Source organism: Miniopterus natalensis, chromosome 13 (genome assembly GCF_054644295.1).
Source record: "Miniopterus natalensis isolate mMinNat1 chromosome 13, mMinNat1.hap1, whole genome shotgun sequence".
NCBI lineage: Eukaryota > Metazoa > Chordata > Mammalia > Chiroptera > Miniopteridae > Miniopterus > Miniopterus natalensis.
In genome coordinates, this window is record NC_142093.1 from 16,790,517 (window position 1) to 16,899,731 (window position 109,215).

Below are 109,215 nucleotides of genomic sequence, written 5' to 3' on the forward strand. Positions count from 1 at the left end.
AGAAATACACGCATCTCAAAACTGAAACCTGGCCATAAGATCCCCTGTAATTCCAAGAGGACTGAGGGGCAGAAGTGAGGGAAGGAAGGGGCGCGGATGGAAGGGACAGCAGCAGAAGAACATAATGAACTAGCGTGACTCCACGGGAACTCGGCGAGGGCAGGAACGCCAAGCCTGTTGGGTGGCTTGTTCTCCAGTTAAGTGGCATCTTTTCCAAAGTGGAAAACACGCCCCCCACAGGTAGGAGAAGGTAATGCGCCCACTGAGTTGCTCTCGGGCTTAAAGGGCCAGCGTGCGGAAGAAATCCACCCACGTCAGAGCAAAGCCACAAGGTCACGGACGGTGGGAGGAACGTCTTAGGCAACCTGAGCTGCAAAGAGGAGACAAAACGTTGTAGAGAAGCAACTGACAGATGAGCTTGATAGCCATTCCGGGAAAAGTCTAGTTTGCTTTATTAAATTGGCCTTAATCTTTGAAAAGCGCTAGCATGTCAGCGTTTAAACCTCTGAAAAAAAGAACTCTGGCTCTCTTTCCACCCATTAAATTAGCTCTAACTGGCATATGCATGTGATATTCTTTAAGGAACAGCTCCACTGTGCTCTGGTGAGAATGTCGCAGAGCAGTGATGGAAAGGCCACAAGCCATTCCCGTCCCCAGGAATATTAACGCAGCAACCAGCGTTTCTTCGATGGCTGTTGCTTTCCAGGCACTGTGCCAGGGACGCGATGACTGATGCACAGCCTGTCTTCCAGGAGGGACGCGATGACTGATGCACAGCCTGTCTTCCAGGAGGCCCATTCCAGGGGAGAGAGCTGGGAGGGCCACTGCAGCCATGACGGCACCCAGAGGCCATCATATCCAAAACAGCGTAAAAAAGGCGCATAACCTTCCAAGGCCAGAAGGGCAAGACCTTGAGGACTCTGCCATTGAAGAGGTTGCCCTGGCAGGCGAAGCGCTCTCTTTCCCTGGGTGCAGCTGAGCAGAAGCCAAATGGCCTTGTTTCTGGGATACCTTCGATCCCCCCGGTGCTCGTTTAGACTGAGTGTCCTCTGCAGTTGCCTGTGTGCTCGAGACGCCGTGCTTCTCTAAGACCAGTAAGGGCTGGGAGGGTTAGCAAGGCTCATGGGGGAGGTGAGACTGCCAGATGCTTCACTGCCTCTCAGGACAGCGGGTTCGTTTGTCCTTCCCGCCTACCGGAATGTGCTCACCGTGGGGGCAGGCGACTTTACCAAGACGGACAGAACAAGATGCCACCAGAGTATGTGTCCCCTCTCTGAAGAAACACATGGAAATGAAAACATGTTTTACATAACACCTTCATCTCCCCCCTTTCTTTTCAAAATTACTCTCTTATGCAAGAGCTATTTCATCCAAAAGGAAACAAAGATACCAGTAAGAAAAATACATACCTAAGTGCATTTATTATTATTATTTTTTTATATATCTTTATTGATTTCAGAAAGAGGAAGGGAGAGGGAGAGAGAGAGAGATAGAAATGTCAATGATGAGAGAGTCATTGATCGGCTGCCTCCTGCACGCCCCCGACTGGGGATGGAGCCCGCAACCTGGGCATGTGCCCTGACTGGGAATCGAGCCCCGATCACCTGGATCCTAGGTCCACGCTCAACCGCTGAGCCACGCCCAGCCGAGCTAAGTACATTTATTAATAATAATAATAAAAGAGATAAAGAAACAATTATAAAAGAATATAGAACCAATAAATTACCATTCCATCCACATACACGGTGCTAAACAACCAGTCTGCTATCTGCACCACATTATCTAAAATAGCAGGTTACTTGTGTATCACACCATCTCACCCTAAATTGATACGCTGCATTATATTTGAAAAGACTCAACGTTGATGGGACTTTAGGGCCTTTGGAATACTTAAAAATAATCTAATAACTGAAGTGATTCTTCCCATGTTCACAAATGCAAAGCCTAAAAGAGAATTTTTAATATAGCACACCACTTGCATATTTTAAAATTTCTCTATGTTTGTTCACATCCCCAAAGAATTCAGGCCCAATTGATACCATTTGGCAGGAGAGCGCAACACTTTTGAAGTGAGGTTATGTTATTATATAGCCAGCAATTTGGTGAGGACGTATCTTCACTTAAGAAAAATACGTACTACATAATTCATTTATGAGAAACCAAAGCATCGCCTTAGGTGATCATTTGTATCAAGGCTCCCCTTCCCTCCGTTGAAAGGGCAAGTTAGGAAACTCAATAGCGCCCCCTTGTGGAACCGTGGGACAATCGACAGCAATTCAGGGGTTTGTTATTTTTCCTTCTGCTTTGTTTTGTTTGATTACAAGGGTTTCTCTCTATAAGAGAAACTTTCTCTGGTTTAGCTATAACTAAATTCTTTAGAAGATGACAAAGCAAAGAACAGATCATTTCCATGAGTGCATTAAGATATACATATTATATATGAATTTATATTTCTTAAAAACAAAATACCCTTCATATAGCCTGACTTAGATACTGTGACTATTCCAAAGACTAAAGAGAAAATAAAAGATACTTGTCCAAAGTGCTGTCTTATTTTTCCACTTGATGTCCTCAAGGTAAGGATATTTAAATCATAAAAAGAACATTAGCAGCACCACAGAATTCTCTTACCCTAAAGGTAAGAGACAAAAATGGGCATAAAATATAATAGCATCCTATTTTCCATAATTAAATCAATTAAATTTTATGAGAGCTATGTATATAATTCACACACTTATTGTTTTCTCTCAGTTACGAAATGTATATTGTTCACATCTAAAGGAGAGCAAAGCCTGGGGTCTGGGCTTGAAAACTGCGCCTGTTCCTTCAAACCCCATTGACAGAAGCACCTCATGGGCAATGCTGTCCCATCTGCCTGTTGCATGGTTCTAATTAACATTTTCTCTGCATATTAAAGCTAGAACATCTTCCCTGTTGATTTGCCCTTTCCCCCTTTATCCCAATATTTGGGGACAGCCCTTATGCTTTCCCGATGTTCTGCTTTTTAGGTGAATTTCCCTCATGATCTTAAATACTCTCACAAGACATCACGTCCCTGCTTCTCACTCCCTTCGTGGCAATCTAGAGGATTCCTCTTGTGGAGGACACCACCTCCATGCTTAAACTAAGACATAAAAGTAAAATTACCTGGAAGAACAAAAGCAAGAATATCCAGTCAGATGCATTTCTAAAGCAATGAACACATCTTCAAAAAAACCTGAGTTTCCATTAAAGTACAAGTCAGCACAAACCTAGAGCAAAGAAAATTCCAAAAGCGGTCGTGTCTCATCACTACAGTAACATACATTTTTGTCCAAGTCCTGAATGCCGTGGCCCCGACTCTTTTAAAAGAATAAATAATGATGTTTGGAGCAGGAGGTGCTGATCCCTGAAGAATGTGCGACATTTGTAAACACTAAAGAGAAACTGAACACATAGGTTGAGGGGAAGCTGCAAAGCAAAGAATGACAGATCACTGACGGGCATTCACCAAACCCAGCTGCCATGGCATTACTCAGACAGATGACAACTGTCCAAGGGAGCCGATGCACAGCAGGAGGACCTGTGACCACAAAGAACGAGGTAATCACAACGCACCAGCAATGAAGGAAATATAAGCGGGACATTCAAAACAAAAAACAATATTCTGATCTGAAGGATAATTTCAGCATGTTATTATTCAGAAAATAAAAAAGAGCCTATTCAGTTCTACCCGAAACCATCCTCACAGACATATACTTGTCACAGTTTTACACTTTAACCCAGGCGACATTTCAAGACTGCCAGGAACAAACAAGAAGAAACACTTAAAGATGAAGGTGGTAAGAATGAATGTGGGTCTTCTATCCAAGCTTTTAAAAAAATAAAGACTCTTGTAGGAAAACACCTACCAAGTGGAAGAAACAGACCTTGAATTGTGGATTACGGGCTTGTCTTCCTTGAACTTGACCTATCGAGGGCCTGTGCAATCAGCACTGCAAGCTCGGTCCCAGAGCAGACCACTCTTCTTCTGATTGGTGCCCCGGGGCCTCTGGCTAGGATAAAATATCTTAAAATTTCCCCTTGACACCCAGGCAGTATAATTTGGGCCCCCAAGCCTACATGAGTTCAGGTTCATGATTACAAATTCTCAAAAAAATTTCTTTTTTCTACCCAGAGACAAACCAAGACAGACATTTCCATGTCACTTCTGCTGCTCAGTGGGAGTTTCCCTCACCCACCCCCTTCCTAAGGTTGTGTTTCTTCAACGAGCTGGCCATACACTGGGCCGTCGAGTACCTTTAGTAGACCTTAGCTCCTGGCTCCTGTCCCCAAGCAAATGTCAAAACCCAAATCCCTGGATAACTGAAACTCACAGCCCCTCCCGAGACCTTCTCCCCAGACCAGCTGCAGCATCAGCTCACCCGTTTACTAGGTTTTCATTTTTCTTTTTTCTGGCCCCTGGAGATTTCCCATAGTTTCTGCATGTTGCGTAATAAACATATTTGTGAGTCATTTCAAAGAAACGTGTAGTTATTTTATGAATGTTTCATAATATGTTTACCTCCCTATGGAACTAGTTCATTTTTCACAATTAGAAATAACACAGGGGAAGACATCCCTGCACCTAAACTTTTATGGAAATATGCAATAATTTCCCTGGGATAGATTTCTAGTAGTGGATCACTGAGTCAAAGCCTAATTATATTTTAAAGGTTTCCCTTCAGCCATGCATAGCATACTTTTATACTTTCCTTGTGGTATTTACTTAATTCTTCCTTGTTGTGTACTTACTGATGAACTTGTATTCTCTACTAGATTTTAAGCCTGATGGTCAGTAAATCCATCATATTCCACCAGTTTGAGCATAAATACCTCCAAAGAACATAATAAAAGTCTATTGGTTTGAATTAAAGCAAAATTAATAACTTTAATGGTTCAGAATCAGTAGTAATGAACTTGTCTTTGAGAATCTTTGAGAGATAACTCAGCGTAGAGAATGGTCTCTCAATGCAGCACCCCACCCCACTGTCCAGGTCTGTGCTAGGTCTCCAGAGGGAGGAGAGGGGGGAAGATCGGGGAATTTGGCCTGGCTGGGAAACCTAGTCCAGCATTCATGGCACCAAAGAAGGTGTTCATGGCACCCAACATCAGTGTTTGGGTAGCATTAGAAATGGCCTGTGGGAAAGATGTGGGTGATCCATAAGCTTGGCAATTTTGCTGCATAATTGGGTAGTCAATCAGTGCCATCAAATTGGCTAATTATTATTATTATTTTTTAATATATCTTTATTGATTTCAGAGAGAGGAAGGGAGAGAGAGAGAGACAGAAACATCAATGATGAGAGAGTCACTGACCGGCCGCCTCCTGCACGCCCCCGCTGGGGATCGAGCCCGCAGCCCGGGCCTGTGCCCCGACCGGGAATCGAACCCCGATCGCCTGGATCCTAGGTCGAGGCTCGACCGCTGAGCCACACCGGCCAGGCAACCCGGCTAATGCTTATCCTGTGAGCCTTAGCTCCCCGGGCACCGGCTTTCGGAGTTTCCGTGGAAAGGCCCTACCTGCGCGGTGGTGGTGTCGGATGGGGCGCTGCTGCCGCCTGCTGGGCAGGGCTGTCCCCGCGGTCGCGGGCGGCGCGCGTTAGTTACAGGGAGAGCTGGCGAGGGGCCGATTGCCAGGCTTCCTGCCCCTGGGGCGTAACGTTCCCGGCGCCCCCCAGTTCCGTGTGGGCCTTGGAGGCGAGGCCCCGAGAGGCGACGAGGCCGCGCGGGGGGCCCAGCGAGGGGGCCGGTGCCGGCCACGGGCTCTGGACAGCTTCCTCTGCCCGCTCCGCCGTGCGAGGGCGGCGGGGGCAGCTGCCCGCGGCCCCGGGGACCCAGCGCCGGCGGGCTCGGAGCGCCAGCCGTGGCAGCCTGGGGACCGTCGCCCCCCACCCGGCGACTCGCCGGGAGCCAGCCCCCGGCAGCCGCGGCACCGCCAGAGGCCCTCGCGGTGACCCAGCCCCAGGCAGCCCCGGCCGAGCGGGCGGCGGGCTCGGGCGCTGGGACCTGGCCGGCCGGCCGGGCGCGGGGGGTCAGCCTCGGGGCGCGGGGGGTCAGCCTCGGGGCGCGGGGGGTCAGCCTCGGGCGCAGCGGGGGGGCCGCCCGCAGCCACCCCGGCCCGGCGCGGGGGTCAGCCTCGGGGCGCGGGGGGTCAGCCTCGGGGCGCGGGGGGGTCAGCCTCGGGCGCAGCGGGGGGCCGCCCGCAGCCACCCCGGCCCGGCGCGGGGGTCAGCCTCGGGGCGCGGGGGGTCAGCCTCGGGGCGCGGGGGGTCAGCCTCGGGGCGCGGGGGGTCAGCCTCGGGCGCAGCGGGGGGCCGCCCGCAGCCACCCCGGCCCGGCGCGGGGGTCAGCCTCGGGGCGCGGGGGGTCAGCCTCGGGGCGCGGGGGGTCAGCCTCGGGGCGCGGGGGGTCAGCCTCGGGCGCAGCGGGGGCCCGCCCGCAGCCACCCCGGCCCGCCCGCAGCCACCCCGGCCCGCCCGCAGCCACCCCGGCCCGGCGCGGGGGGTCAGCCTCGGGGCGCGGGGGGTCAGCCTCGGGGCGCAGCGCGGGCCCGCCCGCAGCCACCCCGGCCCGGCGCGGGGGGTCAGCCTCGGCCGCGAGCGGGGGCCACGCTGCGCCTCCACAGGCCCCCGGGCCGGTCGCGGGCAGCGTCGGACACTGGCCGGCACCGGCGTCCCCCCGGAGACCCTGGAACAGCGCACCCAGCAGCCAGCTTCAGACGACGTCGGAGCAGGGCCCAGCTAGCGCCGCGAAGGGCAAATCCAGGGGGACGGAGCGTATTCAGGGAGAAGGGCGCACGGAAACAGCCGGGGGCGCCGGCGGGAGGCAGGGGCCAGCTCCTTGCATCCGTCTCCAGCCCACAGCAGCTGGAGTTCATGGGCCACCCTTTTTCCAAAAGCGCAATACATGTTTCGGTCCATGTTTCGGAGATTCTTGGACCCTTTATGCCGTACCTGGTCCTCCATTAGAGCCAGGGTGCCCCCTGTCACCAGAGTCCCCCTTCTCACCTGAAAAAGAAAAGCAAGATCTAAGCCGCGGCGCAGAGATGGGCCCTGTGCCGTGAGCTGGGAAGTGCCCGGGGCGGTGCGCTATGTTTTCTACGTGGCTGATGCCCGGGGCTTCTCGGGCGGGCTTGGGGGTTGAGCTAATGGTCCAAAGACGGGAGGCTGGAGCGCAGACAGCGCCGGGCCCTGGGAGCTGGAAGCCTGGAGAAAGCCGTTGGATTCTACCAGCCTGTTCTCAGAGATGCTAAAAATTCAGCTGGCATGAGAACAAAATAGATCAGTTTACTTTTTTCCCCCCAGTAAGCTCTCGCATGGCCCTCTCTCCTATTTTTGTGATTTTATGCATGTGCTTTGATATTTTTCTGTTTCTTCCCTCCGTTTTCTCTCAAGAGCCTCCTCCTAACCGCGAAGCGTCAGGATAGGAAACATACGTTTGTTCACGATCGCGTAAGAAGCGGTTTACATTTTTGTTTCACTTTTGCCCAAAGGGGAGTTTTTCTTCCTTTTAAGGTGTTTCCAACTACAAAATTAGGGAGAGACGGAGGGCGGGCCACCCACGGAGAATCTGAACTCTGGTTGGCTTGAGTTCACTTTTAAATTTAGAGCCAGAAAGCTTGAAACTAAAACAAACTGCAATGCATTTGGCTACATGAGGCAGGAAATGAGCTTTCCAATGCCGAAATCATAAAATAATTTATCATAAGAAATCCTCTTTAATGATAAGTAATAGCCTTTTCAACTCATAAATTTTACCTTTTTTTTTTTTTTTTTGTCTCAAGACAGATCTAAGCTGCTAACCAGGCAGGAGGGCCATTGTCATGGTAGAGGGGCAGGGACCACAGTCCAGGTGTACCACCTGCCCTGACACTGGCATCAGAAGCCCAGTGCTTGGGCTTAGGGGCCCTCGGTGCAGAATATAGAGAAGGGAAAACGCCGGGAACCTGGGGGGAGAGTAAAACAGAGAAAAGAGCCTAGGACGGAGCCTTGGGGACACCAACAAACAGAGGAAAAGCAAAGGAGGAAATGCCAGCAGAGGCCACGGAGGAGTCAGCGAGGTGGGAAAAATCAGCGGCTGCGGCCTGCCCGTGAGTATCACACACCTGCGAAGCCGTTTGCCAAGTCAGTTCGCTTTACAATCCCATCTTCGGCTGAGAATTCCAAAAGGACATTCTCATACCGCTGCTGTTAATTCAGGAGAGCAAGACCTCGACAAAACTGAAATCGTTTTTAAATCCCCCAAAATATCGAACACAAACCGTGGAATTACCTTCGGCATCAGAACAACGTGTAGACTGCTGATCCGTTCAGCGAGAGGCAGCCACTCACTTCCTAAAAAGAAAGAATCCTGTCTTGGCTGCTTAGATTTAGGAAGTGGCCACAGAGCCCTTGGCTACCTGCATTTAATGACCACGCCTTCAGTTGCTGCAAGGGTTTCACGATCGCAATGGGTGGAGTCTGAGAGAAAGGACTGCACTTCGAAATTTAAATCAGATTCTTTCTACAAACCAGTTATTTCCTGAGATCATTGAGCAATTAGTGTCAGAGTGAGACAGAGTGGTCGGCAACTGTCTGGTGAATATTTGATAAATTAAATCATTCTCAGAAAATAAAATGTCTATTCTTTTCAACGGTAGCTTTGCTTTTAAATTTTTCCAAAACAGTTTGATTATTTAGTAACCCCAGTTGTTACACCCGCTCAGACAAAAGTATGCACCTTATTTATGATTTTGTAAGCTACTGAGAGGAATATTGAAAATATTACATTTCTGTCTCTAAGGATGCATTTACTTAGCAAACATCTATCAATTTCTCCTGTATTCCAGGCCCTGTACCGGGCCCTGAGGACAAAGGAGCAAAACTTAGCTCCTGGATTCAAGTTCACAGATATTCACGAGTAATTAACCTTGAATTGCCTTCAAGGTCCTATGGAAACTCAAAATGGGGAAGATGTGTACCTAGAAAGGAATGAGCAGGAGGGCGCTGGGTGGGGTCTGGGAGAAAGGACATTCCTGGCAGAAGAGCTGCCCCTCAAAGACAGGAAGGAGTCCCCCACACAGAACAAGGGGAGCAGCCAGGCCCCTCCGGCTGTGCCCAGGGTAGGAGGGGGGCTGGGAAAGAGGCTGGGCTGGGTCTGTCAGTGGGAGCAGCTGGCCCAGGGGGTTAGGCCCCTCCTGCAAGGAAGCAGGAGGCCATCAGGAGTATGCTGACAGATCCCTCCGGAAACAGCGCAGAGCATGGACTGCAGGTGACAGGACCGTGCGAAGAAACAGATTCAGAATGTGCACCATTGTCCGGCCACAAAGCGCTGGGCACAGTGGGATATTATTTAAACTAAAAAGAATCTGAGTACTGGTATGTGCTACAACATGGATGCACCGCAAAGGCACTAGGCTAAGTGACAGGAGCCAGTCACACAAGGCCACATACGGTGTGTTCCAGTCACAGGGAGTGTCCAGGATGGGCGAGCCTACAGGAAGCCCACTAGTGGCTGCCAGGGGCTGGGAGGGGAGGAGATGGGGTAACAGCTAAGGGGAGATCTTTGTGGCGTCACGAAAATGTTCTAGATCGTGGTGAAAGGTGTGCAACTCTGAATGTACTAAAAGCAGTTGAGTTGTACACTTTAAAAAGGTGAATTTTATATGTGAATCGCATCTCAACAAGGTATTTTTTTAAAGGAAAACAATGAGGCTGGAACGAGCGTGGGGACCATTCTCTGATCCTGACCTAGAGAACTGGGTGAACGACGTCAGCATAGGCTTTGTGCTTAAACCTGTGGAAGTGAGTTCAACAAACCGAAAGGGCACCTGGGTGAGAAGGGGCCAGGGCTAGGCCGCTAAGGATGGTCATTTTAAGGAACAGGCCGGAGAAGAGGTGCCCTCAGAGGAAGGTAAAAAGAAGCTGTCAGGAAGCCAAGAGGTAAATAAATACCCTACCCCACCCGCTGAGACCAGTCAGGTCACTAACTCCATGTCTCAAAATACTGGGGAGCATCTCTAAACACGGTTTTGCTAAATTAGGGAATTTGGTGGTCAGGTGCACTCCCTCTGGACTCTAAGATGGCCACTGCCCGTGGCTCAGCCCATTAGCTGGCCACTGGCCACCAGACTTCTGCTCTTCCACCAAACAGGGTGTACCTACCTTTGCTCACCTGTCCCCTGCTTGGGGACGTCACACTCTCTCCCCTGCACTGTTCTCACTTTCCTGATCTGCTAATGAAGTGGTTCTGTTCAGCTGTCATCATAATTAGCATTCATTTAATTCAAGTGCTTTGTCATTTATCTTTTATGGTAATTCATCTTTTTATGCATCAATACATCACAAAACAAGTGAAAGCAAACCATTTTTCTTATTAGAAAATTAAATTAAGCCTCTTCAACCTAAAAGCAAGGTGGAAGGAAGTCTAGGTAGACAAATCAATGAACACCTCCCCCGTGCTGAAAAACTGGTTCTCCAGTCTACGTTAAATTTTGCGTTCAGAAAACTGGAAAAATAAGCTCACCCAACCCATATCTTTTCCCATTTTTTCTCGGTTAGCAAGACATCCCTTCTCAACTAGCTAGTGGTTTAGAAAATAAAGATTTTGCAACACTCATTTTTATACCTAGTCAGGATTTCTTCTTTCGAATTTCAAATGTAGAATTACCAGCAAATGCTGCCAAGACAGGTGCTCCTGATCATGTCCTTTATTATTACCTTTTAAGCAATAAATAGGCCTTAGGTGTAAATCCTGATTTAATACTTTAAACAATCTTTCACATGTTTTTTTCTGTCCTGATCTTCACAGCAACTTGGGGTGGAGACAGCAGGGTCAGGAGAGGGACCACTTTGGTCTAGTCCCTGATTCCATTTCCCTAGCTGGGGGCCCTGAGGGACGTCACTCTATCTCTTGTTTTCTCATTTCTAGAATGACTGATGATCATTGGGTTGCTTGATGATTCAATGGATTCATATACGCAAAATGCTTAGAGCTGTGCCTGGTATAGTGTAAATGCTCAATAAACATTATTAAGGCAGTAGTCCTCCCTTTGCCATGGGGGATACGTTCCAAGACCCCCGTTGGATGACTGACACAAATTTGGTTGCACCAATTTCTACTGCTTGCTATAAATAGTACATAAAATGCTGGAGTTCACCCTTATTAATGTTAAATATTTTCTTTAAGAGATTTGTGAAGTCAACGGGCTGAAAAATGGAGTTTCAGTGTCATTTTAATTTGTATTTCTTGCATGTCCAGATAGGCTAAATGGTTTTCCCCAAGTTTATTGCCCATTTGGGGGGGCTGTGCGCGCATTTGTTTATATCATTGGCCTGCTTTTTCCATTTGGTGGTTTCTTTTAAGGTTCTCTTAATGATTTTAAGTATTTATATTTTACAAATGTTAACCATTTGTCATATTTATTACAAATATGTTTGCCAATTGGTCATTTGTCCTTTAATTCCTTCATAGTGTATATGTAGATTTTTTTAAAAACCATATTATAATTTTATTGGCGGTGCTGTTAAACTTATCAATCTTTTCTTTCGTAATTTCTCCCATGGCTTTTCTGCCATTTCAGTTTTGTCTCTTTCAAACAGAAGTTCTATTCTTCGTACTTCTGATGGGAACTCATAGGACCACCTTCTGCAGCAAACCCCCCTCCCCTCCAGCCACCTCCATCCAGAGGCGGGTCACGTAGACATGCTTTTCCACATCGTAATCTGCTGTCTTTTCCTACGTGAAGGCCCAAATATCACAGCAAACACATTGGTTGGCGGCCCGGGCTGTGTGCAGGCGCTCTTGGGGTCCTTCCTGTAAAGAGGCCCAGGCCCCTTTTTTGTATTTTAAAAGGCGCTCTGAGCACCTCCCTAGGCGTGTGGTGGGAAGTGGGTTATCCCCAGGAGCAGCGCCGTGGGTGCTCCCCAGCAAGGCCTAGCTGCCGCTTCTCAGGTACAAACACGGCCCAAGCCGGCACAGTGGGGGGCCGCAGGGAGGCTGTCAAATCTGCTGTACACGTCTCCTCCGGAGCAGCTATAAATATTAAGAAAAGGATCTGATTCCTGAATACTCTGATCTTAGCCAGAACAAGGCCTATAATAATATCGTTAATAATAACAACTTGTACAGCAATTTACGGATTACAGGGTGGTTCATTTGATCAACTTTATCTCATTGGATAGTCAAAATGATCAGGCAAATTATTTTCCTCATTTTACAAACGAAAAATCTGAGTGTTGAAGTGACTGTTCCAGCCTGAAGAGCCCGGGATGTGAAGAGAGGCCACCTGCCACGAATATCATGTTAGTACTAAAACTTATCTATTTCTAATCCAATTTTCTAGTCATTACATCATCCCTTTTCCTTTTTGAAAAATTTAGTTTTTATATTGAAGCGACTTCAGATTTACAAAAATGCTGTAAAGATAGTATGAAAAATTTCTGTATACTTTTCACCCCACTCCCCTAAACACTAACATTTTCCACGACTACCATTCGATGACCAAGATCAGAAAGCAAACATTGGTACAACACCATTCTCTAATCTTTAGACTTCATTTCAATTTCACCAACGTTCCCATTCACATCTTTTTTCCTGGTCCAAGATTCAACCGAAGAGCACATATTGCATTAAGTGTCACATCCCCTTCGTCTTCCTTAACCTGTAACAGTCCCTCAGTCTCTGCCTTTCGTGACCTGGGCACTTTGGGGAAGTATTAGCCCACTGCATTTGCAGACTCTTTCTCTGTCTGTGTCGGTCTGCTGTGCTCTCATAATTAAAGTCACTGATGCATTTTTCAGAGTACCTGAGAAGTGATGGTGTGTTTTTCTCAGTACATCATGTTAGGAGGCACATGAAGGCAATTCATCTAATTAGTAATTTCCCTAATTACTAAGTGGTGATCACTAGGCTAAGTGGTGTCTTCCAGGTTTCTCCACTGTAAAGATATTATTTCCCCGTATTTAGGTAATAAATATCTTCGGGGTAGATACTTTGAGGCTGCATAACTATCCTGTTTCTCACCACCTTTCACCCACTACTGTGTTATTTGCTGAACAGCAATTTTCTATTCATCATTCTTTTTTCACTTATTAGTTGTAATTCTTTTGTAAAGAAAAGCTGTTCCTCTCCCCCATTTATTTATTCAATTATTTATTTATACCAGTACATACCCCCAAATTATTATTTTATCATATGTTTTAATTCATTGATATCATTACTTGGTCTCTTGTTCAAATTGTCCCAGACCTGGCCATTGAGAGCTCCTCTAAGGGAGCTCCTGCACCCTTTTCTCATGTGACCATCATTTTTCTCTTATTGGCTCCCAGATGTTCCAGGCACGTATTATACTTTCCCATCCCCAGGCCTAGAATCAGGTATTTTCTAAGGCTATGCAATTTCGTTTACTGAAGAATGATATTTAGAAAACAAGTTTTTGTTCTGCGTGTGCTCATTGGAAGCGACAGTGTGCCGGCTCTGAGACGAAGCCTTAGGAGACTTTCCATGCTCCCTGTTGCCCTCTTGTGACTTTGCCGTCGCCCGGAGAAGCTCTTGCCCTGCACAGCTGTTACTCTGCAGCCTGGGCCCCCACAGGCCTGCAGCGAGCGGCAGAGCCGCACAGCACAGCAAGGCTGAGACCGAGCGCCCAGCTGACCAGGGCTCAGTGAACCGACCCTTTATTTTAGACTCCATTTGCTTACTTGGCATAAAACAGAGATATAAGGCCTATAATCTCCTGCCAACTATTTGGAGCCCTTGTTTGGAAGAAAGTGCTTTTGTATTTTTCTAATCTGCCAGACCAGCAGCCTTTTTTAATGCAAAGATCTATATGTTATACCCTCCAGTTCCCAATAGCATCCTCTTGGTCTCTGAAGCTCTTTTATGGTACTGCAATCACAGTGATTTATCTGTATTTATTTTTCTGTCAATTTGGCCTAGAATACTGTGGATGTTGTCCAATATACAGTGGTTCCAGCTCATTTCTTTCAGGGAAGCATTTGGGAATAGTAATCTTCCTCACATTTTAAAAATTTTTATTTATTGGTTTTAAAGAGAGAGAGGAAGGGGGAGAGAGAGGGAGGGAGAAAGGGAGGGAGGGAGACTGATTTGTTGTTCCACTTATTTATGCATTCATTGCTTGCCCCTTGTATGTGCCCTGACCGGAGGGCGAACCTGCAACTTTGGCATATTGGGACGACACTGTAACCCACTGAGCGACCTGGCCAGGGCCCCAACATTGCTTTGAATAGCCTGGGGAAGAAGATGAATTCTATTCGTCTACTGTCTTCCTTTGTACCACTACGCTAACCTTTTGCATCATAATAACTCCTATTAACCTCTAATTCATTTTTCCCCTCTGATATATACTCAAGAACTCTTCCTTCTAGCTTTGGAGGCTCTTTGGCACTCCTTGACGAGACCTCCTCTGGCCACCTGTAGTCTACCTGTTTGTAAGTTTTTGGTGCTCCCAATTTGGCTCCATCCATCTTTTTGAAAGATACATTTTTCTTCTAATAAGCTCTTTGCTTCTGAGAGATAGGGATAACATCAATGTAACAAAAGTCAATTATGTTGGCAAACTTGCCACCTCACAAAGCATGTGTCTTCAGCAGTGATGTTCAGCAGTGTCCAGGAACCTGCAGTGACACCCGTGTGGGGCACAGGCTCCCGCCAGAGCGCGTGGGGGGCAGGCCCCAGCCCCGCTGCAAAGGAGCTCCAGGCAGAGCACGTGTCTATGCAAAGCTGTTGCAGCGCTGGACACGGCGCAGCCTGCAACGCTTCCCCGAGCCCGTGGTATGGAAGGTGCGAAGCCTGTGTTGTATACCTGCACACGGTGGAAGTGTCAGCGGCGTCTGAGAAGGCCGCCTCGGTGCTCAGACTCAGTTGCCGTCCTGCGTGTTTACAAGTCCCACAAGAGGGTGGCTCTGTGTGGTGTGGAGAGGGCACTGATTTCCCGAGTTCTAGCTCTGAAGTCAGAAAAGGAAAGGATGGGGCAGCCCTTTAAGGAGCCATCGAGTTCCATGTTTATGACGATCATAAAACCTTTTAATAGAGAATGTTGTTCTAAGAGAGATTTGAGTTTTTGTGCTAAATACAGTACAAGACTGGGGCACCGAGCTCGCAGAGTGACACGCAGCTATTTCGGAAAGAAGCGATGCTTTCGCGCAGCCCTGGGTGGTTTATAAGCAAAACTGAGTCTCAAGCCATGATGCAAGGAAACCGAGCATGGCCATTTCTGTTCTCAACTAGAAATAATCTAGAAGTCCAGTTCAGGCCATGTAGCAGGCTCAAGGCCACTTAGCGGGAAGCCATGGTCTTGTTTTAGTTAAAGAAGTTAGCAGACTTCCCTGAGGCCACCCCCTGGACTGTTTTATAGGTAAAATGCTGCTGCTGCCGGCCCTGGGTGTGGGGAAGGGAATCAGTCCTCAGCATGACGGTCACTGGTCCACACAAGACTCCAGGACTTTTGCTTTAATGTTTTTTATTCTATTTTATCCCAATTCTCTTTCCCTAATAGGCAAGCACTCTAATGTGCTTGTAATCATTCATTTGGTTCATATTTATTGTATATACACCTATTACATCGCTGTTTCAAGGAATAGGGTCAGTGACCAAAACATATGACAAAAAGCCTTGCCTTCCGGGAGTCTGCGTTCTAGTAGGGAATGCATAATAAAAATTAAGTAGTAAATATTGTTAAAGAAAGTACTGTGGGGAAAACTAAAACAGAGAAGAGGGAGAAGGAAATGCTTCGGGGGGGTTGTACATAAAGAACCCAGTCCAGCCTACACTTTTATTTCAGCCTTGCGAGACCCTGACCTACAGAGCTGAGAGATAACAAATGGGGGTGTTTCAAGACAGAAAGTTTGTGGTAATTTGTTACTGCAAATGAATCAGTAGTGTTGATGTACATTCTATTTATTTAAGAAAACACTTGTCTAGTGCTTGCTTCATTAGCATTAATTACATTCATAATGTGCAAACCACAACATTATCTATTTCTAAAATTTTCCATCACTGCAAACATCATTGCTTTCTAATTTGCATTTTTCTTTGAGCATCTCTTCTTATGTTTTTCAACACCTGTACATTTGATTCCATATATATTCATCATAAAAAATTAATTAAACTAATAAAAGAAGCTCTAAGGCCTAACACAGCACCTTGCTATAAAAATGGAAATAACAGTACGAACCCTTCTAAATTCTTCTAAGTATTAAATGAGATGATACATGTTAGAGGGCTTATCACCATGCCTAGCAGAAGTATTTGATTTGGCATTTAGCATTGTTATTAATGTTAATGAGATTATATTATTAATTCTTGAAGTGCCGTTTCATCTGAACCTTCCCTAACTCAAATAATAGGACAGGCCACTTTCCATGTGACAGCACCGTCCTTACCACCGATGGACCTAAGCTCAGGATTTTATGGAAGAAGCAACAGGATTGAGAAATAATTTAAATGCAGAACCTAATGAAAAAAAAAAAAAGATGAAATAGCATTCAAACCATAACTTAAATAAGGAGCAATCCCAGGGCCACCAGATGCGCGTGGGAGGGCGCTGGCTGGCGGGGAGACTCCCGCAGGCTGCTGAGTGCCCCTCGGGCCGCGGGAGGGCGGCGGCTCCGCGCTGGCTGCCCCCTGCTGGAGGGAAGGAGCTCTGCGCGCTGACACATTTGCATCTCCAGGGGCACCAGATGTACTGTTTTACGGTCTGTTTTTATAAAGCTCTGACACGCTAATGCATGTTTGGGGTCTGAATCCCTTCAATGTAATTGATGACACTAACATGTAAATAACTAAAATCAGCAGATTTCACTTATGACGTGAGCTATCTATCATCTGGCTTTTGAAACATGCATGACTCGAGTTTTGCTTCCCACTATTATTATCTTGTGTCCTGTTGCTAGCAGCAGAGACTACAGTCATTTTGGTGAGCTTGCCAACACGCAGAAGGGACCGAAGCGAACTAAACCGAAAAATAGCTCTGACATGTCGGAAAAGTAAAGCATTTTCACTCCAAAAGTGAGAGGCTAGTAGACAGACACAGCTTGGTGGTGTTTGCTCTTGTCTTTATTTAGTTTAATCCAGCCGTTCACTAGCATTTGGAAAGGGAAAAAAAAGAGAGAAAATGGAATTGCCCTGCTCACGCTGTCCTTTAATTATATATTTACATTTTATCTAGGTGCTTCTCTTCTACTTTTTAGAATTTCTAATTGTAGAATTTGCTTAATGAAAATGTGTGCTGTGGGCTAGAAAAGGGTATTTAGAAACACTTATCCCCCCCACCAAAAAAAAAAAAAAAAAAAGCAAGTGGGAGTGGAAATTTGAAAGAGGGCTGCCTAATTCAGCACTAAAACCAGTGTGAGCAGCAGTGCCTGTGCGTGTGTGTGTGTGTGTGTGTGTGTGTGGTGTAAAATGTGCTTTTCAAAGTGCTGAGAGGTTGATGGGAACGTTCGATTAGCTCCTCTGAGAAGAAAAGGTGCTTGGACCTCTTGATTCTGCTTGAGAATAATTTGGATGGGATTTGTGATGCAGAAAAGCTTAAGGAGAAAGGATATCCATTCCGTGTGGTGGAAACGTCTTGGGAAAAAAAATTGCTGTCTTCAAACAAGGTATGTCTGATGAATTGTCAAGTGATGCAGCTAGTTTGCTTTCCATTCCTTATTATGAAAACCTTAAAATGTATTCATCATTAAGAAACTACAACACATACCTTGACCAAGTAATCAGTTCTGTATAAATTTCGGTCTCAAGAAAACTGAGCTGGGAGTGGGTGGTAGTTGACATCCTTGTAAACAACTAATATTAGGTATGTCGACTATAAATAAACTGGACTAAGATAAGTTTAGAACAAGATTTTCACTGTATCTTTAAGCCAACTTAATTATAATTAAAGTGAGTTGAAAACTATGACATTTGTGTAGAACTTTAAAGTACATTTACGGCTTTTTTATTCTTTGCTTCCTTTATGAACTATGGTAGCAATGCAACAAATTGCTCAGAACAACATATCAGTAGCAGCATGAGAAATGGGCACGCTGGTGCTAAATTAAAAGGGAAATAATTCCTCGTGGATCTGTGCTTCTCTATTCAGATGGATCTGGGTGGAATGTGGCTCGAAGTGCACTCTGTGTCTTGTTTACCCTGCAAGGGTTTTCTCAGGCTGAAGGCTTTTTCACTGATAAGCCCGGGAGAGGGCTGGCATTGTTAAGCCCACTATTGTAGCTCAACTCTGCAGAGGAAAACAGGGTGGGAAGTCTCTTTTAAGCACGATTAGTGTCAAACCAGTATAAACGTGAAATAAATGCCTTGAGTTCAGATTAAACAGAGAGGATATGATTGAATCATTAGACTCGATGGTTTGCTCTGAGCGACCCATGGCATCTTTTAAATCCACTCCAAATCGAGAGTGGAATTCAAGATTTTCTTTGGGTTTATTGTCAAAATAAAGCCAGGCATTCTTGGCCATGGTGGTTATTAAAAAATGCGAGCGCTAAGAAAATAACACGTTGCCATTGCGTTGTGTTGCAACAAATCTGGAAGCCTTGGCGGTCAAGTCCTGAGGTTGTTTTTCCCTTGGTCTCTTGAAAGAGGAAAACACCCTGCAGCAAGGCGAGATCAAATGCCTGTGTATTTTCTCTGTTGTGTGTGTCGGCTGTGAGCGGTAGCTGTGCGCTGGGAGGCAAGCTGGAAGTGCCTGCCTTTTATTTATTGAATTAAAATACCCTCTTTTGTGAAAGGGCTTTAGACAGAGAATTGCAAGACTCTGAGGGCTGCATTTTTAATTGCAATATGATGGTTTCCCAGGCTGAGCTTCATTTAGATATATCTTACACCTTGTCATTGAAAGGAAACACTTTAGAAACATTGGAAATGCTTAATATCTACCCTGAAATAGTGTTTACTTTATGAATGTAGTTTAGAAGGTCTAATTATCTTTTTTCCTAAGTTACTGATCACAGGAGGAATAGTTTCTTTCAGAGGAAATGCACTGGGTTTGAAAGTGGTGTATGACTAGCTCCAGGAAAACAAAACCGGGAGGCTGTCCTCTGCGATTCCCACGGGCCGGGGGGTGACGGGGAAGCAGCGTGTTCCCGGCTGCCGCAGCCGGGAGTCCTAATCGCAGGAACAGCCCTGCCACTACCCGGCTGTGCTACCTTGGGAAAGGTGTGCAACATTTCTTCACTTTTTTCCCCCATCTGAAAGACAGAAATAGCGATGCCTGCACGCACACCACTCCCAGGGTGGTCATGAGGCTCAATATTGATTCTCGGTTCCAAAAAAGGTTTTGAAATGTGAGAAGTTCTATAGAAATGGAATCTTTTTCTGCACATATTCACAAAATGGTTACATCGCAAGAAGCTCTTGGCCTTCAAATGAATGCTTCCCAGGCCCCGCAATGGTCCTGCTGCTTGTGTCCACACGTGTAACTTCTCTCCTGGCTTGTTTGGAAGCATGAGCTCAGGAGCTATCAGCAGCAGCGGGTGCAGGACAGAGCACAGGGGAGAAGGGCACTCTAGCTGTGTGACCTTGGGGAGCTTACTCAACACCTCTGTGTCTCCATTTCCTCACGTATGAAATGAAGAAGCTGGACAAGGCAGTCTCTCAGTTTCCCTCCTAATCCTGATTCTCCATGTCATGACATGGCCAGGCCAATTTCATTGATGAGACTCTCTGTGTGCTGCAAAATGAAGAAATATCAAAATGGGGTTTCAAAACTATGGTATATTTTAAATGTTTATGTTTGCCTAACTCAAGAATTTAACATATACAAAAATGAAGAGTGTGTGTGTGTGTGTGTGTGTGTGTGTGTGTGTGTGTCTCCGCAGGATACTAAGGACAGTGTGGTCCAAGCTGTATGACAGACTTCTTTCAGTTCTCTGTCAAATATCTAAATGTAAGGCCTTCCAGGCAACGCTAAGGCCAAAGCCAAGGCCAAGTGGCCCTCCTGTGCTATGGACCCCATGGGAGTTTGTCAGGCAGGAGGCTCTGCCAGTTCTTAAATGTATTAACGTTGGCAAGTTACTTAAACTTTCTGAGCCTCAGTTTTCTCATCTCTAAAAAGGGTCTGTTGTTAGTGGGATTGTGGCAGAAAGCTTTGACCAGAGCTTGGCACACCATCAGCACCCAAATGTTAGCAAATATTTTCTTCATTACATATGCCTAGAATGAAGAAATCAGACCAGCTGTGAAGCACAGTGATTGTAATCCTCTCCAAACTTTTACACATTAACTCTTTGGATATGGTCAGCAAAGGGATTTGTGGAATTATGTGATATTAATATAATCATTAGAAATGGATAGCCATCTCTTCCTTCAGAGGATCTGAGCTAATCAATCAATGAGCAAGCGATAAGCAAGAGAGGCAACTTCTGCGACGTTTGTTACGTGACAAATCCCACGGGTCCCCCTCTCACTGTCTAAAAATGTGTCTCCCTGTGGTTTGCAGAAGGTGGTGGAATTCCTAGCCCCCTGAACAAACATAGCGTGAGCGAGAGCAAAGTGCAAAGGGAACCTGCTAGTAGCAGTGAGCAGCTTCTGTTAGTGCAGAGAATGGGGCAAAGAAGCAATAGACCGAGGTAAACGTAGGCTGGGCATCAGAAATGGCTTTTTGATAATGCTGGTTGTCAAATTTTAATTAAGCTGCAGCAGCACACCCCAAGGGCTAGGGCCTCCACGCCACTGCTGGCTTGGTCCAGCCTTGACTCCTGTCGCTAGCCTGTACCACTGGGATCCCCTTCAACCAGCCACTCCAGCTGTGCACCCGCACCCCACTGGCTCAACTCCCAACACGCTGTGGAGCTGGGCACACCTGTGGTGAGGCCCTGAAGCCACAGGAGTGTGCCTGACAGTTAGGGGCCCCGAAGCTGCTCGTGCACCTGCAGTCAGCCCCAGTCCTTGCTGCTAGTCCTGGCTCTCGCCACTAAATGTGTCTGCAACTGTCCCCTGCCACTGCACCACCCAGGCATCTACAGCTGGCCCTGCAGCCAAGCACAAGCACACCACCAGCTCTGGCCATCACCACTGCCCCCTCCGGCCCCCAGCTGCTGACCTGAAGCAGCCCTTCCAGCCTCTGCAGCTCCCCTGCTGTGCTCACCAAGCGGTGTGGACCCCAGCCGCCTGATGTCTAGACAGCAAGGCCCCCGCCAGCCCCCACACTTGGCGTCCTGCACCACTGGACTCAGGAACACAGCAGGCCCGAGCGTGCCTCCACTCACAGCGAAGGCCTTTCCCGACCATGCAAGGCTACAGGGGCATGGGGAATCGGGGAGGCATGGCTCACCAAAGGAGCACATTAAACCTCGAGTAACCGACCCCCACGAAACAGAGATACGCGAACAAGGAACTCGAAACAGTCGCTGTAAGGATGCACAGAGAGCTCAAGAGAGCACAAGCACTTCAGTGAAATCCGGACAGCGATACAAGAACAGAGTGAGTTCAACAAAGAGACAACTTAAAAAAGAACCGAATGGAAATTTTGGAGCTGAAGAACAAAATTTGAATTAAAAAATACACACACACACACACACACACACACACACACACACACACGAAAGCTGTGTCAGCCTGAGATCTCCTGAGCGAGTCCTGCTTACAGGCCAGGAGGGGAGGGACCGAACTCCAACCAGCTTCCCAGGGCCCGTGGCCACACGGAGCAGGGACTGTTTCAGTTTTGTTGACTGCGTTTTCTTACAGTTACCTCATTTGTAAAACAAACAGTTGTGGATGCTGGATTTAGAATTTGTTTCTAATCAACTGGAAAACTTTTCCACTCCGACAGACGGCAGATCCTTAGAGACGGCCTATCTGAAGCGCTCGGGCTGCTGGGGGCACCAAGCAGGCACCAGGCGATGCTCTGCGCCCAGACTGATAAAGGCCGCGGGTCCTGCGGTGGCCTGTGAACGGCACCCCCCCACCCCTCCCATCACACACCCCCCCGCCACACCCCCGCAGCAGACGTGACTGCCGCGTTCCAGGGCCTGTATCCCAAGGGAGAAAGGTGAACTGAGATGATGCTGCTGAAGCCCTTTCCTGAGTCAAATCCACAAGCCAGGGGCTTGGAACAAAACAAATACATATTAGTTTGGTTTTGATTCAGTTTAGAAAATATTTTGGTATTTGTTTTTCACTCTGGCCTTATCATTTAAAAAAATGTTTAGCCCATTTCTGCTTCCTATTAGTTCGCTAGATGTTCATTTGTTCTCAGTTCCTTTTAAGAATGCTGGATGTCATTCCTCAGCCGTTCGATCGGTCCAGCTGTCCTACACCATCTAGAAGATTTTCATGGCAATGGGCTAAAGATCCTTACAAATGGGCTAAAGATCCTTACAAATGGGCTAAAGATCCTTGCAGAGAAGGAAGGAACAAAACTACAGAAGTGCTCCCTTTCTGGGTCCTAGAAGAATTTAACTCAATGGCAGTAACAAACCTATGTGGTTCCTTCGCCAAGAAGTCCAAAAGTCACGCATGGCTGACCCTGGGCAGCATCTTGTGGCGAGAAATTAAATTTGTTGCTTTCCCTCTGTTAAGTCCTCAACTAGAATATAAATGGCTATATTTTGCAAAAGCATGGCAACGCGAATGATGATGGCAATCATGATTAATCACCACCCCAACAGCAATAATAACTGCTAACACCGACGGAGCTACTCTTTCGTGCCAAGCACTGTTCCAGGACCTTTGCACATATGAATTCAGTTCATCCTAACAGCAACCATAGAGGGTGGGTTGTCACTATCTCCATTATACAGATGAAGAAACTGAGGCACTGAGAAGTTAAGGAAATTGTCTGAGGTCACACAGCTCGGAAGTGATGGAGCTCAAATGCAAACCCAAGCAGTCTAGTTCCTGAGCTCACACTTGTAACCTTTTAGGCAATAATTACACAGTCCTGGTGTTTCTATCACTGCCCCAAATTAATCTTTGCCATCCCTGAAAACATTGTTTTCAAGCCAAGTCAATTTTGAGGAAAACTATTCTTCCTCACAAGTGTAGACAGGACACCAATAATGACAGAGAGGAGTGAAGGTAAGGAACTCCCAGGAGAAGGGTCTTGGGAAGGAGGAGGGGCTGTTCCTGGCATTCTTGGATCACCTCCTGATTTAAGATCGCTTCTCAGGTGTGCTGGGAGACATGACTTTCAGGAGGAAAGCCAAGGAGTAGGCATCATTATCAAGCCCTTTGAGTAGCCAGTCCCCAGATGTCCTTTACCTTCACTCTACGGTAAAGTTCTCAGCGAGTCGCAAAAAGAATCATCCTAAGACTCAGATTACTTTAAAAAAAAAAAAAATCACTTTTCCTGATAAGGGTCTCTACAGTGACAAGACTCCCATAGAAATTTCTCAAATTCTTTCTCTCGGTGAGAGAAAGGCGAAAGTTTTGTGTGGACACGTAAAAATTCATAAAAATCGCCCTCAGGCTATAGTGAGATGGAACTCTGTTTCTGCATTCCTCCTTCTCAAGCAGGAAAAAAAAATCCATTCCTTCAGGGGACCCAATGTATAGTTTCCAGGGGAAGAGGTCACTGGCATCTCAGTGCTGAGTGAATTCCCTCCTCTCAGTTCCTTTGTGTCCCAGGCAGAGAAAACATGCTCTGGATGTAAAGGTGCAAGTCAACTTGCCCAGACTGGCTTTCTTGTATAATACAGCAAGTAAGTTTACACTCCTAAAGCTAAAAGGAATTTAGGGGAGCAGAGGTAACCTTCAGTGGTGGCAGCAGCAAATATTTATGGGGCCACCGCCATGTGCCAGCTATAATTCTGTGTGTCCCGGAAGAAGACTGAACAAAATAGTCTCCGTTCTTCCAGAGCTGCCAATCTGTGGGCGCACGATTAACAAATCCACACAAGAGGTCTGGCGGTGACCTGGGCTGTGAAAAACATAAGACAGTAGGAAAGGGGGCTGGGCCAAGCAGTGAGGTGTGGGTGATGATTTATGTTGCATGAAAAGATAAATGTTTGATAAAGGGACACTGAAACTGAGAGAGAGGTGAGGGAAGCCAGGGGGCATCCTATGTGGGTAACTGGGGGAAGAGCATTCCAGACAGAGGGAAGATAGATGCAAAGGCCCTGGGGTAGGACCGTGCTTGGGAGACCAAGAGGGTAGCTGGAGACAGGAGAGCAGGAATAGCTTTAGGAAAAGGGGTTGGCATTTCCCCTCCTCCTCCCCCTCCCCACACTCCCACCCACTTCAGGCAATAGTGACAGGAGCCTCGGGACCACTTTGGAACATGGAAATAGTTGGCCCTTCATCTCAGCGGAAGCTGAGACAAAGGATTGTCCCATTTTAACATCCCATGACACAGTCAATTACGATACACGCAAATATCTATTTAGATGGGCGTGTTATGCCTGGTTAAACTTAAAAATATGCCCGATGCATCACTGCCCTAAATAACATTTGTGTGTGAGAGAGAAAGCTGCGAGTGAGTTCAGGCCCAAATATAACTCAAGACAATCTCTTGACCTTAGAACTAAGACAACTTTACTACACAGTGTATGCATTTTACAGTGTGAGTCTTAACTAGTGTCAACAGAGTATCTCAGAAAGCCTGGGATATATGTGTCAAGGCAAAAAGGAAGGTGAAACCATCGGCAGGGTGCTCCAACGGGAGTACTGAGTGGGGTTGAGTGCTTGAGGCCTGGGATGGAATTCTGGTTCTTTTACATACTCACTCTGTAAACTTGGATAGCGTACTAAGGTTCTCCAAGCCTCGATTTCCTACTCTGAAAATGGGCATAAGAGTGCCTACCTGATAGGATCATCACGATAATGAAATAAGGCCGCACATGTGCAGTGTGTAGCACATGGTAAGTACTCAGTGATAGTTACCATTATTGGAGTGGACTCTCACACTTCTAAAACTTTCCACAAAGAAGAAGAAAGGTACCAACCCCATCCTCTGTAACAGGCCACTAGTCAGCGGGGCCAAAATTGGCAGGAGGGCCGTGAAAGAGGGTGGGAGACTCGATCAGAGCTGGCGATGGCCCAGAGAGGGCCTCTGGAGCAGGAGGCTGAGGGGTTTCCTTTGGAGAGCTGGGCCTCCTGCTTCGAAATGACTCTCTTTCTGCTGGTCCCTGCCACCCGCTGGGACTCAACCCTCCCTAGCCCCCAGCTGCTTGGGCCCAGTCGCTGCCCTCCCCTCTCCCCCCTTTGCCCAGTGCTTGCTGGGGTTCGGGGCTGCACTCTGACCCTTAGCCCCACGCCTGCCTCTGGGTGGCAGGGGAGAGCTGGGACCCTGTGGCCTGCGACAAAACCCGCTCTCTACCCAGAGGCAGACAGGAGGACGGTGTGGATTTTACACGCACACCCTCACCCTCCTCCCCACCTCAGCTGGAAGCTCGACCAGATGCGAAATATGTTTTTCTCTGCCTCAGAATTGAAGGCGGACAGAAAAGAACAGAATGTTCAGGCCAGTCAGGGCTCTGGGGATCACAGTGGGACTGAACCAAATACCCGGCTCCAAGCTCACCGCCGACGGCCCGTCGGCAACCACACACCCCAGTGCCCAAGGGGGACAGCTCACGGGCGGAGGCAGGGCTGCCGCGGGGTCAGACGCCTTAGGTAGGGAAGCTTCGGGCGAGAGGGCTCGTCTCCCGGAGCCCCGGGGGATCTCTGAGCCCGCACGGTTTCCAGAGCAACTAAGGGGGGCGGTCATGGCCCACCTCATCTTCTACTGAGACCCCCCCCCGGATTTACTGCTCCTCGTGCCCCCTTCCATTACAGAGTATAAATGACTCTTGGAAGGAGTTCTTTAGAGCTCATTTGGGGGCATGCCTGCAAACTAGTATTTTTTCCCACTGGCAATATAAGATCTAAACTACCACTTCAGAAACGTAATTACTGTTTGCAGCCTCACTGGAAATCACTATTGGTTGAAGCCTTGTGGAAGTGGTAAGCATTACCATATGTCAGGCTCCTAACGAAGTAAAAATGATGGTCTGAAACGCACGCACCAAAAACGGCTTTCCCTTTTTGGTTTCCTGACATGTAGCAACGTGCCACATGGGTCAGCGAGCCTCATGGCGCGGGCATATATCTGTCTCTGGACACATGCGTGAGCTCTGCAATGCACCCAACGGCCCGGGAGTGAGTACCTCTGCTTTAGGATTTGCCCTGGCTGCCTATGGCAATCAGTGATCCTGGAGAAAGGGATCCTGAGTAGCTCACATCTTAGTCATCCAAAAAATTACCTGTAATATTTGTGGAAAATTCCTAGATTGGAACAGTAAGTATAATGTTCTTTTAGATAGATGATAGATAGATAGACAGACAGACAGACAGACAGATAGATAGATGATAGATGATAGATAGACAAATAGATGATAGATATAGATGATAGATAGATGGATGATATAGATAGATAGATAGATAGATAGATAGATAGATAGATAGATAGATAGATAGATAGATAGAGATAGATAGATAGACAAATAGATGATAGATATAGATGATTGATATAGATAGATGATGATGATAGATAGATAGAGATAGATAGATAGATGATAGATAGATAGATAGATAGATAGATAGATAGATAGATAGATAGATAGATAGATAGATAGATGATAGATAGATATAGATAGATAGATAGATAGATAGATAGATAGATAGATAGATAGATAGATAGATAGATAGATAGATAGATGATAGATAGATAGACAGATAGATAGATGATAGATTCCAGACACTATGGGAATAAACACTGTCTAAATCAGCCTGTCAAGGCTGACACCGTTGGCATGCCGTGCCGGGTAATTCTCGGTTGTGTGGGCTGTGCTGTGCCTTGTAGGATGTTTCGCAGCATCCCCGGCCTCTACCCACTAGAGGCCAGTAGTATCTCCCACCCAAAGTTATAACAACCAAAAATGTCTTCAAACATCTTTCCTGGCGGGGGCGGGGGGCTGCAAAATCACCCCTGGTAATGAGCCCTGGCCATAAATACATCAGGAGCTGCGCAGCGGCGCTCTGCCAGCATAGCTTCAAGGTCGCACACTCCCGCCGTCGCCCCCAGAGCGCCCAGGTCTGCGGCTGCTCCGTCTCAGTGGCTGCCCCCACTCATGAGAGCCTTCCTCCCGGGGCTGGTTCCAGGGAAGACACAGCTTCTCCCACCCCTGCCTTGATGCTACCAAAACACAAGCACATATGCCTTCCCATCTTACTACTAATCACTTCAGGGAAACAGGAAATAAGTAAAACTACAAAGATGAAAAGTGTTTAATCAGAGCTTCAAGGAACAGAAACTAACTCAGACTGGCTGGAGTAGAAGGGCCCAGAAACATCCTCATCAAGCACAGGAGACCAGGTCCAGCTGGGCCTCCTTCAGGATGGAGACGGGGCCTGGGGAGTGGCCAGAAACTAAGGCGCCTGCTCTCGCTGCTTCTCCAGGGGCCACGTGCTTTCTCTTCTCCATCCCCTTCCCTCGTCTTCTACATCTTAATCAGGGCCCATATGGCCTCCAGCTTGGCTCCCTCAGTTTCCAAAGCTTTCCATGTTCCAATTCCAAAATCCCAAGGGATATCTTGATTGGCCTAAATTATATCTCTCTCCCTTTTTTTTTTGCCAGACCAAGCTGGTCATTTAATTTCAGCGAGTGTTATCTCTGCATCTGAGCTTAATATTTGAGATCCTACAGGGGTCTTGTGAGATTAAAGTTATAGATGTAACCAGGATTTTTAAAGTGAAAAGCACAGCCTGGCTGGGTGTGGCTCAGCGGTTGAGCGTCGATCTAGGATCCAGGCGATCAGGGTTCGATTCCCGGTCAGGGCACATGCCCAGGTTGTGGGCTCAATCCCCAGTCGGGGGCATGCAGGGGGCAGCCGATCGATGGCTCTCTCATAATTGATGCTTCAACTCTCTCTCTCCTCTTTTCCTCTCTCTAAAATCAATAAAGATATATTTTAAAAATAAAATAATGGGGATAAAAATTTGTCACAATTTAAAAAATAAAGTGAAAAGTACAATACAAATGAGGCATAGAGTTTATGTTTTATAATAATATTATATAATAAACCATGAAATCATTTGGAATTTTTAATAACAGTCACATGAAGAGTTCGATATAGTAAAAAGAGGACAAGACTAATATAGAACCTGGGCTGTGTGCCCTTAGGCAAGTGGCTTCACTGCTCAGAATTACAGGACTAATAATGCCCATTCTACTTCAAGAGGTTTTTAGGCGGCGCAGATAAGAGAACTGCTGAGAAAACACTGCAGACTCTGGTATAAACGCATCTGCTGTGTAGGGACAGGCACTGGGAATTAGGGAGCAGCAGGGAACAATCTTTCAGCTGCAAGCCCGCCTGAAAGGGAAGTTTATTATCTCACCTGACAGAGGTGGGCCCAGCCCCAAGGCACAAGACAGTCAGAGCCCCGGCTCCATCTCTCAGCGACTCACTTAGCTGCCCACCTCCTCTTGGGTTGGCTCTTTCCTCAGACTAACCTGTCCCATGGTCACAAGGTGGCTGCCAGCAGACCTAGAACCACCTTCCCCCCCCCCCCGTTCATTTCCAACACGAGGGGTAACCTCTCCCTGGAAGACATGGGAGTAAAGCCTTTCTGTTCTGTCTGATACAACTCACGACATGTCACCCCTGAACTAGGCACAATCCCTTGAATGAGGCCTGTGTGATGGGCTCGAGGCCAAGGTCTTGAAGCAATCGTCAGCAAGGAGGGATATATATGAAACCACCCTTGGCTTAGCCTTGGATGGCCCCGCTTCCTCTGAGTCCCCTGGCTGCACTGATTCCGTTTACCAAATGGGGGTTGTGATGGGAAAGAGGGAAGCAGGTGCTCCGCTTAGGCAACCAACAGTGTCCAGTCCATATAGCCCAGCTCAGAGCACATCTTCAAGCAGCCTGGTGCATCCTTAGGAGCCAGCATTTTGAGAAAGGGCAAAATTTCCCTTCCTTCCCTGCCTAGTTGGCTTGTACTTTGCTGTTGGCATTTCTTTAAGATAAAAGGAGGAAGGAACTGGAAGAAGAAGAAAACTACAGAAAGAAAGAACAGCTGGTGTCCTCTCTGGCTCACTGTCTCCTTCACAGGATCCCGGGGGAGTATGGCCGTGTCCACTGGTGTCATGGCAACAGGAAACGCCGTGCTTCGGGTCCAGCCCGGAGCCGCGGGATCTATGTAAGGGTTTCTGTGCAGACTGAGGCGCCACCTCCACGTTGTAAAGTCCCCTCTGACTACCAGCCTTCCTTGTTCCATCTGCACCAGATAAACTCACACCCACGGACGAGCAGCTGAGGCCTGACATCAGGCAGGAATGGGGAAAGCGAGCCTGCAGATGGGGCCGCTCCCCATTCAGAGATGCCTATCCTCAAGGGATTTTTGGCATTTTGGAAATACAGCCCAAGCCTCTCATAACCATTAAATGTTTCCAGATGGATATTGGCTCTCTCTGCCTCGTGGACAAAGAGTATTGTTAGGTGCTCCCCATGTAGCATCATAGATCAGACAAACACCAGCATTATATAAATCTTACACGTCCACTAGGACATATTTTCTGCAACTGAGTGGCTCAAGTAAGCCTCTAGGGGGCTTATTAAAAATGATGAATGCAAAAATAATTTTTAAGCCTCCTATGTCTCCCTGTAGCCTCAAGGATCAATTCCACATTCTTTATAAATGACATTCAAGGCCGGCATGGCCCCTTCTTTGCTCTCTAACAGCCTGACTGCCCTCCCAGTTCCCGAAGTGGCTCTGTCCCCTGTGTCCTTTCCTTCTTCACAAATTATTGTTTTCCAACCTGTCAGTTAAACGAATCCAAGCCTCTTCCAGTCCCCACACCCAGGCCTATCTGACCATCCCCCGCTTTGCCACCACTGTATCCTCTAGAGCAGAGGTTCTAATTTGGCTGTAAGACGGAGTCACTTGGGAGCTTTAAAGAAACATTGATATCAACTCAGCCCAATTAAATCAGAATGTGGATGAGTGAAGTGTCTTGCGTATTATGAGAGAGCCATGGCATGTGGTGGAATGCAAATGCAAGGCCTCTGCACTCAGAATTCCTGGTTTAAGTCCAGCTCCTCTTCTTTCCAGCTTTGTAGGTAACCTTGGGCAAAGTACCTAACTGCTTCCCAACCTCTAAAATTAAGGCAAGAAAAACCCCTACCTGATCAGGTGGTTGTGAAGATTACCTGAGTTAATATATTATTGACGCTTAGTATGTGCTCAATTAATGTTTGTCGTGATCTGTGCATCAGTCTCCCTCTAAAAGCCTCAAAGCAGCTTGATGACAGGATCTGTATCGTGTTCCTGTCTGCCCAGCATGGAGTACACACACAATTTTTTTTTCTGAATGATTAAATGGGTGTATGAATAAAGATAAATTTTGACATTAGGAGATCAAGAAGATTTACATAGAAGAGGTGGCCCATGAGCTGAACCTTGACAGATGGATAGGCTGTGAGAGGCAGATGAGGAGAGGTAAGGTATTCCAGCTAGAACAGTAATAAGAGCATGAGCCAAGGCACTGATATGCATGGTGTAGAGAAAAGACCCAAAGCCTGGGGTGTACTGGGTCAGAGGAGAGGATTACAGAAGAGAATTGCAGGGAGATGGTTTGAAAGGTAAGTTGGACCATTTCATGAAGAGTTTTTAATGCCTCACTAAGGAATTTGGGTTTTATTCTGCACAGAACGGGGGAGCTGCGAAAAAGAATTCTGAGAGGGTAAATGCATAATCAGACCTGTGCACGAGAAAGCTGATTCTTTCCAGCTGGAGAGAGGGTGACCTTCAGCAAGGAAAGCAAGGAGCAGTTTAGGAGATTACGGTGGCTTCTCATTTGATATCAATACTGTCTGTATATAGTACATCTACCCAAGAGACTATCTTATTAATTTCTGATTTATTAACATATGTGCCCAGGGTAAAGACTTACATAGAACAAAACTGTAAGACTCACTCCCATCTCTGATCAGCACTTACCCTGCTCTCTTTCCCTGAAGCAACAACTGTTATTGAATTAAAAAGAATTAGGAGAGTACTATGGACAATTTTACACCAACGAACTGGATAATCTAGATGAAATTAACAAATTCCTAGAAACATAAAACCTACCAAAACGAATTCAAGAAGAAATAAAAAATCTAAATAGCCCTACGAGTAGTGAGGCAAAGACAGCAACGACAAAACAGACAAATTGGGCTTCATGGAAATTAAAAAGTTTTTGCATTGAAAGCCACTATCAGTCAAGCGAAAAGGTAACACATAGAATGGGAGAGAAGGCTTGCAAATCACATATCTGATAAGGGATTAATACCCAGAATATATAGGTAACTAAAATTAAACAGCAACAACAGCAACAAAACAACATGATTAAAAACTGGGCAAAGTACTTGAATTGACATTTCCCTAAAGAAGATATAAAAATGGCCAACAAGCAAATTAAAGATGCTCGCCATCACTAATCACTAGGGAAATGCAAATCTGAGCTCCGATGATTCTACCTCACACCCCTTAGAATGACTATTATCCAAAGAAACGACAACAGCAAGCGTTGGCGAGGATGTGGAGACACTGGAGCCCCTGGGCAGTGTTCGTGGGGTTGCAGAATTGCATAGTCACTCTAGAAAACACGGCGCAGGTTCCTCAAAAAATTTAAAAAAAATAGAATTACCATATGATCCAGCAATCCCACGCTGGGTATACGCCCAAAAGAACTGAAAGCAGGAGATACCTGCACACCCATGTTCATAGCAGCACTACTCACGATAATTAAAACCTGGAAGCAACGTGAGTGTCCGTGGACTGATGAATGACCAGCCAATGAATAAACAAACAAAATGGGGTATATACAGACAGTGGAACATTAGTCAGCCTTAAAAAGGAAAGAAATTTGGACATGTATTACAATATGGATGAACCTTGAGAATATTATGCTATAGAAATAGGCCAGTCACAAAAAGATAAATACTACATGATTCCACTTACATGAGGCGCTTAGAGTAGTTAAAATCTTAGAGGCAGAAAGCAGAATGCTCACTGCCAGGCACTGGGGGAACAGGAGAATGGGGCGCTAGTGTCTAACGGCACAGAGCTTTAGTTTTACAAGACAGAAGGTTCTGGAGATGGATGGTGGTAATAATAGCACATTATGAATGTGTTTAATACCACTAAACTGAAAAAAAAGGGAACATCTGTAATACTTTCAACAATAAAGATAAATTTTTTTAAAAAATGGCTAAGATAGTAAATTTTATATTTGTGTATTTTACCATAATAAAAAAATTAAGAGAGAAAAACTGCAAAAAAACATAAACAGAAGGCCATATTGTCATTGGTTAGCAACTTGCTCTTTTCTGGCTCTGGGCAACAATAGATCTAATTAAACTGGCTGGCTACTCTACTTACACTCATGTATGTTTTTATTTCACGATCAGGCTTCATTCGCCTCACCAAAACTTCATATTCAGGACTCTTTATGTCACCTCTCACGGCACAATCCATAAATTTATGAATCAGTAACACATTCTTTTGGAAACCCCCGTTGTTCCACTTTTGCTAGAGCCGTGGCGAGCACGTGAGGAATCAAGGCTCCAACGTCACCACCGCGCACCCCACAGCTCCGTGACACCAGGCCACCCACAGGGACTGCCAACAGTGCCCCTGGCTGTCCCTGTCCCAGCCTCTTGAATGGTTGAGAGAGGGTTTGAATTTTTTTCTCACACATTTCAAAAGGCACATTTACATTTTAAGTGTACGAATAAATGGGCTGAGCAAGAAGAGGAACTGAAATTGTAGGAAGGAAGACACAAAACCTTCCGATTCCAAGAGACAGGGCGCAGATGGACCAATCTCAGAGGGAAGGGGGGCAGTAACCAAAGAATTTATATGCACATATCCACTGACCATGGACTCGGACAACAGGGTGGTGAACGGGGGGGCGGGGGGGCACCTGTAATACTCTCAACAATAAAGATTATTTTCAAAAGAAAAGAAAAGAGATTTTGGAAGCCTTGCTCTACACCACTGGTTCTCAAACGTGGCCGCACGTTGGAATAACCTGGGGAGAATTTTAAAAGCTTGACGCCCAGACTCCACACCCGAGAGGTTCTGACTCAGTTGGTCCGAGGGCAGCCTGGGCATGAGAGTGTTTTAAAACCCCCGGGTGATTCTAACACGCCGCTAGGTTCGGAACCACTGCTCTGTAAACTCCTCTGTTGCCCTCATGGGGCCTGCACACCCTCATGTTATGGTGATTTGTGGCCACGTACATTTTCCCACTTCTATTAAACTACGTTTTTTAAGAGCAAGAATTGTTTTTTAATTCCATTTTTATCACCTCCTACCAAACAATACCTAGCCATATGATAGGAATTTAATAAATATTTACCGAATGGATGAACAAATTATTTGTCATCTAAACATATTCTCTCAATAACAGAAGTGCGGCTTTTGTCCTTGTTTGAAGACCGGTTGAAATGACTTGAAATCGTCAGGTTATTTCCTCTTTGGTTCTTAGCAAAGACCAGATCCCTGACGCCCAGGAGGCTGGCGGCCAGACGGGTTTTCTGATCGCGAAGAGGCTCTGGGTCCCAGGCGCTGGCCGCTGCCGCCCGCATGAGCTGGTGCAGGAGGCGGCAGCCTAAATCCCAGGGCTCCAGGGGGCGATGCACCCCGAGGCAGCCCGCCCCGCGCCCTGCACCCCGAGGAACTCCTGCTGAAATGTGACTGTGTTCCTGTTTCTTCCCCCCCAGGGTGCCGTTTTGATATTTATGGTGATTGTTGTCCTCACTATGAAGTCATCTGTTATTGAAATGTTCCTTGGTAAGTACTTTTATATGTGTATCTGGACACACTGTTAACATTCTCCTAAGGCCCGAAGAATCCTGCCAAGAAAAGCATATAAACAGCACAGAGTATCTTTTTATGATAAACCTTTTGGAGAGAAGCTGAAGTGAGAATGTTAAGTGTAGATCAAATTCAGGGCATATGTGTATATATATTTTTATATACAGCAAGGACACCCATTACATTGGAGTGCCTCTACATATTATAGACACATATATACACACATATCTGTGTGTGTATTTTTCAGCAACTAAAAAAATTTCAGATAGAGCATATTTACAGATTCTGAATTTAGAGAGCTTTCTATTTCTTAATCTCTCAAAAAAAAAAAAAATTGTATCACTGCCAATGGCCTTACTTGTACCATTGGCAACTCATATCTTATAGATGAAGCCCTTTACACCCAGCTTTTGTCACCAGAGAATGCAACTTCAGGCAGGTCTTCAAGAACCAGGGGGTCAACCAGAGGGCGGAAGAGCGCTGGTGGGTGCAGCACTGAAATGGGGGGCAGTCACCTCTTAATCTTGACCCCGCTGTGCTGCGGACTTGTCAGGTGGGCCACTGAAACCACCGCCGGGAAAGACTTTCAGACGATCTGCACAAGCGTGCTAGGGCTGCCATGACAAAATGCCACAAAGCGAGGGCGTGGGACAGCCAGATTTGATCTTCTCGTGACTCTGAAGGCCGGAAGTACAAACGCAAAGTGTCAGCCGGGTTGGTTTTCTCGGGGGTGAGGCCTGCCCCGTGCCTCTCTCCTAGCTCCCGTGTTTGCTGGCGATCTTCCGCGTTCCTTGGCATCGACCCAATCTGTCATCAGTTTCACATGGCAACCTTCATGTGTGTGTGTCTGTGTCTGTGCGTGTGTGTCCACACGTCCCCTTTTTATAATGACACCAGTCAGTCCTATTGGATTAGGGGCCCAACCTCCTCTGGTATGACTAATTACATCTGCAATGGCCCTATTTCCAAATGAGGTCACATTCTGGGGCACTGGGGGCTAGGACTTCAACGTGTGGATTGGGGGAGGGGATGCACTTCGACCCATAATATTTCAGAATGTCAAGGCCTGTGCAGAGGGAGCCTACAGGGCAGACTGCCCCTGCCTTCGGATGCCAGTCATGAGTCCAGGTTGTTACCTGTGTGTCCCACAACCCCTTTTTGGACTCAGTTAATTTGCTAGGGTGGCCTGCACTACTCAGGAAACCCATTTACTCACTAGATTACTGATTTATTACAAAGAATATTAAAAGATATGAATCAACAGCCAGATGAAGAGATACATAGGGCGTGGTCCTAAAGGAGGTTCAGTCCTCATGGAGCTTAGGGCCTGGCTCGGTGGCACACAGAAATATTCTGGTTCCCTCACCCAGAAGTTCTGCAAACCTCAGTCTTTTTATTTTTATTTTTTATGGAGGTTTAATTAGATAGACATGATTGATTAACTCATTGGTGATTGATACAACCTTCAGCCCCTCTCCTCTCTTGGGAAATCAAGGGAAAGTTCCAACCCCCTATTCACGGTTGGTTCCCCTGGCAACCAGCTCCCTTATCTTTAGGGGATTCCCCAAAGTCATCTCATTACCATAAACTCAGAAGTGGTTGAAAGGGACCTGCTATGACTAATACGACACCCATGTCACCTTTATGACTCTGAAGCAATTTCAGCAACTGAGGACAAGAACCCAAGTCCATATTATTATAACAGAAGATGTCCCATTGCTCTTATCGCTCAGGAAATTCTGGGGTATATATTTTAGGACAAAGAATAGAAATGTTTTTAAGGCCATTGAAATGTATTACCAAAGGCTTTCCAGACTGACCCTACCTTCTTAGACTCTACCAACAGTGACTGGAATGCCCTAGCCCCAAGTCCATGCCAGGAGTAAGTCTAACCTTGTGTCTAATCAATATTTACTTTCATGATAAGGGGAAATATGTCGTCACTTTGTTGTAGCTTGCATTCATTTTACTTTAGCTTGCTTTTTTTTTATCATTAATAAGACTGAGCACTGTTTCAAGCTAATTCACTTATATTTTCTTTACCTATAAATTATTTAAATTGAATATGAAGACAATCACACCTCAGCTATGATAGCTGTACTGATGGCCACACCAGAGAGGAAGTGAGAGAAGTGGGGGGGAAGTTTTTTATTGGAAAAAGTAATTTAAATATTTAATTTGTTTTGAAATTTCAAGCACTCCTAAGGAAAGGTAAGAACTTCCCATGTTATCCATGAGAGGGATTGCTGCAGAGCTGGTCAGTCATGACTGCCTTGGAACTTTGGGGTCTAGACATCATTCCCTCAAGGCTCCTGGAGACTAATGGCCTCAGAGCCAGAGGATGAACTGCTCCCCCAGGAGGGACTGGCTTTCTCACCTGGGTCTCACTTTGTACTGTGAAGTGAGCGTCAGCATTTCAGCGCTCTGACTGGCTTCCTAAGGAAAGGGGCACAAGACTGATTTTTCTCTCACCCAAGTCCAACATCCAATTCACCATTTCAATGTGAGGAGTCTTGCGGATAAGGAAAGATAACTCTCTCCAGGGCACAAGCACATCTGCAGCCTTATTGATCAGCCCTCCCCCTGAGGAGTGACCCCTGGGGAGCTTTAATTAACAAGCATGGAAGACAGGGGCTGGCCTCTGTGTGCCATGGAAAATAATGACTTTATTAGCCGTGGCTGTAAAACTGAACCCAGCTCTGCATGTTCTCAGCCTGGAGGGTCTTGGGTGAGCAAATGCAGGTGATGGGATGGTCTTACGGAAATATTTATAGTCCTAGTGATACCAGGGCTTATAAATCACTTGCCACAGACACACAGGCTCAGGACAAGATTTGGTTTTCCACAAAAAATGGATACCCAAATTTATTACTATTTCACTTACTCCATTCGCTCACCTTGTATCATTTACTTTCTATATATTTACTTTGTACTTGTTTAAAAAAAAAAAAAATTTCAAGGATTCGTTATTTATTTTTGTCTATAAAATGAAAATGTGGCCTCTGCAGCGTTAAATGACACAGAAGCTACTATAAAAATTAGACCTCCGGGACACTCACACCCCCCAAACCCCAGAAGTAAACACCACCTACAAAAATGTCTGCCTTCATTCTGCTTGGCTGCAGTTTGGGTCTCACTGAATTCCCTTTCATGTTTCTGTTCTCACAGGACATCATATGTCAACCATCCCAGCCTCAGCTAATGCTAGTTGTCAAAACTGGGGATAATTCAGTGGCTGCATCATTGGCAGATTAGCTGGAGAATCATAAGATAAATAAAAAGTTTCCATAACAAACACTTGGAGACATTGCCTCTTTTTACTCTAAAGATAGTTTCCAATTCAAGAATTTCTAAGTCCAGTTAGGCCTCAATTGAGGCTCTGTATTCTGCTAAAAAACAAACGCAAAAACTAGGGAGGAAAATGCCTATTTCGATTATTCTATTGCCTCATGGTCACCTCCAGAGTCCTAACCTTACCCAGAAAGTAGGTTTCTCAGAAAAGTGGCTTAAATGGAGGTAAGTGAAAGCAGTACCCCTTTTGAGTGGATAAGGAGAGGGGGTGCCTGCAGAGGGAAGAGTAGAGAACTGACCAGCCCTTTGGGAGGAAAAACCTTGCTTTGCTGTCTACTGGTGGGATTAGCATAGGTACAGAGAAGTGAGAATTTTGCCAATAAAAAAATTTCATAATATAAATAAAAATGTTAAGTGGGCATAGCTTTCAGATAAGAAATTATATCTGGAGATTTGTTTGAAGGAAATAATAATGGATCAGTGCAAAGATGAAGCTATTTATGTTAAATTGGGAATTTGGCTAAATTATGATATATGCAAATAGTATGTATATTTATAGGCAGTTAAAATTATTGTAAGAGTAACACTATATGACCAATAAATGCCTGTATGTATCCTTAAGTAGAAATAAGTTCTAAAATATTGTAAACAGAATGAACATGATCATATATTCATTTGAAAGTACCCATATGAATATGTATATCCATATAGAAAAAGGCTGAAAATACACTTTTGTGTTCATCCATATTTCCTGTACTGCTTTTTGTGTTCTTTACATTTTTCTACAAGGAACATGTATTATTTTGGTAATAAGAAAAAAATCTGTCAGTTAGTTTTTAAAAACATGAGGCTTAAACTGGTAATGTGACTTTATTTATTTATTTTATTGATTTCAGAGAGAGGAAGGGAGAGATAGAAACACCAGTGATGAGAGACTCATTGATCCACTGCCTCCTGCGCGCTGACTGGGAATCGAACTGCGATCGCCTGGATCGTAGGGCAATGCTCAACCGCTGAGCCACACCAGCCGGGCAGTAATGTGGCTTTAAATTTAAAAGGGTAATGTCCTGGCCCATGTGACTCAGTTGGTTGAGTGTAGTCCCCTGCACTGAAAGGTTGCTGGTTTGATTCCTGGACAGAGCACATACCCAGGTTGTGGATTCAATTCCCCGTCCGTGTGCATGCAGGAGGCAACCGATTGATGTTTCTCTCTCTCTCTCTCTCAAAAAAAAAAAAAAAAAAAAATCAATAAAAATGTATTTTAAATTTTTTAAAAAAATGAATAAAGAGGTTCCCTCTTCTCCCCCTTATGTTACACTTCCTGAGAACAGCATCCAAATGCTGTCTGTGGCTCTGGATGGACCACCTGGGGACACTCAGGTCACATCTCAGATCTCGTGACCAGTCTCTTTCTGCTCCCAGTCACCTGTCCCCTTGGCTTCCTTTCCCAGACAGCCCTTCTCTGGGGCTTTTTCATAGCCCCTCCATCTCCCCTCCCTCTGTCCCACTCTCATGTGCACACTCACACACGCACACACTTGAGCATGCCGTTCTCTGGCCGTTTGGAAACTCAGTGTGACACGGAGGAAAGAACACGAGAAGTGCTCATCGGCCTCTGTCCTTCACCCCTGGGACCAAGCAGACCGGGGCCCCTCCTTTGCAGAATGGAGCCGGCAGGGTTGGTGTGTTGAAATGTAAAGACAGCCAGACAAAGGCTGGCATCCGAAAGGCATTTCTAAAGAGACCTTTCTCAACAGAGGCCAAGCATACAAGAGATATATCTTATTTCTTAACCTTAATATAAGGGAAAATTAGTTTAACTAATGAGAATACTCTAATATGTGATCAAAGCAAGTATCAAGGTCAAGAGAGAGGAAGTGTGTGGGTGAAATAATATTGATTAGTTATTTTGTATTTTCTTCATGTAGTTTTGCTGGTGACTGGAATACATTCAAATAAGGAAGTGACAAAGAAGACTAAAAGGCCTAAATTCAGTAAGTAAAACTAATTCCTCACTGACATAAGGCTTGTTTCTCCCAGGAGGAGGGCTATTGTACTTGTTTTAGATAATCTGGAAGGTTGTTTTGGTTTTGTTTTTTTCCCTTATCTCAATTACTCTGCACTCAGACTAATTAATAATTATTCTTATTTATCACCTACCCCATTCCAAAAAGCATTTGAGACAGGAGTCCGGAGTTTAGGGTGAAAGATATGTGGTTCCATTACACTAGAAAAATTCAAAATACACATACAAAGACCAGGCAACACTATGTCTCTATGGCTAAGCTGGAGTCGGTATCTTCCTGCCATTGAAACGATGTCCCAGTTCCCCATACCAGAAAATTCAGCCTGTCCAATGCAAAGGTCCAGCAAAGCTGCCCGCCTTCCAGCATGGCCTGGAATCAGAAGGTCAATTTCCCAGAAAAGCCCATGAGGTTTCACACCCACTCCATGGAAAGAGGAAAATTAAATTTTGTTTTTGGGGTGGTATATCAGTTAAGATTCGATAACAGAACATCTAAAATAACAGTTGCTTCAATAAGACAGAAGTTTCTTTCCCTCTCCTGTAAACATAGTCAGCCTGGGCTTTCAGGGAAGCGTCACAGTCTTCAGGGACCCAGGCTCCTCTTCCTTGTCATTTGGCTTTTCTCAGTGTGGCCCCAGGCCACTGTCTAAACAGCCCCCCAGCTTCGTCCACCACGTTCCCATTCCCGTCAGTGGGGAGGCCTGGAGAAGGCACAGACCCACTCCCCTTAAAGACGAGTCCAGAAAGTCCAAGTACCACTGCGGCCTAAACACTGTTGGCGTCATTAAGGGAGGGTGGGACAAGCACCCACACTGCTGGGAAAGAAAGGAGGACAGATGATGGGAAATAATAGCAGGACAGGACAGGACCCGGGTGGGAAATCTCACACCAAACGCCGTGAGCACAGGGAGCTCCTGCCTGGAGCCAGATTCGTGGGCTTGGTGGGAGCTTGATTAAGGTATATGTAGAGAGGCCCATACAAGAAGGGCCTTGGCTATGATCAGAGCTCTGCGCTCTCCACAACCGAAACTTCCTCCCAGGCATTACATTTAGGTGCCTTGAAATCAGCAACATTAATAACTTGAAACAAAAGAGAGGGATTTGCTTCACACACCATTCTTTTTTTCTTCTGCTCCTTCATGCGCGCCATGTGGGATTTCCTGTTGAAATGAGACCAGGAGGGCGGCCATCCACAGCCTCCTAGCCTGAAACACTAAAAAGGAATCCGTTGTTTATTTATTCCTGTCAGGACCTAGAGCCAAGAGAATCGGCCCAGGGTCAGATGTGTGTTCAAAACAATGATCGGGTTAATATGGAGACAAATGCACACCCAAGTATAAATTCCTTTGGGTTGTTTCCAGTGTCTTCATTAACTCATACACAGAAATCACGAAAATCCATGATTACCATAACAACAGTTTTCAGTGACTAAGAAAGTCTGTGCTAAGTGACCCAAGGGCAAACCTCTTTGAGAGATCTCACATGGATTGAATTTCTGATATGCTGAATTCTACCTTTCTTCTCAAAATCTCCCCAGCGATTCAAAAGCAGCACATTTGAATCAATAAGTGCACGAGGCCTTTTTCTCTAATTAGAAACTCTGGCACAATCACTAAATAAAGGGGGAAAAGATACAACGAAGGTAATAGGATAGTCCCAAACCATGGCAATATCTGATTCTTTACCTTGGGGATAGTTCCAAATTATAGTCTATAACTTGAGGCCAAAGTAATTTTCATTTTTTTCCACTCAGTGTTGTCAATCTGCCACTGGGGTGAGTGATGACAAGGGAAGCACATCATTCATTCATCTGACACGCATTTATTAGGTGCCAGCCAAGCACCGGGTACTGTATTTAAACACACAGATACAACAGCAATGGAGACTTAGCCTTTGCCCTAAGAAAGCTCAAAACCTAGGGAGGAAGAAAGACAAGTCAACGGGCAATTATGATGTGTTCTGTAAGTACCAGGACTCAGGAGCTAAAGGTACTCTGAGAAAATGGAGAAACAGCTGTGTATCTGGGAGGGCTTCCTGGAGAAAGTGACACACTGATATCTGGAGGCCATATAGGAATTGGCCAGGCAATAAGGAGAAAAGAGTGCCACAGCAGAGAGAAAACTGCACGCTCAAGTCCTGAAGGGTAGAAAGAGCTAAAAAGAAAAAAAAAAGTAGGTAAGTATGACTGAAATATAGAGTAGGAGGTAAATGTGTTGAGATAAGAGATGGAGGGGTAAACAGGCGCCAGATCCTGAAGATCTACTTGTTATGGTGTCCAGGAATCTGGACTTCATCATGAAGGCAACAGGGAGTGTTTCAGTGCAGGTTATTTTGGATGCAATTAGCAGAAATCCAGGGCCAATTTGCTTCAGCAATGAAAGGGAATTAGGCAGGATATGGGGTCACTTGCAGAACCCAAGGCAGGGACAATAGCTAGAACTCACTGGGATCATCCCCCAGATGGAAAGACCTCAGGAATCAGCAGCTCTGCTTCTCTCTGTGTTTGCCTCTCTCTCTGTGCAGACCATTCTCTCAGTTAATCCCAGGCTCCTGGGGGGTGGGGAGCGTAGGGGTGGATAATTTAATTGCATCAGCCTAGGTGGCACAGTGGTTCGGCAAAGAGTAAAATGAATAGGGGTGTGTTCGAGAAATAAAACAATCCTGCCATAGGAAAAAAAACCCTTTGTACCAACATATAAAGAGAAAAGAGAGAGAACACAATTTATTAGTGAGTGAGCGTTTCAGATTTACACCCACGTACAGGTGGGATGAAAGTGTCTACCAAGAATTGCACACAGATTTATACAGTAAAGTGGAAAACAGAACAATTACAACTTCTCTTATCTCCTTGAGAGATAAATACACACACCTCACAATCGTCTCTAGCAGACCTAGACGCCTCTGACTCCTTCTGGAGGTAAGTATTTATGGATCATTTTACTCTTACAGTTGACACCTCAAAATATATCTTACAAAAGGAGCCACTAAAGGGTTTTAAGCAGAAAAGCAAATCACTTTAAACAAATCACTTTGGCTTCAGTGTGAAACGAACTAGGTCAGTGGTTCTCAGAGGGTGTTCCTGGGCCAGCAGCATCAGCATCGCCTGGAACCTTCTGCCCCACCCACCCCAGGCCCCTGCATCCAGAGCTCGAGGGGGAAGGGGGAGGGTGGCAATCTATTTTAACAAGCTCTCCAAGGGATTCCCATGCCCAGTAAAATTTGAGAACTGGTGGACTAGAGAGAGAACCAAGATGAGGGCAGCTTCAAGGTGGGAGTGTGAAGTGTGAGTGTGGACAGGCTCTGCTCAGCGGCCTCTGACCCCCTCTAGCCAGCCCTCAATTTTCTCCCGTGTTTGTTTAAGACTAAAAGTCCTCGCCACCCAGAGGGCTGAAGGTAAAATACCGAGGAGGAGGCAACTTGAGCGCTTGGGTCAGTGGTCAGTTCAGTGACCCCAACTCCACATATGGCACTGCTCTCAGCCTTTGGGGATCTACTGCCCACAATACGGCCCAACCAGCTGGCAGAGCCAGGCTTGAAACTCGGGTCCATGTGAGGTTCGACCCTAGACACTGTCCCAATGCCGCCTGGAGGTAGATGAAGGCGTTGGATGATCAGGGGCTAATGAATGGGAAATAAAGCAGAAGCGGTGTGGTAGAAACAGAGGGGGGACCTGGGGTGCGCCTTCCTTGGCTTGGCCTGGACCACGCGCCGTCCCAAGGCTCTGTTCTGTCCCCGCGTAGGGTTGCTGTGGTTTTGGGTGAGTGTCTCTTTCTCTCCTCCCAACTTCCTCTTCTTTTCCTTACATCACCTTTTCCTTCCTCCCACTTCTTTAGTCTTCTCCTGACTCCCAGTGACCCCCATGGCCATTGCTTATCTCCGTGGGGAGCCCCTTGGGCCTGGGAGGTGGTGTATGCTGCAAGGAATCTGTCACGAGGGTTTTACAGAGGGAAAAGCAAATGCAAAACAATGGGACGCGTCCTCACAGCTCCACTCCCGCCACCGGCATGTGACTGTTTGTTCCAAGCTAACGCTTCCTTTTCACAGACACGGTTATGTTGGGTACAGTTTTACTCCACCACACTGGGCTTATCACATCGCCTGCTTTTCTAAATCGAATCAAGTCTGACATCACACTGCCAGTTGCCAGGGGCTCAAAGGGTCAAACTCCATCATTACAGGGTCTTCTTCCCTCCCTGCCTCAGCCCCTGGATGCCTTGTGTAGTCTAGAACATTTAGAGGGGCCCCCTGAGAACATGAAAGCCTGGCTACCTTCCTAGAATACTAAAGGGAAGAAAATAAGAATAACCATAAAGTAACGTCTTAATAAATTAACCCGTTGTGCAGTCCATGGAAAACTTTACCTCTCTGCACAAAATGAGAGTTTCATCAAGTTTATCTTTAGAGGTGACTTTTTTAAGGCTCCCATTTTCCTGATATGTTTTGGAGCCACAGATCTGACCTTCCCCAGGGACATCTCTGTGGTAGATTTACTCAGCACAGACCCACTCAAGCAGTTTCCAACAAATCGCCAAAATGTGGCTGCATTTCTCTTGATTGCCGAAGGCTCCACATAACGATTGAAGGGTTGAGGTGTGTTCATAGCACTCTGCTCCTCAGGCAGTCGTGACACCCTACCATTTTAAGAATTAACTTCGGTTACGTGTAGATTACACATTCAGAAAATGTCCTACTCCAAGCCAGGAGCCTCTCAGCACACACTGTAATAAACCCATCAAGCGTTCCCACATCATTTATGTCAACCAGTGACTCTAGAACAATCCCTGCCTGGCAGAGTATCTGCACTAGAGAGGGAAAATTTATTAAATTGTAAAATCGCCTCAGTAGCTTTTCTACTTGTAAGGAAGCCCTGGAAGAGTCCAGAAGCAACGGCCTTACTCCAAAGTGGGTTCAGATGAGGCAGCGTTACACAGGTCAGAGCCAAGATGATTAACTCGCTCCATCCTGCAAAGTCTCTGACGTCAGTGAGCATCCAATCTCGTGTAAGATAAATGCATGCAAAGGAAAGCCTTCCTGGACCCAACTCCCACTGCCAGCACACACGCAAATCTCGTTTAGGTGGCTCCTGTGTGTGCCACACCTCCTCAACTATACACTTACCACGCGTGACTATAAGATCTATTTTATACAGCCTGTCTTCCCAACCAAACCAAAGCACCATGAAGATAGCTTAGTGCTCATTAGGTATTTGTTGGATGGATGGACAAATGAACAACAGGAAACCACTATACCAGGATCCATACTGGTTTCATTAAAGGGTGTCCAAGGAAGGACAGGAAAAATAAGTAGAATTTTTTGTAAGCAGAGGTGAGTAGGAGGGCTCTCTAGGTGGACGAAGCCCAGATATCACAGGAAGCACGTGGCAGATGACCTTGGGAACAGTGGTTTTGTTTAAGTGTCGGGGCATCACGGGAGATGCAGCTGGGAAGTGGGTTTGGACCAGGCACTGCCAGTCTGAGGAACTTTGTTCTGCTCCATTCTTTAGAAGGTGGGCGCTGAGAGTTTTCTGAGCAGAAAATCTAGATGATGAAGACAACAATCAGCAGGATACACAAAAGCAAGCTGTTTTCCACAGGCAGTGAAGCTACGTTCTGAAATATTTTCGTTCTATTGAAGTCTGTTGAAATAGCTTTAACCTGGGGTGAAATGTACAATGTTTAATTCACATAGTTCTCTCCAACAAGTTAACCTGAATACCTTGTAAGGCAGGGAAAGATTTTTGCAATCAACCTTGAAAGGATGGATGGTTCCCAGAGGACCTGCCTCAGGAGTGAAGAGGCCATTGTTCTGGGACTTGGTTCTTTCGTGTATTGGACCCTAATGAAGAGATACACAGCTCTGTGGTTATAGGGTTTGGGTATAACATGCATACAGCTTCTTGAGTAGGTCCGCAGGTTGTAGCTGTAGCAACTTGTCAGTAATTCCCAGTGTCCGCCTGCTCTGGACAGCTGGTGCCCACAGTGTCCTCTCCATACATATTGGGGGGGTGCCCTCTCTCTGACCATGAAAACGGCAGAGGATTAACCTCCCAGCCCTCTTCTAATGTGTGGATGAGAAGGGAGGTGAACCCTCTCTGTTGAAGATTTTTAGTTAAGTAAATTCTACCAGAGCAATTCTCAGAAATAACAGGAAAACACTGCAAGAATTATGCTAGAAGGGTTGCCTTGCAGGTGTTTGGATAAATGCACAGATGGACACACACACACATACACACACACACACACACGCACATGCACGCACATACACACATACACACACACATACACACAACCTATTTTTAAGACATATCCCGCATTCACCCACTGGTGGTTGCCAGTGATCTTCATTCAGAAAAGCCCTGTGGCATCAGAGGAGGGAAGCAGCAGTTTCACTCCTCTTTGGTGATGGAAGAGGCAGCCAGGTGGAGCTGGGAAAGCTTTGGGTTAAGAGTCAGGGCATCTGAGTTCACCCTGAAGTCTTTCAATAGGTTTAATCATTAGTTAAACCTCATACAGTAAGCTTCTAGATAGAGCCATTTACTCCACTTTGGAAGATGTGGGTTGGCCTGCCAGGAGATCCAAAATCTTAGGGAGTCAAAGTGACATCCAAATTGAGCCCCAGTTTATAGGGCTTGTCACCTCCAATTTCAAATAAATTGGAACCAAGAAGGAGTGCTTTCCTTTTCTTCCCATCTAAGGGAGGAGAGGAGATGCCTTTGGGAGTGGGCAAGTGATCTGCAGACAGGAGGAGAGCTGAACACACTGAGCTACACCCAGGGATCAAACAACTAACGAACTTAAGGAGAGACTACACTGGCATCTTCAGCCCCCAAATTGCCTTTAAAAAAAAAAATACCGTAAGACTCAAAATAGTAAATGTAGCCTTGAGCATCAGGGTTTAAAAGAATGAAAGATAAAAAGAAAACAACTTTGGAGAGGAGGCAACCTGTGGTGGGAAGACTGAAACCACAGAACTGTTTTAAGCACAGGGCTCCACTTCTTAATGTAGACCACAAATTGTTTTAGCCTGTGATCAGACTCAGCCCCTGGGCTCCCAGGAGAAGGGCTTCCATGCGGGCCCAGCCCCGAGTGGCAGAGATGGGCTGGGAGGGGCAGTTAAGGAAAGAGAGGGAGTTCCAACTTCAGCTCTCTCCAGTCTGAATGAAATGCAACGCTGCCCCGTTCAGGTACGTAAGGGTTAAAAAAACGAGTGTGCCTTCTGGATACAGCTGGAAGCCATTAACAGCTCTGAGGCCATCTCAGTAACCCAGCTAGAGGGTGGGTGGCCTGGCAGAGATCCTGCATCCATGTACACGCACATAATCACAGGCTCCTGGCGCTGGGCGGGGCTTTGCGTCTACCCCCGCCCACCGTGGAAGCCCCTCCTCAACCCGGCAGCCCCTGCTCCCACAGTCCCAGCCCTGTCACTGCTCACGGTTCCTCCAAGGGCAAATGCTATTGCTAGGAAGGTTCTTCTTGGCCACACCTTCCTCCATAGAAAGTCTACCCTTGAGTTCTAACTCTGCCCTCTGGTGACACAGCACACAACAGTCCTTCTTGTGGAGACAACTGTCACTTGCCTCCCAATTCTCTCTCCTTAGGGCACACGGCCCATTCCCGCCAGCCGTCCCTTCATCCGGTAGTTCCCAGGCCCCTCCGGAGCCTGCTTACGCCTTGCACTGTGCTCATGCTTCCAAGTCCCTTCTGAAGAGCAGGGCCCAGAACGGAATACATTCCCAGCTCGCAGGACATCAGGATAGTGTCATCTGGGAGACCTTTTCTTTCAGAAATTTTTGAGAGAAAATCTTTTCAGGGAAGATGCAGCCGAACTTCCTCGTAGGTCCTGCCATTAGAGCATCTCCCCACCGCACCCCTAGCAAGCTTTCAGCTCCAGGAGACTCGCCTACTATACTGGACAGCACTAGCCTGGCAATTGCAGTCACGAAGCCAGAAAGGACGGAGGGAAGAATGGATGAGCTTCCCCTGGGTGCTCGGCAGGGAGCTCCCAGCTTCCCACCACGTGTTGAGCCAGATGAGAAAAGACCACGCCCATCTCATGGATCTAGGACCCATCCTCTGGAACCAAGACAAAAGACCACTTTCATTTTCTACCTCCCCTGTCCCAAGACCTTCCATCTCGCCCCACATCCCACATGGCACACAAGCACTCCAGCTCCTCCACCTGGCCTGGCCCTGCCTGTCCCACTCCTCCCGTGGGCTCCTGCACAGAGCCTCAGCTGCAGCAGGCCAGCCTTGTCCCGGCCAGTCCTGACCCCAAGACCCATGCTCCCGTTTGCCTTTCCTGGGGTAGCTTTCCTTCCTCCTACAGGGTTGTCTGAGAGTTTTCCCTTCCCCTGGGCTAGCTCCAATGCATCTGAAAAACCAGGGCTCTCCAGCCATTGACTCCAGGTGATATTTCTGGTCACTGGAGGTGGATCATTTCCCGGAGTCCTCTTCAATTAATTGGTTGTCCAGATAAATACAGGAATGAGCCTTTAGTTTTTGCTCTCTTGCCATTATATGCAATGGATGGTCTCTGTTGTTTGTTTGGTCTGCGGAATGTCCTAATTAATTACGTCTTTGCTTTCATTATATGGAAGGGATCTAGGGTCAGGCCAGGCTCTGGCTTTTAGCGATTAACTAAATGAACAGTTATGACCTAACAGAGTCACCCCATGTAAGCTGATACCACAAGGTGTAATTTTGACCTCATTTTATATTCTCAGCTGTGCCTCAGATCAACTGTGATGTCAAAGCTGGAAAGATACTCAATCCTGAGTTCATTGTGAAATGTCCGGCAGGATGCCAAGACCCCAAGTACCGCGTTTATGGCACGGACGCCTACGCTTCCTTCTCCAGCCTGTGTGCTGCTGCGGTTCACAGGTGGGTGGCTCCGAGCTACGCAACAGCGAGCAGTCATGGTGTGGGCAGGGAGCCAGGGCAGGGTGGCCTGATGTCGCAAGCAAAAATGTACAAATTTAACTGAGCACCCTGCATTTCACCTGGCACCCCTACCCCATGAGGTTCTGCAGGAGCCGCGCGTGGTCCTGGATCTCCTCTCACAGTGCTCTGTGGATAGGACGACTGACCTCTCTTTGTGCCTGAATGAAGACATTCGTAACAAGGAAACCAGAGTTCTTGATGATGTAAAGCACTTTTTGTCCCACCTGTATGTGCTGAGCAAGGAAGTAGTAGGGTTGAGACTAAGGCCCAGACGTTTGGAGAAGAAATGTCTCAGCTGTGGCGATGGCCCGAGATAGTGGAACGGGGGGGGGGGGGGGTCTGCTTGGTCAGCTGTTGGTTTGAGACCAGGCAGGAGGACAGGAGGCGTGGCATGGACTAAGTAATTCACTGCCTGAATGAAGAGAGACCACAGTGACCGTCGCAGAGCCCTCGCCCCTCTTGCTCTTCGCTTGGAATCAAAGCTCAGGAAAGTCTCTTTCCTTGACATCTTTGATATTAAGGTTACTGTGTCTGTGTCGAGCACCTCACCTCTGTTATCTCATTTAAACCTCACAGTCGCCCTATGCGGTATCTACGGCTAGTATCCACCTTAGAGTTGAACAGCTTTTCTAAAGCCGCACTATTAAGGCTGAGCGTCAGAGCAGGGCCTCGAAGCCGCGTCAGGGCCCCGCACACGCTCCTAACCACTGCCCGGCACTGCACCGAGACGTGGCTCCGGCGTCGGGACTTGGACGCTGGATCCTGATGAAGCGTCTGAATTATTCGGGCTTCTGGTTCTCTCTCCCTTTCCTTCCTGGCACACCAGTCAGCTGGTTGTTCAGTTGCACCTCTGCCAGAGAGAGGGGGGAAGATGTAGAATCCACTCCCTTTCGAGGTACCTAGCCGGCAGGGTCTCTGAAATTTAGAAAAGCAGTAAGAAACGAAAAAAAAATCTATGTGTAAATAAGATGTAAGCATTACCAGTGGATGTTGGCCATGCTCCTGCCTCCCACCCCTGCAGGGGGGACGAGCCACCTGATGGTTCACTGTGAGCAGTGAACGGAGGCTCCTCTCGGGATAAGCAGAGAAGGTTTCAGAACAGCAGCGCCGAAGCCTGTTTAACTCCAGGCTGTGGGAGGAAAATATTTTGCTTTCACTCTGAAGTCAGTTTCATGACGGAAGAAAGAGGCACATAAATCCACACGCCTGCATGTGCACGGACACAGACGCGTGCCGCCCACACGTGCCTGCACACATGTGCGCACACACCAGTCCGCACGCCGTGGCGTCCCGCACAGCGCCACCGTGCCGGCCCTCTCCCGCCTCGTCTGCAGGCTCTGACCTCTGTGGCCAGGCTGAGCCTGTCTTCAGATCGCCTGTATTTCTCCATCTGTGACCCCAGATGGTTGGCACTGGCTTCCTACGGCACTGGCTGGCACTCTCTTGCCTTCCCGTGTTCCCTACGCAGGACAGAGCCGCACGAGTTAATCTGACCTCACCAAAGATGTCATCACAATGGCCGTAATCCCTTACTCTGTGACTCTCTCCTGTTAGCATCGCCTCAACCCTAGGAGACTGCCGTTAGCACCCCCGTTGGTTAGAAGGGGACTGAGGCAGAGGGAAGTTAATTGGATTGCTAGTTAGTTACACATTCAGGATTAGGACCCACGTCCAGGCCTGCCAGCCCAGAGCCCAGGTGACACACTTCCGTCAGAACAGGGGGTCTCAGCACTGCTCAGTGTACAAATTGAGAGCGCGAGGGGGGTTTCGACTTTGGAGCACAAAGCGCGGACCTCCCCAGGATCTGCCTTCTCTAGGACAATGTCTGGGGACATTGCGTCCTTCAGTTACGTCCACAAGAGGAGGCTTCGCCCTCTTCTACAACCAGAACATCTCATGGGAACGCAATCGGTCTGCATCCGCGCCTCTCCCACAGTCTGGGTTTTCAGTCTTACGTACCTTCACAGGGGATATCAGCAGCCTCCACCTGCCTTTCAAACAGCCTGAGGAAAGCTCAACACAGCCCCCCTTTCCTCACCCTGAGTGGCAGCTACAGCGAGCAAGTGCGCACACACACACACACACACACACACACACTTCCTCAGTACAGTGGAATATAAACCCAAGAGCAGAATAATTTCTCTGGGGGAAAATTAAAAACTGGAAATTATTTTTATTTTCCGTACTAATTATAAGTAAAGGGATGACAGAATAATTTTTTTTAATAATTAGAAGTTTCCACTACACCAGTGGTGCGTTGGTAAATGTTTAACAACCGGCTCTCCAAAAAGGTCGGGGTTGCTGATTTACCAATTTCTGTGGTATAAATACTCCCATCGCGTCTGATTTCAAGCTCTCGGTGTGAAATGAACCAGTTCCCACAATCCTGACGTTTACCAGTTGGCTCTGGAAGGCGGAGCCCGCACACGGCTCACAGGCCTTCTAAGGCAGAAGCGTAAAACCCGTCCTTCCCAGAAGAAAACTTCCGATCTAGCTGGGAGACGAAACTAACTCAAGGCATTTTTAGGAAACAGCACAGGCCAAATAAAACCAGAGGCTCAATGTGAGGCAGGGTTTTAAGGCGCTGTTAGCAGGGGCCTAGGTAAGTCGTGTCAAGCTCTGCGGGGAAGATGTCAGGGACCGAGTGAGGCAGGTGCGGGAAGCAGGTTCTCAGAGCTAAAGAGCAGCTCGGACAGAGAGCGTGCGAGAGAATCATGGGTCTGTCGGGGGAGCCGAGACCAGCCTCTGCGCTGGCCGTGAGGTGACCGGCTCTGCGAGCGCCCGGGAGCAGAGAGGGCAGGGTCCCAAAGACGTGAGGAGTTGGCGTCCGGAGGTCCTGTGCTTTTGAACCCTGAGAGGCATCTGTGACCAGTGGGACAGACCCGGGATTCCAGGCCAATTAGACCTGAGGTCAGATCTCTGCCTCGCGTTTATGAATTACCAAATCTGGAGTCACTCAACCTGTCTAAGTCTGTTTCCGTGAACTGGGAATAACAGCGTCCCCGCCCCTCCACACTCAGGTTTGCTGAGGGGACCCAGGGAGATGCTATACACAGCAGCAGCTTTCAGCCCTTCTCTTCCCTCGGCACACATAAACCAATGACTAAAATCCTGCAGAACTCCAAAGATATATTCTATTTTTTGCCGATTTGACCAAAAAATTGGTATAATTTTGACACATTCACAATGAACAGCTACTGCTGTGTTGGCTGTTGTCATTTTTTTATTTGACAGTCTAAGGGAAAGGAGGTCGGTGCCCCTGACTAAATAGTCAGGGATCGCATGTCCTAAAAACTCCTGTGGCACAGTGTGCCTGGCGCACGCAGCACGCCAGTTGAAAATCGCTGGTATCTGGGAATGATTCTAAAGCAAGTCAGTGCTTTAAATGTCAAGTATTATTATCATCGCTTTCTTTTCTTCTGGGTCGTCGGGAAGTTGGGTTTGGAAAGTTGTTGACTCCGCCGTAAGGTGGGAGAGCAAGAAATGGAAACTCTCATTCCCGGAGAGAAGGAAAGGTGTCGATAAAAACAAATCTATGTGCTTTCTTAGCTCCCCTGTGCCGTACATTACAAATGCCCCAAAAGCCCTTTTAACCTCTGGGGCAAGGAAACGACAGTGTGAAAGCGACAGTGACAGCCAGGAGCCAGACGGAGCCTCTGCCTCACACGGGAGGGAAGAGGGAGATGTGTCAGTTTCATCACATCAGGATTTAAAACCCTCACAATCCTGGAAGTTAAGTAAGCAATTCCAGTCTTTGAGGACTCTTTCTTTAATGCGTTTAATCTAGCTGCACACCTTCCTTCCCTGGCCCAAAATAAAAGGAATAATTTGCTTTTTAAAACGTCGTACCACAGCCTTTGAAATAACTGGAGTCAATCTGTGATGTTACTAAACCAAGCTGAAAATTGACAGCAAAGAAGTTTTACTGAAGCGATCTAGTGGAAATGAGGAAACCAAGGAAAAGAAATCTGAGGCGTGGTGGCAAAGAGAAATCCCTGACGGACTGAACCGTCCGGTCCTGTAATAAGAAAGAGAGGGACATCCGAGCTGGGAGGTGACCCGCTGGCCGCGTGACCGAGGCATGGGCTGCAGGTCCGGGTAAACCGTTTCCGAATCTCGCTGCTTTCCTGTCTTCAAATGAAGACGGAGGCTGGTTTGATATCCTGTTGATCACATCAAACAGTATTTACTCTGGTCTTTCTTGAAAAGTATTTGTTTTCTCTCCCTAGTGGTGTGCTCGATAACTCAGGAGGGAAGATCCTTGTTCGGAAAGCAGCTGGACAGTCTGGCTACAGGGGGAGTTATTCCAACGGCGTCCAGTCCTTGCCTCTGCCGCGGTGGAGGGAGTCCTTCGTCGTCGCAGGTACGCCCACGCTCCGGGGACAGCTGCTGCACGCCGGCGCGGGGGTTAGGGGACCCCCCGGGACAAAATGCGCTCTTTTCACGGTGTTAGTTTTAATTCATGGCTCGCCTCATTTCATAAAGACCTGAAGCATTAGTTCCTCTCATAATTAGGATCGTGAAACAATGAGTTATAATTAGTGATAAAGCACTGCAAAGTCTAGAAATATTAAAAGGCTCCAATTATTCATTTTAAACACACTGCAGCGATCTGTAAGCCCAATCAGACTTTTTAATTAAGTGAATTACATTTAATAACTTGGGTTTTTTAACTACTTCTTTTGTCAGGCCAAATTAAGTCTCATATCTAGAACTGTATCCGTCGTGATTTCTGGTAAATGAATAGATAGGGACATGGGCTCTTAGAGATCTGAGCAACAATTTTATTTGAGATTCGTTTCTATTTAATAATTGTTTCATTAGTCAATCAGTTCTCACTATCTAGCGCCATTGGATTTTTGTAGATAACCATTTTCACTTTTCCAAAGAGCTAATGTCAGTGAGCTAATGACTAGTGTGATTTCACAGGGAAAAGGTGACCATGTATCTTGGTATTATCTCCCCCCCCTTTTTTATATTTGTGAATTTCCCCAACCTAAACTTTTATTTTGAAAATTTTTTAATTTACAGAAACTTTCAAAAAATATTACAATGAATATCTGTATTTCCTTCACCTAGATTCACCAATTGTTTCTATGTTGCTACATTCACCTTATCTATTTATCTGCCCTTCATCTACCTATATTTTGTCTGAACCATGTGAAAATAAGCTGCAGGTTTCATGACACTTTATCTTCAGCACACATCTTGTAAGAACAAGAACTTTTTCCTAATTAACCGCAGTACCAACACCATACCTAAAAAATTAACACTGATGCAATATTATCTAATAAATAGTTCCTATTCCATTGTATCCAATTATCCTAAAACAGTCTTCAGAATAATTTCTTCTTTTTTCGGATCTACAACCCAATCAAAGATCATCTATTGCATTTAGCTGTCATGTCTACTTAGTGTCCTTTCATCTAGAACTACCCACCGCATTATCTTTTTGGTCATGAACGTCAGTGACATGTTTGAAGTCCCAGCCAGTTGTCCAGTAGTATGTCCCACAATCTGGACCACAAACGTGTCCAACTGTTTCCTCATGATCGGATTCAGGTTAAATATTTTGGCAAAGATACCACCCAGGCAGCATCTCAGCGCACCCAGATGTCACATCACAGTGACCATATCAGGAGGCACGTAATGTCAATGTGTCCAATTGTTGGTGAGGCTCAATTTGATTAATTGGATAATTTACCTTATCTCTCCATGGCGAAAATACCTTGTAATTAATAAACAATCTGCAGGGTGATACTTCAAAACAGCACGAATAGCTTGTTTCCCAACAAATCACTCAGTGCTTTGAACATCTCCTTGCTGTAGCAAGAATTACATTAGTAGTTGCAAAATTACAGTTGTTCTCATTCTGTCATTTCTTCCAAATCCATTAGCTAGTATTTTTAAATAAAGAAGAAACTTTTCCCCCCTCTGCACACTTAGGGTTCAAATTAGACTGGTTTCTAAGTCAGACAGTGGGAAGTCATCAACCACAGTGCTGTGAGGTTTGCCTTGTAACAAAGAATTCAGAATAGCGGCCTCGTGAAAATGCTCATGTCTAGAATACAGATTTGTTGAGTATGGAGGGACATATAATCTCCACATAGGTGTTTACCAAGTAGCTCCTGGCTAAATAAGAGTATTTTGATCTAAAGGACTTAGCCTGCAATCCAAGAATCCCAAACAAAGCTTTAAAAGAAAAAATAATTCCATGAGAAAAGCAGTCTGCTGAGATTATTCCCTATAAATCTCAACTTACGTGTCCCCTCATCCGTCTCCTGACATTTAACCGAGCACCCTTTGGGCCAAAGGTAATCACCCTGGTGCTTCTCAAGCGTGTCTTTCGGACAGAGGCGTTGGGAAAGCGCACCGCTGGCTGGTGGCTGCTGACTGGTGGCCGCTGGCTGGTGGCCACAGCCCGGAGCCTCCTGGCCACCAGGTTTCGCAGAATCACGTCAGAATCCCCCTCCAATGGCTCAGAGGCCTCCGTGACCCCTCTCTAGGTTTTCGTCTCTAATTGCCACCTGTCCCTGCTCCCTAGTGTGCTGCGGCCTGGGAAGGCCCGGAGAGGGGACTCGCATTTCTGATGAGCACAATCTTTCCAAAGTCCAGGGCGGGGAAGGGCAGAGAGGGGCCTCCGAAAGCTGCCCATTCGGATTTTGATCCACATTTCAGAAAACGGAGTGCATGCTCCTTTTCCTTCCAAATAGAAATAGAAAGAACCACAGGATCTTAGAAGAATAGGAAACAGAAACCACGTCCCTGCAGCTTCTGCTGACACTCAAGGCCACAGCCGAGGGCCCTCCTGGGGTCTGGAAGAGGCTCAGCCGTTGCCTGTTTGGGTCAGGCCCGGACAAGGGCACAGGACATGGAAAGGCCCAGCTCGGAACCAGGAGCTCTCACGGCACTGAGCACCTCAGCCAAGCTCAAACATTTTGCCTCATTCCTTTTAATTGGTATTTATTGGCAATACCAGGATAACCTTTTTGCATTCCTCTGATGATAGGTTCTGAAACCTTTAATTTTTTTCCCCATTAGATCCTACAGCTTTGTGTAGTATATTGGTCTATATCATTGCACATATTTTCTGAATTAAAAAAACAGGAGTCTCAGAGATTGAGGCAGTAATGTATATATATATTTTTAAATTTTATTTATAGTTTACATTCAATATTATTTTGTATTAGTTTCAGGCGAAACCTATATTTTCTTATTCCCAATCCCAAACCCTTCCTGAGACCCCATAATTTTGTCTGCTTCATGCCCTACAATCCTTTGTCCTAGACTCTGTTCCACCCCCTTGGGCTCTTTATTCAACACTCTTCCCCATCTTCTCCCTGGCCCCACCTTATAAAAATGTCCCCTCCCTTGAGAGTTAAAATGCTTTCATTATTAGATGGAAATATTTCATAACAGGCATCTGAATTTTAACAGAGATCTAAGCATTAAGAGAGCCCTTTGCTGAATAAACATTTACTGAGCATCTACCAGGTGTCAGACACCGCTATCGGCACTGAGAATTCAACAGTTACCATGTGAGACAAATTACCTGCCTTTGGGGGGCTTCTACATTCCAGGGACACTTTCTGTTTTATGGTGGAATTTCAGGCATGACCTCGTGGTGGGGGAAGACCTCGAACAACGGCCTTCTCTGGAAATTTCAGTCCTGTCAGGCCTGGTGCTTGCTTACCCAGCCCCTACCCCCTGATTGGTTTTGTTTTTTATTCCTCCATTATTTCCCTGGTATGCATTAGCATTCCTTCTACTTACCTGGCATCTAAACTTTCTCTCCCTAGGTGGGCAACAAATGCTTATTTTCGAGGCTGATCTACGGTTCCCTTCTTTCTGATTTCTGTAGTGCTGTGGAATTCAAATGGATCCCACAGAGTCCATAAAAGTGAGAGGCAGCCATTCAGGCTTAGCCGGCCTGTGACCAGGGCCCTCCAGCATCTAAAGAAGAGCATGGGGAATGTTTTACACCCATCTCCTGACCTAATTAAACATTCAAAGCCACATGTATGAAAACCTCAGCTTCCACGTCACATCTTCACGGGCAAAATAAGGGTTGTTAATGCTAACTCTGAGTCACGGAGATTTTATTGCTTCCTTTCAAATATTAATAATGCACAGACGATCCAGGAAAGCAAAATGCCACTTGACTTTTGTGTTGTAATCAACAATTCAGCACGGCGGAGACTGGCTGATTTTACTGAACTCAAGAAAGACAAATTGGAAGGAGGGAATCAGTTTATCAGAGCAGAGCCATCTAAAACCTCCAGCTCTAGGAATAAATCTTTTTTTCTCTCTCTCTCTCTTTTGCAGAAGGTAGACCCCAAAAGGGCGTAACCTATCCATCGGCTCTTGCATATTCATCAGCTAAAAGCCCAGCTGCCAAAGCAGGCAAGTGTTCATGAGTGATTTCATCTCAATCGTCTGAGTTCGTAAACACGTAATATTGTGTTTTAGGAGACAGTGCAGAGATTAACATCTTAACCGGTCAAGGTCCACTGACTTCAGTAATATTTTAACAGATGGGCCCAGAAATCCATGGGACTGGAAGGCTGGGGCTCAGGAGTGAGGCTTTATTTTTTGTTGTTTTCAGAATTCCAAGATTGTCTCTGTGCTTGCTTCCTTTGCCTTCAGAATTCAACACTGTTGCCTTGAATTTTATTGTATTGTTACTTTAGAAGATGACATGACAGTCCGCCTGGAAATATTCCCGGGCAGCTGAGCGGAAAGAGGCTGTCTTCACTTGGGTATGAGATGAGGGAAGCGAGGAGAAGGGAAGGATGCGGCTTAGGAGATGACAGCGAGAGGCTAATCTGAACAACCAGGCCCCAGACACGCGGGCTCCGCGGTGGTGCCGACCGCAAATCCTGTGAAGCACGAAGGTGGTACAGGGAGACCCTCAGGCCAAGAAAATACCCTTTTCTCGGTTTCTGTGTTGGAGCTGAAGTGTGCTCTGCAGTATTGTGTCTTTGGGGTTCTTTGATTTCCCACACACAGAGAAGCAGCGAGTTGCTTTATAATGGGATTTTGCACTGCTTCCAAAAACTTGGTGGGCCAGCTGATTTTGTTCAAGTACTTTAGTGGTGGAAGCTAGCATTTATTGAGCATTTGCTGCGTGCCAGGCACTGTTCCCAGAGCTGATTGTAGCATTCAATCACCCCAACACCACCACGGGCATGTACTAGTCTTAGCCCTAATTTACAGTCTGAGGAAAACACAGCACAGTGAAGTTTAGTAACCTGCCCTTTGTCACACAGCTGGTCAGCAGTAGAGCTGAGAATCAAACCCAGGCAGTCTGGCTACAGAAACCTCTCTATACCATTGATCTGTATTTTTAATGCTAATAACAGTGTATATAAAGAGCCCTGATTTGAGAAGCCTTGGCATGCAAATAGCAAATGTTCTTCATTTCCCCCCAGTTATTTCTCCAACTATATCTTTAATGACATCTTAACTTTTCTGGTCACCTAGACTTGTTTTGGTTGAAATGCAAGGATACAGCTGTTCCCCACCTCTACCCCCAAGCTGGCAGCAGATTGTGGTGGCTCAGGGACCATTCCTGAGCTCCCTCCTGTCCTCTTTTGGTGTGGGCACAGAGAGGAGGAATAGTTGACAGAGGTCCCCTAAGGACTGGCCAGTTGATGGAGGGAGAATGTCCCCGCCTCTCTGTTGTCTCATCTAGGCCAGCAGTTCTCAGTGGCTTCTGATCATTTCTGAGTAGGTGATACGTGTGGATGTATCTGGGGCCAGGGGACAGTGTGCAGCTGCATCCTGTCCCCTCTTGCTGGGCCAGAGCTCTATGCCCACCTCTTTGTCTGTGTTGGGCGTCCATTCCTTGGCTCAGCAGCCCCTGGGCAGCGCCTCTGCACAGAGCCATGGGAATGGCTGGGGCTCTCTTCTTCCCCTCAGGGGTTTGAGGAGACCAAGGATGGGGTGAGGTCACCTTTCTCTCCCCTCCTCACTTCACCCTTGGCCTTCTGAGCCCTGCACCCCTCCCCCCTTCAGAAATAATCCCTATGTTCAAGTAAGCCCCCAAACTTCAGGGACTACATGTCAAGCACCCCGTGTTTTTACGCTGAGAGGAAGAGTACTTCTAGACTCGGAGAATACATCCCCAAACCTCTTCTGCAAGCTCTGCTTCTGCAGTGCCCCAGGTGGGCCCATGGGTGCTGTGGCTCAGAAAGATTCAGGGGGGAAGAGAGCCCACCCCCTTCCCGCAGGCCCCCACGGTCTTGATGAGCGAGTTCCCTGAAGCCCCTTCACTTGGCTTGGGGAGGAGAAGGCATGAAGGAAGGGGAAAGGTCCTCTCAGCCTGAACACTGCTGTCCCCAAATGGTGGCTGCTAACCCCTCCCCTTCTGGTCCTTTCCTTCTGCTGACTGGCCCTGGTGAGGTGGGGCTGGCGATCGCGCAGGTTCTAATTGAATGGCCCCCGCTGTGCACAGCTCAGTGGCACCTCTCCTCGTTTAGAACAGGGTATGGGGGCTTCTGGCTTCAGCTTTGGACCTTAGCCAGAGTCCAAACAACAGGAGAACCTGGACAACCTCCTGCGACTGTGGCTGTCACGATCAAGTGTTTTCTCTGTGCCAGACACCTGCACTTCACAGTGACCCGAGGCAGAGGGCCAGTGGTGCCCCACTTTCAGAGAGGGAAGCTGACCCTTGGAGAGGTTTAACACCTTGCCCAAGGGCACCACTCCAACTGACCCCTGCACCACTCAAACGCTGATTATACCCCTCAAAGAAGGTAAAGTCAGGGGAAGAGAGGTGGAGTTACAGCCAAATGACAGCTTAGGTTATAAAGTCCATTTGGTTTCTACAATCTCCCCATCAGAGATCTTTTCCAAAACTTCTCGACCTACCCCGAGCACCACAGCCCAGCTCATCACCATCCACCTCCAGCAAGTACTTATTCCATGTGCCCGAGTTACTGACGTCCAAGAGGAGTGCAGGGAAGCCATAGTTAGAACATCAGGTCAAGCACTGCTGATGTCACTTGTCCCCTCTCCCAAGCCATCTCAACACTATCACCGGTATTACTATCCTACAAGAGCATGTGTAGTTGTCATAGTGGGAAAAAATAAGTTCATCCATTCGTTTATTTATTCATTTATTCAATAACCACACATCGAGCACCTTTTATGTGCCAGGCGCTGAGCTAAGCTACAAGGATCCCAACGTACAAGGGATGCTTGGGACCCTGCTCAGCTTCAAGCTAGAGGAACGTCTCTTTAACGCCATAGTCCCACCATGGAGTGAATTTCACCAACTCAAACACAAAATTCCAGTGAGAGCCATAAAAGGGTGGCCCTTTTGTTGCTACTCCTTAAATGATACAATTCCTACAGAAATTGGGGGAAAGCAGAGGAGATGGAGATGTGAAGTGAGGGCCGGCAGCTGCTCAGGTCTCAGCAGGCCCCTGTAAAATACTTCCTAATCTCTCTAGGAATGTGAGTTAACAGGTAAATCAGGCCAGGATGGCCCCTGAAAGCACAATAGCCTTCTGCCACGGGGAATTCTCTCACCAAATAGAAAGAATCTTGATTTGCCCGCGCAGCTCTGGCTGAGGAGAGGCATTCCTGGGATTTAAACGCTGTCCCCCTGCCAGGAAGCAACCCCAGGCAGGCAGCTGTTCTGTGGCTGCAGCCTCAAGCTACTCGGAGCTCAATAAAAACAGGTGAGTGTTTGATTAATAATTTGCAAGTAAAGCCTACTGTCAGTTTATTTAGATATTTCTCTCCAAATTAATACTTGTATCCCATTTCATAAAATATACAAGTGATTCTATTTAAATGGCTTTTTCCTATATGAAGCAGGTTGAACCCCCAGTAGCGTCTACCAGAGGGTAAGACAGAGGAGTACTTGAGAGAAATTAGAAATTTCCTGAAGACTTGTTAGGAAAACTCAATTCCTTTAAAGGCATGGAAATGCCACAAATCACAGGTTCAGCTTTGTCCAGGGCTGGTGTGAAGACTGGCGGAACCCTGGAGGCCACTGCCAGCTCTTTAGCAACCTGTGTGGCACAGTCCACAGGCAGATTTAAAGAAGAATCAGGGTAAAGGAGGGATCTGCTTCCTGCCTTGAATGCGTGCAGGAGACCAGGCGATTGACCTCCAACCCCATACCACGGCGCTGTTTGCTGACCCTCTCTCCCAAGTCAGTGCTTGGACTGCCGCAGAAGGTGACAGTGTCAGGCTGGGGAAATGAACAGGTGCCAGTGCTGGGCAGTGGGTCTGAACACCCGCCACGTGTTTCTCTACACATGTGGTCGGGGCCCCTGTAGACACTGTTTTCCCAGCATGCTGCACAAATCACAGAGGAAGATGGGTGGTTCCCATGAAGAGTGCAGCACCTTGTTATCTCAGATGCTGTCCCATAGGCCTGCTGATCTGTGCACCAGAGATACACCAGCCCTGAGCCAAGTTAAGGCTAGAGTTGGGATGCTGTGGCAGGCTGAAATGTACCCCCCACCCCACCCCAAAGATATCCATGCCCTGATCCCTGGAACCTGTGACTGTTACCGTACACGCCAAATAAGGGCATTGCAGATATGATCAAGCTAAGGATCTTAAGAAGGGAAGATTATTCTGAATTATCTGAGTGTGTCCTAAAGGCCAGCACATGTATCCTTATAACAGTGAGCTAGAGGGAGATTTGACACATACATGGAGGAGGTCAATTGAAGATGGAGCAGAGAGAGAATTGAGAGCACTGGCCTTGAAGATTGGAGTAATGTGACCACAAGCCAAGGAATGCCAGCAGCACCAGAAAGTGGTAGAGGCAGGAAACAGATTCTACCAAGAACCTACCAAGGAAGCTCAGTCCTGCGGACACCTTGAGTTCAGCTGGGTGATACGTATTTCCAACTTCTGGGCTCCAGAACTGTCAGACAATACATTTTTGTTCTTTTAAGCTCCAGGTTTGTGGTAATTTTCTACGGCAACCTAGGAAACTAACCCAGATGGTCAGATATAGAAGCTGGCATAGCCCCAGTGGGGTCTGGCAGGCGTTTGCAAGGGGGGCGTTGCCCTCCCAGCACTGAGCACTTTTCACTTGTGGGACCATTTTGTATCTTCTTCTGGCACGAACCCATGGTTCTGAAGACAATCCCCAATGCCCAGTGGGTAGCCACTTGTCCTCTTGCCCTAAACCTTCAGAGGTACTCTCAGGGCACCCAGAGTAGCAACAAATTGAGACTCATTTAAAATTGTGAAAGCAATCCAAATTGTCACACATGGATGAAGGGCGCAGTTTAGAAGGACAATCAACCTGATCCTTACAGTCTAATTAGTTCTTACTTCATTTGACAGATAAGGAAAGTGAGGCCCAGAGGAGCTAGTTGACTAGTCATGAAACAGCCTAAACTAGAAATCTAGAATGCAAGTGAATTCTCTAAAAGCAAGTGATAGTGAACACCAAGAGCTTGTGTATCAGTTTGTTGCTCCATCCAGATTGTGCATCCCTACAGGGCTGGTGGGTTTTGCCCTCCACAGCAGCCAGCTCAGATCTTTGCTCATAAGCCAGTGTTCAATAAACTTTCATTTCTGTCCTGAAGAGCCTACTGGCTATTTGATAGGCCCCAGTGTAATTTCATTTTCTTACAGGTCAGACCACAAAAGCCTATCAGAAGCCATCAGTTCCCGGGACAACTGTACAGCCAGTCACCCTGATGCAGGTACCGGGGACCACCCCCGTGGAAGCCACCCACACCACCTTGCCAAAGCCAACCCCATCTGCAGGCTCTGCCACCAGCAACCCCAGGCCACAGCCCATGGGCCAGAGGAGCCGAGAGCTGGGTCAGTAGGTAGACTGTGTGTTTCCACATGCAAGAAAGCGAGAGACTGGTTTTTAGATTAACAGCTCTGTCTGAATGCCTGTGTGGAGTGCCCATCTCCCATCTTTTGAGCTGGGTGAGGGGGGAATACCTGAGACCTGGGCCAGGGGAATGTGGTTGTGTTCTCCCAGATTAAGGGGTAAACGTGAGCCTAATAATAATAATTTAGGATCAAGCTAAGAGCTAAGCAAACTATGTCAAAGGGGCTTATAACAGACTCAATAACAGGACCTTTGTTATCATACTTCTGAAGGCAGGATATCACCTGAAACTTTCCCGTTACAAAATTCCCATTTCTCCCAAAGCTCCCTGAAGGGGTAGGAGGCTTCTCTATAAACACTTTTGAGTTCTGTTTTGTTTTAGGTGACAAATTATATACTCCTGGGAGTTTTCAAATATTAGAAACAAACGAATCCAAAAGAATCCCTTTAGGAAAAGCCAGAGAGCTAGAATTTTTATTCCTTTCCTGACTGCTTCTTGTCTTGCTACATGCATCCATTTCTTAAGTCGCGTTTTAAGTTTGACCGAAGTCCAGGTTACAGAATCCATCTTGGTATCCTCTCAAGCACAACCTTAAGAGCTCCTGATAGCCCGGTCTCCCGTTCCTGTGCGTTTGTGTGGGAGCCATCCCGGGCCAACGAGCGAGCGCCGGCCCTTTCTCCAGGCCCCTGGGAGGGGGTGGAAACTTCCACCGCATCCACCGCTGGAGCGGCACCGCGGCCTCGGCAATTAGCTCCAATATCCCCACCCGGTGCCACTCAGTCTTCCACGGAGAAAGTGCACCGAGCTTGTTCTTTCCAGCCTCACCTCCGTCGCCCCGACATCCCGGCCACACAGCCTGGCCCGTCCCCTCCGCGTCAGGCCCCGCTAGCTCCCACCCCACCCCTTTCTTTAACAGGCACCAGTAAGCGCTCTCGTGTGCGACACCCTTCCTGAGCATCCTACAGATAATAGCCTATAAATCCCCCTAACAGCCCTATTAAGTGGATACATTACTTTTCGTTTCACTGATCCATCGTATTGATGACAAGGAAACCAAGGAGTAGGGTGGTGAAGGAACTAGTCCCAAGTCACAGGCCGGGCAGAGGCGGAGCTGGGTTTGAACCTGGCAGCCTGGTTCCCCTTGCAGGAGGCATCCCTGCGGCAAACTGACCCCAGGCGCTAATGAAGCATCGCAGAAGCAGGGCCTGACCCACCTTGACGTGGCTGGGTGGCCAGATGAGAGGGCGTTAGACCCGACCAACTCCCACTGTGATATAATAAGTAGTGGACGCACAGAGTCCACACCTTCCGTGTGCCAGGCACCCTGCGTGCATTATTTCATGTAATCTTCCCAACAACTCTATGAAATAGAGATGACTATTATGGCTCATCCAATGAACAACTCATGGAAGAAGCTATGGTGTAGAGTCCCTAAATAAAAATACCATAAACATAATTTCTGAAGTTCAATAGACACTTCCCCACCATCTTTTGCTTGTGCAACTCAGGCTGATGTGAACACAGGCAGACTATGCCTGGCAGCGAAAGAGAAAATGCTCAGGAAGGATGCTGGGGGACGGGGCTCCCTGGGCAGGCACTTTCCTTTTTCTTCATTTCAGGCTCTTGACTTTCAGAGCCCTTGGTTCTTTCAAAGATTTTTGAGTAGCTGAGTAAGTCGTTGGTCGCCCTTGGTGTCTCCTTAGAGGACAGCAATTTTACATAACACGTATAATTAAACATGTGGCATATTTACTTGGCTACGCTGGAGGCTTGGAAATCCTGTTACAAGCTGGGCCTGTGCTTATGGAAAACCTCAAGCAACTGGAAGTAGTGGCTCCCGACCTGGCAGAGCTTCATTATTCCTGGCTTGGGGACAGGGGCCTTGGACGACAGCCTCCCCGCCCGTCAGAGTTCCCTCTTCATCCTGGCCCAGCCCCGCGCCCACACTGCCCCACAGGCTGCTGGGCACATGCTCGCAGGGCCTGCGGCGTGCCCCGTAATTGCTAAGAAAGGAGCCAGACCAGGGAGGGGGAAGGGAGAGGGAGCTTTAAAAACTTGTATTGCCTACTCAAAGGACTTTCTGTAGGACTGAAGAGGAGTGAAAATTGATGTGGGAAGGCCTATGTCTTTTTATAATAACAACTTTATTGAGATACTTTTTCTCGGGCATACAACTCACCCACTGAAAGTGTACAATTCAAAGGTTTTTGGTATGTTCACAAAGTTGTGCAATCATCACCACAATCAATTTTAGAACATTTTATCACCCCAACAAGAAACCCTGTATGCCATTAAGTCACTCACTATGTCGCCCTGATCTCTCCATAGTCCAGCCCTAGGCAGCCACCAATCTACTTTCACGAATGCCTGTCTTAACATACGGCGAGAGATATTGGCTGTGATAGTCTATCCCAACTGTATTAAATAATATTTAGTTTACAAATAAGTCCTTTGTTTCTTCAAATGGGCCGAAAATATTCTGCCAACTCTAAGAGAGTAACTCTGCCACTGAAAGACAAGCGAGTTGCTGTTATTGTATTTATCAAGGGTGGGTGTGTCTTTTTCTCTTATTTTGACTGTAGTCAAAAGATTTAGGAAGTGGTTGTGGATGAGTGTATTCAAGTAAAATCTAATTCATTTATTTATTTGACAAATATTTATTTAGTGTCTGCTATGTGTCAAGCACTGTTTTAGGGTCTTGGGCTCCATTGGTGAGCATACTCCACCAAGATCCCCGCAGCAGGTCACTTCAGCTTAGGACACCCGAGAAGCAGAGCTGGACCAGGGGCAACCTGCATCTGGGGTCCATGACTCATCTTTGCTCTACAGTGAGGTACAGAGCTGCCTCTCAGACAGGACACAGGAACGTGGAGGGACTACAGTAGGAAGTAAAACGTGTGTGGCAGGAAAAGACAGGGGAAGAGGAGCTGATGTAGGTGGAAGGACTCTAAGGAAGATGGAGCTGGACACCAAGGCTTCATCATAGCCCCTTAACCGAACCACGAATGTGAAAATTTAACAAGATATTGAGGAACGACACAAGGCTGGGGGTCAGGGATCCCAGGAGCCAGAGTGACAGAGACCTCCTGTCCTGGGCAGGGGTGAGGCTGTTCTTCAGGGAGAGGCCAAGGACTATATTGACACCCACAGGAGCCAGGAGGCCACAGAGCTGCAGCCCAGGGCCAGAGCGGGCAGCTAGAGAACCACATCCATAGATAAGCTGAGGAAAGGGTCCTAGAAAAGATGGGAAGCCCCCTCCAGGCCCACCTACAGGGTCAGCAGGACCTACCACAGGTCTGCAAGGTGGAGTGGCTTTGCCCAGCATTGTTTCCCTGCTCAGGTTCATTATAAGAAGCTCCATGGTTGCCTCAGCTGATGTAGCAGATGAAATGCATCCACAAGGAAAGGTAGGCCAGGGAGGGGAACAGAGCGCCGCCTAGCGGCAAGGCAAGGCGATGGCTCCGATCCCCTTGCTGCTCCATCCACCCTCTGGCAGCTGCTAGGAAGGGGGAAGTGGCAAAGCCTGAGCCAGGCAGGGGGCCAGCATCTGTAACTGCCCGGCCTTCTTCATGCACTTTCCCTTTCCACCAACATTTCTCTCATCTCTGAACGTTGAATTTCCTTAACGTGTCTGGAGAAGGTATTTCTTAAAATCCAGTCTTACAAATAGGAAGGCAAACATCCCAAAAGACAAATGGGTGAAGCTCATGACCAGGCAAGCCACAGTGGAGGAACTATAAATGGCCAATAAATATAACAAAAAATGTTCACTTCACCAAGAATAAAGTAAATGCAAATGGAGCAACGAGATGTCATTTTCCACAAATTCACACTGGAAACTGACGATACGCAGTCATGGCAAGAGTGTGGAGAAATGACCCAGAATTTGCACTTACAAGAATGTATTTTAAGGTAATTACCAGCCAAGGGTGTAAAGAAGCCTGGACACAGATGTTGTTCATAATAGAAAAAGAAATGGCAACGGTTTAATTGTGCATCATCAGAACAGTTAAAGAAGTTACTATACAGCTATTAAAATTTTGATGACAACATGCACTTACTGACAGAAGATTAGCGGGTGATGGACTGTGAGGTCAAAGAAGCGGGCTACAGAACAGCATGGGGACCAGCCTCATGTTTGTAACGGTGTGTTGTACATGAGAACGTCGCATAGGAGAGGAGATACAACTCTATACCAAAGCCGCAGACCGGTGTAGATTATTCACTCGAATAGAGGGATTGCACTGCGGGTGACTTCGTACTATCCTCAGTGGATATATTCTACAGTAAGCACGTGTTGTCTTTATAATCAGAAATGAAAGCTAGTTTGAGTTGTGTCCAAATAACTGAAACAAAGACAAAGGGAATGGAAAATTGGTGGCAGATAGATTTGGTGCAAGAGAAACGGATGGTGTCCAAGACCTCTTCCCTCCTCCCCTCCATGAAATTTGGTTCTTTCCCTCAGCTGGTTTTTACACAGCCCCCTTCCCCCAAAGGGATTTTGCATCTCTCTTTACAGAATCCCCATCTCCTCCTCTCTTTTAAAGCCTTGCTTCAGAGAAATCGCCCACGAAATCATGACTGCCGACGCGGGTTTGCTTGCCTCACGCGGTAATTAAGGGTAACCCACGGTGCGCCTTTAAGAATGACTGACCGCTAACGCTGTTTGCATCAATGCCACGTTAACACGGTTTAAGCAAATCGCCAAATGTTAAGTGACATTTCTATTTAAGGAGTACTTTAACTCCTCAGGAGTGGCTCAGTGGAGGATAATTATTGTAAGAACAATGAAGTCTAAAAAATACGGCACTCTTGTGAAAGGTGCAAAATTCAAGGATTATTATTACCTGGAATTTTCACTCACTGTTTTGGGTTAAATCCTCCCACCGCCCATTTCAGTGCCCCCTCGGGGGCAGGTTCAGACAGCCCAAGGACAGAGCTTTACCTTGGTCGTGGCCTTGGTAATGTCTGGTTAGGTTAGATCATGGAGGGAATGAGAGCAGTTAGACTAACTTTCATGCTCTGACTGGTCAAATGTTATTGCAGATCTCTGGCCCACCACCAGCTACCCAAGCAGCCCGAACAGCCCCCGAACCAACCCAGGTAAGAACCTGAATCACCTTCCTAGCTCCTGACGAAAGTTCAGCTTGTTTGCATCGGTTTTGTTTTTTTAAATCATCGCCATTTGATTTACATTTGGACAGAGAGCATTCAACCAATTATGCCAACAAAAGATACAGCTCAAGGGCCCAGCTTGTGAGGATTCTTGTAGGAAGAGCAAGGCAGCCTCACATAAGCAAAGCTTTTGCCCATCGCTGGTCCCTGGAGGCAATTTGGGGGGGGGGTAATAGAAATTCCTAAGGATTCAGTCACTGGCTCTTATAAACCTGAAAAGGGATACTCTCTGGGGTTTATGCTTGAGGAACTAGGGTAAAAGAAGCAGATATTTGTATTGCTTCCAGGACCGGGCAGAGCTGAGTTTGCTCAGGTGGTTCTATGATATGGGGATTTCTGCGCCAGGGTTTCTCCTGTGCATGAGGACACTCCCTGGCTCCCCTCCGTTCACCTCTGTGTGCACCCCTGAAGGTTTGACCCAAGCACTGGGAATGCGAGGGGACGGAGCAAGTTCTCTTGATGCTACAGAAGCCTGCAGTAATTAGAAGGGAAATCGAGGGAGCTTAGGTGCTTCCCACTCGCTCTGGGCCCTCAGCTCATAGACTTGATACAAGCATGCAATTCCTTTTGTAGCCACGGGGCGTTAGGACGGGGGCCCAGACCTCCAAGGAAAAGAGATCAGGTCTGTCTTTTGCCTGGGGATACCTGCCTGCCCCCCACATGTGAAAAGATTCCTAGAGGCTGTAGGTTCTCTTTTGCTTTGATGCCAGAGTGGAGCAGGGGCTCCATGGGGGCCCCCAGACAGGGCTAGCAGCTCCTACGAGCTTCACAATTGCACCTTTGCTAATGTACATTTGCAAATGTGCATGCAGTTGTCCTGGACAAAGGGCTTAAGAATCAGATTGCTGGGCGGGGCAAGGACTCCAAGGCCATTTTAGGCCTTAATAGGCCCGGGGGACGGTTCAGGCAGCCAAGCATGGGGCACTCCTTCCTCTTGTCCCCTTGGCCAGGATCTCTGCCTCCTCTGCAACCCCCCAAAGTAGGGCCAACCACAGAGAGCTCAGCTGACTTCCAAGGAAAATCTGAACTAGGGCATTTTCATCAGGGGGGCAAAATAAGGGAAAGAAAGCAGACTGCTGGCTGCGTGTAGATCAGCCAGCCCTGTGTAATCCCCTCAGGCACCCAAAGGCAGGCTGCTCCGGGAGCTGCTGTCCAGAAGCCTGCCCGAGCCGTGTCAGCCTGGCGAGGCCGCCCGCTGCTGCGCCCCCGCCCCGTGTCCCCTGCTGACTCCTGTCCCCGCACACAGCTGGCCTCTGCGGCTCAACGCCAGGTCACCGGAGCCTGGGGGCAGGCCAAGTTGTTTCAGCCTCTAGAAAATGTCTCTTGGCTTTGTTTGTTCTATGCATCAAAGAGAAGATTTCTGCCAGTCCAGACACCCGAGGGCTCTCATGGGGTTGGGTCTGCCTGAGAGGCCCCACCTGGGCAGCCCACGCTCTTCCCAGGACAAACAGGCAGACACAGCACCCCAGTGGGGCATGGCGAGGGCGTGGTTGGCGACAGGGCGCAGTACCGATCTCCAGGTCGTTCTTTTTACGGCCCAGCAGCCCGAGGTTGTTTTCAGCGTTTGACCTCAGGCCCTTGTCTAGCCTCTGCTTCTCCAGCTCTGGATGAGTCTCCAATCCTTCTCCAGCCTCTTCCTGCTCCCAGTAACTGCGCCCTATCTCGCTGCCCCTCACAGATGCTCCCAGCTCCTTTTTCACCTCAGATCCTACCCATTTCTGCTGCTCCTCTCCCTCCACCATCAGATCCTTTCACAAAGTCCCAGGGAGCCGTTGACTGGGAGCCTCTCCTCGCCCCGGATGCCCAGACCTCCACCGGTCATGGATCTCCGCCCTGCCCACCCCCACATGGCTCCTGGGGGTGGAGGGAAGCCTGGCCTGCACACTGGGACCAGAGGCAGCCCCCTGACTGCCAGGCCCCTCTGAGCGGGACAGGAGCCCCCGTGCCAGCCTGGCCGCTCCTGCCCTATTCCGAGGAGGAGGAGCAGCAGTGTGCTCCTGATGGTTAAAGTTAGGACAAGGTGACTTTTCCTCAGAACCACCCTTCTGCTGTCTGGCTTCAGGTACCATGAGCTCGGTTTGATCCAATGAGCTTCACCGGCCTGGCAACCTAACCATGGAGCTAATGTTTCCGTGGAGAAAGGCAGCCAGGTCCCAAACAAATACCCCACGCGGAGCTCCGCAGGGCAGTCTGTTTGTGAACCTGGCCTGCCGACTTCCCTGGTGCGATGGCTCACGGCCTGGGCCTCAGACGGCCCTGGGCCTTCTCGCGGCCACCGCGCCCGCAGCTGCTCTCCGCGTGCTTCCCGGTTCACTGCAGCGAGGGGAAGTTCACGGGACACGCGCAGGAAGCCAGGCCGGCGCAGGGAGGTGCGGAGGTCCCCCCGCTGCCTCTCAGGCTGCCATCACCTCCTAAAATGCACCCCAGAGAGTCACTGGGGAGAAGCCAGGGAGCTGAAGGGCCACCTGGGCTTCTGTCCCATAAGCCTTTGGCGCCCTAAGGGCCAAGTGTTGCAGCTCCCGCTTGGGTCCCATGCTGGTGACTTCCAGATGTGCGGGGAACGGAAGGAGCTGTGACCAGTGCAGGGGTCATCACTGGGGTCTTAAAGCGGGGATGGTTCCGGGCCCTCACGTGGCAGGTGGTGTGCCAGGTGGTGAGCTCTTCAGCCGCCTAACCAAGTACCCGGAGACACTGAGGCGGCAGTGACTCATGTGTGACCAGCAGGTAGTGGTTAAGGGCAGGCTCTGGAGCCGCCTGCTGGGCCTGGGGTTCACTCTGCCACTCCCTGGGCGCCCGTTTCTTGTTCATGAAATGGGATCATCATTGTCCTGAACTCACAGGTTACTGTGACTTAACCTTGTCAGGTTGGTGAGTGCCTGACACGAGGTACTCTCTCAGTAAACATGAATGGTTTCTACATTTCCACCATGGAAATGTAGAAACCATTAATTGCTTCATTCAGAAGCAATACTTCTCCTCAATGCTGCCTGTATCTACAAGACGACCAAGCAGGGACTGTCACAAAATTCATTCCCCATTTTTTAGGAGTGCCTTACACTTTTCGGAGTGATTTTGCGTCCATTTACCACCGTGGAGGTAAATGTCTTTCCAACATCAGCTTCACAGAGGAGAAGACTTAAGATCAGAGAAAGTGGGCGAGTCCACAAGTCCCCAGCTAGTGTCTAGTAGACATAGGACGTGTCTTCCAACTTCTTTTTTCCACACCAGCCCTTAAGCCTCAACACAAGAATACAAATGTTCTCACAAATTCACTTCCTTCTCATTACAACCAAGTCCAAAATCACCAAATCTCAGCTGTCCAAATATTTTTCAGCCCTTGGCTTTTGGATAAAAGTGATTTGGTTCAAACTTGTCCCAAATAAATGAAAGTGGCACCAACAGGACAGGCTTCGAGGACAGGAGAGAGAGGCTCAGAAATCCCTGGTGTCTGGGGAATATCTCCTGCTAAGGTAACACAGCACCCAGCATCCTAATTCATCATAACACTCAAGGGTGCTAAAACCCTGGGGCAAAAACTGAGATGTCACCAGCACTTTTTTTTTTTTTTTAGGGAAAGGGCAAAGTGCATATTTTTACCAGTAGGTGGCAGTAGAGTTATAAGGCTAAAGAAGCAGAATATTTAAACATATAGATCATAACCATTCTGAACTCGGCGATCATCTCACCCAATCTGCTAATGTTATTCACAAAGGAATCGAGGTTCACAGAGGGCATGTGACTTGTTCAAGGTCATACACCTGGCTAATGGCTGAGCTAAATTAAACTCAGCTCTGACCATTAATTCAGAATGTGCAAGAGCACAGAGGGACCTTCAGAATAGCCTGGCATCTGAATCATGTGAGGGGAAAAATCGCTTCTTTTGAGTGTGTTAATAATTCCAGCATGCAGTGCCGCTGACGGTCTTTAAGAGATGAAACAGTTGATTATACCCTGAGCTTCCGGCTTTCTGAGCTGGAGGGGGGTTGGGGAGCGGGGGGAGAAGGAGGGAGGGAGGGAGGGAAAGAAACGGCTGTTTTGGTGTCCCTTGGAGACTTCCTAACACGTTTGTGCTGCCTCAGAGCCCATCCCAGCCACGGTTCCCCCAAACAGGTCAGGGATTATTGGGTAAGAATCTCCCCTTCCCAACCACCCTTTCTACTTTATCAGCACCAGCGTGTGTGTGTGTGTGTGTGTGTGTGTGTGTGTGTGTGTGTGTAGGGGGTGGGGGAGCATTAAACATTTTACTGCAGATAGAACGCCAGGGGCCACTTTTACTCTGCCCGAGGCACAGTGGGAAGCAGGGCCTGGGGAGATGAGTGCCCACTCCCTGAAGGGGCCACATTTCCTCCGTGAAGTCCCAAGGGAAAGAACACAAACAGATGGGGGGGGCAGGTGCATCTAAAATGATGGTGGGCACATGTGCGCTTAACTGATGCGGAGGGAGGGATGGTGGATAAAGATTTCGTATCGATGCAAGAAAAATTCTTCTCAAAGTCTCAATAGTCCAAGAAAGGATTCGCTACTGTGGTTGTGTATGTAATGAGTTCCCCATCTCTGGCGATATTCAAGCACTAGCCATCCACTGGTCCTGGTAAGGATGTTGTAGAAGCATGCTGAGGGGTATGGTTTGGTTTGGATGATCTTTTAGGTCCCCTTGACTCCCAGGACTCCTATTATTCTATGATTCCTGATGCACAGTGAAAGAAAGAACAGGGCAAAGATGTTTTTGTCTTTGGCTGCAAGACCTTTAACTGAGAAAACCCCAGGCATTCCAGCTTGCTTCGTCCAAAAGTCTGGCCCCCTGCCCTTCACTGAACTTTCTGCCATGATTGGAAAACGTGATCATCTGGCGGGGGGAGTAGGGTATGGGGGTCACTTGAGAGATTCTGCTGGTTTCATCTAAATAACAAGTTTGTTTCTTTTTATTTTGAAAACCAGGGGAAATGGACCTGTGGAAACCTGGATTAGACGCAGGTAATTATACAGCCCAGCCTCCTCACATGACTAGATCGAGACACATAGGATTCAGAACTAGGGCGTCTGATAACCCGGCTGGGCCCAGCGGCCGGGCTCACAGGAAGCAGCCTCAGAGCCTTTCCCTCCCACATTAGGGTCTGATCACCACGCACAGGGCACGTGGGGGCCCCACAAGGAGGCCGGGGCTGGAGAACATTGAATAACAAAAAAGAAGAGCAAACTGTGAAGACAAAGGGCTAGAAGACAGTGAGCTCCCTGCTCCTGGATGGATTTAGACCCTCTCTCCGTCTGGAGACGCTTTGACTTCCTTCTGCTTCCCCTCCCTTCTCTGCAAGTGGTATTGCGGTTCCTCCCTTCAGCTGAATGAACACTGTTCACTGATTCTGCGTTAAGTGTTTGAAACTCCAGCAGTAACACGGCTTCCAGCTCGCGGTGCGAGAGCAGAGTTCACCGGCGGGTGGGAGGCAGGGGGGAGGGGAGGGCTCAGGCCTCTGGACTCACATGTCTTCCCCCCCCTCCAATGTGGAGCCTCCAGCAGCTTCCCCGAGAGGCTCCTGGCTGAGAAACGCCGGTAGACACCCAAAGTGAACTTTTTAAATGATGGGAGGAAGTGGGATGAGTAAGCTGACCTTTCATGGGAAGATGAAATCATGTGCTTTGCAAATTGGAAAAACTAACAAGCCAGGAGAAAGCTTACTGCAGCCAAGAGGGAGCAGAGCCCCCAGCCCCTTCCTCCACTGCTGGAGACTGGGGGGGGGGGGGTGTTCTGAGCATCACTTCAGGTGTTGCAAGCTCCCCTCGCCTGTGAGGCTCATGGCCTGACCAAGCCTACAAGGGCGCTCATGGGTTGTCTCTCATTCCCTACAGGATATATCTGTGATCTCGGCTCCCATGTAACGTTTGGCCTCTAAAAAACCCAAGACTGAAATTCAGCTCACACGGCCTCTCAAAGCACAAAACTGGTTCACACCTCTGAGGGGGTGCAGTTTTCAGACCCTCTTACTTGTTGGAGCAGCTTGTATCTTCTCTCCCCCTCCAGTCAACGCCCCGCCCTGTTAGATGGTCCTCCTCGGGTCATCTTTGTTTGACTCAATCACCGAATGCTGGCTGAGGGCCCGCAGGTGGTGGGCACAGGGAAGGTTCACGTGATGAGCGAGGCATGTGCCCTGACCTGGAGGTTTTCAGAATTTTACAGAGGGATAAAGTATCCTGGCAAAGCACTTAATGATTTCAGATAAAGAAACGAAGGCTCGACTAGCGAAAGTTACCAGGCAGCCGGGGACAGAGCTCGCATCTGACTTCAAATCCCCGTGAGCACCGGCAGAGCGCCGTGCCTCTAGGAGGCTGTCAGGAAATATTAATTTATTCGTGTCTCTTAAGATGTGAGATGGGGTGATGCAGAGAAGAGCAGTTAGCGATAGGCCAGCCCCCTGAGCCGGTGTGAGTATCCCTCCTGTCCCCTTCCCTGGGGTAAGGCCAGATGTTTCCTGTCCTTCCAAGTCACCAAGAGTTTACTGCTCTTTCCAGGGTTTGTTGCAAAAGACGAAGCAAGCACACAGTCTCTGGACCCCGAGTCCCAGGGAGACCCAAGTAAGTGAATGAACAACTGGAAGCCCCACGTGGCCTGATGTCTGATCTCGCTCCTTTCCACCCCCTCACTCCCACCCAAACCCGCCTCTCTCCTGCCGTGGATCTGCCGGCCTCCTCTCTCCTGTCACTTTGTTCTAAGGGGAAAGGGAAGTTTTGAAGGATTTCAGCTCTCTGTGTGCATGCGGGGGAGAGGCTCCGTGTAAAACATCACTATGGCAACAGGGCAGGGTGGAACCGGGAGCCCAGGATGGATGAACAGAAGAGGCTGCTGGCCGGCAGGGACAATGGTCCAGTGGGCTTGATGGAGGCAGAGCTCAGAGCTGGAGAGAAACAGGCAGATTCGAAAAGCCAGAGGGTTGGAGTAGATGGTGCGAGAGGGAGCAGTTAAAGATGATTAGAGCAACTGGGGTAGACGGGGCTGCCCTGAGGACCACTGTGGACGGGGCGGGGCGGGGCCGGGAGAGCATCTGTCATCATCTGCAAGACACGGGTGTTCGTAGGGTTGACTACCCAGATATGACATTCAGAAGGAACAGCCGGAACAGAAATTTAGAGTTGGAAGATGAGGAGCTATGGTGCAAAACCAAGGCTATGGAAACAGGAACTGTCGCCTAGAGAGACAGGACAGAGTAAGTAGAAGCAGAGGACTTAAACCTGGAGAACTTTAACACTAAATAGGTGGAGGGGAAGCCCCCCCGAGGATACCAGAAAGGAGGGACCAGAGAAAAAGAGGAAAACCAGGAGGGAGCTGGGTGTGCAGATACCCCCAGAAATTCACTATGAATCAGCCACCAATGGGCTGTGGGTCTCAACCCCACTGCACGTATGAGAATCACCTGAAGACACGTTTAAAAATTAAAGATGCCCAATTCCTGCCTCATACCTACTGAATCTGACCCTAGGCCTTGCTATTCAAAGTGTGGTCTGGGGACCAGGAATGCTTGTTAGAATCGCAGAACATCAGGCTCCACCCCGGACTTGCTGAATCAAGCGGTGCGTTTGCACATGAACCCTTGGGAAGCCCAGCCCAGAGTGATTCCCACGCATCTTTATTTGTCTAAGCTACACAAGCTGCCCAAGTGACTGATACCTACCCAGGGTTAAGAAACACTGGTCTGATGTAATTATCTGGCCAACACAGAACATTAATCTATAACATTGTACCTTGCTGGAGAAAACCAAAGCAACTAAGAAAATTGGTAGACTGATGACTGGAAACAATGTATCTTCCTTTTATTCTGGTCCTCCAACCTCTACCATAAATCGCTCATGCTAAACGCGTCATAACCCAACTCTACCCTTTAGTATTGATGTCATCTCAATATGAGAAAGCCACTGGGTCTCAGTGAGCACATGCCCTGACGCAGAGCCACTGTCATTAGACCAATCTGGGGAAGGGGGAGCAAAGGCGACCCCAATATCAGCCATCAGGCTAGTAAGTGAACTAAGCAAATATAAAAGTACCTCGCTTTCTTAAAACCTAGCTGCAAAATGAGCATGCCCATCCTGAACACAGCTCAAGACGTAAGAAATAAGGGGGGGGGGGATAGTCTATGAAGAGCCAAAACAGAGACTACAAAATCCACGTATTTATTTCACTTTTACATTTAAAAGGAAATTCTCTGCTTACTCTAATTAAGAGTTATTTTTTAAAACACAGTGTTCATTTTAAAAAGCATATTGAACTACTCAGCTGACTTCTGGAAGGCAAACCCTCTTCAGGACGCTTCTCAGACTTCAGTGTGCACACGAAGCCCCTGGAGATCTGGTTAGGAGGCTGGTCTAACGCTGTGAGTCTGGGTGGAGCCCGGGAGCCTCCTGCCCAGCAAACCCTGGGGGGGGCAGCAAGCCCTGAAGAACACCACCGCCACCTGCTGGCAGCGAGTCACTCTGCAGGCCCGGACCCGGGAAAGGAGCCGGCTTGGGCTACAACCACCTGACAGGCCAGAAAGCAGCTCCGTGTATCTTTTCTTTATCCCAGGCGTCTTTAGTGGCATCGTTCAGCTTCACTTCCTGATTTATTTGCCTCTTCCAGTCCTCACGTCAGGGATCATGCCTGGGCACAGGCAGTTCAGGGGCAGCAAGGACAGGGGAAGCCAGCTGAGCAGGAGGAGTCAGCAGGCGCCGCGGGGCAGGAAGGAAGCACCAGCCTGCAAGATCTGCAAGGAGCCGAAATACCAGCCTGCAAGATCTGCAAGGAGCCGAAATACCAGCCTGCAAGATCTGCAAGGAGCCGAAATACCAGCCTGCAAGATCTGCAAGGAGCCGAAATACCAGCCTGCAAGATCTGCAAGGAGCCGAAATACCAGCCTGCAAGATCTGCAAGGAGCCGAAATACCAGCCTGCAAGATCTGCAAGGAGCCGAAATACCAGCCTGCAAGATCTGCAAGGAGCCGAAATACCAGCCTGCAAGATCTGCAAGGAGCCGAAATACCAGCCTGCAAGATCTGCAAGGAGCCGAAATACCAGCCTGCAAGATCTGCAAGGAGCCGAAATACAAGCCTGCAAGATCTGCAAGGAGCTGAAATACCAGCCTGCAAGGTCTGCAAGGAGCCGAAATACCAGCCTGCAAGATCTGCAAGGAGCCGAAATACAAGCCTGCAAGATCTGCAAGGAGCCGAGGCACCGATCCAGATGGGGCGGCGCGAGCCCGGCCCACAGAGGTCCCTGCTTCTCTGGTGCAGGTGGCCACGACACTGCAAGATAGTAAAGCCCATTCCCACTTATAACTTCCCCCCTTAATCTCCCAATTCTGTAACATCTCTCTTTATTAAACAGGTCTCATCAATTCTGCTTAAAACTCTGTCAGCGCATGTCCATTTCTTGCTTTCGTTTAAAAAGCAAAAACAAACAATAACAAAGCCCCTGCTGCCTACAGAGCTCCTCCTCCTCTGGTCACAGGGACGCACTGCAGCACCCACGTAGGGGACAGCAGCCCCGGGGCCTCCTGTGACCGCAGCGGCTGAGACCCAGGCTTGCCTGGGCTGTGGCACCCCCGCCCACGATGTTCCAGCCCAGAAATCACTGACTTTACTGTCCCCCCCCCATCAAACTGTTTTGAAATATTTTGTTTCCCTAATTGCAGTGGTTAAATAATTCATTCCTCACTTTTTATTAATCAAATAACTATATACCTCCCAATAACAACTTCTGATCAGCATGGACTAATCAGCTTTATCGTACTGAGAGGATGTCACTTCAGCCAAGAGCGAAGACACTGCCTCCCATCAGTGTGCGTGGCCGTCCACAGTCTCCGGTCAGCGTCTCCCCTCCTCCATCGTCACCTCCATATGTTCGCAGGGGCCCAGGGATACTAGCTATGACCATCCTATTCATCCTCTCAGCGCAAAGAAGGGAGAAAATCTGAGAAGGCCACAAACAAATACTGACGCCCGTAGATGCACCTGGATAATCCTATGGCTGCCTCACCCAGAGGAGGGAAGGGGACTGGTACCAATTTCTCACCCTACAGCTGCTGCCCCTCAGCGTCGGCTCTGCAGATCCCCTCACACCTTTATAAAGACCCAGCACTCAATTCTGAAAACGGCAGAATGCGAGCGAGAGAGAGCAGCGTCCTGAGACTCCCTCGGTCTCAGTGAACTCCCACGGCCGGGGCTGCACCTTCATGGTCTGAGCGCAGGAAACGCGCCGAGGGCCTTCCCAAGCTCGGCTGGGAGGTCACAGCGTCTGGAGCCTGTAACTACGGCCGAGGCAGAGAATTCTAGAAGGGTTACGGCAGTGGGTACTAGCCCGCATGCCCAGGACCTGGGTGCCCCGTGAAAATCTGCTATGGGCGTAAATACATGAATATACCCTGCTTCTTGCTGCTTCTTTTTAGTCTTTTCATTGACTCTTGGGGGGGGGGGTGCACAGGGAAGTGCCAGGAGAGAATCAGTAACAGAGCCCCTTCCACCCCTCAGACTGCAAAGTGGACGTAGCGTTCTTGATCGACGGGAGCTCGAGCATTGGCAGGCGTCGATTCCGGCTCCAGCAGCAGTTCCTGGCTGACGTTGCCCAGGCTCTGGGCATCGGCCCGGCGGGCCCGCTGATGGGTGTTGTTCAGTACGGGTAAGTGCGGTTCTGAATTCAGAGACCAAGTGAAGTCATGTGCTTAAATTTTGTGCCACAAATAATACCGACATATTCCAGAGCATAAATTCATTCTCTTCCCTCATACTACGTAAATGAAAGAAACTGAAGCAACCCAGGTGCCATCTGAGAAATCCAAGACGCCCAGAAGGGACAGATTACTAAGCACTTGTAAGAAAGTGGCATTTGTACTCGTGACTGGTGGAGAGAATATTTACTTGGGAGGTAGGACCTCTGGGTTCAAGTCTTAGCTGCGCGGTGTGGCCTCGAGCTAGGCCTTCACCTCCCCGGTCAGTTGCTTCATCTGTAGATCAAGGCCGACCTCCGTCAGCCTTGACCGTTAGAGCATTTGTGTGACGGGCTGCAGGCTGGGCTCCCACGTGTAAGCAAGATGCCTAGACAACTTGGTGCTTTAGGCTAACTCTCTTTTCTCCAGACAACCTTAGGCCTTTGCACTGGTCCTGGAAAGCTCACCAGGCCATGCGGAGACTGGGCGGGAAGGGGAGGAGCCCATCACTCAGCTGAGCACCAGCGACTGTCCCCAGGCCGTTTTATTATTTTAGTTAGGGTAGAAAGAGAGGGTTCACATGAACATCCCACATGCCACTTCTCTCCTCTCTGAGATGGCAGGCGAGCCCTTGAGCCACACGCCGCAGGGACACAGTCGCAAGGCTGAGTGAGCTGTGGATATAATTCGCACAAAAATCATATGCTTTTCCATCCCCCCCGTGCAGCCCTCCCAGAGGGACAAATGCCACAAGGCCTGACATGACGTCCTCCCCTTCCACGCAGCGGCTCCCCTTGGGCTCCCTCTGCTCGTGCACAGGGCTTACCCCGGCCCCCCGGGATCATTCTCCCTAGATCTCTATATCCACACAGAAGCAGATGGTCACCCCAGTGCACATCAGAACCGTTTGGGGAGCTTCTGAAAACTCCCAATGCCCAGACCAAACCTCAGATCAATTAAATCGGGATTCCTGAGGGTGGCATCATTAATTTTCAGCTCTCCCCACGTGATTCTACTGTGCAAGCCCAGAGTGAAGGCACAAACGTTTCCTCAGGCCTGTGCTGTCCTCCGGGGAACCCCAGGCCCCTGGCCCTCCTGTCTCCCCCAGGTTACCAGCCTCGAGGGCCCCAGAAGCTCCACCCCTGCCTTTTCTCAGCATTCCCCTTCCTCCCTCTAGACTTATTCACCTTCCTCTTCTCACCGGCAGCTCCACTGCTGATTTTCTTGATTCATACAGCGTCTCCTAAGACACTGCTACTCAAAGCGCTACCCACGATATCATCAGGGAGGTTGTTAGAAAGGCAGATCTCAGCCCTCACTCGATCAACAGAATCAGAATCTATATTTTAGCAAGATCCCCAGGTGATCGGATGAGTTCAGGAAGCTCTGCTGCTAGGACATTCCCTGTCCCAGGACATACCAAGCCCCGTGACATGGTTACAGACCAGACCCGGGAGCCCGAGGTCCCCCGAGGCCGGCAGACGGCACGACCGCCTCCCCTCCAGCAGGAGGCATGCAGGTTAATTTTCCACTTTTTGGTGGATGGGTGGAATTATTGTTACTAATTATAAAAAAACCTCTCATCTAAAAACTAAATTTGCTTATAAGTCCCTGCCCTGCACCTCTGATCCTAGGAAACGTGAGGAAGGCCAGTGTCTTTCCAAAAGGGGCCTCTGGGTTGGCCATCCTGCCCGGCGCTCAGAGCTTGGCGCAGCACAGTTTTCATTCTCAGCCGGTACTGCCCTCAAGGGACAGGGCTGCCACCCAAGCTGCAGCTGCCCGCGTGTCCCCGGGAAACCAGGGTCACCCTAGCGCATCTTCCTGACTTCATAAGCACTGTTCATCTAGGTGACTTAAGTCCCTAAATCACCACATTTTAGCCATTAAGAAAATTAAAAGAGTAAGTTAAATACAATTAGGTTATTTCATTGTAACCTTAAGTTGATGTCTTCTTGAAGGAAACCATTTTGAAAGGTTCTTGCCACAGGGACTATGATTAGTTAATATGTCTCTACTGGCACAAAAATTCATTTGAGAAGCTTATTTCACGTGACTAAACGTCTTCTGGGGCAAACCAGTAGACTCTGGGCCTTGAACCAAACGGGAGCCTTGGGACTGAAAGGGGCTTCCAGGCTCCTCTAGACTCCAGGCCTTCCCAACCTACCTGAGGATAGATTCACCTGGGTCCCTTCTTTAAGAAAAAATTCCCAGACCCCAATCCAGACCAAGTGAACTGAGCTTCTTCCAGAAGGAGGCCTAGTGACCTGTGGAGATGAATCAATGCCCCAGGTGAGGCTGATCGGCAGGGAGGTCTGGAAACGCCGAGGAGCAGCCCCAATTCCCTACCCTCAGGCCCCCAAGCCTTCCTAGGAATCACCTGTGCCCATTTCCTCTGGGTGGTTTCTCTTGTCGAACACTTCAGGGGAATCATTTTCTATTCCACAAATAATAGGCACAGCCAAATTCCGGATCTCCACAGTGGCTCCTCACGAGCCCTAATGCCTCTTCCCAACATAAAACAACTTTACAGCTTCTCTTTGAGCTACAAACATTTCATTTTTTTCTCTCATTTTCAAAAGAGAGCTTTGATATTGCTAAGAAAACAAGTGTTTTCCTTTATTAAGATCTCGTAATAAAAGCACAAGTTAAAAGGTTATTTACATAAAAACACAGCGGCTTACCTCCTGGAGCTTTTCAAAGTCCCCGCCTCTGAAAAGTAGCCAGGCTGGGGCAGGGCGTCAGGCCACCAGCCCATATATCCTGAAAAAGGCCACACGCACCCTGCGCTCGGTGCCCAGGGCGGCCCGGCTGCAGGTGAAAGACCATTCACGCCTGTGATTTAATCACATTGCAGCTTAACAAGGATTCATTGAGTGTTTCCCACGCACTAAGCACTGCGCGATTGGCAGGGGGAGCGAGGTGAACTTCACCCAGCTGGTTTGGTCCCACTCGCCTCTGGGTCCCTTGGGGGATGAGCCGTGGTTTTGCGCCTGAGCGTAATTTTAGCAACTGGAAAGAGTTTCAGAGGTCCTCTGACCCAACCTTTCAATCCAATAAAACTAAATAAATAAATGTGATAGAGATCCTGTTCTTCGGGACTTCGCCATCTAGGGGAGGCAGTATTTTTTTAAAGAAATAACATTAAGTAAAATTAAAAGCATCTATTCACTGGGGATGTGAATAGCTCATGTGTCTGCCTCTGAAGATGGATTCACCTACCTCAGTGATGTCATAGAGGGAGAGTGTGGGCCCCGTGGAGTTCAAGGCAGAGTGTTCAACTCCACCCGGGGTGATCCGAGAGTGGGGAGGACACTGAGCTCTTTCCTCACTGGGCTCTTCCGCAATTATCTGTTACCCCTGCAGGGTGAGCACTGGGGTGGGAGACACTGTGCCTGTGCTCAAGGAGCTTACAGTCGATCTTCATAATTCACAGATTCCATATTTGCAAAAACAGCTACTCCCTAAAATGTACTTGTAACTCTAAAATCAATTACTCATGGCACTTTCCCAGTCATTGCTAGACATGAACGGGGGGGGGCAGTTTTTGAGTCCCTTAACACACACGTTCCCGCCGAGGTCAAACAAGGCCACGCTTGTCTTTCTTGTTGCAGTTCATACCGTAAACAACTGTTCTTTCTACAGCCTGTTTAATGCCACAGTTTTGGCATTTTTGTGCTTTTATGTTGGTCATTTCTCTATTTAAAATGGTCCCCAATGACATGAGCAACACAATTTATGATTAGCTGTGATTTCTTTACAATCATCAGGGTGAAGGTGGTCAAAGGTAGAAACTTCCAGTTATAAAATAAGTCCTGGGGGTGTAATGTACAGCCTGGTGACTATTGTTAACAATACTGTACTATATACTTACAAGTTGCTAAGACATCTTAAAAATTTTCATCCCAAGAAAAAAAATGTAACTAGGTATGGTGATGGGTGTTCACTAAATTTATTCTGGTAATTGTTTCACAATATATGCATGAATCAATCATTATGTTGTACACCTAAAAGGAATACAATGTTATTTATCAATTATATCTCAATTTAAAAAACTAAATATATAAAATAGCCCCCAAGTGTAGTGGTGTAAGGCAGTCTAGGGTTTAAGTGCAAGAAGGTTGTGATATGCTTACGGAGAAAACACACGTTAGATAGGTTTCCTTTAAGCATGAGTTACAGAGCTGTTGGATGTGAGTTCAATGGTAAAAAAACCAGTGAGTCCGGCTGGTGTGGCTCAGTGGTTGGCATCAACCTATGGACCAGGAGGCCACAGTTTGATTCCCGGTCAGGGCACATGCCCAGGCTGAGGGCTAAATCCCAGTGGGGGCTGGGGGAGGGGGGTGCAGGACACTGCAGATCAATGACTCTCATCACTGATGTTTCTATCTCTCCCTCTCCCTTCCTCTCTCTGAAATAAAAATTAAAAATTAAGTTAAAAAAAAAAACAATGATTCAATATATTTAGAAAAAGAAAGGAAATTTGCTCAACTGTATGTGAGTCTGCTCTGAAAAGTGCTAAAGTAACATCTATAGTACATGTTGAAGTTATGAAAAAGTGGCTGAACTTATAAATTCATGAAATGACAGCTGATTTTTAAAAAAGCACAGTGGGTAGCTCTGTGAGGCTGAAAGCCAAAGATATTTACGTAAGCATTACCCAGGTCAGGAAAATGTTAAACCCTCCTCAGCTGGTGTTTTATTATACAGAAATATTGCATATAATTAATTATTTGTAAGAAACATATTAAATTAGGTTTCTTCAAACAGAAACATACATCAATCAAGTTTATGTATTGATCTATTGAAGCAAATGTTGTAACCTGAGGCCCACAGGAACCTAACCCTGTATTTCCCCTGGGAGCAATGGCTCAGCATTTGCTAATTTGATGTTCACAGTGACTTTATAGAACATAATTATCACAAATAACAGAGGCTCCATTGTTTATGTAGTACAGCAAAGAGACAGGCAATCAACAAGTGCTCTACAAAGTGATCAATATTAAGACAACTTCCACACAGGGGGAACACCACAGGTGTGCCTAGGTCACTAGGTTCCACATTTAAATAGCTTTTCTCTGTAAAAACTTTCTAAAGAAAATTTTATATTTTTTGCTTTTTAAATTATTTTTCTATGAGCAACACAATTTATGATTAGCTATGATTTCTTCACAATCATCAGACACACTCAGGAAATCTTACAAAGTGAGAAAATATAGCCCACAAAGCATTTTCAAATGTAATTAAAATTTTATGAGCTAAAGTTTTTACAGCTAAAGAAGTATAGTGTTATTTGCTAGACAATTAGATACATGTCATGGTCAATATCAATTTTGCCTTTTCTTATTTTGTAGCTGATATTATTATTTTTGGCTTCAACTTTTTCCTTTTTGGCCTTTTTGAAAAAGGTTGTATTCTTTGGCTACTAAGGGAAGATCCAGGCTTGAAGGACCTCGAAACTTATGCAATCTGGGGGTTCCTTTAAGGGAAATACCATAAAATTACAAATACAAAATGGGGCCCTTTAGAAGAGGCGTCCCTCTCATTCTGGTTTGCCCGCCTCTGCCAGGCCCTGGCGGCCGCTGGATAAAGCACCCGCGGCAGGGCCACTCTGGGCACAGGGATACCAGGCAGGAAGCCAGGGCACAGCTCCGGGGGGAGATGAAGGTCCGGACCTGAGAACAGAGAGGATGGGAGAGAGACAGGAGCTGCGGAGAGGCTGGGCCCTGCGAATTCCAACCTGGAACTGCCTCGACCTTTCCCTCCTGGACCCACTTTTGGTGTTTGTGGAAAGGCTGCTTTGAAAAGTCTCCTTCGCCCCCTCCCTGGGGGCTTAGCAACCTGCAGCGGGGCAGCCACATAGTTTGCAGGGACCCTTGTTCAAACGTTATTAAGGAGTTCAAGGCGGCAGCATCAGAGCACTGAGGCAAGTGCAGGCCCTTCGGCAGCCCCGGGCCCCGTGAGCCCTTAGGAGCCACAGTCCCAGGAGCCCTGCGGATGGCTGAGTGCCCCGGCTTCATGGGATGGGCTTTTCCTGCGCATAGTGCTTCCTCCCGGGGGTGGGCCCCCGTGCGCCTGACAGCGCCTCACCCCGCCCTGCGTGCCCCCGCCTGCTCGTGAGGGGCCCCTCGCACCCTCTGCTCCGCTCAGCTGCTCCCAGGCCTGTTGACAGTTTCCCAAGGAGGCTCCTCTCTGGAGAGGAATCATCACCGTTCCTCCGCTTGACTTGCTCCAGCTCTTCTCCGGCTCATCTGTGCCAGGCTTCGATGAAGCAGACGTTGACTTTCTCAGGGAGGTTTGAATAGTCTCACCCAGTGCCAGGAGCTACCACATGAGAAAGCCGGAGGGATGGCTTTTGCTTGGCACCACCGCTAAGATGCAGGGCAGGGGTGACCCAGGGGGTGGCTAACAGCTGAGACGTTCCTTTCTAGAGAGGGGGCCTTGGGGCAGCCTGGGAACATCCTGACATTTGCAAAATCCCACTTGACAACAGTCTGCACTTCAGCAGTATGACTGTGACGATCTCTGGTTTTATCTAGATGAAGAAACTGAGGCCCAGAGGAGCTGAATGGCTTCTCAAGGTCACATAGCTAGGAAATGACAGTCAAAACTAGACCCCACGCCTTCTGAAGCCTGAACCAGCCCCATTTCCTTCGCACACACCGGGGAGGAGCTCAGCCCTCCCATCTCACCGTTACTTCTGTCCACAGCGGGGGATTTTATCGAGGCAGCTTCCATTCTGTGCGTATATAAAAGAATCGACTACGATGTCTACACTCCTCCAAAGGTAATAACTGCCCACCTAATTTTTATTTCTTGTTCTGACTCTTCAGAGACAACCCTGCTACCCAATTTAACCTCAAGACTCACATGAATTCCCAAGATCTGAAGACAGCCATAGAGAAAATCACCCAGAGAGGAGGGCTGTCTAACGTAGGTATGTGATCCGGGTTCGTTCTCTCCGGCTCCCATGGCTCTCATCCTACATGATTGTCTTCTAGCATTATAAATAGGAGGGAAGAATAATACTAATCCACCGAGAAATGATCTACACGACACCCGTATCTTTTCCCAAGTATTATCACGGGTTCAGGGGCAAGAATCATTATCACACATAAGCCGAGAGCTCCAGCATGCCTGCTTCCTTCAGGACAAGCAGGGCTGCTTTGTGACTGTCCCGACTGGTCTACCGGCCTCCGCTGTCCACATTCAGGAAGCTTCACTTGGGGATCTTGTCCTCATCTGTTCCTGTTAAGTGATGACTGTGCCAGGAGAGACGTGTTCTCAGGCCCCTGTGACGTCTGAGCCTTGAGGGAGGGGGAGCCGCAGGAGTCCTCAGCCAGGCAGGCCCAGAAACTGCATTTTATTAAGTTACCCCGGGAGTGACTGGGCACCAGGAAACCGTTTTTACACTAACTGGGCTTCAGGGCTGCCAAGGAGCCCATGCCGATGTACTGACTTATAAACGGTGGTCTGGCTTTGGGGCACAGGGAGGGCTGATTGTCCACTTCCCAGGGAACGTTCCTACCCTCGAAGTCCAAGGAAATGAAGAAGTGAGCCGTAGTCACTTGGCATGAAACACACACAGGGAAACAAGCTCCAGCTTCCAAAGGTGGCTTCTAAACGCTTCCTGCAGACCCAGGGCTCCAAGACCAGGAGTCCCTTTCTCAATCCTGCCACCACAGTCTCTTCAGGAATCTGCTTCAGCCAGGAAGCCACGACGATCGGGAAGCTCCCGATACCTCTGCCAGCTCCCAAACCACGCCCTGCCTGCTCCGCTCACACACCAGCCTCGCCCCCTCAACACCAGCAAAGCTGGGATCATCACAGGCGCCTCCACTAACACTATCCCAGGGCAGTCAGACCCTACAGATGCTCGTCGGAAGAAAGAACAGAATGGAAAGAACAGTCTCCGCCTCAGTTTCATCGTCTAACTCTCATGTGTGTGCATCAATCCACGACGCGAAAACAAACCCAGAACTGTGGCTGCAAGAGACTCAAAACTGTCATTTTCAGGTTTCTAGCCTCTGTTTTCAAGACATTCTGGAAGGTGGATGGAATGTGTATTGAGCACTCATTGACCATGGGTGCGGATCTAAGGTTGGGTAAGGTCAAGGTGATCTTATGGCTCCCTGTGCTCTGCCTACAGGCACCTAACCTTAAGCCAGACGCCCTTGGTCCTTGAGGGAGACTATGCTTTAGTTATGAAGGCAGTCCTCGGCACCCAAGGTTTTCCCTCAGCAACTCTGCTCTACGCAGCCAGCTCACATGGGATCTCCAAGACATTTGTCCAGCAACTGCACATATTGATCTTTTCATTTGACAGGTGAGATCATACTGGCCAGTGGAGCCAGGATGCTGGCCAAAACCAGAGGAGCACTGAGTGTAATGACGTTAATCCTAAAGTCTTGAGAAAGTAGTTCTTAACTTTTATTTAGATTGAAGACCCCTTTGAGAATCACCTGAAAGCTATGACCCTTCTACCCAAATAGATACTTATACAGACGAAACATTGCAAAATATCAGAGGATTTATGGATACACACCCCCAGTGCCCTAGGGATCCACAGAACCCAGGTTAAGGGCCCCACCTTACTATGCACAGCTGTGCTGACTTGAGGGTTACCAGTCATCCCAGTTTGCCCAGGAGCATACGGGCCTTTCAGTGCTGAAACTGGGAAAGTCCTGGCAAACTGGGACAGTCACCCCAATTGACTCCAACACTTTCCTGAGGCCCTTGACAGTACAAAACATGTGCTTGGGAAAGGCATGCTGGAGGCTTCCTTATATCTCTCAGCTGAGGCGGTTTATTGTCATGGAAATCTAGGCACAGAGACAGGGAGGGACCTACCTAGGGCCACACAGCCAGTAGGCAACATAGCTGGGGCTAAAACACAGTGCCTCGGCTCTCAGTGGGTGCAGTGCTTCCCTGACAAGCCGCACCTGTACCCCTGGCATGGAACTGGACAAAAGGTGTCACTGAACCCGGAACACAGTCCTCCACATCCAGCAGCTCCTGGAGCATCACCAGCCTCACCCCAAGCTGCAGGAGGCCAAGCAGAGGCTCCTCTCATTCAGTCAACTCCTCCCACCCCATGCTCTGAAAAACAAGATGGGGCCAGTTTAGGGGAGGTCCCAGCACCCAGGACCTGTGGGACTTCTTTGTTCCCATGAAAGCCTTTCCTGCCTGCTTGCCGGTCCCCTCCAGTTTGTTGTGTTGTTGTTTTTTAATATGAGACAATTAGAAGCTAAAGGCTTCAAGTGAAACTGGGGAGAGAAATGGATGGTGGTGATGGTTCCACAACACTGTGAATGTGCATAACCCCCTGCACTGTGCACCTAAAAATAGTGACAGTGGTAAACAAAGCAACAAATGAGGGAGGGAATGAGAGTGTTTTTATGCTCCTATGATCTCTTCCTATGATTATAATGGGCATAGTGGCACCAAGCATGAGTTTTCTTCTTCCTCCAGGCCGGGCCATCTCCTTCGTGACCAAGAACTTCTTTTCCAAAGCCAATGGGAACAGAGGCGGCGCTCCCAACGTGGCCGTGGTGATGGTGGACGGCTGGCCCACAGACAAGGTGGAGGAGGCCTCCAGGCTCGCCAGAGAGTCCGGGATCAACGTTTTCTTCATCACCGTTGAGGGTGCTGCTGAAAACGAGAAGCAGTTTGTGGCGGAGCCCAACTTTGCGAACAAGGTGCGTAGCTGCCCGGAGACCCACCGCTGTCAGCATTCCCTGCACGTGGCAAAGCTGTTTCTTGTCCCGTCAAATGGTCAAGCGGGCGTTAAGCTCACTGCGAGGCAGGAGGGCCCCCCTGAGGGACCAGGACTTCGGAAACCTGGAATTACCCCGCAAAGAAAACTGAACTGAAGCACAGCACTGAAAGAGCAGCGTCTCCAGGGTCTCATCAAGGGGCTGTCCCAGGCCCCTGCCTCCCTCCCCAGCCAGGGCCCTCACCCCAGCCAGGCAGCCCATCCAGCCTTCTCAGGGCGGTGCACACGGGCGCCATACACTAGCTCACGCATGTGCACACGCACACACTGCAAATTAACCCCTCTGAGAACCAAGGAAAGGGGGCATTGAGCCAGGCCAGGGAGGCTGTTTTCAGACTCTGCTCCCGGCCGTCTGCCATGACGCCCACACACAGGCCCGTGCACCAGCCGCGGGTCTCCTGCCCGCGCCCAGCACCGCACTCTCTCCCGCCAGGCCGCCCGGTGCAGGCCCCTCCTCTCCACCCACCGGCTGGAATTCAGCTCAGCCTCCGCGCTCCGCTTGGGGTCACCTAGTCCACGGAAAGTTCTGCGAACCCCACTTAGGCTCTTATAAACCGATTCAAAGTATTTCCTAAGACACTTTTAAATCCTTCTTGGTTTTAACATAAATGTTTAATTATCCGAGTTCATCTGGCGACATCAGGTCTGCGATTCTCCATGGCCCCTGGAGAAGCAGCAGGGGAGGACATGCCCCCTCTAGGAACACGGCCCGTCACCACCGGAGCGCACCGCCGGTGGCTCCCTGTTAATTCGCAGCTGCGTCACAGTTTTTCTGGAACAAGCTTGGGGACAAGTAAATAAATACTCATTTGCCTGGAGGCAGGGTTGTCTGGAGGACAGTGACTGGGTTTTCAAGGCAGAGAGATTTACCTTCCGGTCTCAGGGACTCGGGGATGTCCCTCCCCTGCTGGCCCTGGGTTTGTCCCTTTAGGACAGAGAGGTTATAATTCCAATTTGCAGGATGAGGGTGGGGTTAAGTGACAGAGTCTCTCCAAGAGCATGGACTGCAACAGCTGACACATGGGGGACCCCTTCTCGCTGGGTGCAGGGCTGCTCTGGGGCCATTTCTGTAGCTGCTTCTCGGGTGTGCCTTGTCTTCCCAGTCAGAACGAAGCGCTCTGTAACCTCCCAGGCGCTGGTGCCCACCAGTGCCAATCTCGTGGCCGGCCGCCAGCACAAATGAGCTGGCAAATCTGCAGAGACTTAAATAGCTGGGCACTGTGAAGCCACTGCAGAGCCGGGCTGAGGGGGAAGGGGGGGGTTCAGAGATCCCCCTAGGGGTCCCCCCCAGTGAGTGCCAAACTGGGCAAACCCAGAGGGAGAGAGAGCTTTAGGAGAGCTAACTAGTGTAGAGAACTGTTAGCTTCTCCCCGGCCCTGCTGGTCCTGGGAATCGTGGCAGGCTGGAGGCTTGAACCCCTGACCTGGCGGGCGCCCCCCGCCCTGTCTTCCAGGCCGTGTGCAGAACGAACGGCTTCTACGCGCTCAGTGTGCCCAGCTGGCTCAGCCTCCCCAAGAGCGTGCAGCCCCTGGTGAAGCGGGTCTGCGACACCGAGCGCCTGGCCTGCAGCAAGACCTGCCTCAACTCGGCCGACATCGGCTTTGTCATCGACGGCTCCAGCAGCGTGGGGACGAGCAACTTCCGCACGGTCCTCCAGTTTGTGGCCAACGTGAGCAGGGAGTTCGAGATCTCGGACACGGACACGCGCGTCGGGGCCGTGCAGTACACCTACGAGCAGCGGCTGGAGTTTGGGTTTGACGCCTACAGCACCAAGCCTGACGTCCTCAGTGCCATCAAGAGGGTGGGCTACTGGAGCGGGGGAACCAGCACCGGAGCCGCCATCAACTTCGCCCTGGAGCAGCTCTTCAAGGAGTCCAAGCCCAACAAGCGGAAGCTGATGGTCCTCATCACCGACGGCAGGTCCTACGATGACATCCGGATTCCCGCCACGGCCGCCCACCGCAAGGGTAAGCTGCCCGCTGCCAGCCGGCCGCTGAGTGGCCCGGCGGGCCGGGGGAGGGACCGTCTTTTTAATCCCACGCCCCGGGTCACTGCGCAGGAGGGTGTGGCACATGAAGAAGGAATTTGCAGAAAACTAATGCTTTAAAAGAAAAGTGCTGTTTCTGTAAGTAACTGCTAACCAGATGTTGGCTGTTTGGGGGAGGCCTCAAAGAAATGTCTATTCAAAATATTTAGAGATATTTCCATATAAAAATTTGCAAGCGGCCAACGAAACTTTAAAACCATGAAAAATATGTCGTTGTAAATGTTTAGAAAATCAGTCACACCCAATGCCTCTTTCACAGAATCTGTGCATAATCGCCGTTTTGAAAAGTGTCGTAAAATATCATAAACATACAAACAGCCTGGAGAAGAAAAACACCCCAAGTGACAGCAATAATAGTAATAATGACAATAAAAGTAAACGGAGCGGTCAGCGAACACCAGAGACCCACAGCGGGGACTAGTGAGCAAGATTCAGGCGGCGCGGGGTTGTTTACATCCCCTGTTTTCTTTCTCCTTCTTAATTTGGGTTAGTCTGCAGGAATTTTCGGCATTTCTTCAGGCTGCTTTTAATCCTTCCAGAAACAAGGAGGGGTAAAACTAAGCAAACAGGCCTTAAGATGAACCAGCCGTTCTGACTGGAAACCAAGTCACCAGACGCCGGGTTTGGGCAGAGTCTTCCCGTGATTTACCCCTGCGGGGCCGGGGGCGCGCTCATATGGCAGGATGGTAGATGGCCAGCACTCACAGTGTCCCTTGGGCTCATGTCAGCATCGTGAAGATGGTTGAAGGCTCAGAAGCAGCCTGTCCAAAGTTCCAAAGTGAGTGGGCAGGGCCAAGGGGCCCAGCTCTTGATTAAAGTCCAGGGCTCCCCTGCTTCCTCCAGACATCTGTCCCCAGCCCCCGTTCAGCTCCACTCTCACTTATTTTTCTAGATGTCTCTCCTTCGGGCCTCAACCAGAGGGGGTCCTTGGACAACTCCTCATCAGAAGTGAATACTGAGAGAGATGTCCTAGGAGCCATCGGGGCCACCTGACTCTGGGCAGCTCTAAAGAACTCAGACCAATAGATACAAATTACATGGAGGCAGCAGGCACCGTGTCCCTGGGATGTCCGAGCCAAGGCTGGGCGAACATCTGTCAGACTTGCCAGTACAAGGCTCTCTACAAGGGTGGGCTCAAGAATCTGAAAAGCTACATTTTTAACACCGTTTACGTTATCTTTATGGGGGGCGGCCTTTTCGTCTTTGAGCAGAAATGAGGCCTTAGTCAGGCTAAGCCAGGCCCCTTCTGCTGCAAAGCTGTTCCTCTGTCACTTGCCAGCATCTTAAAGCCCAAAGCTGCCTGTTCCCAATGTAGACAACATTCAGGGAAGACACTGGAGAGGTAAGGAGAGGGTCTGGCAGCTTAAATGCAGTTTAATGAGCCACAGTTGAAAAGCAGCTTAGACCAAAACCATGTGAGGTGTGGAAGGCTCTGCAATCAGCAGGACAGGGCACCCAGGAGCCCCTGGGGATGGTGACATGGGCCTCTGTGGGTGGCTGGGGGACAGGTGCCTGGGTTCTGCCCTCTGGTTCATGGCATCTTGCCCACCCCACTCTGGCCAGCCTGGAGGCAGCGTGGGAATAGGCGTTTGTAGGGTAAGGTCAAGTACCTGCTGACCAGCTGCCCCCAAATCAAATCAAGAACCACACACCAGGCAGTCTCCCTGATTTCCCATTGAGAACAGACTCCTCTCTCTGACTCTGTCCTCTGCTCCCTGGGGCATCTTGCTCCCTGTTGTAGTCCAAGCCCTTTAATCTCACTATCTTCTTTCCCATTTGCATCTAGACATCCTCTAGTCTCTCCCTTTCTAAACAATAAAACAACTTTCTTTGACCCCACGTTCTGCTCCAGCTCCCACTGCCCCCTCCCCTTTCCGGCCACACCTCTGGAAAGGATGAGCTCTATGTGCTGTCCCTTTTCACTCTCAGCTCATGGCAATTCACTTGGTTTCTTTGGCATCTACTCCTCTGAAACTGCTCTCTCCAGGCTACTCATGTCTGATTTTTGTTTTTTCCTAAATCCAGTGAGCACTTATTGGTTTTCATCCTACGTGACCTCCTGCAGCACTCAACACTGTTGGCCTTTCTCTTGCCTTTAAATCCTTTCTTCATGGTGGTGACAGAGCAGATGCCGGGTGCCTCTCTCTCCAGGTCCTGGTGCAGTGTTCCCGCACTGGGAATGAGCTCGGGGTTTATGGTTTGTAAAGTAACCCTCCAGTGAGCCTAAAGTCATTCAATGCCACTGTCTTAGTTAAAAAGATCTTGGACTGTGTTTTGATGCATTTAAGGCTCTCTGACATTTTGTTTGGCTCTACACACAGGTAGAGCAGGCTGGTGCTATGTGGTATGATCTGCATGGCACCAAAATTTCACCTGTCCCAAAATATCATCCCCTCTGCTGCTCATGGATATGAAATTCTGCTCATGCATTTACTGCATTCTGTCTGGTTTATTTCCTCAAAAGACTAGAAACTCCTGCGAGGTATCAACCATACCTACTTAGTTACTGTAGGCATATAGCAGATGCTCATGCTTTGGGCACATTTCTGGTTTTGGACTTAGCTGCGTTCCGGCACAACAGCCAGCAGAGCAACAGAAGGCAGGGATTCATTAGCAGCCCCTTTTCTTGGGCACGTCTGCTTCACCGAAACTTTGTCCCCACAGGAGTGATCACCTACGCAATAGGCATCGCCTGGGCTGCACAGGACGAGCTGGAAATCATCGCCTCTCACCCAGCCAAGGACCATGCCTTCTTCGTGGATGAGTTCGACCACCTCTACAGATCGGTCCCCAAGGTCATCCAGAACATTTGCGCCGAGTTCAACTCCCGGCCTCGGAACTGACCTCGGAGCCGGCAGGCGCTGCCTTCCTGAGCGACCCGGGACGACGCCCAGGGCCTCGGGCCTGCGCAGGGCAGCGAGGCGCGTGGGCCGGAGAAGTGCTGTGTCACTACCGTTCTTTGCCAGTGTGGCTTTTCCATACTTCTAAACCTGGAGCTAGGAAGATGGTCATAAATTTGCAGAATGAGCCTAAATGATGCATCCTTTTGAGGGTGCTGAGGGTTCCACATTTTGACAGTTGTTTTCAAAATAACTATTCAGGATCGAGTACAGCACTTATGACAGGCTCAGCCAAAGCTTTTTTATTTTTTATTTTTTACTTGTCATTAGAACTCTGTAACCCTCAACAAGTTTTATTTTTGTCCTGACAACGTGGGAGTTGCTTAATTAAATATTTAAAGGGATACCTGTGATCACTGTGTGTCGTGGGTAGCGGTCACAGTATCTGTATCAGGGCCACCCTCTGCTCTCCTCCTTCCCCAGTGCACTTGCTGTGCACCCACTCCCGGCCCAAGGCGGCGACACACCCACGGGGTGCAGAGAAACTGCTCCGCAACCGCAACCACTAGCTATAGGACCAGTTGGGAAACGGCCCTGGAGAACCAAGTTGAACTGGCTTAAAACTGGTGCATTGAACTGGCACAGAGGCTCTCAGCCTTCGCTGCATGTTAGAATCCTTGCAGACTAAAATGCAACCTGGGAACCCCCAGAAGAATCACAATTAGAGATGACATTGGAAAGTTATGTTTTGTGAAAATGTGTGTTGAAGAATGCTACTCTGAATGGAGGCAAAAGGCAGTACCTGTGTAAATGCCTGGGACAAAAGACTTACGTAAAACATTTTGAATTAAAGTTATCATCCATTTATCAGAATTTGCATAAAGTTTACCAAATCTCTCAGTACCTGGAGAGAGAGTATATCATCAATTGAAAATGTGGGCTACAGAAAAGAATCCATTAAATGTGTCAGCAATTTCAAATTTATTAACCATAAATTTAACTTTAAAGGCAATTGCAAACAAATATGTTCAAAAACTTCAAAATATGGAAACTATTTTCAAAAAGGAAATGCTTTGTAAAGATACCAGTGACACACCTTTAGTGAGAGATTCTGCTAAGAAACTAAAGAGCTTAAATAAGTACTAAGAACAATCACTCTGCCTATATTTTTAAATGCGTAGATAATTGATATAAAGGAGTTCCCCCCCCCAATATCACTTCAATGTACACACACAAGTAATTTAATTTTTTTAAGAAAAATTTTCTTTTGAAAAATAGTTTTGAGTATAATTATTTTATAGGGACCTTGTATAAAAACCATTTGTTGCCCAGCTGGGCGTGGCTCAGCAGTTGAGCATCGACCTAGGATCCAGGTGATCGGGGTTCGATTCCCGGTCAGGGCACAGGCCGGGGTTGCGGGCTTGATCCTCAGTGGGGGGCGTGCAGGAGGCAGCGGATCAATGACTCTCTCATCGCTGATGTTTCTATCTGTCTCTCTCCCTCTCTCTTTCTCTGTCTGAAATCAATAAAGATATATTACAAACAAAAAACAAAATCCATTTGTCATCAATAAGTAAATATTCCCCCAAATAATATACTTTTAATTACTTTGGTATCCTCTGTCATTCCCAAAATGTCCTCGTCTAGGAAATAAATTATATAGTCACCCTAGTTACAGAAATTATAATTTTGAAGATAAATGGAACCTCCTCAGATGGGCCTGTGGTCTGTGTTGTCAGTAAATGTTTGGGTGTGGAGGAAGCATCATCAGAAATGAGGTGGCCAAGGTGCTCAGAGGCCACGGTGTCATCAGAATTGTCAGGGCGGGTGTTCACCAAGACGGTGACGGGAGTCAGGCTGCGGAAGGAAAGAGGGAGCCAGGCTCTGGTGTGTTCAGTGAATGGGAGAAGGTGACTGGAAGGTTGGGAGAAGGCGGCAGTGACAAGAACGGAGGGCTGAGGCCAGGCCTTCAAGGGAAAGGGGTGCTTTGAGGGGGGAAGAAAGGGAGCTTGGAAGAGCCCTGGGGGCGAAGAGCAGGCCGATCCCATTCCAGGCCTGACGCCCAGGGGGAGGCGAGGCAGCCTCCACTCAGAGTGGCAGCAACCAGGGCTCAGGCAAGTGAGGGCGACAGGGGCTAAGGGAGCAGCTAGCTCCGGGCGGGAAGGCTGGGGTGGCCGAGGCAGGGCCGCTTGCACAGAGCAGTTTGGAGATAAAGGTCCTAGTGGTGATGGGTGACACGGGAGGCCTGGGTATAAATGCCACCTGGCTCAACCTGAACTATGCCCAACACTGCCGGGGAGGCACTGAAATCTTACACTGCAAGCAGGACCTGAGAGACAATTCATGTCAAGCCCCCCAATGGCAAAAAGGGAACCCAGGCCCGAAGAAGGTTGTGCAGCTATGAAGGGACAGGACCAGAATTCAGCTCTCCTGTCTTCCCATCTACTGACTCATCCAACTGCCTTCTTTTGGGTTTGTACGCCCCCTCCTCTCCCCCATCCCTGCCCTACACACACACCTGGTTCTGCACACTCGTGGGCTCTGGTCCAGCCTTTGCAGAGCTCTCTGGGTCCTGCACACTTGGGGCCAATCTCCTAAGGCGACTCTCATCCTGTGGCCTCAGCAGAGAAGCTCTTCATGCCCTGCCCCCTCCCGGGCAACCGAAACAAGCAGAAAAAGCTCATCAATGGGTCCCGCTGCTCCGGGCGCGTATAAGGTCCGAATACCACTCATGGTCTCACCTCCCAGGAGTTAGGGCTCTGTGAAAAAAGTTTCTTTGCTAAGAGTTTTGCAACAAGGCTCTGCTAAAAATTTGCAGCCACGCTGACAGGGTTCAGATATTTCTTGTTTCGTTGGGCTCTTTAAGCCCCTTTGAACAGGACAAAAGCTGCATGAAGCAGGTCTGCCAGCAGCAGTCTTGGGGGCCTGGCATGGGTTTATGAAGATGAACAATGCTTCTGTACCCAAGGATTTGCAGCCTCAAAGAGGAGTTCCCAAATAATATTATTATTTTCCAGTCACAATCTTAAGAGAAGTTCTCCTCTTAGATTACCAAGACATAAATGTATCAAGTAGGAAATATGCTTGAAAGCCTGAATTCAATTACTTTGGAAAAAGACATTTATTCAAGTAATGCCTTTGAGGGGTTCACAGTTCAGTGGAAAACCACACACAAATGAACAATTAAGATCGCGTAATTAATATGGGATCATGTACAAAGTGCATGAAGGGCGATTGCCAACAGCCTCCTGAGAAATCAAATCCCAGGGGTGCCTAACAGTGAGTGTTCGCTGCACGCTGGGCATTGTTCTCAGGGCTGCACATGTATCCAGTCGCTTGTCCCTATGATTTGCTGGGAGAGGTACCATTATTATTTGCATTTTACAGATCATGCACCTGAGGCATGGAGACGTCAAGCAACTTGCCCAAGGTCATAGAGCTGGTAGAGGCAGATCCGGGAATTAAACAGAGGCAATCCGAATCCAGGGTCAATCTACTCAACCACTTTGCTTCTTTAAGTGGTGGTATATGAAATAACCAGTGGCTGCAGAGGGGGTTCTCTAGTAAGCTTGACAGCTTAAAATATATGTGTAATTCTGCAAAGTGTATTTTCAGTATCTATTAAATGTGCAGTCTATTAAATGTCCAGTGCAAACTGCATGTCCCTCCATCACTCCTGACCCTCTGGACAGCCATCCTGCCCTCACTGGTGATGGGTGATTTTAATCTATAGTTTGTAGTCCCTGTAGCTCCTTCATCCTCTTGTTAAACTCCTATTCACCCTTCAAGTCTCAGTCCAATTGCCACCTCCTCTCCGGAGCCCTCCCTGACCTGCTCAGACAGACATAGGCTCTCTGGAAACAGAATCTTCACCCACCTATCTTCCAGTGACCTTTTTAGCCCCTTCTCATTAGGGGACACAATCCATACATGTCCTCAGGAACACTTAATACAGGGAATGAGCGCTAAGTCTAGGCCTGTGTCTAAGTCACCTGACAGCGGCAACCCCAAATACAGTGGCACTGGCAGGATGGGAGGCAGACGCTTCAGGAAGAGGGAAGCAGGATGTGATGGGGAGAGAGAGAGGATCTGATTCCGTCCACACTGCACCACTCTCTCAAATGCCCTCCTGAGCTTCAAAACTGTACAACCACTGTTTTCTAGAAACAGAATCTTCTTCGAGTATCTATCCACAAGGTAACTTTGTTCCTTACCTTCTGCTCTTGTTTTTCCTACAGAAATAACAATTCCAATTTCTTTTTTTTAATGTTTTTATTGATTTTTATTTATATATTTATTTTGAGAAAGAGGAAGGGAGAGGGAGAGATAGAAACATCATCGATCCACTGCCTACTGCGTGCCCCCTGCTGGGGGTCGAGCCCCCAACCCAGGCACTTGCCCTGACCGGGAATCAAAATGGTGACCTCTTGGTTCCTGGGTCGACGCTCAACCAGTGAGCCACACTGGCTGGGCAACAATTTCAATTTCCGTTTACCTTCATGAGTTCCACTCGATAAACATGCTTTAAGCACTTATCATGTGCCAGGCACTGAGGTAGGCCGTGGGGTGCAGAGATGAGTAAGACCCAGTCCCTGCCCCAGGAGCTTAGAGGCCAGGGTGGGAGAGAAACGCACAAACAGATAACATCTGACTATCATGTGACAGTGACAGGCAACCTTGGGCTGGCTTCTGTCTGCTTTAGCCAGATGAAGAAAGATGGAAAAGGTGTCCCAGCAGAGGGGATGATGGGAGCAAAGGCAAAGAGGATGAAACAGGTGACACACAGAATGACAGCTTGAAACTTGAGGCAGAGGTGTCAGGGATGAAGCTGGAGAGAGGCAGGGGCCAGGCCATGGAAGGTTGTGTTGGTTAAAGTTTTCTTGGTTGCAAGTAACAGAAACTCAATTCACAGTAGCTCAAGCAAAGGGAGAATTTTTGGACGGAAACTGGAGCAGGTCGTGAACTCCAAGGCCCGGGAGCGGGACAATCAGCGAGGCCTCTCGTGCGACTCTCCCCCAGAATGAGCGTCCTCTGGAAACTGTTGAACAGCCCTGCAGAGGGAACCAAGTGAGGCTCCCCCAGCAAGGACGGACCCCACGATGCTGCCTCCTTCCGCGGGGCCACCAACAACCACATGCTTCTGTCTGATCACCTTGCCATGAGGAACCTTCTAAAATTCCTTGAAGCATCGAGTCGTCCTGAATGCTGACAGATGCACATCCGTAAGTGCCTGAGTGTGGAAAACCAACTGCAGGCTGACAGTCTTCCTCTCTTCTACTCAGAAGCTTTACCCAAGAAAACCAGTGACTGTCTCTCTGACTCCCCTTCAGTTCTCTTGGCCTCAATGGCTACAAGATGTTCCTTGTTTATAGACCATTAGACGCTGGAAACTGTGAAGTCTGTCAGGGAGGCCTGGGTGCTGATTCTGGGATCTGCTTCTGTTTTTACTGACTGAGGATAAATGTACTATTTTTGATAACCGTCCACAGAGAAAACAAATAAGGTTGAAAGACGACGATTTCAATGCAGGCTTTGCTCTTTTTTTAAAAATTTTTTTTAATATCCTGTAATTGAAAAATACTGAGCTTAACTTTATTCCTGCCATCCCTCTAACACAAACTGAGCCTGTAGCAAACAAGCTGCCCAAGTAAGCAAATGCTATCCTGGGCTTGGCAGCGGAGACTTTCTTATAAAAAACACAATTCCAGCTGAATAGCTCCTTTCTGTGACTCCTCTCCTTTCACACTTCATTGAGGTGAGCAGGGTGTATTCAGGTTAATGGCAAATTGAAATCCGGGTTCTCGACAAAGAGCCTTTACATGACTGCCCAGGGCACAGAAACCGGGAGGGCCTGGAAGCCATGGAAACTGTGTAAACACCAAAACAAGACCCAAAATCATTTTAATTGTTGGTCTGACATCCCCAAGGCATTGGTAAACCTGCATCTTGATATTATGATATTGATTTTTTTTCCCAGTTATCTTAATACTCGACAAGTTCTCCCTGCCATCAGAGTGAAAGGGAGTTTCTTTCCCCTCTCAATAGGGGGGTTGTGTGGCATTTTAAAGCCAAAGAGGGAACAGGAGCAAGTCGAAGTTTATAAACCACTGTGGTAATAACTGTCTAAGATACACACCAAGCAAAATAAATGAGCAGATGAAGTTTTCTGAAGGGCAAAGTAGCAGTGTAATTTGGATTTCTCCTAAGAGAATACTCTCTTTGAACTGGGACACTACTGCTGTGTGGAAACTCAGGGGATCTTTCCAGCTCCTATGACCTAAATGAAAACCTGGAACACCCACATGCCCGTTTCTCCCCACAGAGGGGGGCATTCTCCTAAAGTGGAAAAATCAACCCTTTCATTCCGGCGTCCTGCTAACCCTGGACAGTTAGCCAAGGGCTCTGGAAACAAAATAGTGGGGACGCCATGGCAGCCTCGGGAGTTGTCCACCTGGGCAGCCAAGACTGTTCTGGCAGGACCACAGGCTTGTTCATGGCAGATCTGGGACATCCCTCAGAGACACCCCCCCCCAAAAAAAACTTGGTCCTGCACTATGCCAGCGAGGACAGGCCACCACCACCGAGTAATTGTTGTTCATATGACTTCGTTTGCACCCCTAGGCTCGGGAGGCCTAGGGAAATTCTGGTGGCAAGAGTAAAATCAATCACGGGCATCAGTCATGAAGTCCCACAGTGTCACGAACTGTTCTGCAGCTTTATACTCGCCATGTCGTTCAATACACACAAAATTTATGTGGCCAAATAAACGTGCCCTTCAAAACCATTCTTCCATACTTCATTTGAGAGGGATTGGTCTTGAATGACAATCATGACGGAATCCGCTACGGATGAATATATCTTCATAGCTGATTATGTCCTCATTAGTATTCCGTTTTCCAAATGAGGACAGTGGGACTCAGAGAGGTTAAGGGGCTGGCCAAGGTCACGCTGCAGGGCCACGAAGCTGGTCCGCTGGCTCATCTTCAGTGCTTAGTTTCAGAGCGGCTCCTGGCCTGTTTCCTCCTGTCTCTCTCTTCGCCTGAGGCACCAGCTACTTTACCCTCAGTCGTTTCCTCTCTTCCCTCCTCCAGACTCCACCTTTGCAGCTCCACCCACCCTGTGCCTGTATTCCTCCCTCTCTCTCTCCTCCTCTGCAGCATGGAATCCACGATCTCGAAAGTTCTTGGAATGCTCAGCTGCCTTTGGACCAATCCGGGCAGCTGAGAGGTGACAAGGAAGGAGTCCCAACGCGGAACTTTTCTATTTCCAAGGGAAGTTAATGAATTGTTTTGGCTTTCAAGGGACTCTGAACATTTACGACAACTAAGAATTTTAGTAACAAGTTGCTCTGGAAAATTGTCTTTGACCAAACTCTACTTAGAGCCGGGGCAGTTATGCTGAGTGAGCCAGTTCGGGTCTGACTCCAGGCTCCGAGTAGAAGCCTTTCCCAGGCCTGCTTCTCTGTCAGCAGTGGCTGCTGGGCTCTGATTATGAATTTGTGCTCAGGGACCCATGAGTCCTCCTGGCCAGATAGATTCCTTCTCGAGGTTCCCAGGCTCTGCCGTGGCACTCTGGCACCCTTGCCACCTCCCCACAGGCCACGTGGGCAAGGCTCAGCTGCACTATGACCAAAGCCTCATTGGGATGCCCCAAGACCAGCCAAGAACAAAGCAAAGCAGGCAAGTTCGGAGGAGCTGCCAAGGCCACTTGCATTCACCTCCCCATCTCCTAGGAGGCGTCCACAAAACCTTCTTTTCGGCCTCCATGGTCTGTGATGCCCAGGACTTTCCACCTGGCCCCTCCTCGGGGTCCCCTGCAGCCTGTAAAGCGAACTCACTGCCCTTTAGAATTGCCCCACCGCATGTCGCCTGTCTGGCCCCTTCCGCTCGGTGGTGTCCCGCAGGGCACGGGAGCTGGCTATACAGCAAGCTGCCCTCCCTCGCTCTGGCCTGCTGTGTCCTTCCCCGCCACACCTATTGCACCGTGACAGGCCCCCAGCCATGGCAGTAACCCCTGCTGCACAGACTGGCCACTCGACAGCAGCTGTGTGCTCCGGATGCCCTAGGATGCCTTCCCTACGCCAAGTGTCCCCCAAAAGGTTTCTGAATGTCCCCCAACCAGCACATTCGTAACAATGCCGAGCCCGGCCCCAGTAACCTGCCCCAGGCGCAAGGGGTCTGCCAGTGATTGGGGAACTTTTTCCTACTAAGGGGCAAAATGCAGAAAAAAGAATTCTCTCTTCAGATCTATGAATATTTACTGAGTTCCACTGCCTGGGCCCCGGTGCTGGGGAGGCCCCGGCTGGGCGGCGGGGAGGTGTGGCCTGGCAGGGCAGCTTGGCGACCGCCTGAAGCAGCAGCTGGAGAAAGCCTGAGGCCGCAGAGGAACAGGTGCTAAGGTCAACTCGCGATGCCAGTCGAGGCAGAGGGAGGGGCAGTGCCAGTCCCCACCTCGCCCGTTTAAGGGGCAAGGGTGCATCTTGAAAAGCATACTTGGGGAATTAAAAGGGAGCTTTCTTAGCTTTTCCTCATGAATATGGCCTATAAATTCACTTAAATAAATCTATTTTCTAGAAAAAAATTGGGACTGCAGAAAATTAATTTTACTTTCACTTGACTTTTTAATATCTTTTTCTAAGGAGGTTTCTAAATAAATCACCTGGAAACATCCAGGTTATGAATATTTCTAAACCAAGAGGTCTTTGTAGCGTGTTGCTGTTGGTTACCGGGTGGAGGATTCTGCACAGTGAAGTTTCTCACTGCGGGCTAGGCTCTGTGAGCAGCTCCCCAGGTTTGCAGGGTGGGGATGGAGGAGGAGGGAGGGGGAAACCGGCCTTCCTGGGGGCTTTTACATCTGCCACTATCTTTGGGGGACTTCACTGGGATAACAGATGTGAAGACACCATTTTTAGAGGGGAAAATCAGAGACTCAGAGAGAGCAAGTAATTTGTCCCAGGGTCAACTATCTGATATACATATGGCAGGTTTAAACCCAAGTCTGTCTCAGAAAAAAAATTACTTAAACACAATATAATTTAAGTAAATGCAACAAAATTATGCACCAATATTTTGGGGGAAACGACAGTTATTTAAGGTTTGCTCCTCATAGAAGAAAACAGAAAGCCAATAAGCTACAAAACCATGGAACAAAATTAAGTGAACCTACACAGAGGTTTCAACTTTATAAATTCTGGATCGCATGGAGTAAAGATGAAAGGACGTCTAAAATGTGAAGTCAGAAATAATAGAATTACTTAAAGAAATACTGTTTTAGAACTTTCAAGTTTATAGACATTTCCCAAATACTAGGGAAAAACTACTTTCCTAGAAGAACAAAGAAATCCTGTGTTTTTTTCCTCATGAAAGAACACATTAGGTCTTACTTGATTTTGTAATTAGGTCAGCCCCCAGCCTGTAGAAAAGCAGTATTTCTCGTTACCCAGAGACTATTTCCTGTTTTGTCATTTTTCTGGGGTGTGAGATGCTGCAAGTCCCCTCCTTGACCTATTCAGGCAGGAGCTTGTTTGGAGAACCTGCCAGAATGGGCTTCATTTTATTCATCTTCTCAAAAAAGCAAGAACAAAACCAAACAAAAAAACAGCTTAAATTCTCACCGATGTTCCTTTTTTCCCTTCTGTTTTACATTTAATTGATTTCCGCTCGTATCTTTTCCATTCCCTTTGTTCTGCTTACTTGGAGCTTCCTTTGTTTTTGTCTGGCTTCCTAATGTGAAAGCTGAGGTCACTGAATTGAGAGCTTTCTTTTTTTCTCACAGTTCAGTGCTATAAGTCCCCCTAAGCCTCCTTAGTTGCACCCCACACATTTTGGTGTGTTTTATGTTTTCACTTTCATTCAGTTCAAAATCTTTTCCCACCAATATTTTTCAATAGACCTTGTATTTAGACCAGCTTTACGTTCACAACAAAACTGAGCAAGAAGGAATGAGAGATCTCCCATATCCCCCCGCCCCACCCCCAGCCTTCCCCCTATCACCATCCACACCAGAGTGTGGAACATTCATTACAACTGATGAACATACACTGACACACCATTATGACCCAAAGCCCATGGTTTTCATTAGGGTTCACCCTTGGTATTAACACATACATTCTAGGGGTTTGGACAAACATATAACGACAAATATCCACCACTATGGTATCATACAAATAGCTTCATTGTTCTAAAAATTCCTCTTTGCTCTGCCTATCCATTCCTCCCTCCCTGCTAGTCCCTGGAAACCGCTGATCTTTTTACGGGCTCCATAGTTTCCAGAATGCAATACAGTTAGAATCACACAATATTGTAGCCTTTTCCGATTGGCTTCTTTTACTTAGTAATATGCATTTAAATTTCCACCCTGTCCTTTCGGGGCTCATTTCCTTTTAGTGCTGAATAATATTACATTGACTGGATGTACCACAGTTTATTTACCTGCTCACTTACAGAAGAACATCTCGGTTGCTTCCAAGGGTTGGCAGTTATGAATAAAGCTTCTATAAGCATCCTTGTGCAGGTTTTTGTGATTATAAGCTTTTAATTCAGTTGTGTAAATACCGAGGAGCATGATTGCTGGATTGTATGCTAAGGGTAGGTTTAGTTTTCTAAGAAGCTGCCAAACTGTCTTCCAAAGTGGCTGTACCATTTGCATTCCCACCAGCAATGAATAATGTTACTGTTGGTCTACATCCTGTCCACCCAAATATTTTTCAATTTTCCTTTGACCCTTTGGTTACTTAGAAGGATTACTTTCCAAATACTTGGGAATTTTCCGGACAACTTTCTTTTATTGGCTTCTAATGTAATTTCACTAGTCAGTGAACACACTTTGTATGATTTGAATCCTTTTAAATTTATTGAGACTTGTTTTACGGCCCGGAATATGGTCTATCTTGGTAAATGGTCTTGGTACTTGAAAGAAAAAAGTATATTCTGCTGTTGTTGGGTGGAATGTTCTACAAATGTGAATTAGGTCAAGTTGGTTGATAGTCTTCCACATCCCGATTTTCTACTTGTTCTATCAATTAAAGAGGAGTGTTGAAATCCCCAGCTATCATTGTAGATTTCCCTGTTTCTCTCTTCATTCCATCAGTTTAGCTGACAGTCTGTTATTAGGTGCATAAACTTTTAGGATTGTTATGTTCTCTTGACAAATTGACCTCCGTTATGAAATGAATCTCTTTATTCCTAAGTAATCTTTCTCCTGACATCTATTTTGTCCAATATTAATATAGTCACTGAAGCTTACTTTTGGTATGGCATATCTTTTTCTATCCTTTTACTTTTAATGTATTTGAGTCTTTATATTTAAAGCGGGTTTCTTGTAAGCATTTCATGTCGGTAAAGCCTCATTATTTGTGCCTAATCTGTCGATCTTTCCTTTTAGTTATGGTATTTAGACCATTTACACTTAATGTGATAACTTATATGGTTGAGTTTAAATGTACCATCTTGACATTTGTTTTCTATGTGCTGTATCTGTTATCTGCCTCCTTTCCCTTTTTCTTTTGGATTAATTGAATATTTCATTATTTTTCTATTTTGTATTCTTTGTTGGCTTATTAGCTATACTTTTTTTAAAGTGGTTGCTTTAGTATACATCTATCGCTTATCACAGTTTATCTTCAAGTAATATTATACCACTTCACATATAGTATAAAATCTTTACAACAGTATACTTCTACTTACCCTCTTCCAGTGTTTGTTATCATATACTTTGTTTTATAACCTTCTGTATATTATTTTTTGCTTTAAACTGTCCATTATCATTTAAGGTGATTTTAAAAGAAGTGTTTTTTTTCTGTTATTAGCTGATAAAAATTCCATCTGGTATCAATTTCTTATGCCTGGAGAACTTGCTTTAATATCTCTGGTAGTCATGAATACTTTTGGCTTTTTCATATGTTGCACGTACTTATAAAATGTTCATTCTCACTGCTGTATACTAGTTCATTGTATGAATACACAAAAATGTATCCATTCAGTTAGCTGGTGGATATATAGGTAGTTTCTAGTCTGAGGCGATTACTAATAGTGTTGCTATAAATATTCCAGAACATATCTTTTGATGAACATATGTATGCATTTTATTGGATGTATGTTTGGAAGCAAAATGACCAAATTCCATGTTATAAATATTTCACTTTGGTAGATCTTGCCAAATGGTTTTCCAACATGTTTGAATAAATTTACATTCTCACCACATTTTGCTGACCTTCATAATTTCTTACACCTAATAAAATAGTCCACTAAAGAAATCTATGGAGTAATCTCTTATTAATATGCATACTAAAGTTCTAAAGACATGGTTAGCAACTGACATACTGATTTATAAGAAAAGAATGACACATTATGACCACATAGGCTTTATTCCAAGGACACAAGAGTGGGTCAGCAACTCCACACATAATCCAGCTAGTCAACAGATTAAAGGAGAGTAACACATGACCATACCAAGAGATGCTGAAAGTCATCTGATAAAACTCAGGAGCTATTCCTAATGAAATTTCTTGGTAAAATAGGAAATAACGTATTTAAATAAGATTCTCCACCAAAGAGCAACACAAATATTCTAAATAACTAAAAACTCAAACTCTTTCAATTAAAATCAGTAACAGAAATACCTGCTATCACCATTATCACTCAACACTATAATAGAGTTTTAGATAACAAAGATTTTAGAAAAGAAAAGGAACTGTCAAACATTGGGAAAAGTTGGATTATTTTTGTGAGAGTCGTATTTCTAAGGAAAATTGCTGAAATTAATGAGAAAATTTAGTAAATATATATAGTAAATTTGTTGTATTCAAGATAACTACACAGAAAAAATAGGCTTATTTATAATAAGCTTTTAGAAATAGAAATGAATTTTAAAAATCCATTCACAAGAATGACCAAAAGGCTAAAAAATAAGAGTATATTTAATTAAAAAGATTCAGGACTTAAATGAAGAAAACTCTCAAAACTTACTAAAGATATGGACAAGATCTGAGCAACGGAAAATATGATTTTCTTAGTTCTTAGAAGACAATATCATATGTCAAATTTCCCAAAATTAATCTGTAAATTTCAAGCAAATTTCAACCCTTAATTGGATAAAATGACCACAAACTTCAAATGCCTGAGAATAGCAAAGAAAGGTACTAAAAAACAACACACAGAATAGGCAGGAGGAAGGGTGGGAAAAAGCTCTATCTGGCCATTTTATTAAGTCACTGTACACAAACATATTATAAGCCACTGTAATTGAGTCCATATGATATTGCCATCTGTAAAAACTATAAGTGAAACAGAATAGTATACTAAGAAATCTCATTATGTACAAAAATTTAATATATGACAAAGTTGGTATTGCAGTTGGTTGGGAAAAGATCATTTATTTACTAAAGGGTGCTGAAAAGACTGGCAAACCACTTAGAAGAAAGTAAAGTGGGATCCATAGCTTGTATTCAATACAAAAACAAATTCCAAATGGAGTAAAGACAAATGTAAAAACCACCAACAACAAAAACCAACAATAAAATATAGAAGCCGTTTCAGACTATAAATGCCACCCAGGGATGAATACCTTAATCAATATAGAATAATTTGAAATTTTTATATATTCACAAATGCCCATATTTTGTAAAATAATATACTTGAATATCTACTAATATAAAGTTTTGAATGGGAAAAGGCATTATAAATATGGTTAACAGGCAAATTATAGATTTGGAGAAAAATTGCAAATAAAAGAGAGTCTATATACAATATAAAAAGAGTAATTACATTTTTTTTAAAAAGAGTGCAAATATGGACAAAATGTTAATAACATAAAAAATGAAATGCATGAAAAAATAAAAATTTTAAATGTGAATAAAAATATAAATATGCAATTCACCTTAAGTATCCTTAAAATCCAAGTGGCTAAGTTTTCTATGGAAAAAGTACTCATTAATGTGGTCAATAGAAAAGTTACAATATTTGGAAAAAATGTTTGCAACCAAGAGTAGAAAGTCTCAATATATATAATATACAAAAATCTCCCACAAACTAGTTAAATAAAAAGCCAAACACAATAGAAACATGGACAAAAATATGAAAAAAATAAAAATAAATGTAAAGGCATAAGTAAAAATATATTTGTGGTAGGCAGAATTCTAAGATGACCCCCAAGATCTTCTGCCCCCAGTGTTACTCCCATGATTTTGTTACATTTACAGAGTAAAGACATTTTGCAGATATAATTAGGGCTACTAACCAGTTAACCTTAACATACAGAAATTACCTGGGTGGGCCTAACCTAGTCACATGAGCCCTTTAAAAGCAGAGCTGTTTCTCTAGCTGGTAGCATAAGAGAATACAGAGGGAGTTGAGCCCAAGAAGGGTCTAACGAATCCTTGATAGCTCTGGTGATGGAAGTGACCCGTGCAAGGACCGGAGAGCAACCTCTAGGGGACCAGAACAACGCCTGGTGAACAGCCAGCAATCGGAGACCTCCGTCCTACAACCACCCTGCGTCCTACCACTGCAAGGAATCCAATTCTGCCAACAAAACCAGTAAGCTCGGAAGGGAACCCTTCCCCAGGACCTTCAGTTAAGAGCCCCGCCTGGCGCATTGGCCACCAGAGAGCCCAACCCAATCTGCTTGAAGCTCTAATCCACAGAACCATCAGATAACACATGGGTCTTGTTTTTAGCTGCTAAGCTTGTGGTAATCTGTTATGCAGCAATAGAACACGAATACAATAGGTAATTATGAGTGAAATCCAAATGACCAAAGGACATGAAAAATTGTCCAGATTTACAGTAGCTGGGAAAATACAAATAACACTGAGAAATCATTACACCTACTGCCAGGCCTTTTTTTTTAAAATGACACAATAGCTATTGCTAGTGGGTATAAAGGGTAAGACTAATGGATATATAAATTGTTCCAGCCTTTTTGGGAGTTGGTCAATGTGTATTAAAATTTTTTTTATATATCCCTCAACCCAGCAATCCTCCTTCTCCAGGGGCTCTTTTCCATAAAAGTGAAACCATCATGATCATAAATATGTGCACAGGCACAAGGACCATAATTGTAAAAATCTGGTAACAAAGTAAATGCCCATTGATTATGGGAGAGATTTAACAGGTCATCATCATAGAGTATTACACAGCATTAAAAAGAATGAACTAAGAACTGTAAGATAGACTTGAAGGGATTTTCATCAAATGTTGTTGGAGGAGAAAAGATGCAGAGGATATATGTAATCCCATTTATCTAAAGCAAACTGACCCACCAAAAATACTCATTTTATTTATAAGATTGTATCTTAAGAAATTTGAAAGCTATATATGTATAGACTTATACGGTGCTCAAACTCAAGTTGCAGAGCAATGGATAGAAGACAAAACCCCATATGTAGCATCTGCATATACATATTTGCATGAACACGAAAGATACATACATCAGGCTGTTACAAGGGAAGTGGCGGTGAACTGGTATGGTGGGGTATTGGCTTTATCATGCACTTTATTATTTCATTTATTGCTCTTTTGTGTTCTTTTAATTATATTAAATTATACCTCTCTTAATTTGCATCACTCTTATAATCTAAGAATCAAAATCATCTCCCTTTTCGGCTTTGTTTTTTCCTCATAACTTATCACTAATATTCTACATATTTTACTTATGTGTTGTTTTCCCCACTGGAATGCAAACTGCATCAGGTAAAGAATTTTGTACACTGCTGAACACCAGCACCTAGCACTGTCTGGTACCTCACAGGCGCTCAAATATTGAGGAAAGCAGTATTTTATGTTTAACTTCCTTAGGGCTACTCTCGATGCTCATTTAAACCTTATTTCTCTTAAAAACCAACTCTAGTAGCTATCAGGAGTGTGACAGAATCACATGACAAGAAGTCTGAATACAGGGAGCGAATAACATTTGTTGGATGCTTATTACTGCCTGACACCTTACCAGGTGCTTTATGTCTATTCTCTCAGCGCGATCTAATTAGGTGGATCTATAATCCCCATTTCATAGGTGAGAACAACTCGGAAGAGTTAGCTTGTCTACACCTCACAGCCAATTAATGTCCTCGGCCCCGGCCCAAGTCCCGTTCCTTCCTCTACGCTGTGTTGACCTTAAAAGAATCATATTTTAATAATTAAAAAGATAGTAATTTTACATACTATAAGGTTTAATGTTATTTTGAAATTTACTTAGTTGAGTATTTCATACTCTTAGAATTCACTACTCTATTGACGGTTCTATTAAGAATTTAGAAGTCATTTGACCGTGAAATAGAAATATTCACTCTGCCTTTACTCCCAAAGCAATTAGGCTGCTCAGCTCAATGCCGCAAGCCCGCTGGGCCCTGCTGGAGTGTAGCAGCAAACCAAGACAACACAGGACTATTCCTGGGAGAGTTCACAGGCATTAAGATAATTACCATTAAAACTTCCAGACAACGAGCAGCCCTGAGAACATCCTGAGGGATCTGGTCCCAGATTCTTCAACTCCAAAGAAGGCTCCCCAGAGAAATGCCTTTCTTGACAAGCTTCACCGGAGGAGCCTCCTACCTCCTTGGAGAAAATAGCCAGCCAGGAATAGCAGGGCCACCCGAGGGTCCCCGGGAGCGCGGTGGGCCTGGCCTGGGCCCCACAGTCAAGGGCAGGGTTAGGTTCCGGGCCAAGGGACCCGAGGCCAGCAGGCTGGGGTTCGGAAGGTTAGAGGAGGAGACACCGTAACGGCTCGAGACACCTCCCTGCGCCCCACATGCTTTGCTGTTGCAGCGCTCACAGAAAGGGGGTGTTGCCTGGGCGGCACCGCCACCTTCCAGGTGAGGTTCACGTCCCCCCTCAGGTACA

The 109,215-nt window shown here is 47.4% G+C and overlaps 1 protein-coding gene across 1 annotated transcript; it reads left to right on the top strand.

The window, feature by feature from the left end:
* The first annotated feature begins 17,449 nt into the window (after positions 1 to 17,449).
* Positions 17,450 to 92,784, top strand: VIT (vitrin). Its single transcript, XM_016219012.2, has 15 exons — positions 17,450 to 17,618; positions 33,708 to 33,777; positions 39,021 to 39,086; positions 47,841 to 47,997; positions 52,287 to 52,420; positions 56,383 to 56,460; positions 61,672 to 61,863; positions 66,930 to 66,986; positions 71,997 to 72,032; positions 73,563 to 73,625; positions 77,546 to 77,693; positions 84,552 to 84,655; positions 87,190 to 87,416; positions 88,947 to 89,460; positions 92,205 to 92,784. The coding sequence occupies exons 2-15, from the start codon at positions 33,726 to 33,728 to the stop codon at positions 92,381 to 92,383; spliced, it is 2,007 nt and encodes a 668-aa protein (XP_016074498.2). The 5' UTR covers positions 17,450 to 17,618; positions 33,708 to 33,725; the 3' UTR covers positions 92,384 to 92,784.
* Positions 92,785 to 109,215: the final 16,431 nt, after the last annotated feature.

Bases quoted from the DNA above. Each gene is read 5' to 3' on its own strand.
- VIT (XM_016219012.2), top strand. From the start codon at position 33,726: ATGGTGATTGTTGTCCTCACTATGAAGTCATCTGTTATTGAAATGTTC. The intron at 39,087-47,840 runs GTAAGTAAAACT...TTATATTCTCAG, and splicing joins GACTAAAAGGCCTAAATTCA to CTGTGCCTCAGATCAACTGT. The intron at 84,656-87,189 runs GTATGTGATCCG...TTCTTCCTCCAG, and splicing joins AGGAGGGCTGTCTAACGTAG to GCCGGGCCATCTCCTTCGTG.